At 44.4% G+C, this 144,179-nt stretch overlaps 3 protein-coding genes across 7 annotated transcripts in view; 2 read left to right on the top strand and 1 right to left on the bottom strand.

Moving 5' to 3' along the window:
* The window catches only part of LOC121538809 (protocadherin Fat 2-like), a 65,496-nt gene extending 13,964 nt beyond the window's left edge, over positions 1-51,532 (top strand). The window contains 26 exon segments of the mRNA XM_041846979.2: positions 1,448-1,506; positions 1,802-1,912; positions 2,355-2,564; positions 2,869-3,076; positions 15,140-15,279; positions 15,406-15,681; positions 15,936-16,146; positions 16,423-16,609; positions 16,765-17,845; positions 17,847-20,249; positions 20,419-20,803; positions 21,131-21,327; positions 21,558-21,711; positions 23,151-23,384; positions 25,403-25,792; positions 29,413-29,624; positions 31,313-31,450; positions 32,091-32,234; positions 35,620-35,817; positions 37,627-38,467; positions 39,200-39,357; positions 43,254-43,752; positions 44,740-44,893; positions 47,189-47,288; positions 48,272-48,713; positions 49,794-51,532. Coding sequence (XP_041702913.2) covers positions 1,448-1,506; positions 1,802-1,912; positions 2,355-2,564; positions 2,869-3,076; positions 15,140-15,279; positions 15,406-15,681; positions 15,936-16,146; positions 16,423-16,609; positions 16,765-17,845; positions 17,847-20,249; positions 20,419-20,803; positions 21,131-21,327; positions 21,558-21,711; positions 23,151-23,384; positions 25,403-25,792; positions 29,413-29,624; positions 31,313-31,450; positions 32,091-32,234; positions 35,620-35,817; positions 37,627-38,467; positions 39,200-39,357; positions 43,254-43,752; positions 44,740-44,893; positions 47,189-47,288; positions 48,272-48,713; positions 49,794-50,314 — 9,653 coding nt within the window. The 3' untranslated portion in view covers positions 50,315-51,532.
* An 18,298-nt stretch (positions 51,533-69,830) lies between these two features.
* LOC121538773 (proton-coupled amino acid transporter 1) lies at positions 69,831-120,626 on the bottom strand. Of its 5 annotated transcripts, none has more exons than XM_041846939.1 (13): positions 120,557-120,626; positions 119,384-119,491; positions 109,168-109,266; positions 106,618-106,744; positions 106,237-106,327; positions 104,637-104,725; positions 103,243-103,332; positions 102,802-102,886; positions 94,335-94,553; positions 90,815-90,913; positions 90,477-90,643; positions 85,931-86,100; positions 69,831-70,356 (listed from the first exon to the last, which is right to left on the bottom strand). In XM_041846939.1, exons 3-13 carry the CDS (start codon positions 109,196-109,198, stop codon positions 70,082-70,084), a joined length of 1,443 nt encoding a protein of 480 aa, XP_041702873.1. In that variant the 5' UTR covers positions 109,199-109,266; positions 119,384-119,491; positions 120,557-120,626; the 3' UTR covers positions 69,831-70,081. The 5 variants fall into 5 exon arrangements, with proteins under 5 accessions (XP_041702873.1, XP_041702880.1, XP_045062653.1 ...); XM_041846946.2 differs by lacking the exon at positions 120,557-120,626 and adding an exon at positions 119,759-119,831; XM_045206718.1 differs by lacking the exon at positions 120,557-120,626 and having other exon boundaries at positions 119,384-119,752.
* On the top strand, positions 120,218-126,169 carry LOC121538800 (copper transport protein ATOX1). Its single transcript, XM_041846969.2, has 4 exons — positions 120,218-120,324; positions 124,879-124,951; positions 125,212-125,368; positions 125,533-126,169. Exons 1-3 carry the CDS (start codon positions 120,316-120,318, stop codon positions 125,337-125,339), a joined length of 210 nt encoding a protein of 69 aa, XP_041702903.1. The 5' UTR covers positions 120,218-120,315; the 3' UTR covers positions 125,340-125,368; positions 125,533-126,169.
* The last annotated feature ends 18,010 nt before the right edge of the window (positions 126,170-144,179 follow it).

Below are 144,179 nucleotides of genomic sequence, written 5' to 3'. Positions count from 1 at the left end.
TTGCTTTATCTTGGCCAGGTCGCAGTTGTAAATGAGAACCTGTTCTCAACTGGCTTACCTGGTTAAATAAAGGTGAAATAAAAAAAAATAAAAAATAAAGTGCTTATTATCATTTTCACAATTTCACTGTATTTTTACAAATATATATAAAACGCAGGGAAATCACGTTTTTGACTGCACTGCCCATTTAAGTGCCAAAGGTTAAATGGTTGACCATAATAGGGTTGACGATTTCTTCTTAAATCAGACATAAATCCCCTTGTGACAGGAGGAATGGAAGCTTGTTGTGTGCAACAGGCAGTGGCAATTGTTTTTTGTTCAAACATTTCTAGCCTGTTTATCTTAACAATAACAAGGCTAACAAAGGGTAACAGGGTTGATGTGTTATACTTGATACGCTCAGTTTTCCACAACAAAACACCTGAAATTGGCCAAAAAAATTGTAGAAGCTCACCTGCTTTTACTCTATGAATTGACTTTAAAAAATATATTTAAGAAGGAATAGTTTCACCCTATTAAAAGGAGAGTTCAGTTCACGTTACATGTTTGTCATTTAGCAGACGCTCTTATCCAGAGCAACTAGGGTTAAGTGCCTTGCTCAAGGGAACATCGACAGATTTTTCACGTGGTCAGCTCAGGGATTTAAACCAGCAACCTTTCAGTAACTGGCCCAACACTCTTAACCTCTAGGCGACCTGCCGCCCCTAACAGGACTGACCTTAAAATGAGGGAAGGACATAAATGAATCACTAATCACATGAAATAAATAATAATCTTCAGAAAGGACTTTGTCAAAGCAACAAAATAACTAGGGCTTCACAATGATGGTGAAACTTGGAGAAATGTTTGGATTAAGTGGGTTAAAATCTTCGTAGAAGTGACACAGAGTTGACGGAGGGACATGTTCATACACAAATCTGATTTATTGAATTCTCCATGTGTTCTATATTAAAGGGCACTTCATTTAACATAACAGGCTTTTAAAATTCAATATTGGCGCACAATTTCTACTTAAAATATCAAAGGGACGCAAAAGGCACCTCATTTCGTGGAACAACCCAGCTACTGCTGTCCATGTGGGAAAGACTCCATATTGATGACCCTGTTCATCTTCCTCCTTCCCTCCCATCTTCCCCCTCTCAATTCAATTCAATCTCTCTCTGTCCTCTCTCTCTCTCTCTACCCCCCCCCCGCCCTCTCTCTGTTTTCTCCCACCTCTCTCTGTTTTCTCCCCCCTCTCTGTTTTCTCCCCCCTCTCTGTTTTCTGCCCTCTCTCTGTTTTCTTCCCCCTCTCTGTTATCTTCCCTCTCTCTGTTTTCTCCCCCTTCTCTGTTTTCTCCCCTCTCTCTGTTATCTTCCCTCTCTCTGTTTTCTCCCCCCTCTCTGTTTTCTCCCCCCTCTCTGTTTTCTCCCCTCTCTCTGTTGTCTACAATCTCTGTTTTCTTAGGCGTCATCAGCACTCTGACATCTCTGGACCGGGAACAGAATTTTGAGCACAGTGTCGAGGTGAGAGACTGAGACACCTGCTTGTGATTAAACATGTGCATTTTTTTATGAGATCGTTAAAAAGGCCTGAAATGAGAGTTTAAACTAGTCTATAAAAGATCCACAACGTGTGTGGTCTTGTGAATATGTGATTTATAATCCATACAACTTTTTTATTTCATTTAAGTCTCTATCAGTCCCCCATATCCTGCTGTTAGACTAACCCCTCTTCCTTCATATCCTACAGTTAGACTAACCCCTCTTCCTTCATATCCTACAGTTAGAATAACCCATCTTCCCCCTCTCCTCCTCTCAGGTGATAGTGTCAGACAACGGAGCCCCTGCTCTCCGCTCCACTTCTACAGTGATCATCCAGGTGCTGGATGAGAATGACAACAGACCCCAGTTCAACCACAAGCTCTTCCAGGTCTGCTTCTGTTGGCTCTTTGGGGTTTCGGGTCAGCGTCCCAAATGTCATCCTATTTCCTACATAGGCTGCGTTTATACAGGCAGCCCAATTCTGATATTTTTCCACTCATTTATCTTTTGACCAATAACATCAGATCTTTTAACATCAGATCTTTTTCAGAGATGATATGATTGGTGAAAAGACCAATTAGTGAAAAAAAAAAAATACAAATATATATATATATATATATATGAATTGGGCTTCCTGTCTAAATGCAGCCATTGTGCACTATTTTTGTCTGGGACGATATCTGGTTAAAAATACTGCACTACTTAGGGAATATGATGCCATTCAGCCCCATTCAGCCCCACTTACTATTAAAGCACTTTGTGACAACTGCTGACGTAATAAAGGGCTTTTATAAATAAATGTGACTGATTGATTCATTGATTGGTTCCAGGTAAAACTACCTGAGCAACACAGGGGTCAGGGGTCAGAGCCACAGGTGGAGGTGTGCCGGATGGTTGCCCAGGACAACGATGTAGGGCCTAATGCTGAGGTCACCTTCAGTCTCCAGGACAACCAGGACGAGAGGTTTGAGATCCATCCAGACACTGGGGTGGTGACGGCACGGGGGGACTTTACAGCAGGCAACTACAGCATCCTCACGGTAGGTGGACAAGATCTTAACCGCATAGTTGCATGTTCCACAGATCCTTCTGCTTTTCACAACCACACACAGTGGTGGAGCACTCTGTAGGACACCTGCTATCCCTAAACAAATACAACCACATCTTCTTTCATGGCTCTCATTCACATGGAGGGAGAGTGTAAACTTGCATGTGAAGTTGCATGTGAACACCATTGTGATGAACACCAACCCTGTCATGTTCTCATGTACTGTGATGAGTAACACAAAGATCCACACCAGCTCAATAACACGTGCTCTCCACCCCATCCCTTCCCTCTGTCAGATCAAAGCAGAGGACCGTGGGAGCCCGGCGAGTTCGTCAACAGTCCGCCTCGATGTAGAGTGGATCCCCAAGCCGACGCCCACCTCCGAGCTGCTGACGTTTGACGAGCCAAACCCCACCTTCTTTGTCATGCAGACGGATCCTGTCACTCACATGGTGGGGAACATCCTCACAGAGACACAGAGGCTGCTGTGGTATGACATCACAGGTGAGCACTAACACGTTAACTCTGATGTGTGGACGTGTGCTGTATGTTGTGTGTAGAATTACAGCCTATTTTATAGAAACCAACATCCTGGAAAATATGATCAGATTTGTGTAATTTGATGTTATTATAGCAATAGTTATATTAGTTGACACAGTAAAGGCTTAGAGTAAAGTTACCGTAAAAGTAGCTGTTTTATTAAACTGACCAAATGGGATGAGTCAAAATGAAGATGATCTATGAACATTTCACACATTTTTGGCATGTACTTAAAGGCAAGACAAAACACGACCCATCAAAGATTGAAAAGAGATGGAGTCCTGTTTTGCTGTGCGCTGTGTGTTTTGCTGTGCGCTGTGTGTTTTGCTGTGTGTTTTGCTGTGTTTTGCTGTGTTTTGCTGTGTGTTTTGCTGAGCGCTGTGTGTTTTGCTGTGTGTTTTGCTGTGTGTTTTGCTGAGCGCTGTGTTTTTTGCTGTGTGTTTTGCTGTGTTTTGCTGTGTGTTTTGCTGAGCGCTGTGTGTTTTGCTGTGTGTTTTGCTGTGTGTTTTGCTGTGCGCTATGTGTTTTGCTTTGCGCTGTGTTTTTTGCTCTGTGCTGCTGTGTGTTTTGCTGTGCACTGTGTGTTTTTGCTGTGCGCTGTGTGTTTTTGCTGTGTGTTTTGCCTATCTCTGCGCTGTGTGTTTTGCCATGTGTTTTGCTGTGTGTTTTGCTGTGCGCTGTGTGTTTTGCTGTGTGTTTTGCTGTGCGCTGTGTGTTTTGCTGTGCGCTGTGTGTTTTGCTGTGCGCTGTGTGTTTTGCTGTGTGTTTTGCTGTGCGCTGTGTGTTTTGCTGTGTGTTTTGCTGTGTGCTGTGTGTTTTTCTGTGTGTTTTTCTGTGCGCTGTGTGTTTTGCTGTGTGTGTGTTTCTGCGCTGTGTGTTTTGCTGTGTGTTTTGCTGTGCGCTGTGTGTTTTGCTGTGTGTTTTGCTGTGTGTTTTGCTGTGCGCTGTGTGTTTTGCTGTGCGCTGTGTGTTTTGCTGTGTGTTTTGCTGTGTGTTTTGCTGTTTGCTGTGTGTTTTGCTGTGCGCTGTGTGTTTTGCTGTGCGTTTTGCTGTGCGCTGTGTGTTTTGCTGTGTTTTTGCTGAGCGCTGTGTGTTTTTGCTGTGTGTTTTGCTGTGTGTTTTGCTGTGCGCTGTGTGTTTTGCTGTGTGTTTTGCTGTGTGTTTTGCTGTGCTGTGTGTTTTGCTGTGCGCTGTGTGTTTTGCTGTGCGTTTTGCTGTGCGCTGTGTGTTTTGCTGTGTGTTTTGCTGTGTGCTGTGTGTTTTGCTGTGTGTTTTGCTGTGCGCTGTGTGTTTTGCTGTGCGCTGTGTGTTTTGCTGTGTGTTTTGCTGTGCGCTGTGTGTTTTGCTGTGTGTTTTGCTGAGCGCTGTGTGTTTTGCTGTGTGTTTTGCTGAGCGCTGTGTGTTTTGCTGTGTGTTTTGCTGTGTGTTTTGCTGTGTGTTTTGCTGAGCGCTGTGTGTTTTGCTGTGTGTTTTGCTGTGTGTTTTGCTGTGTGTTTTGCTGTGTGTTTTGCTGTGTGTTTTGCTGTGTGTTTTGCTGTGTGTTTTGCTGTGTGTTTTGCTGTGTGTTTTGCTGAGCGCTGTCTGTTTTGCTGTGTGTTTTGCTGAGCGCTGTGTGTTTTGCTGAGCGCTGTGTGTTTGCTGTGCGCTGTGTTCACTATGATGGTGGTAGATTGAGTTCACGTCACTCTGCTGTTGAACAGAGCAGCAGGCCTGGTCTCGGTGTGGCAGATAACACCTCAGCTAGGGGCAAGGGCCCAGTGTGTGTGTGTGTGTGTGTGTGTGTGTGTGTGTGTGTGTGTGTGTGTGTGCGTGTGCGTGTGCGTGTGCGTGTGTGTGTGCGTGTGTGTGTGTGTGTGCGTGTGTGTGTGTGTGCATGCTTGAAAGCAAGCCTTTGTGGTGGGACATACATGAACTCAACCATGGCAATTTAGATGGCATCTTGAAAAGCACTTGATGGCTAAACGCAATTGTGTTGAGATCTTCAGCTTTTCATTTGACTTGTTGTTTGACTGTGACAGCTGCTTTTCAACACTCCATCTGGTCAGCCCATTATATATTTAAACAAACAATCTATTTCTTCTCTGTCTCTTTCAAAGCCTCTGTCAATATTTTTTAATCTGGGCATTGGATACATTGGGTGTTTGATTTTTCCAAAGGTTAGCGTTTTTCATCATGAATCTTGTTTTAGAGGCAGCTTTGCAGAGTGGTTACTAGCTGGCACAGCCACAAAGTCATAAAATCTGTTTTTAAACCTAACCCTAACCCTAACCTTAACCACACTGCTAACCCTAATGCCTAACCCTAACCATAACCACACTGCTAACCCTAATGCCTAACCCTAACCTTAACCACACTGCTAACCCTATTGCCTAACCCCTAACCTTAAATTAAGACAAAAAGCAACAACCCACGCCTGGTTAATCAACCGTGAGACTCTGAATTTGCTGTCCCAGTGGAATCAAACATCAACCTGCATTTTTTTTGTTGCAAAAGCACCAAATAGTCTAACCTATTTCAAATGCTCAACATTTTGTGGGAGTGACATTTTTAAATGCCCTATTTTGTAGTCCCAACGGTGATATTACAAGGCAATTTATGAGCGGAGCCTTGAAAAGGTGCATATACAGTATTTCTTAATAAACACCACCTGGCTGGCTTTAACCCTACTGTTCCTGGCATCTGTTCCCTTCTAAAAATTGCCACTTGGGGCCTTTCTGCAACCTTGTTTCCTATCATTAATACATACAAGGGAGGATGACGACGGTTCGTCATGTTTGTGTATTGCTCTCAGTAAAATGATGCGTAGTGAGAAGTAGCCCAGGGAGTAATGCCTCAAAACTGTTGAGGGTGCAATACAGTGCATGTGTTTGTGGCCATGTTCAGTGAGGGGAGAGCCTCTTAGCTCATTGTCCATATTCACACGCATGCATGCAAGGCGATGGCCATCATTCAAATGGGTGAAATTAGGTATTAACCTCTCTCAGTAGTTTTAAGATGTTTTATGTCTTTCCACCTGTCCTGACTGGGTAAACTCAATTTCCAGTGGACGCTCCAAACAGCTGCCAACATGTCCATCTGCAGAAAGAATGATCCTCCAACCACAGCCAAGTCATTATGGTTCTGGATGACACTACCGGTCAAAAGTTTTAGAACACCTACTCATTCAAGGGTTTTTCTTTATTTTTACTATTTTCTACATTGTAGAATAATAGTGAAGACATCAAAACTTTGAAATAACACATATGGAATCATGTAGTAACCAAAAAAGTGTTAACCAAATCAAAATATATTTTATATTTGAGATTCTTCAAATAGCCACCCTTTGCCTTGATGACAGCTTTGCACACTCTCGGCATTCTCTCAACCAGCTTCACCTGTAATGCTTTTCCAAGAGTCTTGAAGGAGTTCCCACATATGCTGAGCACTTGTTGGCTGCTTTTCCTTCACTCTGCGGCCCGACTCATCCCAAACCATCTCAATTTGGTTGAGGTCGGGGGATTGTGGAGGCAAGGTCCTTCTTGGTAAAATAGCCCTTACACAGACCAAGTCCATATTATGGCAAGAACAGCTCAAATAAGCAAATAGAAATGACAGTCCATCATTACTTTAAGACATGAAGGTCAGTCAATACGGAACATTTCAAGAACTTTGAAAGTTTCTTCAAGTGCAGTCGCAAAAACCATCAAGCGCTGTCAAGGTGTGCTGAAGGTGGGTGTGGTGTATGAATCAGGCGCAGGACGCAGAGGCTCAGTCCAAAGGCTTTAGTGCAAAATTCACACAAACAAAAGCACAATAAGCCTGAAGGTGAATACAACGCGCACACAGGCGACAAAATAAACGGCGACACAAAACATGTGCAAAGTAACCACTCCAAACACTGAGGGAAAATGTAGCTCCAACACGTAACAGAAGCGCAATCACACACAAACACAGACACACACAACGAGAACTAAATAGAACACTAACGACTAACTAGACAGGTGTACAACATTAAGACCAAAACCAAAACGCAAACATGAAACATAGATCGGTGCAGCTAGTACTCCGGGGACGATGACCGCGAGCCTGCCCGAACCAGGAGGAGGAGCAGCCTCGGCCGAAACCGTGACAGTACTCCCCCCCTTGACGCTGGCCCAGCCGTGCGCCGACCCCCCCTCGGGGATGACCAGGAGGACGTGGAGCAGGGCGCGCGGGATGGTCGTGGAACTCACAGGAGAGATGGGTCTAGGATGTCCCTCCGCGGCACCCAGCACCGCTCCTCCGGGCGTACCTCCCACTCCACGAGATACTGGAGACCCCCATCCGGCGCCTGGAGTCCAAGATGGACTGAACGGTGTACGCGGAGCCCCCCTCGATGTCCAATGGGGGCTGAGGAGTCTCTCCTATCTCATTGTCCTGGAGTGGACCAGCTACCACCGGCCTGAGAAGAGACACATGGAACGAGGGGTTAATATTCTTATATTCAACAGGTAGATGTAACTTATAACACACCGTTCAATCTTCTCAGGACTTTAAAGGCTCAACCCGCCGACCCAGCTTCCGGCAGAGGCGGAGGGGTAGGTTTCTGGTAGAGAGCCAGACTCGATCTCCGGGTGCGTACACTGCCCCTCACTGCGGTGAGAGATCGGCGCTCGCCTTTGTAGACGACGGACGGCCCGCTGCAGGTGGACGTGGGCAGCGTTCACGCCTCTTCCGAGCGCCTCATCCAATCATCCACCGCAGGGGCCTCGATCTGGCTCTGCTGCCACGGTGCCAGAACCCGGCTGGTAACCTAATACACATTGGAAAGGGGTTAGGTTGGTAGAGGAGTGGCGGAGAGAATTCTGGGCCATCTCGGCCCAGGGAATGTAACGCGCCCACTCTCAGGCCGGTCCTGGCAATACGACCTCGCAGAAACCTACCCACATCCTGGTTGACACGTTCTACCTGCCCGTTACTCTCCGGGTGGTACCCCGAGGTAAGGCTAACCGAGACCCCCAAACGCTCCATAAACGCTCTCCACACCCGGGAGGTAAACTGGGGGCCTCGATCAGACACTATATCCTCGGGGACCCGTAATGCCGGAAGACGTGGGTAAATAGGGCCTCAGCAGTCTGTAGGGCAGTAGGAAGACCCGACATAGGGAGAAGACGACAGGCCTTAGAGAACCGGTCCACAACGACCAGGATGGTGGTATTCCCTGAGAGAGGGGAAGGTCTGTTACAAAATCCACCGAGAGGTGGGACCATGGTCGTTGTGGAACGGGTAGGGGCTGTAACTTACCCTGGGCAGATGTCGGGGCGCCCTATACTGGGCGCACACCGAGCAGGAGGAGACATAAACCCTCACATCCCTAGCCAAAGTGGGCCACCAGTATTTAGTGCTAAGGCAATGCACTGTCCGGCCGATACCCGGATGTCCAGAGGAGGGTGACGTGTGGGCCCAGTAAATGAGTCGATCCCGAATCTCGAGCGAACGTACTTCCGACCCTCAGGACACTGTGGAGGGCTGGGGTCGTGCGCAACGCTCGCTCGATTTCGGAATCGACCTCCCACACCACCGGTGCCACAAGGAAAGACTCCGGTAGTATGGGAGTGGGCTCAACGGACCTCTCCTCCGTGTCATACCGCCGGGACAGCGCATCTGCCCTTGCCATTCTGGGACCCAGGGATGTACGTGATTTTAAATACGAACCTGGTGAGAAACATACTCCATCGAGCCTGGCGAGGGTTCAGTCTCTCGCTGCCCGGATGTACTCCAGGTTCCGATGGTCAGTCAAAATGAGGAAAGGGTGTTGAGCCCCCTCAAGCCAATGCCTCCACACCTTAAGGGCTTGAACTACAGCTAACAGCTCCCTGTCCCCAACGTCATAGTTACGCTCCGCCGGGCTGAGCTTCTTAGAGTAAAAAGCACAGGGGCGGAGTTTAGGTGGCGTGCCGGACCGTTGAGAGAGAACGGCCCTATACCAGCCTCAGACGCGTCTACCTCAACCTGAAAGGGTACGGGGATCCGGATGCGCCAGCACCGAGCCGACGTAAACAGGTCCTTCAGTCTCCTAAAGGCCCTGTCCGCATCGGCCGACCACTGCAGTCGCACGGACCCCCCTTCAGAAGGGGCGTGATGGGAGCTGCCACCTGTCCAAAACCCCCGGATAAACCTCCGGTAGTAATTGCTAAAGCCCAAAAACTGCTGCACCTCTTTTACAGTAGTTGGGGTTTGCCAATCACGCACAGCGGACACACGATCCACCTCCATTCTCACCCCCTGACGGGACAACCGATAACCCAAAAAGGAGACCGACTCCTGGAAAAACAGACATTTCTCTGCCTTGACATATAGGTCGTGCTCCAACAGCCTCCTCAAACACGACGCACCAGGGTTATATGCTCGGCTCGGGTAGACGAGTACACCAGAATGTCATCAATGTACCACGACCACCCCTTGTCCCTGCATATCCCGGAAAATCTCATCTACGAAGGATTGGAAGACTGATGGAGCATTCATCAACCCATATGGCATGACGAGATATTCGAAATGACCTGACGTGGTACTAAACGCTGTCTTCCATTCGTCACCCTCCCTAATGCGCACCAAGTTATACGCGCTCCTGAGATCCAGTTTTGTGAAAAACCGCGCTCCATGCAATGACTCCGTCATGGTACGCAATCAGAGGGAGTGGATAACTGTATTTCACAGTAATCTGATTGAGACCACGGTAATCAATGCACGGGCGCAACCCTCCATCTTTCTTTTTCACAAAAAGAAGCTCGAGGAGGCGGGAGAAGTGGAGGGCCGAATGTATCCCTGTCTCAAAGATTCGGCTATGTAAGTCTCCATAGCTTTTCTCTCCTCTTGAGACAAAGGATACACATGGCTCCGTGGGACGCTGCTCCTGCCTGGAGATCAATCGCACAATCCCCCTGTCTATGAGGAGGCAACTGCGTCGCCTTTAGTTTTGCTAAACACGAGAGCTAAATCCCCATATTCAGGCGGAATGTGCAGTGCGGGCACTTGGTTTGGACTCTCCACTGAAGTCGCCCCCACGGAAAACACCCAGACATCGCCCCTCGCACCGAGCAGACCACCCATCGAGAGCCCTCTGTTGCCACGAAATAGCAGGGTTGTGGGTGCTTAATCAGGGAATCCCCAGCACCACTGGGTACGCAGGAGAGTCGATCAGATACAGCTGTATAGTCTCCTCATGACCCCCCTGCGCACACATCCGAAGTGGCGCTGTGATCTCCCTGATCAACCCCGACCCCAACGGACGGCTATCTAAGGCATGAACGGGAAAAGGTTTGTCAACAGGTAGGAGAGGGATCCCTAACTCAAAACAAAACTTCCGATCAACAAAATTCCCAGCTGCGCCTGAATCTACGAGCGCCTTATGCTGGGAATGAGGTGCAACCTGTGGAAAACACACAGGTATACAAAAGTGCGCAACAGAAAGCTCTGGGTAAGTGGGACGTCTACTCACCTGGGAGGCCCCCCCAGTGCGTGGCCTGTTGTCTTCTACCCCGGAGAACCCTCCACCGCACCTGGCCGCAGTGTGCCCTCCACGACCGCACTTGGTGCAGGAGACAGGCCCCCTCGGGCTCCTCCCACTCCGTTCTCTAGCGCCGGCACCCCCGAGCTCCATAGGGCTCGGCTCGGAGGCGCCGGAGGGCGGAATGGACGGACTCCCCTCGGGACGTCCACGGGTGGCCAGCAGGGTGTCCAGACGGATGGACATATCGACCAACTGGTCGAAGGTAAGATGGGTATCCCTGCAGGCCAACTCACGTTGAACGTCCTCTCGTAGGTTACATCGAAAATGGTCGATGAGAGCCCGTTCATTCCACCCTGCATCAGCCGCTAGAGTCCGGTACTCTAGAGCGAACGCCTGTGCGCTCCTCCTCCCCTGTCTCAAATGGACTAGACGCTCCCCCGCCGCTTTGCCCTCAGGTGGATGGTCGAACACAGCCTTGAAGCGGCGGGAGAACTCTCGTAGGTCATGGTGTTGGCGTCCATTCTCCTCCACTTCGGCGTTAGCCCACTCCAACGCCTTGCCCGTGAGACAGGAGATGAGGGCGGAAACGCTCGTGTCCCGAGGGCACCGGGTGTACAGTGGCCAGGTAGAGCTCCACCTGCAGGAGGAACCCCTGACACCCGGCAGCTGTTCCGTCATACGCCCTCGGGAGCGAGAGCCGAATCCCCTGGGTTCCGAACCTAGGACTGGTGGACCGACCGATGGGGTGGGCAGGGTAGGTGGAGGTGTGGGTACCCGGCTGGCCTCCCATCGGTGCAAGGTGTAGATTACCTCCTGTAGAGCGGTCTCCAGTTGTCGAATCTGGCCATCTTGTCCACGGATATGCTCCTCGAGCGACACAGGCGTCTCTGCCGCTCCTGCTGATTCCATTATGGTGTGTGATTCTGTCAAGGTGTGCTGAAGGTGGGTGTGGTGTATGAATCAGGCGCAGGACGCAGAGGCTCAGTCCAAAGGCTTTAGTGCAAAATTCACACAAACAAAAGCACAATAAGCCTGAAGGTGAATACAACGCGCACACAGGCGACAAAATAAACGGCGCACAAAACATGTGCAAAGTAACCACTCCAAACACTGGAGGGAAAATGTAGCTCCAACACGTAACAGAAGCGCAATCACACACAAACACAGACACACACAACGAGAACTAAATAGAACACTAACGAGGACTAACTAGACACAGGTGTACAACATTAAGACCAAACCAAACGAACATGAAACATAGATCGGTGGCAGCTAGTACTCCGGGGACGACGACCGCCGAAGCCTGCACGAACCAGGAGGAGGAGCAGCCTCGGCCGAAACCGTGACAAGCGCTATGATGAAACTGGCTCTCATGAGGACTGCCACAGGAATGGAAGACCCAGAGTTACCTCTGCTGCAGAGGATAAGTTCATTAGAGTTACCAGCCTCAGAAATTGCAGCCCAAATAAATGCTTCACAGAGTTCAAGTAACAGACACATCTCAACATCATCTGTTCAGAGGGCACTGTGTGAATCAGGCCTTCATGGTCGAATTGCTGCAAAGAAAGCACTACTAAAAGACACTAATAAGAAGAACAGACTTGCTTGGGCCAAGAAACACGAGCAATGGACATTAGACCGGTGGAAATGTGTACTTTGGTCTGGAATCCAAATTGGAGATTTTTGGTTCCAACCGCCGTGTATTTGTGAGACACGGTGTGGGTGAACGGATGATCTCCGCATGTGTATTTCCCACCGTAAAGCATGGAGGAGGAGGTGTTATGGTGTGGGGGTGCTTTGCTGGTGACACTGTCTGTGATTTTTTTTAGAATTCAAGGCACACTTAACCAGCATGGCTACCACAGCATTCTGCAGCGATACGCCATCCCATCTTTGTTTGGGCTTAGTGTGTCTATCATTTGTTTTTCAACAGGACAATGACCCAAAACACACCTTGAGGCTGTGTAAGGGCTATTTTACCAAGAAGGAGAATGATGGAGTGCTGCATCAGATGACCTGGCCTCCATAATCCCCCGACCTCAACCAAATTGAGATGGTTTGGGATGAGTTGGACCACGGAGTGAAGGAAAGTCAGCCAACAAGTGCTCAGCATATATGGGAACTCCTTCAAGACTGTTGGAAAAGCATTCCAGGTGAAGCTGGTTGAGAGAATGCCAAGAGTGTGCAAAGCTGTCATCAAGGCGAAGGGTGGCTATTTGAAGAATCTCAAATATAAAATATATTTTGATTTGTTTAACACTTTTTTGGTTACTACATGATTCCATATGTGTTATTTCATGGTTTTGATGTCGTCACTATTATTCTACAATGTAGAAAATAGTACAAATATAGAAAACCTCCTTGAATGAGTAGGTGTTCTAAAACTTTTGACCGGTAGTGTACCTGTGTGTCACAACTGCCACATGGACTCTCACTCACTCCTCCCATAAAGCCAGTGGGGCCACACTCAGTGACAGACACTTACGTAGCCAAACATCCTGAGGGACTCTGGGAAGGCTTCCACTGAGGTCACTCTCAGTGACAGACACTTACGTAGCCAAACATCCTGAGGGACTCTGGGAAGGCTTCCACTGAGGTCACTCTCAGTGACAGACACTTACGTAGCCAAACATCCTGAGGGACTCTGGGAAGGCTTCCACTGAGGTCACTCTAAGTGACAGACACTTACGTAGCCAAACATCCTGAGGGACTCTGGGAAGGCTTCCTACTGAGGTCACTCTCAGTGACAGACATTTACGTAGCCAAACATCCTGAGGGACTCTGGGAAGGCTTCCACTGAGGTCACTCTCAGTGACAGACACTTACGTAGCCAAACATCCTGAGGGACTCTGGGAAGGCTTCCACTGAGGTCACTCTCAGTGACAGGCACTTACGTAGCCAAACATCCTGAGGGACTCTGGGGAAGGCTTCCACTGAGGTCACTCTCAGTGACAGACACTTACGTAGCCAAACATCCTGAGGGACTCTGGGAAGGCTTCCACTGAGGTCACTCTCAGTGACAGACACTTACGTAGCCAAACATCCTGAGGGACTCTGGGAAGGCTTCCACTGAGGTCACTCGCAGTGACAGACACTTACGTAGCAAAACATCCTGAGGGACTCTGGGAAGGCTTCCACTGAGGTCACTCTCAGTGACAGACACTTACGTAGCCAAACATCCTGAGGGACTCTGGGAAGGCTTCCACTGAGGTCACTCTCAGTGACAGACACTTACGTAGCCAAACATCCTGAGGGACTCTGGGAAAGCTTCCACTGAGGTCACTCTCAGTGACAGACACTTACGTAGCCAAACATCCTGAGGGACTCTGGGAAGGCTTCCTTCCACTGAGGTCACTGTCAGTGACAGACACTTACGTAGCCAAACATCCCGAGGGACTCTGGGAAGGCTTCCACTGAGGTCACTCTCAGTGACAGACACTTACGTAGCCAAACATCCTGAGGGACTCTGGGAAGGCTTCCACTGAGGTCACTCTCAGTGACAGACACTTACATGGCCAAACATCCTGAGGGACTCTGGGAAGGCTTCCACTGAGGTCACTCTCAGTGACAGACACTTACGTAGCCAAACATCCTGAGGGACTCTGGGAAGGCTTCCACTGAGGTCACTCTCAGTGACAGACACTTACGTAGCCGAACATCCTGAGGGACTCTGGGAAGGCTTCCACTGAGGTCACTCTCAGTGACAGACACTTACGTAGCCGAACATCCAGAGGGACTCTGGGAAGGCTTCCACTGAGGTCACTCTCAGTGACAGACACTTACGTAGCCAAACATCCTGAGGGACTCTGGGAAGGCTTCCACTGAGGTCACTCGCAGTGACAGACACTTACGTAGCCATACATCCTGAGGGACTCTGGGAAGGCTTCCACTGAGGTCACTCTCAGTGACAGATACTTACGTAGCCAAACATCCTGAGGGACTCTGGGAAGGCTTCCACTGAGGTCACTCGCAGTGACAGACACTTACGTAGCCAAACATCCTGAGGGACTCTGGGAAGGCTTCCACTGAGGTCACTCTCAGTGACAGACACTTACGTAGCCAAACATCCTGAGGGACTCTGGGAAGGCTTCCACTGAGGTCACTCTCAGTGACAGACACTTACGTAGCCAAACATCCTGAGGGACTCTGGGAAGGCTTCCTTCCACTGAGGTCACTGTCAGTGACAGACACTTACGTAGCCAAACATCCTGAGGGACTCTGGGAAGGCTTCCACTGAGGTCACTCTCAGTGACAGACACTTACGTAGCCAAACATCCTGAGGGACTCTGGGAAGGCTTCCACTGAGGTCACTCTCAGTGACAGACACTTACGTGGCCAAACATCCTGAGGGACTCTGGGAAGGCTTCCACTGAGGTCACTCTCAGTGACAGACACTTACGTAGCCAAACATCCTGAGGGACTCTGGGAAGGCTTCCACTGAGGCCTTTCAACTGTCAAATTTCTAACTGTCAAACTTCAAACTGTCCTTGTATGTGGTGATTGATGATGTTGATTGATTTTCACCATCTCCTATCTACTGTGTTGTTGTTCTCTCCCAGGGGGCGATGAGGAGCAGGACTTTGACATTGAGAGGAACAAAGGCAGCATCGTGATCGCCAGGCCTCTGGATGCAGGGAAGAAGTCCAACTATAATCTGACTGTACAGGTTACAGACGGGCATCAGGTCGCAACCACACAGGTGATATACATATGAAATACATGGTAAATTAGTTGTTATGGTAAAACTTTAGATTAAGTTGATCTTCCTGTCTGTCTGTCTGTCTGTCTGTCTGTCTGTCTGTCTGTCTGTCTGTCTGTCTCCTAGGCATATATCCGTGTGGTGGACGTGAACGAGCATCGACCCATGTTCATGAAGTCGATCTACGAGGTCAGAGTACCAGAAGACACCTCTCCATGGAAGGACATCCTCCAAATCTCTGCTCAGGACCAAGACAGCAACAGCAAACTCATCTACTCCCTCCACAGCAGCGTCCATCCAGACAGCCTGAAGAACTTCCATCTGGACCCTAAGAGTGGTGTGCTGGTCATGACTGAGCAGCTGGACCATGAGAAGCTTTCTGTGCACACGCTCACTGTGATGGTAATGTTTTTAGTGATGTTTCCTTTTTTCTCTCCCTTTACATTGAAAACATGAGGACCTAAAGTACAGCGTATCTAGCTACCACAACCGTTTCACAAAGTACTCTCTGTCAGATTAGAATTTTTCTCACGGAAGAACCACGACCTTCGGTTACTGGGCAACGCCTTACCCACTATAGCAATCATTTTTTTCTGGTAATCTAGGATTAATGTCCCTTCTCTGTCCTGCTCTCACCATCTCCTTTAACTCCATAGGTTCGAGATCAGGTGATCCCAGTGAAAAGAAACTTTGTGAAGGCAGTGGTTTATGTGGAGGACTGCAACGACCACTCTCCTGCCTTCATGGCAGCCGACTATGAGGGCACTATCACCAATCAGGCTGCGGCTGGGACAGAGGTGCTGCGTGTCAAGGCTCTGGATAAGGACATTGGGAGCAACGCTCAGATTATCTACTCCCTTCACTCAGGTACAACACAGATCAGAGGTTACGGGGGTAGATTATGATGGATCTGGATTGTGAAAGTTCTTCAAGTATGATGATCTATTTTTTTTTTTATTTTTTTCTTTATAAGAGTGCTATAGAACAAGTATGTTCTGTTCTAAAATCATTCTTTGAGATAGATTTTTACTTTACCCTCACGTATAGGCAAATGTGTTGACAATTTAAAACATTCTATACACAAAAATATATGTTTGTAAAATAATTAGTTAATTTTTATTTGGTCATTGTTAATCTTTACAGGGAATGTTGACAGCACCTTTGACATCGATGGCGAGCTGGGGAGTATCACTGTCGCCAAGCCTCTGGACAACCTACCCCAGGAGCAGTTTCATCTGACAGTGAAGGCCACAGACCAGGGTTTCCCCCAGCACAGCGACCTCTGTTCTGTCTCCATCACCGTCCTGCTATCAGACAGAACCCCTCCCAGGTTAATATGTATATAAAATAGTATTATGATGTTTGATCATTCTTACATTTTTTTATTTGTAAATTGTATCAAATAATTCAACATCAGCTACTATTGATATTATGTACTGCTTTCCTAATTGTTCATAAAAAAACATTCTCTCTTCTCTCTCCCAGGTTCCCCTCAGATGAGCACTTCTCAGAAGTCAGTGAAGCCAGTCCTCTGGGAACTCCCGTGATCACTGTCTCTGCAGCCAGCCCATCCTCAGTCCACTACAGCATCAAAGATGGAGACCCTAACGGAACCTTCCACATCAGTGCAGACTCCGGAGTTCTCTCTGTCCAAACGAGCCTCAACTTCGAGGAATGTTTCTCGTACAGACTCAAAGTGCGTGCCAGCACCTCGGCAGGAGCCTCGTCAGATACGGTTGTTTACGTCTATGTGATAGATGAGAATGATAACCCTCCGGTGTTCCTCCAGGAGATATTCCATGGCCAGATTAGTGAGTCCTCTCACATAAACAGCATGGTGATGGGGGAGAGCAACACACCTCTGGTGATACGAGCCTCCGATGCCGACAGGGACTCTAACTCTCTCCTAGTCTTCCAAATCCTGGAACCGGAAGCGATGAAAGTCTTTAAGATAGATCCCAGCATGGGTACACTCTCTTTGATATCGGAGGTGGACTTTGAAGAAACACCTGAGTTTCGCTTCAGCATTCAGGTACGGGACTCAGGGGAACGGTCGCTGTACGCAGCAGAGCCAGCCAGAGTCACCGTCCATGTCCTGGATTTCAATGACTGTTCCCCCAAATTCGCTACGCCGGTGTACGAGTCGTCCATCATCTTCCCTCCTGTCAGAGAGATGGAGGTTGTATGGGTCACGGCACAAGACGCAGATTCAGCTGTCTCATACAGCATCATAGAGGGCAACCTTCAAAATGCTTTTCTCATTCATCCTTCCACTGGTGCTATCTCTGTAAACAATGTTTCAGAGTTTAAATCCTTTTACCAGCTGCTGCTCAAAGCCTCTGACGGCCTGTACAAAGACCTTGCCACAGTTAAGATAAACGTCACCAACATAACAGCAGGCGGCCATCTTGAATTTGAGCAGGGATTGTATGCAGTCACCATTGTGGAGAACTCTATGTCGGTCAGAACGTTAGCTGTGTTGAGAGCTTCAGGTAGTCACTTGAACGAGCCTCTGATTTACTCTGTGTTGAACCCAACGGGACGGTTTGCTATAGTCCCAACATCAGGGGATTCTTGAGACCACCGGCGTCCCCTTCGACAGAGAGGAGCAGGATGTCTATGACATAGTGGTGGAGGTGAGAGACACGAGGAGCCCCCCTCGCAGGGCAACAACCCACGTCAACGTTTACATAGTTGACGTCAATGACAATCCACCAAGGTTCTTGAACCTGCCTCAGTCCATGATGATCTCTGAAGACACGGACCCAGGAGATGTAATCTTTCAAGTGATGGCCGCCGACAGAGATCTTGGAGAAAATTGCTCTATTATGTACTTGTTGGAGGAGGATTTTGATCTCTTTAGGATAGACCCTTACGTTGGTGATGTGTCCCTTCAGCGGCCTATAGACTTTGAAGCCACCAATAAATATGCCCTGACTGTCCTGGCCACAGACGAGGGCTCGCCCAGTTGGACCACTTCAGCAGTGCTGAGTATCACGTTGAGAAATCGCACCAACCCCATTTTTCAGACTTTGCTCTATCCTCTGAAAGTCCCTGAAAACATATCTCCCTTCACCACAATATTGCAAGTACAAGCAAGAAACCCTGAGGGATACCGGCTTATTTACAATCTGGAAGAGGAGAATGCCTCAAAACACTTTCACATAGATTTTAAAACAGGAGTGTTGAGTGTCACTGATTTATTGGACTATGAGAGCCAGACAATGCATCTATTGACGGTCCGAGCCACTGACTCTGTGACAGGCTCCTATTCAGTGGCTGATGTCGAAATAGAGGTTGAAGATGTTAACGATAACCCTCCAGTCTTCTCCAAGCTGACTGACACAGTGGATATGCCTGAAGGATTACCCATAGGCACGTCTGTATTACAGATATCAGCCACAGATATAGACTCGGGCAGAAATAAAGACATAACCTTCCATATTTTGGGGACGTGGGAAAATGCAACGGACTTCTTTAAAATAGATCCCCAGAGTGGTCTAATTGTTACAACACAGGTGTTGGACTATGAGAACACGAAGCACTTCCAGTTAAAGATCAAAGCCATAGATAATGGCACAAGCCCATTGAGCAGCGAAGCCTATGTCATTGTTAACGTAATCGACATCAACGACAACCCTCCAAACTTCTCCAAGCCCCACTATCAGGCAACACTGGATGAAATGGCCAAATGTGGCCACATCGTCATAAAAATCCAAGCTTCGGACCCCGACGCCAGAGACTTGAACAATCTACAGTATAAGATCCTCTCAGGTAATGAGGGAAGATATTTCGCCATCAACGAATCCTCCGGAATTATCTCCTTTTCTAAAGTCTGCAAGAGAAATGTGGACCCATTCTACAACCTCACCGTGGCCGTGTCAGATGGCGTTTTCCAGAACACAGCCCCTGTGAACATTGATATCATGAACACTAACAAACACAGCCCCTATTTTAACAAGAACATCTACGAGGCGGAACTAGCTGAGAACGCTGAGGCTGGAACACGTGTGATTCGCCTGGCCGCCATAGACCCTGACGATGGACCTTACGGCAGCGTGGACTACACCATCATCAACAAACTGGCAGATGAGACATTCTCCATAGACAAGAATGGACAGGTCGTAACATCTCAACCTTTAGATCGCGAGAACCCATCCCAAAGAGTGATCGCCGTCAAGGTGATGGCTAAAGATGGCGGAGGGAAAGTAGCGTTCTGCACTGTGAAGATTATCCTGACCGATGAGAATGATAATGCCCCTCAGTTCAAAGCATCAGAGTATCAGGTCTCAATCCAGTCTACTGTAAACAAAGGTGCTCCCGTGATTCAGATAATGGCGTACGACGCAGACGACGGCAAAAATGCTGACGTCACCTACACCGTGGACGAAGCAGAGGAAGTGACCGAGGACATCATCGAGATCAACCCCTTCACTGGCATTGTCAGCGTCAAACAGAGCCTGATAGGTCAAGAGAACAAGATATTCAACTTCAAAGTCAAGGCTCGGGACGGCGGATTACCGTTCTACAACTCCACGGTTCCGGTGCAGGTGAAAGTAGTACCACCTGAGGTCCCTCTTCCGAAGTTCTCCGAGCCGCTGTACACGTTCTCCGCAGCCGAGGACATCTCTGTGGGAACAGAGATCGGGACGATCAAGGCTGACTACGATATGCCAGTCATCTACAGCCTGGTCAATGGCAACACTGTGGAGAGCAACAGAGACAGAGTGTTTGCTCTGGATAAAGAGAGCGGTACTCTACTCGTCCAGAAGAGCATCGACCACGAGAAGACCAAGTGGTATCAGATAGATGTTATTGCTCAAGGCAACCACAACGGGACCGACGTAGCCTCGCTGGTGTCGGTCAGCATCCAGGTCCAGGATGTGAATGACAACGTGCCGGTGTTCGAGGCCAACCCTTACAAGGCCTTCCTGGCTGAGAACACGCCACCAGGAACCACCGTCATCCAGGTATGTTTTTTTCAGATATGTTTTTTTCATTGATCTAATATGTTTGTACTGTTGTATGCAATTCTTTATGATTTCTGTGTTCATGATGTGCAAATCAAATTCCCTTTTGGGGCAATAACAGTTTCATTTTAATTCATTAATGCATCCATTCATCCATTCATCCATTCAGGTGACTGCCAATGACCCTGACCAGGACACCAATGGACAGGTGACCTATACCTTGGAAGCCGAACCCGATGACATCACCGACATCTTCTCCATCGACAGTGAGAGCGGTTGGATCACTACTCTGAGAGAAACGGACAGTGAGACGACACAACACTACAGCTTCACAGTGGTGGCTACTGACCACGGGGGGGAGGTTAAGCTCTCGTCCTCAGTTCTAGTGGAGGTGACGGTGACTGACGAGAACGACAACCCTCCTCGGTTCACGGAGGACGTGTACCATGGGTCTGTCATGGAGAACACTAGGCCTGGGGAGGTCATCATGAGCCTGACGACCGTTGATATGGATGTGACTAAAGAGAACAGGCAGATCACGTGCTACATCACAGGTGAGTCTTGTTGATTGATTAATTGGATTGATTGAATGATCGATCACATACACTTTTTTGAAGTTGTTGAATGGTACTTTTCTCAGGCCTATCAGCATAATGAACAACATTTAAATAAGAAACAGATGGGCACAGTACTTCTCCAGAGCAATTTATCTACTATCATGGCTTATTATAACAGACCAATATATCTTCTATAATGGTTTATTCTAAGTGTAAAAGTGACTACATTGATAGGAAGAATGATGTGGTGGTTATGATCAAACCCATATAGGTCTCCGGGTAGCGTTGACATTCCATTTATAGCATTCAAATGTTTTTCCTTAGATGGAGACCCATTGGCCCAGTTCTCCGTTGTGCAAGAGGGAGAGGAGTGGGTGCTGGTCCTCAAAGAGTCGCTTGACCGCGAAGATAAAGATAAGTACTCCCTGAAGATAACAGTTACCGACGGGAGATTCGAGGCCCCTGCCACTGTAGAGGTCCATGTTCTAGACGTCAACGATAACAGTCCTCTGTGTGAGCAGGTACGTCAGTCGGCCATGACACTACGGTATATATTTAGATTCCTGTAGATTATACACTACACGTCTTACGCAACGTCATACATGCAGAGCGGTAACACCTACATAAGGACTTTATAACAGTTCATACATACCTGTACATCCACGAGCAGTAGCCTACCTGAGTATGAATGAAATGCCTATGTCAACAACTGCAATTTGACCTAAGATGAAGCTAACTATCAATGTTTCAGTTGCTGTACACAGAGGTTGTCATGGAGAATTCCCCGTCAAGCATGTTCATACTGAAGGTTTCAGCGTCGGACCCAGACATCGGCACCAACGGACAAGTGTCCTACACCCTCCACGGCCCCAACGCAGACAAGTTCCGTCTTGATCAAAAGACAGGTTAGAGACAACTGTTATTTGGGGTGTAAACAAAAAGAGGCCCTAAGTGAAATCCGTTATTTGTTTGGGTTGAGAGATAACATCTCCATTCTTACAAAATACATAAACTGAGGTATTCAAGAAGACAAGATGGTGCACTGTCAGACCACCACAAAGGTTTGGTGTTTTGGCTTCTCATCAACCATACTTCCTGTTTGTCATAGCACTAGCCTATCATCAATCCCTCTTCATTATGGTAAGCCAATCAGGGCTCATAATCTTAAGAATTTGTCCTTTCACATCACATATATGCTAGGAGATTATTTGATATGGCCTTCAACCCAAAGTAATGGTATGGCGCTGGTAGTATGGTGAATGACTACCAGAAATGTAAAAATCTTGTGATTTATTTGTACTTCTCACGGTTTCCTTCTTGATAGATTTCAGTAAATATTTTGTAAACTGTGATGATACTTTTAAAGAATGTATAGGCCTACTGTCTGGCCCTTTTCCCCACCATTTTGAAATACATCTCAGTGTTTTTCCGCTACCATTTTGATACACATCTCAGTGTTTTTGGTCTTCCTTTCCTGTGGCGGTCCTCATGATCCTCAGTTTCATCATAGCGCTTGATGGTTTTTGCGACTGCACTTGAAGAATCTTTCAAAGTTCTTGAAATGTTCTTTATTGATGACTTAAAGTAATGATGGACTGTCGTTTCTCTTTGCTTATTTGAGCTGTTCTTGCCATAATATTGGCTTGGTCTTTTACCAAATAGGGCTATCTTCTGTCTACCTTCTCACAACACAACTGATTGGCTCAAATGCATTAAGAAGGAAAGAAATTCCACAAATTTACTTTTAAGAAGGCACACCTGTTAATTGAAATGCATTCCAGGTGACTACCTCATGAAGCTGGTTGAGAGAATGCCAAGAGTGTGCAAAGCTGTCATCAAGGCAAAGAGTGGCTGTATGAAGAATCTAAAATGTAAAAAATAGTAAGAATGAAGAAAAACACTTGAATGAGTAGGTGTGACCAAACATTTCACTGGTAGTGTAGCTCTCAGTGTTTTTTCCCACCATTTTGATATAGTTCTCAGTGTTTTTTCCCACAATTTTGATATAGATCTCAGTGTTTTTCCCCACAATTTTGATATAGATCTGTGTTTTTTCCCACCATTTTGACATAGTTCTCAGTGTTTTTCCCCACAATTTTGATATAGATCTGTGTTTTTCCCCCACCATTTTCATATAGTTCTCAGTGTTTTTTCCCACAATTTTGATATACATCTCAGTGTTTTTTCCCACCACCTACAGTCAGTTTTCATCTATTCTTAGACCATATCTATCAATCTACATAGTGTATGTGAAGCCCTCTGCTCCACTAGGACCTAGAAGGAATAGGTTAAGTAAGTCCATCTATCTGTTCATCTAATTATTTGTTCTTCTTATCTGTGACAGGGGAGTTGTTCACCCTGGCCCAGCTGGACAGGGAGATGGTGATGGAGTATGATCTCGTAGTTAAAGCCACGGACGGCGGCGGTCGCTCCTGCCAGACAGACATCTTACTCGTGATCCAGGATATGAACGACAACCCTCCCAAGTTCTCCAACAACCACTATGAAGTCAGCGTGTTCGACAACACCACCGTCAGGACACCCATCGCTGTCATCTACGCCAAAGACCCTGACACTGGTAAGTCATATTGTTGAGATAAAATGAATAGAGTAGACGTTCCCATTCTGAGGGATAGTCTGAAGGGGCTTCTCTGATCTAGTTTTTCTATTTATATGGGCTAAAATCTATAGAATCAGCGTGACTGGAATGGACATTAACGTTCTGAGGTATGGTTTGAGGGGCTTTGTCTGATCTAGTAATTCTATTTCTATGGTAAAATCTCAATCTCCCCTTAACGTAGCAGAGGCTTTACTCCTATCTACGTCCCCAGGTCATAACATAGAGACTATTCTCCTATATACTTCCTGACCGCCACCCACCCGTCCTTCATCCACATAATATTGAATGACCCTAAACTCACCCGCCCTGTGGATATATCCACTGGGACTGCGGGTTATGAGTCAACAAGCGCATCACTAATTAATGCATATGTAATTTGGATGGTGCCCTCATTGATCGTGTCCCCGCTTATAAATATCTGGGCATCTGGATTGACGAAAACCTATCTTTCAAAAAACATGTTGATAAATTGGTTAATTAAAATAGTATTCTTCTATAGGAACAGGTCCTGTCTTTTGTTAAATAGCAGAAAACAAATCATTGTCAACATTCATTCCGGCTTTAGACTATGGCAATATCGTCTATGTGAATGCAGCTGCCAATACACTGAAACCATTGGATGCAGTTTACCACAGTGCACTACGCTTTATTAAGGGCAGCAGATTCAGGACTTATCACTGCATTCTGTATCAGAAAGCAGGCCGGCCCTCCTTGAAGTCTCGTAGATCGATGCATTGCACTCTTTTTGTGAATAAAGCCCTCTTGCATAAACTTCCGCCGTACCTTACCTCATTGTTAACCTTCAGACGTATAAGTTACCAGACATGGAATCAGGGATGGCTAAACCTGGAGATCCCTTCAATATCTACTGAGTTAGGTCATTCTGTTTTTAGTTTTTTTTGCGTGGAATGATCTCCAAAAGCCCTTAAAGTTGGTTGAGTTGGTAGCCTGTAGTGCGATTCAGGCGGATGTTGGAGGGCCTTTTTACTAAAGAATGTGTTTGTTTCATTTGATTGTGTTTTGCTTTTCATGTATTGCGTAATTGATGTGTATATACAGTGCAATGGGAAAGTATTCAGACCCTTTGACATTTTCCACATTTAGTTACGTTACAGCCTTATTCTAAAATGGATTAAATAGTTTTTTCCCTCATCAATCTACACACAATACCCTATAATGACAAAGCAAAAACAGGTTTTTAGACATTTTTGCAAATGTATTACAAAAAAAATTTGAAATATCACATTTACATAAGTATTCAGACCCTTTACTCAGTACTTTGTTGAAGCACCTTTGGCAGCGATTACAGCCTCAAGCCTTCTTGGGTATGACGCTACAAGCTTGGCACACCTGTATTTGGGGAGTTTCTCCCATTCTTCTCTGCAGATCCACTCAAGGTCTGTCAGTTTGGATGGGGAGCGTCGCTGCAGAAACATCTCAAGGATGATCAATGGAAACAGGATGCACCTGAGCTCAATTTCGAGGATCTGAATACTTGTGTATTTTTGGCCAACATTTCTAACAACCTGTTTTCACTTTGTCATTATGGGGTATTCTGAGGAACAAGGCCACTCCTGTAGGTACAGAAACACATATCTAATCATATATTATTCTGAGGAACAAGGCCACTCCTGTAGGTACAGAAACACATATCTAATCATATATTATCCTGAGGCTGTTTATTATGGCTGTTTATTATTTGAGTTTTCTTCATAATTGCACCTTGCATATTGTTTTGATACAGCGTTGATAAGGCTATTACTCCTAGCTACATATTAAGTTACTACCTATTAGTATACTTTGGAAGAAACCCAAACTCGTTGTTCTAAACCAACCAGACTGACAATTCCTATTTTCCCCTCCTGAGGTGAAATACCATAGAGATAATAGTAGCCAGATAGTGTTCTGTCTCTATATGAAATAGTCTCTGCTCAGGACAACCAGACTGACTCCTATTCTCTTCTCTCCTTCTGCAGGAATAAACTCTGAGGTGAAGTATTCTCTACTCGAGGACAACAGCGGCCACTTCTCATTAGAAGAGTTCTCCGGTATCCTGCGCCTGGAGAGGTCGCTGGCTGAAAACACCCGGTCGACCTTTGAACTCAAGGTCAAAGCCACCGACAGGGGGCTTCCCCGACAACTGTACTCCATTGCCACGGTTACGGTGCATGTTGTGGACCTGAGCGACTACCAGCCGGTGTTCCTAAGCCAGGAGTACTCCGCCCGGATCCCAGAATCCACCCTGGTAGGGTCAGATGTCATCAGCGTCTCTGCCCTCACTAGAGACGGAACTGAGACGGAATCCATCGTCTACTCCATCGTCTCCGGCAACGAGGGGGGAAGGTTCTACCTCCACCCGGCAACTGGTAAGGTTCTGTTGCATCACTTCCAGGAGTTCCATGGGTTAGTAAGGTTCTGTTGCATCACTTCCAGGAGTTCCATGGGTTAGTAAGGTTCTGTTGCATCACTTCCAGGAGTTCCATGGGTTAGTAAGGTTCTGTTGCATCACTTCCAGGAGTTCCATGGGTTAGTAAGGTTCTGTTGCATCACTTCCAGGAGTTCCATGGGTTAGTAAGGTTCTGTGAGATTTCATAAGATTCCGTAAGGTTCCATAGAAGGTCTGCTTTCTATTGACACTCAGAAGTCATACATCAGAGCAGTTTTGCACAGCAAGGCAGAGAAATGACTGAAAGTACATTGTCACTGCCAGTGCACTGTTGATATATTTTGTAAAGGTCCTGTTGTTATACACTGTACAGCGAACAGCCACTCTGGATGATTATAAAGCAGTCATTACTGTATTGTACTGCCTGGTCCTATATAATGTACCTCGTGATGCCACCACAAATGCAGGGAGTTTGTTTTCTCCCCTGATTTGTCTTGGTGTCCCTTCATTACAAATCTTCCTCATAGAGGACCAATCTCTGTATTAGTTGTCAAACCATTCAGTAGCCAGGCTTGTCCGCAACTTAATCCACTGGTGTGTAGTTCCATCCCAGTAGTAATCATCCCACCACACAGCTGTTTTGATAGAATTGCCACATGTGTCAAAGTAAGGAAGTAGCTTTTTTAGCTATGTATTATATGTTTTATCAATGGAGACAGACTTGGAAGGTTAATGTTATGTATTATATGTTTTATCAATGGAGACAGATTTGGAAGGTTAATGCTATGTAATATATGTTTAATCTCCTGAGTGGCGCAGTGTTCTAAGGCTGTGCCACTAGAGATCCTGGTTCAAGTCCAGGCTCTGTCGCAGCCGGCCGCGACCGGGAGACCCATGGGCGGCGCACAATTGGTCCAGCGTCGTCCAAGGTAGGGGAGGGTTTGGCCGGCAGGGATGTGGGTTCGTTTCCCACGGGGGGCCAGTATGAAAAAATAAAATAAATAAATAAATAAATAAAAAATGATGCATTCACTAACTGTAAGTCGCTCTGGATAAGAGCATCTGCTAAATGACTAAAATGTAAATAGGTTAATGCTATGTATTATATGTTTTATCAATGGAGACAGACTTGGAAGCTTAATGCTCTTTTCTTTTTTTACTTTGGTCTTAGCTAGTCACATGAAAGAGAACGTTTAGAGGAATTGTTGTCTTACTTCAGAGCGGAGCCCTGCAGTATAACACAGTACATTGGGTTGTTTTCTTTAGTTAGTATAACTTCATTTCTTTTTCTCTCTCTTTTCTCATTGTGACATCAGCGAAAATCTGGTGGCACTTCCAACTGATTATTTGCTAGCTCAGTTCCAACATGACCATGAGTAGAGGTCAGGGTTGAAGTCAGACAATTCAGGAAGTAAACTGAAATTCTAATTCAATTATTTAAAAAGTGACATCTATTTTCAATGACTTCTCAATAAGCTGAAAAAAGAGAAGCTATTTTTGGATTTGAAATTCAAATCACTTCCTGAATTGACTGACTTCGATTAAAATTGACCCAAACCCGTGCAGATGGTCATGTCTAGATGGGATACAGCTTTTGTCAAATTGACGTCAAAAGTAGATTTATTTTGCATGTTAGCTAACCCTTATCCTTTTCCTAACCTTAACTAGCTCAACAAACAGAGAAGGTGAGGGTTAGCTGCTCAACAAACAGACAAGGTGAGGGTTAGCTCTAGAAGTCTTTAACTAGCTCAACAAACAGAATCGTACCTGTGTGATATTATTGCACATGTTGAAACCTGGTGGGTTTTTAAAAGGAATGCAGGTGGCAGTTATGACTGTTTTTATGTTGTTATCTTCTCTTGAAGTGTGTTAACCAGATTGGCAGATGGCCCAGGAATCCAGGAACTAACTCTCTGCCCCATTTACATGTGGCTGTTTCTGTAGCAGAGAGATAGAGAGATGGAGGGAAGGAAGGAGATGGAGAAAGAGAGGGGGAAGTGGGAGAGAGAGAGGGGGGGAGAAGAGAGGGGAGACAGAGAGAGAGTAGGGGGTGAGGGAGAGAGTGAAGAGAGAGAGAGAGAGAGAGAGAGAGAGAGGGGGAGGGAGTGAGAGAGAGAGAGAGAGAGAGAGAGAGAGAGAGAGAGAGAGAGAGAGAGAGAGAGAGAGAGAGAGAGAGAGAGAGAGAGAGAGATACACAGAGACACAGAGACACAGAGACACAGAGACACAGAGACACAGAGACAGAGAGACAGAGAGACAGAGAGACACAGAGACAGAGAGACAGAGAGACACAGAGACAGAGACAGAGACAGAGACACAGAGACAGCAATGAAATGACAATGAATACCCAAATGGGAGAAAATTCTCTGGTGTTTGTTTTCAAGTCTGTTTCATATTAGTCATTTTCACATCAGCCTATTGGCTGAGTACAACAGCAGTGACAGGTTCCCACCAGGGTACAGAACAGCAATAGATGGACCGTGGTGCATCAATCCAATGGACTGTACTGCTGCACTTTGTGGCTTTTGTAACCATAGCTACAGCAAGGGATGTTCAGATAACGTGAGACAAGCCAAATGTCGAATATTTCTAAAATCACGATCCATACCCAATATTATGGCAAACACCTTCCTGCTATGGACATCCCTTGTCTAAACTTAACCAATAAGAATTATTTCTGGCCTTGAGGCAGAGCTGTCCTTGGAACAAAGTAGAAAGGAAAACTCCAATCTGCTCAAGACATGTCCATGTCTCTACATCCTGGTACTGTAGTTACCTTGACATGTCCATGTCTCTACATCCTGGTACTGTAGTTACCTTGACATGTCCATGTCTCTACATCCTGGTACTGTAGTTACCTTGACATGTCCATGTCTCTACATCCTGGTACTGTAGTTACCTTGGGCTGAGTTACTTTTTAATGTCCATGTCTCTACATCCTGGTACTGTAGTTACCTTGGGCTGGAACACTATGTCCATGTCTCTACATCCTGGTACTGTAGTTACCTTGGGCTGGAACAGATGTACGTTTTTAGAATGTCCATGTCTCTACATCCTGGTACTGTAGTTACCTTGGGCTGGAACAGATGTACGTTTTAGAATGTCCATGTCTCTACATCCTGGTACTGTAGTTACCTTGGGCTGGAACAGATGTACGTTTTAGAATGTCCATGTCTCTACATCCTGGTACTGTAGTTACCTTGGGCTGGAACAGATGTACGTTTTAGAATGCCCATTTCTCTACATCCTGGTACTATTTACAGGTAGCACCCAACACCTGTTTGACTGCGAGGCCAATGACTAGATTTATGTTTTTTTGGAAACAGAACACACACAATCAGATAAGAGCTGACAAAAAAACCACAAGGTGGAAACATGTCAGCGTTTTGTTTTTAATAAAAGAGCACCACAAGATTAATTGAATACATTGTTGCTGTGGTCATGTTTGGAAATTGCTGTAATTTTTCAAATTTTTTTGAAGGCTCAGAACATATACTCAAAACCCACATCTGTCAACCCAGGGCTGTGTTAGTGTGCACAAGACCAAGTTAACACGGCTGTCAGATAAATTAATATGGTTTGTGTTGTGTGTTTTTTCAGGTGTTCTGGCAGTGAATGGCTCTTTGGACTTTGAGTTGTGTCGTGAATACTACCTGTCAGTGGAGGGGACGAGAGGCAAGTCGACTCTGAGTGACATCACCATGGTGATTATCAACATCACAGATGTCAATGACAACACGCCCGTGTTCGGACAGAGAGACTACAGAGCTGACATCTCAGAGGACCTGTCGCCTGGCGATTTGGTGATGCAGGTAGCTATCACTCTCAACTGTCAACTGTCACTTTAGAAACCAGTGATTGTAATACACAATTCAATGTGTTCAATGACAAGTAATTTTCGAGGGGACTATGAAAGTTGTTTTGAATTTGAATTTGCTTTGACCACTCTACTTAGTCAGTTTGGTTGAGCTAATAATAATACGACTGTCATTTCTTTCAAGCAGCTCAGTTCAATTAGGCTTACTGTTCACTCTTCTCTCCCCTCTCTTCTCTCTCCTCTCTTCTCCCCCTCTCTTCTCTCTCCTCTCCCCCCTCTCTCCTCTCTCTCCTCCCCCTCTCTTCTCTCTCCTCTCCCCCCTCTCCCCCTCTTCTCTCCCCCCTCTTCTCTTCCTCTCTTCTCTCCCCCTCTCCTCTCCCCTTCTCCTCTCCCCCTCTTCTCTCTCCTCTATTCTCTTCCCACTCTTCTCTCCCCTCTCTTCTCTCTCCTCTCTTCTCCCCCTCTCTTCTCTCTCCTCTCCCCCCTCTCCCCCCCCTCTCCCCCTCTTCTCTTCCTCTCTCCTCTCCCCCTTCTCCCTCCCCCTCTTCTCTCCCCTCTCTCCTCTCTCCTCTCTTCTCTCCCCCTCCCCTCTTCTCTCCCATCTCTTCTCTCTACTCTCTTCTCTTCCCCCTCTTCTCTCTCCCCCTCTCTTCTCTCCCCTCTCTTCTCTCTCCTCTCTCCTCTCTTCTCTCCCCTCTCTTCTCTTCCCCCTCTTCTCTCTCCTCTCTTCTCTCTTCTCCCCCTCTCTTCTCTCTCCTCTCCCCTCTCTTCTCTCCCCTCTCTTCTCTCCCCTCTCTTCTCTTCCCACTCTTCTCTTCCCCCTCTTCTCTCTCCCCTCCTCTCTCTTCTCTCCCCCCTCTTCTCTCTCCTCTCTCCCCTCTCTTCTCTCCCCTCTCTTCTCTCCCTCTCTTCTCTCTCCTCTGCCCCTCTTCTCTCCCCTCTCTTCTCTCTCCTCTCTTCTCTTCCCCCCTCTTCTCTCTCCCTCTCTTCTCTCCCCTCTCTTCTCTCTCCTCTCTTCTCTCCCCTCTCTTCTCTTCTCTCTCCTCTCTTCTCTCTTCTCTCCCTCTCTTCTCTCTCCTCTCTTCTCTCCCCTCTCTTCTCTCCCCTCTCTTCTCTTCCCCCTCTTCTCTCTCCCCTCTTCTCTCCCCTCTCTTCTCTCCCCCTCTTCTCTTCCCACTCTTCTTTTCCCACTCTTCTTTTCCCCCTCTTCTCTCTCCTCTCTTCTCTCCCCCTCTTCTCTCTCCTCTCTTCTCTCCCCCTCTTCTCTCTCCTCTCTTCTCTTCCCCCTCTCCTCTCCCCCTCTTCTCTCCCCCCTCTTCTCTTCCCCCTCTCCTCTCCCCCTCTTCTCGCCCCCCTCTTCTCTCTCCTCTCTTCTCTCCCCCCTCTTCTCTCCCCTTCTTCTCTCTCCTCTCTTCTCTCCCCCTCTTCTCTTTCCTCTCTTCTCTCCCCCTGCTCTCTCCCCTCCTCTCTTCTCTCTCCTCTCTCCCCCTCCTCTTTTCTCTCCCCCTCTTCTCTTCTCTCCCCCTCCTCTCTCCCCTCTCCTCTCTCCCCCCTCCTCTCTTCTCTCCCCCCTATTCTCTTCTCTCCCCACTCTTCTCTTCTATTCTCTCTCCTCTCTTATCTCCCCCCTCTTCTCTTCTCTTCTGCCCCTTTGCCCTCTTTCCCCTCTATTCTCACTCCAAGGTGACAGCCAACGACCTGGATGGGCCATTGAACAACCTTATCCACTATTCCATCTCCAGTGGAGACCCTCAGGGTCAGTTCAGCATCGACCCTCGCAGTGGAGAGATCATAGTCAGTGCTACACTGGACAGAGAGGAGGTGAGGGGGGTTTAGTTTGGGCTTTTATATGGGAAAGGAATCACCTGGAATAGTTGAAAAAACTGCTCAGAACAGGGTTCGCTGGAGATGCACTTTTGAAGCCCTTTGCTCTACAAGGAGCCAAGAGAAAGAAGTCTAGAAAGTAGTAGAACACTAATATCCTGTATCTAACTGGTCCCTCTCCCTCTCCCAGATCACTCACACTAATATATCCTGTATCTAACTGGTCCCTCTCCCTCTCCCAGATCACTCACACTAATATCCTGTATCTAACTGGTCTCTCTCCCTCTCCCAGATCACTCACACTAATATATCCTGTATCTAACTGGTCCCTCTCCCTCTCCCAGATCACTCACACTAATATCCTGTATCTAACTGGTCTCTCTCCCTCTCCCAGATCACTCACACTAATATCCTGTATCTAACTGGTCTCTCTCCCAGATCACTCACACTAATATCCTGTATCTAACTGGTCTCTCTCCCTCTCCCAGATCACTCACTACTCTCTGCCGGTATCTAACTGGTCTCTCTCCCTCTCCCAGATCACTCACACTAATATATCCTGTATCTAACTGGTCCCTCTCCCAGATCACTCACACTGATATATCCTGTATCTAACTGGTCCCTCTCCCTCTCCCAGATCACTCACTACTCTCTTACGGTCCAAGCAGCTGATGAGGGAGACCCTCCTCTGTCTACCGCGGTCCAAGTGACCTTGACCGTGTCCGATGTCAACGACAACCCACCTATCTTCTCCCAGATCAAACACAACCTGGTCCTTCAGGTACCAACACAGGCCACTTCACCTTACACACACACACACACACACACACACCACACACACACCACACCCGTTTCCCTCTATCTCCCTCTACACGATCAGCATCCTAACAGCTGGTTATCCTTGGCTGCATCTACACACCAGGAAGCCAGGAGTGGAATGGTCGAGAGCTGAAGAACCAATCAGGCGGCTTGTGCTGTGACTTTTGGCTAATTCATATTCAAGATAATTTATTGATTAATTAATTTGGTTATCCTATCCAAATTAATCTAAGAGGGGCACCATTAAGGGTTTGATATAGAGAGACCCTTGAATTAACTCTATCAGTAGTTATCATTAACCGGTATACCATTAATCCTATATCAACAATAATCTTAATCAACAGTCAATTTACTATGTTCTCACTCTGAAACTTCATCAAGCTCTGTAACCCTAATAACCCAATGAACTCAATGTCGCAAATAATTAATTCAAGGTTTTATTTACTAGACAAAAATAAGTAGGAAATGAGGTAGTTAACAGATACAATATAGTTGCAGGGTATAATGGGATACAGTGGCTTGCCAAACTATTCACCCCCCTTGGCATTTTTCCTATTTTGTTGCTGTCAATGTCTGGGTGAAGTGGTGAAACGGAATCAGGCGCAGGACACAGAACTTAGAAATGAATGGATTTACTAAAACAAAAGTAAACCATAACAAACCCTCCACGCAGGGAAGAGCAGCACAACAGCTCCCCAAACGACATAAAACAACGGACAATCACGCACAAACCCAGGAGGGAAAACAGAGGTAATTATAGGGAAAAAAATAAGCATAATGGGTAACAGGTGTGAATAATAAAGACAAGACTAGTGTAACACAGAAACATCGATCGGTGGCAGCTAGTACTCCGGTGACGACAAACGCCGAAGCCTGCCCGAGCAAGGAGGAGGGGCAGCCTCGGCTGTATTCATGACAGTTGCCTTACAACCTGGAATTTAAATGGATTTTTTGGGGGTTTGTATCATTTGATTTACACAACATGCCTACCACTTTGAAGATGCAAAATATTTTTTTGGGTGAAACAAACAAGAAATAAGACAATATAAATGAAACTTGAGCATGCATCACTACACTATTTAGTGCCATCCATCATTCATTCAATTCTGACCAGTTTCCCAGTCCCTGCCGATGAAAAACATCCCCACAGCATGATGCTGCCACCACCATGCTTCACTGTGGCGATGGTGTTCTCGGGGTGATGAGAGGTGTTGGGTTTGCGCCAGACATAGCATTTTCCTTGATGGCCAAAAACTTCAATTTTAGTCTCATCTGACCAGAGTACCTTCTTTGATATGTTTGGGGAGTCTCCCACATGCCTTTTGGCGAACACCAAACGTGTTTGTTTATTTTTTTCTTTAAGCAATGGCTTTTTTCTGGCCACTCTTCCGTAAAGCCCAGCTCTGTGGAGTGTACAGCTTAAAGTGGTCCTATGGACAGATACTCCAATCTCCCCTGTGGAGCTTTGCAGCTCCTTCAGGGTTATCTTTGGTCTCTTTGTTGCCTCTCCGATTAATGCCCTCCTTGCCTGGTCCGTGAGTTTTGGTGGGCGGCCCTCTCTTGGCAGGTTTGTTGTGGTGCCATATTCTTTAAATTTTTTAATAATGGATTTAATGGTGCTCCGTGGGATGTTCAAAGTTTCAGATATTTTTTTATAACCCAACCCTGATCTGTACTTCTCCACAACTTTGTCCCTGACCTGTTTGGAGAGCTCCTTGGTCTTCATGGTGCCGCTTGCTTGGTGGTGCCCCTTGCTTAGTGGTGTTGCAGACTCTGGGGCCTTTCAGAACAGGTGTATATATACTGAGATCATGTGACAGATCATGTAACACTTAGATTGCACACAGGTGGACTTTATTTAACTAATTATGTGACTTCTGAAGGTAATTGGTTGCACCATATCTTATTTAGGGGCTTCATAGCAAAGGGGGTGAATACATATGCATGCACCACTTTTCCGTTATTTATTTTTTTGAATTCTTTGAAACAAGTACTTTTTTTCATTTCACTTCACCAATTTGGACTATTTTGTGTATGTCCATTACATGAAATCCAAATAAAAATGTATTTAAATTACAGGTTGTAATGCAACAAAATAGGAAAAACACCAAGGGGGATGAACACTTTTGCAAGGCACTGTATGAGCGTATTACTCTGTAAAACGAGGAATGCATTTACTCAATTCAGCTAATAGGCTTTATTAGCTATGTAAGAATTAACACTCAAACAATGACAGTGTACATGAAACACATGATACATTACAGAATACACTGAGTAAATGACTACCAACTAAATAAGACTTAACATGGTTACACATGTCTGATACACACAGGAGCTTGCTAACAAGTTCTCAAAATATGAGCAAAAATCACTGTCCTTTTAACCAAATTCAAGCAGGAACTCACCCCCAACCTGAATTTACATTTCGTAGCACTTTCCTAGTAAAAACAATAGACAGGAACAACACATCCAGATTCTAATCTAATCAACCCAATTTAAATAATAGGAGTCCACATCTGTGTCGCTCCTCTTTGAACTATCCGCCGTCCGATGAACAGAATAACACAGGTTCTCTGTAACAAATAAATCCACACAACTTACTTACAGCACAATAACATGTATAAAAATTCATAGCTCTTTATGAACTCTTGAAACAATCCAAACATGACAATTTAATTCACACAGTAACATTTATTTACTAGCGTCAGTTTCCCCAGGACTTCCGTGGGAACGTCTCATCCCAGAGTTTTGCAACGGCAAAGGTGTGAGATGCAAATACACGGCCGTCCATCCGGACAATGCCATATTGAATCAACACGCCAGGCTGGCGTCAGCATGTCACTAGAGGCATCTTCATCACTGGCCTTCATCCTCCTCCTTCACATTTGTTCACTCTCTCTATTTTCTATTAGCCTTATCTCTGCCAACACGGCACTGTGTTTCAGTGACCTGTTCCAGCAGTCTCAACTGAAATGGAACGATCTGAGGAGAAGGTTAGGTGTGTGTGCTTGCTCTGCCAAATTGTAGCACATTGCACATACACACTATGGTTTGAGATCAACTTCTTTCCAGCACTCAGCCAAGCACTGTAGCATTCAGGGCAGGTGGAAACTTCAGGCATTCGCCCTGTAGCATTCAGGGCAGGTGGAAACTTCCAGCATTCACTGGAAACCTTTTAAATGTTTCACTCTTCGAGATAAGATCAGAATGTTTTTGCAATGTAGTAAAATCACTAGGGGCTGTCTTGTTTTAGCCCCTTGTGGAACGAGGTGTCATGGAAGGCTTGACCTAGTTCGTATGATAGCATGACTACATAACTAATGATGGTACCGTATGTTCCTTGTCAGGAGGGCGAGGCCATTGGTAGCAGCATCCTCCAGCTGGTGGTCACAGACAGAGACACCCCTCAGAATGGACCTCCCTTCACTTTCCACATCGTGTCTGGGAACGAGGACCGCCGCTTCCACGTGGACCAGGGAGGCCTGTTGTCCATCTCTGCCCCTCTGAAGAAGAAGATCAAGCCACAGCACCTACTGAAAATACAGGTAACTAATAATCCTGTAACAAAACGGATCCCTGCTGGCAAAACATATTTACCTGGTTGTAATCGGTTTATCTGATGTATCTACAGCTGAAGTCGGAAGTTTACTTCCACATAGGTTGGAGTCATTAAAACTAGTTTTTCAACCACTCCACACATTTCTTGTTAACAAACTGTAGTTTTGGCAAGTCGGTTAGGACATCTACTTTGTGCATGACACAAGTAATTTTTCCAACAATTGTTTACAGACAGATTATTTCACTTATAATTCACTGTATCACAATTCCAATGGGTCAGAAGTGTACATACACTAAGTTGACTGTGCCTTTAAACAGCTTGGAAAATTCCAGAAAATGAGGTCATGGCTTTAGAAACTTCTGATAGGCTAATTGACATAATTTGAGTCAATTGGAGGTGTACCTGTGGATGTATTTCAAGGCCTACCTTCAAACTCAGTGCCTTTTTGCTTGACATCATGGGAAAATCAAAAGAAATCAGCCAAGACCTCCGAAAAAAAATTGTAGACCTCCACAAGTCTGGTTCATCCTTGGGAGCAATTTCCAAACGCCTGAAGGTACCACGTTCATCTGTACAAACAATAGTACACAAGTATAAACACCATGGGACCACGCAGCCGTCACACCGCTCAGGAAGGAGACGCGTTCTCTCTCCTAGAGATTAACGTACTTTGGTGTGAATATGCTGGAGGAAACAGGTACAACAGTAAAACGAGTCCTATATCGACATAACCTGAAAGGCCGCTCAGCAAGGAAGAAGCCACTGCTCCAAAACCGCCATAAAAAAGCCAGACTACGGTTTGCAACTGCACATGGGGACAAAGATCGTACTTTTTGGAGAAATGTCCTCTGGTCTGATGAAACAAAAATAGAACTGTTTGGCCATAATGACCATCGTTATGTTTGGAAGAAAAAGGGGGGCTTGCAAGCCGAAGAACACCATTCAAACCGTGAAGCACGTGTGTGGCAGCATCATGCTTTGGGGGTGCTTTGCTGCAGCAGGGACTGGTGCACTTCACAAAATGGATGGCATCATGAGGAAGGAAAATTATGTGGATATATTGAAGGAACATCTCAAGACATCAATCAGGAAGTTAAAGCTTGGTCGCAAATGTGTCTTCTAAATGGACAATGACCCCAAGCATACTTCCAAAGTTGTGGCAAAATGGCTTAAGGACAACGAAGTCAAGGTATTGGAGTGGCCATCACAAAGCCCTGACCTCAATCCTATAGAAAATGTGTTGGCAGAACTGAAAAAGCATGTGCGAGCAAGGAGGCCTACAAACCTGATGTAGTTACACCAGCAATGTCAGGAGGAATGGGCCATAATTCACCCAATTTACTGTGGGAAGCTTGTGGAAGGCTACCCAGAAACGTTTGACCCAAGTTAAACAATTTAAAGGCAATGCTACCAAATACTAATTGAGTGTATGTAATCTTCTGACCCACTGGGAATGTGATGAAAGAAATAAAAGCTGAAATAAATCATTCTCTCTACTATTATTCTCTCATTTCACATTCTTAAAATAAAGTGGTGATCCAAACTGACCTAAAACAGGGAATTCTTACTGGGATTAAATGTCAGGAATTGTGAAAAACTGAGTTTAAATGTATTTGGCTAAGGTGTATGTAAACTTCCGACTTCAACTGTACATGCCTACTGGTTATTTGGGATGTCAAAATGGACTCAAACTTTCTACATACACAGTACTAGCAGATACTGACATTAGCAGATACTGACATTAGCAGATACTGACATTAGATAATGTATGCTTCTATTCATGTCCTTACCTTAGGTGACAGACAGCGGTCACCCTCCTCTCTCCTCCATCTGTGTGGTGAAGATCAACGTCACTGAGCAGAGCAAGTACCCTCCTTCGGTGATGCCCCTGGAAGTCTTCATCAGCACCACAGGAGACAGCTTCTCCAACCGAGTCATAGGCAAGCTCCATGCCTCCGACCAGGACCTGCATGACATCCTACACTACAAGCTGGTCTCGGAGTCTCCCGGTGGGGGAGACCCAGGGCCGAGCTCAGGCCCCTCTGGAGGCCTCTCCAGGTTCTCTGTGGACCTGGTGGATGGGAAGATCTGGGCCGACGAAGACCTGAAACCTGGTCTCTACTCCCTCAATGTCAGCGTCTCCGATGGGAAGTTCAGCGTGTGGGCCGGGGTGAAGGTCCATGTGTGGAAACCCACCCAGCAGGCCCTGGACGCAGGGCTCACTCTGCAGCTGGATGGGCTTTCCCCGGAGGAGTTCCTGGGGCACCACTGGAGAGGCCTCCAGAGGAGTCTCAGCACAGCCCTGGGTATAACCAGGCAAGACCTCCATCTGGTGAGCCTACAGCAGCAACCCAACTCCCTGGTCCTGGATGTTCTGCTGCTATGGAGGCCACATGGTGGAACTGTAGAACCGTTACCAACCAACCGGCTGGTAGGGATCATCGCTGACATAGAAGACTCGTTGGGACTGAGTGTTCTCAGGGTGCATCATAATGGGTGTCTAGGGACAGAATGCCCTCCTAGAGGATGCAGGAACTCAGTCCAGATGAGAGGGGAGAGGCTGAGCCACTACGCCACAGCCAGGGCCGGCTTCATCACCCCACAACACACCTGGGAGAGTGTCTGCTCCTGCAACGGTAGGTGTAACGGAGGTGGTTTGGTGGCTCGTCAAGGTTACTTATCAAGCTTGTGTGAGACGTGCCCGAGACGTGAAGAATTGCATTAGCTCGCCAAGTCAATGCCTAGGCTTTGGTATAGTGGGCTAACGCGTACTTTGAGCACACAGTAGACCTGGGTTTGAACCCTATCTGTCAAATAGGCTCCGACCTCTCTATGATCATAGTAGGCGCCTGAAGTCACCCCCTTCATGATCTAACTCACTTCACATTCCTACGGGGATTAGCTGGGTGCAGAAGGCAGCTTGGGGCCTCCAGGATAGTACTAGTGATTATCTGCTTGTTGTGGGTCTTCTGTTGTCTGCCTGGCAGACATATTTAGTGGAGGTATTCCGTTGAGGTTATCACCTCTTTATTTAGACTGTTTTGGCTAAACCCAAAGCCTCAACAAACCAAATATAGTATCTCTAGGAAAGCGCCATGGAAGATCTAAGGCTGAAACAAAATACATGAGGGAATTTATTTTATTTTATTACATTATTTGTATGAACTTTGAAAGATTCCTACATGAAAGTCTGTTTGATCAAGCAGATTTTGATTATGAGAACAAATTTGAGTGACTATTCCTCAGATAGGCCAGATAGTCATCCAAAATGAGTGTTTTAAATATTAGGCCTACATGTTAATTAGACGTGTTCTTGATGAAATCATACAAATCACATTTAAACATTTGCACTGTTTTTCCAACTTCAGAGTCTGCCGTGAGTTTTGACGGGAATGGCTATCTGAAATACCTGTACCCGACGGAGGAGGAGGAGAATCAGAACTTCCGTCTCTCTCTTCACATCAAGACCGTCCAGCAACAAGGCATTGTCATGAATACCAATGCAACCAACTGGGGGACCTTGACGGTATTGTAAAGCGTTCATTATTATCAGAGATCAAGAAACACACATTGTTATTTACTTTTGCAGTCTCTCATAGCTCATTCAATCAGTTCAATGTGATTTACAGCCCATTTTACATCAGTGCTCTACAGTATCATGCATACAATTGTAAATTGTATTGCACTACATTATAATCAGAGATCATAAAAGCAACATATTCCTTTTCCTAGGGCTTTCCCCCTGTACTGTTGCAGACATTGTGTTTATTGAATATATGCCCTAATCTAAATGCCTGATTGCATATCAGAGGGCTGTGTTTATCCGGAAGAGAACATTCCGGTGTGGATTCCAGGCTCAATCACACTGGTCTCTTATCATATTTGTCACTCGGCTGGCTTTGTCTGTGTCAGTTGATCAATGGGACTTTTAACTGATGCAACCGTGTTGTGGTGAGGGCTGTCTCCATCTCCATGTCCCCGTTTCCATCAGTTCTTTCATAGCCTGGTCCCAGATCTGTGTGCTGCTTTGACAAACTCAATACTCTGAGTAAAAAAAAAAAATGTTTTTAAAGGACCAGCACATCCTTCATACACTTCTCTGGAATTGAAATTTAGTTCAAGACTTAAGTTTAAGAGTTGGCAAGACATCACAAAAACAGATCTGGTACGTAAGCTAATTGTTGCTGGGGTTTGGAATGTTGAGCTAGAGTCAGCTTGGGGCTGATGTAGTTTTACCACATAAAGTTTAAAGGGAATATTAAATGATTGTACATTTTGATGAGAGGAATGAAGAATCCTCAGTGCTCAGATGAAACTCCTTGGCCTGCACTTGAAATACACGCATGCAACACATCTCCCAATGGATTTTTCTTCATTTGTGTGACATTGAATTCACGTAATAGATAGAATATTCCAATTGTTCACGATTTATATTATATTCCTGGCACATGGGTCCCTTTTCTTGTAAGAAAATTGCTTCAAAAGGAATTGCTAAACATGGTTATCAATTTATGTGTTTCCCTTGAGAGTTAGGCTTCACCGCACCTTGAACAAATTCTTATCAATTCCCAAATCTCATCAATATTCTAAAAGAAAAAAGGGAGCATCCATCCTTCAGAAACGTCTGAAATGGAAGTTAAGTTTAGGACCTGCTGTAACAATCACCGGCTAAATCTTTTTCATGTATTCCACATTCTTTTAACTAAATTACCTTTGAAGTGGAAATGATTTTACCAATTTGAATAAAACCACCCGTGACAAGCCTGTGGAGAACGAAGAAAAGGAGGACTTGTCAGTTAAAACCACTTTAACAATAGTGACAGCTTAGATCTGTTTGTGTTTGTATTTGTATTTATTACGGATCTCCATTAGCGGCTGCCAAGGCAGCAGCTACTCTTCCTGGGGTCCAACCACAATTGACATACAATAAAACAATCCATAACACAACACCTTATTACACACTACTCTACCATAACATATTTACAATACAAAATCAATAATACAGCAAAATAACAATATCAAAATGTGTGTGTGTAGAGTGCGTGTGTTAGTATGTGTTTGCGAATGCTGTGTGTGTGCCTGTGTGTGTGTGTGTGTCTCTTCACAGTCTGCGCTGTACCAGAATGTGTAGTTTTATCTGTTTTTTCAATCTGATTTTACTGCTTGACTGAGTTACATGATGTGGAATAGAGTTCCATGTAGTCATGGCTCTTTCCCAAGTCCCTCCTTGTGGCACCTGACCACACTACTGAACAGTAGTCCAGGTGCGACAAAACTAGGGCCTGTAGGACCTGCCTTGTTGATAGTGCTGTTAAGAAGGTAGAGTAGCGCTTTATTATGGACATACTTCTCCCCATCTTAGCTACTGTTGTATCAATATGCTTTGACCACGACAGTTTACAATCCAGGGTTACTCCAAGCAGTTTAGTCACCTCAACTTGCTCAATTTCCACATTATTCATTATGAGATGTAGTTGAGGTTTAGGGTTTGGTGAATGATTTGACCCAAATACAATGCTTTTAGTTTTGGAAATATTTAGGACTAACTTATTCCTTGCCACCCATTCCGAAACGAACTGCAACTCTTTATTAAGTGTTGCAGTTATTTCAGTTGCTGTAGCAGCTGACGTGTATAGTGTTGACTCATCCACATACATAGACACACTGGCTTTACTCAAAGCCAGTGGCATGTCGTTAGTAAAGATGGAAAAAAGTAAGGGGCCTAAACAGCTGCCCTGGGGAATTCCTGATTCTACCTAGATTCAGTTTGAGAGGCTTCCATTAAAGAACACCCTCTGGGTTCTGTTAGCTCAGTTGGTAGAGCATGTCGTTTGCAACAGCAGGGTTGTGGGTTCGATTCCCATGTGGGGCCAGTATGAAAAAATAATAATGTATGCACTCACTTAACTGTAAGTCGCTCTGGATAAGAGCGTCTGCTAAATGACTAAAATGTAACTCTTTATCCACATTATAGCAGGGGGTGTAAAGCCATAACACATACATTTTTCCAGCAGCAGACTATGATCGATAATGTCAAAAGCCGCACTGAAGTCTAACAAAACAGCCCCATATTATTATCAAGGAAAAGTGTGCTAGAAAGACACGGTAAAGAAGCAGATAGTCTTTAATGCTACTAGTCACAGTGGCTGTAGAGGACACCCTCAGATCATAAACATCTCCTGCGGGGAGCTAGCCCACCTCCAGGGCCCATAGGTCTCCGGTAAAAAGTAGTGCACTAAATAGGGAACAGGGTTCCATTTTGGACGTAATCGGTGTACACGCTGAACACAGTAATTCGATTTTTCCCTAACTGGAGTAGATTCACGTCAGGTTCGTCTGGTATGGTCTGTATGTCAGGCAGTCTGAGCTGTTTGAAGTATCGTAGCTCCTCTCTCCTTTTATTCCCATGTTAGCTCCATACTGAAGCGTCAGCTGAATCAATTTATTCACTAATGGCAAGAAAATAAGTATCTTTAATCTTTCCCTCTAGGTGCAGTGTTTAACTTTCATGCCATTTACATATGTGTGGCTTTGGGTTGGTATCAGACTTGGGTAAAATGCATGTGTCAAATGACTTTCAAATACTTGGCTGCGATTGATTTAGTTTGCCCGGTAGGCCTACAACTGAACCAATGGAATAGTCACAAAAGCAAAGCTAACTCTAAGCTAAATCAAGCACTCCCCAAATACTCTCTAAGACGTGCACAGTACAACTGTTTGACTCAGGATAGGCCTGGTCAGTACAGGGTTACATGATGAGTCACTCTATACAGGAGCACCATGAGAGGGGCATGACATTTGATGGTGTTTGACACTACCGTACAATCCGCTTGATCGAGTAGAGGACCCCCCCGGCTATGAAAGTAAAGCACTAAAAGATGCCTGCTAAATGCTGCCCAGCCTATTAACCTAGCAGCCTAGAAACCTAGCAACCTAGCAGCCTAACAACCTAGCAAGCTAGCAGCCTAGCAGCCTAGCAACCTAGCAACCTAGCAGCCTAGCAACCTAGCAACCTAGCAACCTAGCAACCTAGCAGCCTAGCAACCTAGCAACCTAGCAGCCTAGCAACCTAGCAACCTAGCACTGTGCTAGTTCAACATCTCCACAAAACTCTCAGAAGATTCTGCTGCAGTAGAAGCCCAGCAGCTACTATTCCTGGGGTCCACACAAAACATGACATAATACAGAACATTAATAGACAATAACAGCTCAAGGACAGCACTACATCATGTAAAGGTTCATGTAAAGGAAAGTTGAGGTTCATATAAAGGTTCATGTGAAGTAAAGTTGAGGTTCATGTGAAGTACAGTTGAGGTTGATGTAAAGTATACAGGTGTACTGTCGTGGGTGTGTCTACAGTGTTAGGAGGAGCAGTGTTCTGCACGTTTGTGCTGATGTGTTCTCTTCTATTGTCTTCCACAGCTGATGGGTGGAGAGTTGAGGTTCATGTACCTCTGTGGAAACATGCTCCCGGCTTCCCTGCGTGTCCACACAGCCCCAGTGGTGTCAGACGGGCGGTGGCACCACGTCCTTCTGGAGGTCAACGGCACCGTCCTCAGACTCACCCTGGACCACGTTCACTCAACCCAGGTCGTCCTCTCTGAACCCTGCCATCTGATGCAGCCCCATGGGGCTCTGATCCTCGCTGGCCCCCCTGGCCCTGGTTCTTCTCCCACCACCACCACCTCTAGAGAAACCCAGGCCATGGCCCAGACCCAGGCACAAGGCTTGGCAGGATGCCTGGACGGTATGGAGCTGAATGGGGAGCCTATCAGGACAGCGGAGGATAAGGAGTGGAATGGGCCTGGGAGGAGGAGGGTGTTTGGGGTCTACCAGTGCTGCGTCAACCAGGTCAGGATGAACAGCTGTGCCAGTAACCCGTGTCTGAATGGAGGAACCTGTGAGGAGGGATCAAATGGAGGTCAGTTTCTTAACCTTGGGATACTGTATCACTCCCCAATAGTGTCAAAGTCTACAAACAGCACAAATAGCATACTGTAAACCTTTACCCACAACACAAATAGCATACTGTAAGCCTTTACCCACAACACAAATAGCATACTGTAAGCCTCTACCCACAACACAAATAGCATACTGTAAGCCTTTACCCACAACACAAATAGCATACTGTAAGCCTCTACCCACAACACAAATAGCATACTGTAAGCCTCTACCCACAACACAAATAGCATACTGTAAGCCTTTTCCCACAACACAAATAGCATACTGTAAGCCTCTACCCACAACACAAATAGCATACTGTAAACCTTTACCCACAACACAAATAGCATATTGTAAGCCTCTACCCACAACACAAATAGCATACTGTAAGCCTTCACCCACAATACAAATAGCATACTGTAAGCCTCTACCCACAACACAAATAGCATACTGTAAGCCTTCACCCACAACATTCAAGGTAGCAACAAAGCCTACAGGTTTAGAGAAAACGTCAGTGTTGTTTATTGATATTTGTTCTGAGATGTAACTATACTTATGGTACATTGTCTAGCATCCCTTCAACAACATCTGATTTTTCCCTCTGCGAGGGTGGACATTCAATCACTAATATGAGAATACAATGTTGAACAAACTACAGTGTTTGAACAGATTGGAGGAGTCATCTCGTCTATAAAATATGATCATAATTGTTCTACGGGGAAGTTCAAATAGAGTACTTAGGTGCAAACTGAACAACCAGGCCTCACAACAACTGGATGTAACCAAACTTTCTTTACAAAAATCTCTACCCTATATTCCACTTTTTGAAATAGTTTGTATCCTGTCCTTCATTAGAATCCCTCTGTTGTTAATGAGAGAGTAAGAGAACTTTCATGGTGTTCTAGAACTTTGACCATCTTCAGTAGGCTGATCGCGCTTACTGTTTATATGTTTGTTTACCCTCCAGGGTTCCGCTGCAGCTGTCCAGAACCCTTCAATGGCCCTCGCTGTGAGCTGGACAACAACCCCTGTGCCTCCCAGCCCTGCGCCCACGGTGGGGTGTGCGTGCCAAAGAGTCAAGGTTACATCTGCAACTGCCAACTGCATATGGCTGGAAGCAGGTACAGTTGAAGTCGGAAGTTTACATACACCTTAGCCAAAAACATTTAATCCTAGTAAATATTCCCTGTCTTAGGTCAGTTAGGATCACCACTTTATTTTAAGAATGTGAAATGTAGTAGAGAGAATTATTTATATAAGCTTTTATTTCTTTCATCACATTCCCAGTGGGTCAGAAGTTTACATACACTCAATTAGTATTTGGTAGCATTGCCTTTAAATTGTTTAACTTGGGTCAAACGTTTCGGGTAGCCTTCCACAAACTTCCCACAATAAGTTGGGTGTATTTTGGCCCATTCCTCCTGACAGAGCTGGTGTAACTGAGTCAGGTTTGTAGGCCTCCTTGCTCGCACACGGTTTTTCAGTTCTGACCACACATTTTCCATAGGATTGAGGTCAGGGCTTTGTGATGGCCACTCCAATACCTTGACTTTGTTGTCCTTAAGCCATTTTGCCACAACTTTGGAAGTATGCTTGGGGTCATTGTCCATTTGGAAGACCCATATGCGACCAAGCTTTAACTTCCTGACTGATGTCTTGAGATGTTGCTTCAATATATCCACATAATTGTCCTTCCTCATGATGCCATCTATTTTGTGAAGTGCACCAGTCCCTCCTGCAGCAATGCACCCCCACAGCATAATGCTGCCACCACCGTGCTTCACGGTTAGGATGGTGTTCTTCGGCTTGCAAGACCCCCCTTTTTCCTCCAAACATAACGATGGTCATTATGGCCAAACAGTTATATTTTTGTTTCATCAGACCAGAGGACATTTCTCCAAAAAGTAAGATCTTTGTCCCCATGTGCAGTTGCAAACCGTAGTCTGGCTTTTTTATGGCGGTTTTGGAGCAGTGGCTTCTTCCTTGCTGAGCGGCCTTTCAGGTTATGTCGATATAGGACTCGTTTTAGTGTGGATATAGATACTTTTGTACCTGTTTCCTTCAGCATCTTCACAAGGTCCTTTGCTGTTGTTCTGGGATTTATTTGCACTTTTTGCACCAAAGTACGTTCATCTCTAGGAGACAGAACGCGTCTCCTTCCTGAGCGGTATGACGGCTGCGTGGTACCATGGTGTTTATAATTGCGTACTATTGTTTGTACAGATGAACGTGGTACCTTCAGGCATTTGGAAATTGCTCCCAAGGATGAACCAGACTTGTGGAGGTCTACAATTTTTTTTCTGAGGTCTTGGCTGATTTCTTTTGATTTTCCCATGATGTCAAGCAAAGAGGCACTGAGTTTGAAGGTAGGCCTTGAAATACATCCACAGGTACACCCACACCCGTCGCTATGGGCGGGCCATAGGGGGCCGGGCCCGCCCCCAAAAATGCTTGTGCCCCCCCCCCCACTTGAGGGAATTTATTATTAAATATACGTACTGTAGGCTAATAATAATTGTGCCCTGCCCTCCCATGCATTTCATATGCCCCCCTTAAGACTGAGGTCTGGCGACGGGTCTGGGTACACCTCCAATTGACTCAAATGATGTCAATTAGCCTATCAGAAGCTTCTAAAGCCACATCATTTTCTGGAATTTTCCAAGCTGTTTAAAGGGACAGTCAACTTAGTGTATGTAAACTTCTGACCCACTGGAATTGTGATACAGTGAATTATAAGTGAAATAATCTGTCTGTAAACAATTGTTGGAAAAATTACTTGTGTCATGGACAAAGTAGATGTCCTAACCGACTTGCCAAAACTATAGTTTGTTAACAAGAAATTTGTGCAGTGGTTGAAAAACAAGTTTTAATGACTCCAACCTAAGTGTACGTAAACTTCCGATTTCAACTGTATGTATCTCTCACACAGCAATCCCTCCCATCCCTGAAGCCTCGGTATTAACACACTGTTAGCTTTCCCCCCACACACTTCTCCGATGACGACGTCAAGAAATCAACTTAATTTACAAGATAATTAGTGTTTGCATGTTGAGGACAAAAAGACCCACACATTATTATACCACCTTCTAGTGTTGACGTTTCTCTCAGCTTTAAGACCTCCCCAACTACCATATAGTACAGTTGTTCTGATTCTTTAAGTCCTCCCCACCTACCATATAGTACAGTTGTTCTGATTCTTTAAGTCCTCCCCACCTACCATATAGTACAGTTGTTCTGATTCTTTTTGGTTAGTCATGGAATGTTACCAATGGCGTGCTCCTAGTCTCATTGGCTCAGGGACTGATTAAGCCTAATTCTGCTGTTTGTCCTCTTTCCTTGGAAAAGGAACTTCAAGCGAAAAGCCTAATTTCCGTTCTCTGCAAGATAATGGACAATAAAGTATTCTTCTTCTTTAGGTGTCAGAGCCTAATCGACAGATGCTCTCCCAACCCGTGTCTAGGAGGGTATAACTGTACCTTTTCTGGGGGCTCCACCCACTGCGACCCTCTGCCCCAGGTATTGTGCCATGCTAAACTACAGTACCCATAATGCTCTGTGTATCTGGTTTTAGTAGGTGTAGGGTGAAGTTGCCCTAGACCAGGGGTGTCAAACTCATTCCATGGAGGACCTAGTGTCTGCAGGTAAAACATTTTTCCTTTCAATTAAGCCCTAGACAACCAGGTGAGGGGATTCCTTTACTAATCAGTGACCTTAATTCATCAACCAAGTACAAGGGAGGAGGGAAAACCCGCAGACACTCGGCCCTCCGTGGAATGAGTTTGACACTGATCTTGGGTCAGTTTTAGCATTTTTCCACTAATGGTGTTTCAGTAAAGCCAGGGCCGGCTCCAGGCATAAACGACAGAAGCGGACACTTAGGGCCCCAGGGCCACGACCCATATATACAGCACCTGGACTCAGTCGGGGTCTCAAACTTCTTGTTGAGAGTAGAATAGTAGAACACACAAGGTGCAAGTTTCACATTTGGTTGTGCATCAGCAGTTTTTCTCTTGTTATGTCAGTCACTGACAGTCACTCAACGAGCCATGTCAGCTAACAATTTTTAGATTGGTAAGTTAGTCTAGCCAGTTACTTGTAGTCATCTCCGAATACCGACCGGCCACACAGGTCACGTGCCCAGGGGCCCTGACCTCCAGGGCGCCCCCATTGATTGTGTTAGTCACTCAGATATGATTAACATGGCAGAATGTGTAGAATGGACTGACATTTTCTTTAAAACTGCTAAAATGTCTCTCCACCCCATGGCAAAATGGGTAGAACTGCAGAAAACTTGCTTTAAAATTGCAACATTTTGACTACGCCACATGGCAAAAAAAAATGAAATTGCAGGAAATAAACATGACGATTTTTTTTTTTTACTCCGCCGTCAAGAGTGAGTCCACAAATGTTTTTTGACCACTTGGTTGGGGGGGAGGGGGGGCCTTAGCTGTCCCTGAGTAAAGCTAACCAAAAGGTGTCCCATCTCCTCATCAATACAGGTGTCCGCCGGGCTGGGCTACATCGAGATCGTGGAGATCTGTGCCAGCTTGACGGGGGTTTTCTTCCTGGTCGGTGTCTTCGTCTGCGTCTACAAACGCTATGTCCAACAGAAGAAGAAGCATGTCTGTGTTCAGGACTCCAACGGTTACTTCCAACCCAGTCTGGCCAAATCCATGATGGCCGACACTCCAGAGGTCAGCCCAATAGAGATGAGCACGCTGATAGGTTCCGGTAACGACCTGGATAACAGTCCCTTCAGGTCTCTGAGGCCTCACAGCCAGATGGACCTGGGGCTGGGGTCCCAGGTAAGCCTAAGGGCCGGGAAACAGAAGCCACAAGGGCCTGTGGTGTGTAGTGTGGCCCCCATCCTCCCTACTCCACCTTTATCCATCTCTGACAACGAGTCCCTCAGGAAACACCACTGGGATCAGGACTATGAAGGTGAGTTAATTGAAAATTAATTATATAAAAGTTAATAATCCCCAGAGGGGAAATTGGAGTAGATACTAGCTGTCTGAGTTTTTAATCGATTGATAACTGTGGTAGTAGCGTACTAGACATGCCTTGCCGGTCTTCACTTTATCCCAAAATAAGTGACAGCATTTAATTGACATTGACATGACCGATGAGACACACAAAAGGTAAAGTGTCTGAAGGTGAATGTGTCATGATTTAACTGGATTTGAACCCAAAATGCAGACAACTACACCGAGCCAGAGAAGGTTTAACAGGTTTATTTACAAAGTTCAATTTGTCCAGGTTTCCAATAATAGGGGAAGAGCAAGTCCAGGTTTACAGGGAGGGTAACAGATCCAGGTTCAGAGCAGGTGTGGTACCGTAATGTCCTAGTGTCCGTGGTGAGTCCAAAAGGGAGGTCCGGTAGTGGAAAGCAGGATGGTGGTGGCAGGAGTGAAGCGGAGGCAGGAGTCAGGTTCCAATAATATGGTCGTCTTGACTATGATCTGACGATGAGTGGCAAGTTTGACCGGGTCTTTAAGGCTGAGGTGATTATGGTGAATGAGCTGCAGCTGGAACCCTGACTCCCGCACACCAGACTTCACTCCTGCAATCAAGGACAGACAGAGGGGAGGGGGAGAGCAGAGAGAGAGCTACCTAGCAGCAGTAGGCCTAACAGAATGATCTGGAGATATAACAAAGCATTATTCCATACCATCCTCCTTCTCACCTTGTCCTTTAGATCACAACAATGGAGGTTACTCATCCATGCATGAATGTAATCCATTATCAGTTGTGATACATGCAGAGCATGTGGTGGTGAGCAAACGTCTGGTCAGGCAGGCAGTTCCTGCAGAGGATAGGCGCCCAAGGTGTTGAATTTTAATAGGTTTTTCATCACTCGGGAGGTTAGAAGACCTTACCTATAATGAGTTTAAGGACTTTTATAACCGACAAGGACACTTTGAACATTGGTGTGGAGATCATCTTAAAATAAAGGTGTTTATACTGAAGGACTAGAGTGAATGATAATGAGTGTATCTCTCTCTTCTCCCTGCCGTGCAGTCTACCCTGCTGATCCTGACTATTACGGTCGACCTACCCCTTCGGCCCAAGGGTACCCCCAGGTCCAGGAGTTTCCCCAGTTCGACATTGTGGAGGACACCTACGGTTCTGTAACGGAATCAATAGACTCACGTAGAAACTCTCGCTGCGGCGGATTCCCGTTTCCCCTGGAGCGCTCTGACCGCCGCGCTCCCTTACCCCCCTGCTACAGTAACCAGAACCTGGATGACTTCCTGGGGCCTGACGGTCTTCCCTTACTCAGCTCTCAGTGCCCCAACGAGTCCACTGCCATCAGTTACTATCCGACGCAACATGCGCACAGCATGGACAATGTGTCGTCAGGCTACCGGCGCCTCAGCATGCGCCTCAGTGTTGCCATGCCGTCCTATGCTGACTGTAACTCCCCTCCTCCTCCCCCTCCACCCCAGCAGGCTGGGCATGCAGGACGGAACTCTCGCTGCTACAACGGTTCTGACATGGTGGAGAGCGACTATGGAAGCTGTGAGGAGGTCATGTTCTAGAATGTTTTAGAGTGTTCTAGTCTGGAACCCAGTGAAACTAAGTGATAGTTACAGATACAGTTCTCCCTATCAGAGGTCTTTCAGGGAGAGACTGCAACGTTCTATGAAAGATTTGAGCCTTGAACATTCTATGGGGTGAATTAATTATATTCTCTAGTCAATTCTTAGAATGTCGCCATATAATGTGATTCATTGGCATCTAAGTGGGCTTGACATTCTGTAGAGTAAATGAAAGAGTCATTCACCTTTTCTTCCTCAGGGTTGAACAGTATTGCAGGATTTCTATCTGAAACTATTACAACAAGGTCTTGCAACAAAGATGTTCTGTACTAAATGCTGCGGCAATATCAAACACTCACTCATCTAGACCACTCTCTGAGGGAGAGAGACTGGCTTTGTATAAAAAAAAACGAATTCCCATAAGAATGAATGTCTACATTTCATGCAGGAAATAGCTACATTTCATACAATAATAACAACCATATAACTAAAAAGATGTTGCATAGAGTAATACAGTTTCAATGGATGACCTCACCATTCAGTACAGTATGTATGTAGTCATATGGAATGCGTCTCAAATGGCACCCTATTCCCCATAGGTCCTGGTCAAAAGTAGTGCACTACATAGGGAATAGGGTGCCATTTGGGACATTGTCATATGTGGCAGAATAATGAAGGGGACTGGATCCTAACAGTAAGAATAAATCCATAAATGAATTAATAAATGGGTAATAAATATACATCAATATTACATGTGTTTGTCGTAAAAAAACAGATTGTCTATTCAATATAACTTTTAGCACTGATACTGCCAATTGTTAATAGTACATAGTGTGGAAGTATTGACTTTGATCTAAAACAATATATAATATCGGAGTTGTAACGGTTGGTGGTATTCGGTTGTAATAAGTATTTTGAGTCCGAACACGTCAATGTGGTATCTAATCTGGAAAACCAGGGAATTATGGGGAAATTACCAGAATTTTGAAACCCTAGGGGTTATCATGATATCCCAATGTGTTTATATGTGCTGTGTATGTATGTGCTAGTCCAATGAGTTCACATGAATGTATTTTTGTGTGTATTATTTCTGTATCAATGTGTGGGTGTATGAAGTTGTTTCTCTGTGAGAGATTTTAAGTCATGCTTTATTCCCATTTTGTTTTCAACACTGTAAAGATGCCATAAATAAAATATGATCTTATATTATTAACAAAGTATATGTTGTCAGTATTTATTTTAATACTTGTATGTGTAATGCGCCGATGCTGTTGGATTGATGTCTATAACGTCTATAACATGTACATGCAATATCAGCGGTGACCACAAGGTGACACAATTTGATGATGTTACAGTAATTTCCCACCAACGTAACGCTCAACAATGCATTATCATATTGGTAGAATAAAACTCCCTTCTCCTTCAAACATGTATAATTTTACAAAACAATTTCCCTTTGTGAGAAGACCAGATATTTCCCCCCATAATAAGCCTACTCAGATTCACAGCTCCATGGTAATTTCACTCTCTAGGTTAAATGCATGAGATCATTTAGATGGTTGACTGAGGGTTGAGAACTCTCAGAGGCTCAATGTTCTGTACAAGGGAGGGGGCCTCAGCAGACTAAGTTAATACTTCTCATCAGACATGTCTGTGGATCCTGGCTATTGAGCTAATGGATGTGCATTATGAGAAAAGAGGCTGGAGGCAGAGAGAGAGAGAGGGGGGTGGGGGGGTGAGAGAGGTGAGAGGTGTGAGAGAGAGACAGATATTAAGAGAGAGATTAACAGAGATGAGTTGTGAGTCAGCTACAACTAAAGCAGGTAGAAGACCCATCTCAGTAAGAGGTATCCCTACTAACCAGTCTGTCCATAGTGATTACAGTAAGATGTATCCCTACTAACCAGTCTGTCCATAGTGATTACAGTAAGAGGTATCCCTACTAACCAGTCTGTCCATAGTGATTACAGTAAGAGGTATCCCTACTGACCAGTCTGTCCATAGTGATTACAGTGAGAGGTATCCCTACTAACCAGTCTGTCCATAGTGATTACAGTAAGAGGTATCCCTACTGACCAGTCTGTCCATAGTGATTACAGTAAGAGGTATCCCTACTGACCAGTCTGTCCATAGTGATTACAGTAAGAGGTATCCCTACTAACCAGTCTGTCCATAGTGATTACAGTGAGAGGTATCCCTACTGACCAGTCTGTCCATAGGGATTACAGTAAGAGATATCCCTACTAACCAGTCTGTCCATAGTGATTACAGTAAGATGTATCCCTACTAACCAGTCTGTCCTTAGTGATTACAGTAAGAGGTATCCCTACTAACCAGTCTGTCCATAGTGATTACAGTAAGAGGTATCCCTACTGACCAGTCTGTCCATAGTGATTACAGTGAGAGGTATCCCTACTGACCAGTCTGTCCATAGTGATTACAGTAAGATGTATCCCTACTAACCAGTCTGTCCTTAGTGATTACAGTAAGAGGTATCCCTACTAACCAGTCTGTCCATAGTGATTACAGTAAGAGGTATCCCTACTGACCAGTCTGTCCATAGTGATTACAGTGAGAGGTATCCCTACTGACCAGTCTGTCCATATTGATTACAGTAAGAGGTATCCCTACTGACCAGTCTGTCCATAGTGATTACAGTAAGAGGTATCCCTACTGACCAGTCTGTCCATAGTGATTACAGTGAGAGGTATCCCTACTAACCAGTCTGTCCATAGTGATTACAGTAAGAGGTATCCCTACTGACCAGTCTGTCCATAGGGATTACAGTAAGAGGTATCCCTACTAACCAGTCTGTCCATAGTGATTACAGTAAGATGTATCCCTACTGACCAGTCTGTCCATAGTGATTACAGTAAGATGTATCCCTACTAACCAGTCTGTCCATAGTGATTACAGTAAGAGGTATCCCTACTGACCAGTCTGTCCATAGTGATTACAGTAAGATGTATCCCTACTGACCAGTCTGTCCATAGTGATTACAGTAAGAGGTATCCCTACTGACCAGTCTGTCCATAGGGATTACAGTAAGAGGTATCCCTACTAACCAGTCTGTCCATAGGGATTACAGTAAGAGGTATCCCTACTAACCAGTCTGTCCATAGTGATTGCAGTAAGATGTATCCCTACTAACCAGTCTGTCCATAGTGATTACAGTGAGAGGTATCCCTACCAGGGACGGCTTGTTCAATAGGGCGATATGGGCGACGCACTGCCAAACGGGAAAAGGAAGGGATTTTTTTTCTAATCAATTATTAAAAAATAAAAATAAAAAAAAAATTATAATTTTTTTTTATAAATTTATAAAAAATTATATCACGGCAACAGCAGTTATCAGTGTTCACGTCTGATCTGCCAGCCACTAAATGTCAAATCAGGCTAAAGTCGTGCTTCAAATGGCCCCGCCCGTTTTTTGGGCGATTTCAGTCAGGTTGAAAATCGCCCAGAAGTCTCTCATAGCCTGTCATGTAAAATCTATTTTTTTCACATTTCAAAGCTTTCAATACATTCTCTATGGGTGTCTGTGTGCATGCACTTACGCGCTTTCGTCATACGTGACGTAACGTTGAACGTAACTAAGACAATGGCGGCTATCAGCGTCTATGTTGCGACCTGCAGTGTGGCGTTATTTTATGTTTTTAATTTGTAGACTTAGTTTACAAACATTCTGCAAACATTCTGCTTTGGACTGATCTTCGGTTTTGGACTGATCTTGTTGATCGTGTACATACCCGCTACGAACGGACTAAATAATGAAAACGCTGCTGGCAGAGAGGTGGAGCCGGCCACCTTCACCCTGGTCAGAGCGGACCGCGATCCTGGTAAGAGAGCGACTGTACCCCGACATTGAACTGCTTTCTGTGTCATTGAACCTTACTATTGTTGATAAAACAAGTTTACTGGAGAACGGAGAAAAAGTAGAGACTTTTGGACAAGGTGGATAATTGTATAATATAAGGCAGTTTATTCAGAGGTAAAGATATCTGCAATCGCGTTCACGGACCCGTTCGTCAAACTCTTAGGGAGCTATAAATCAAGCCCCATTACTTACCATATCAGATAAGAGAAATTGCTGCAGCTACATATATTTTACATCCTGGCCCTACATAGTTCACTATTTGCATCACTTACCAAAATATTACATGTGGTCATATATGCTTGGAAAGTGGAGATGCCATAGAACGTCAAAAAAGTAAACATTGCTGGAGACACATTGCGTTTGCTAGCGAAGAGATTTGTTGTGGCAAATGAACTTGGGCTGGGAATTGCCAGGAACCTCACGATAAGATATATGCATCAGCATTGCGAGTCTCATGATTCTATACGTATTGCGATTCGATACTGTGATTTTATTGCGCACCATATGTCTGTTGCAGAGGGATCAGAAAGCCATGAGAACGAGTTTTGATCAGTCATGGAAATAAAAGTGCTGAAAACAAATTGGCTCCCAATGTGAAAAGATTGAGAACAAGCTATGAAGGAACAATAATGGTGTTTTGGTGCAGGTACAGCCAACTAGCGCTAAAATATTGCGATATTGTCAATACAGTATATCGTAAAGTATCACTATGTAACTCGATTTCTTTCACCCCAATCCCTCAAATTAACGGTAAATAACTGAATTGTTTGCCCCACATTTAGCTAAGATGATTAGCTAGCCAGCTAAAATGTTTTATTTAGTTAGCAGTCGCATCTACAATAGTTTACTGTCAATAACATGTCTCCAAAAATGACGTGGTGTCTCCAATTGTGTTGACATTTTACAATTGCAATGCGCATCCATGAGTATCCACTTTCTGTAGCTCAGCTGGTAGAGCATGGTGCTTGTAACGCCAAGGTAGTGGGTTCGATCCCCGGGACCACCCATACACAAAAATGTATGCACGCATGACTGTAAGTCGCTTTGGATAAAAGCGTCTGCTAAATGGCATATTATTATTATTATTATTATTATTTCTGAAGAGAGCCCCGAAACATTGTGTGCAGACATTTTATGCAATAAATGAAGTAGGTTCAATCTAGTAGTTCTGATCTTCTGATTGGTCCTGATGAGTTGGGCGAGGTCCCCTCCAGGCTACTGTCACTGTTGCATTGGCTCTGAGTCGGGTTCTCTGTCTTCAAATGTTCAGCCTAAGAGAGGGGATTTTTGTGTGTGTGTGTGTGTGTGTGTTTAACAGTGATGATGTGTGTGTGTGTGTGTGTTTAACAGTGATGATGTGTGTGTGTGTGTGTGTTTGTGTGTGTGTGTGTCCTCAGAGCAAGAACTCGTGAGTTGGAAGAACTGAGAGGCCTATGGCGTGGGTGTTGTCCTTGGCCACCTGCTGACAAGGCTGACAAGATAGGACCCTTTTGTCCATTGTTATTGGATAGGAACATAACTTATAACCAGCTCCTGACCTAAATAGATCTTAGCACAACATTTTACTCAACATATCATATTCCATATTCACTATAACAAATATATTTACTACGACATTAGCAAGAACCGCCACATCCTCAGCCGGCTAATCCAGTGTGTGAAGTTTTGCGGAGTGTTTGAGTTAGCTTTGCGAGGCAAAGATGAAACTGAGGGCTCCACCAACCCTGGTAAGCCAACACTTTTGAGATCAGTCAATAAATGCTTCTGGTATTGACTTATATGCTGCCCCTGTCTTCATGTTGTTGCTGGACATATCTTTTTTTAAATGTGTGTAGGTCACCTAAATCATCAGAAAAATTGCCCCTCCTGAGAATTTTTTCAGGAGCCGCCACTGATCCCTACTAACCAGTCTGTCCATAGTGATTACAGTAAAATGTATCCCTACTAACCAGTCTGTCCATAGTGATTACAGTAACAGGTATCCCTACTAAACAGTCTGTCCATAGTGATTACAGTGAGAGGTATACCTACTGACCAGTCTGTCCATAGGGATTACAGTAAAATGTATCCCTACTAACCAGTCTGTCCATAGTGATTACAGTAACAGGTATCCCTACTAAACAGTCTGTCCATAGTGATTACAGTGAGAGGTATACCTACTGACCAGTCTGTCCATAGTGATTACAGTAAGAGTTAGAAAATAGGGCATGATTCTCAGGTGGATATTCTCAGACAGAACAAGATTACCTGTATCTGCCCTGTACCAGACTCCTCTAGTTTGCTACTTACCTCTGCCATTTGGAGTGAAGTTCAGTGTATGGACAAGATGCTACTTATCTTCTCCTCAGGGACGGCTTGTTCAATAGGGCGATATGGGCGACGCACTGCCAAACGGGAAAAGGAAGGGATTTTTTTTCTAATCAATTATTTAAAAAAATAAATAAAAAAAAAATTATATATTTTTTTTATAAATTTATAAAAAATTATATCACGGCAACAGCAGTTATCAGTGTTCACGTCTGATCTGCCAGCCACTAAATGTCAAATCAGGCTAAAGTCGTGCTTCAAATGGCCTCGCCCGTTTTTGGGCGATTTCAGTCAGGTTGAAAATCGCCCAGAAGTCTCTCATAGCCTGTCATGTAAAATCTATTTTTTCACATTTCAAAGCTTTCAATACATTCTCTATGGGTGTCTGTGTGCATGCACTTACGCGCTTTCGTCATACGTGACGTAACGTTGAACGTAACTAAGACAATGGCGGCTATCAGCGTCTATGTTGCGACCTGCAGTGTGGCGTTATTTTATGTTTTTAATTTGTAGACTTAGTTTACAAACATTCTGCAAACATTCTGCTTTGGACTGATCTTCGGTTTTGGACTGATCTTGTTGATCGTGTACATACCCGCTACTGAACGGACTAAATAATGAAAACGCTGCTGGCAGAGAGGTGGAGCCGGCCACCTTCACCCTGGTCAGAGCGGACCGCGATCCTGGTAAGAGAGCGACTGTACCCCGACATTGAACTGCTTTCTGTGTCATTGAACCTTACTATTGTTGATAAAACAAGTTTACTGGAGAACGGAGAAAAAGTAGAGACTTTTGGACAAGGTGGATAATTGTATAATATAAGGCAGTTTATTCAGAGGTAAAGATATCTGCAATCGCGTTCACGGACCCGTTCGTCAAACTCTTAGGGAGCTATAAATCAAGCCCCATTACTTACCATATCAGATAAGAGAAATTGCTGCAGCTACATATATTTTACATCCTGGCCCTACATAGTTCACTATTTGCATCACTTACCAAAATATTACATGTGGTCATATATGCTTGGAAAGTGGAGATGCCATAGAACGTCAAAAAGTAAACATTGCTGGAGACACATTGCGTTTGCTAGCGAAGAGATTTGTTGTGGCAAATGAACTTGGGCTGGGAATTGCCAGGAACCTCACGATAAGATATATGCATCAGCATTGCGAGTCTCATGATTCTATACGTATTGCGATTCGATACTGTGATTTTATTGCGCACCATATGTCTGTTGCAGAGGGATCAGAAAGCCATGAGAACGAGTTTTGATCAGTCATGGAAATAAAAGTGCTGAAAACAAATTGGCTCCCAATGTGAAAAGATTGAGAACAAGCTATGAAGGAACAATAATGGTGTTTTGGTGCAGGTACAGCCAACTAGCGCTAAAATATTGCGATATTGTCAATACAGTATATCGTAAAGTATCACTATGTAACTCGATTTCTTTCACCCCAATCCCTCAAATTAACGGTAAATAACTGAATTGTTTGCCCCACATTTAGCTAAGATGATTAGCTAGCCAGCTAAAATGTTTTATTTAGTTAGCAGTCGCATCTACAATAGTTTACTGTCAATAACATGTCTCCAAAAATGACGTGGTGTCTCCAATTGTGTTGACATTTTACAATTGCAATGCGCATCCATGAGTATCCACTTTCTGTAGCTCAGCTGGTAGAGCATGGTGCTTGTAACGCCAAGGTAGTGGGTTCGATCCCCGGGACCACCCATACACAAAAATGTATGCACGCATGACTGTAAGTCGCTTTGGATAAAAGCGTCTGCTAAATGGCATATTATTATTATTATTATTATTATTATCTGAAGAGAGCCCCGAAACATTGTGTGCAGACATTTTATGCAATAAATGAAGTAGGTTCAATCTAGTAGTTCTGATCTTCTGATTGGTCCTGATGAGTTGGGCGAGGTCCCCTCCAGGCTACTGTCACTGTTGCATTGGCTCTGAGTCGGGTTCTCTGTCTTCAAATGTTCAGCCTAAGAGAGGGGATTTTTGTGTGTGTGTGTGTGTGTGTGTTTAACAGTGATGATGTGTGTGTGTGTGTGTGTGTTTAACAGTGATGATGTGTGTGTGTGTGTGTGTTTGTGTGTGTGTGTGTCCTCAGAGCAAGAACTCGTGAGTTGGAAGAACTGAGAGGCCTATGGCGTGGGTGTTGTCCTTGGCCACCTGCTGACAAGGCTGACAAGATAGGACCCTTTTGTCCATTGTTATTGGATAGGAACATAATTTATAACCAGCTCCTGACCTAAATAGATCTTAGCACAACATTTTACTCAACATATCATATTCCATATTCACTATAACAAATATATTTACTACGACATTAGCAAGAACCGCCACATCCTCAGCCGGCTAATCCAGTGTGTGAAGTTTTGCGGAGTGTTTGAGTTAGCTTTGCGAGGCAAAGATGAAACTGAGGGCTCCACCAACCCTGGTAAGCCAACACTTTTGAGATCAGTCAATAAATGCTTCTGGTATTGACTTATATGCTGCCCCTGTCTTCATGTTGTTGCTGGACATATCTTTTTTTAAATGTGTGTAGGTCACCTAAATCATCAGAAAAATTGCCCCTCCTGAGAATTTTTTCAGGAGCCGCCACTGCTTCTCCTAGGATACCTAGTGGTTGAGACAAGATGCTACTTATCTTCTCCTAGGATACCTAGTGGTTGAGACAAGATGCTACTTATCTTCTCCTAGGATACCTAGTGGTTGAGACAAGGTGCTACTTGTCTTCTCCTAGGATACCTAGTGGTTGAGACAAGGTGCTACTTATGTTCTCCTAAGATACCTAGTGGTTGAGACAAGGTGCTACTTATCTTCTCCTAAGATACCTAGTGGTTGAGACAAAGTGGTACTTATCTTCACCTAGGATACCTAGTGGTTAAGTCTGATTTCCATTCCAAGCATTAGACTACATACATGTGGCAGGTGATGATGCTATGACAACAGCAATTATGTTAATGGAGTGTTTTTTTTTTTTATTCAATTTCCCCCCCATTGATTAAAAACATTTTTTTAGTATTAGTACAGTACATAGACACACAAACAAAAACAAACAAACATATGACTACAATAACAACATCTCAGAAAGACAATGATAATGTCCAGAGACCGTATATCTACAATAACAACATCAAAAGTATCCTATTTACACATTGTAGTCCATTTTGACAGTAGAATAAATGTTTCACACTCATATCGATGCCACATAGGCTGTTTTCTAAATGAGAAGTTGTTTTTTAGGGTTTTTTGCTCTTTAAGCAAGTAAGGAGTTTTTGTATGGGGGCAAATGAGAGAGTGTCAAATTTAGTCAAGATAAAAGTGAATTGCCATTTTGTTATGTGAGCCTAATTTGATCCAATGTACGTTTTGTAATGCTTGGGTTGTTGTTACGACTGTACTGATATAAGTGTGATGCTCATGACATCCCGGCAAATACTACTTGAGTAAAAGTCTAAAAGTATTTGGTTTTAAATATACGTAAGTATCAAAAGTAAATGTGATTGCTAAAATATACTTAAGTATCAAAAGAAGAAGTAAAAATACAAATAATTTCAAATTCCTTACATTAAGCAAAGCAGATGGCACCATTTTCTTGTTTTTCAAATTTACGCCAACACACATTATTTACAAAAGATGAATTTGTGTTTGGTGAGTCTGCCAGACCATAGGCAGTAGGGATGACCACGTCTTCTCTTGATAAGTGCGTGAATTTCACAATTTTCCTGTCCTGCTAAGCATTCAAAATGTAACAAGTATAGTGCCTTGCAAAAGTATTCATCCCCCTTGGCGTTTTTCCTATTTTATTGCATTACAACCTGTAATTTAAATTGATTTTTATTTGGATTTCATGTAATGGACATACACAAAATAGTCCAAATTGGTGAAGTGAAATGAAAAAAATAACCTCTTTCAAAAAATTCAAAATAAATAAATAACGGAAAAGTGGTGCGTGCATATGTATTCACCCCCTTTGCTATGAAGCCCCTAAATAAGATCTGGTGCAACCAATTACCTTCAGAAGTCACATAATTAGTTAAATAAAGTCCACCTGTGTGCAATCTAAGTGTCACATGATCTGTCACATGATCTCAGTATATATACACCTGTTCTGAAAGGCCCCAGAGTCTGCAACACCACTAAGCAAGGGGTACCACCAAGCAAGTGGCACCATGAAGACCAAGGAGCTCTCCAAACAGGTCAGGGACAAAGTTGTGGAGAAGTACAGATCAGGGTTGGGTTATAAAAAAATATCCGAAACTTTGAACATCCCACGGAGCACCATTAAATCCATTATTTAAAAAATTGAACAAATATGGCACCACAACAAACCTGCCAAGAGAGGGCCGCCCACCAAAACTCAAGGACCAGGCAAGGCGGGCATTAATCAGAGAGGCAACAAAGAGACCAAAGATAACCCTGAAGGAGCTGCAAAGCTCAACAGGGGAGATTGGAGTATCTGTCCATAGGACCACTTTAAGCCGTACACTCCACAGAGCTGGGCTTTATGGAAGAGTGGCCAGAAAAAAGCCATTGCTTAAAGAAAAAAATAAGCAAACACGTTTGGTGTTCGCCAAAAGGCATGTGGGAGACTCCCCAAACATATGGAAGAAGGTACTCTGGTCAGATGAGACTAAAATTGAGGTTTTTGGCCATCAAGGAAAACGCTATGTCTGGCGCAAAACCAACACCTCTCATCACCCCGAGAACACCATCCCATGGTGCATGGTGGTGGCAACATCATGCTGTGGGGATGTTTTTCATCGGCAGGGACTGGGAAACTGGTCAGAATTGAAGGAATGATGGATGGCGCTAAATACATGGACATTCTTGTGGGAAATCTGTTTCAGTCTTCCAGAGATTTGAGACTGGGACGGAGGTTCACCTTCCAGCAGGACAATGACCCTAAGCATACTGCTAAAGCAACACTCGAGTGGTTTAAGGGATAAGTTATGCACACTCAAGTTTTCTGTTTTTTTGTCGTATTTCTTGTTTGTTTCACAATAAAAAATATTTTGCATTTTCAAAATGGTAGGCATGTTGTTTAAATCAAATGATACAAACCCCCCAAAAATCCATTTTAATTCCAGGTTGTACGGCAACAGAATAGGAAAAATGCCAAGGGGGGGTGAATACTTTTGCAAGCCACTGTAAATGAGCTGGTGTGCACTGTAAATAGGACAGAGACATGTGCAGTATACATACCCTGCCAGCCTGGACACATCCACGGATTCAAATGTATTGACGTATAAATGAATTATTAAATTAAATTAAATTCTCTGGCCACTCTCTTTTTTTCTCTCCTGGTTTTGTGCCAAGGTCGAGATGTACAGTGGGGAGAACAAGTATTTGATACACTGCCGATTTTGCAGGTTTTCCTACTTACAAAGCATGTAGAGGTCTGTAATTTTTATCATAGGTACACTTCAACTGTGAGAGACGGAATCTCACATTGTATGATTTTTAAGTAATTAATTTGCATTTTATTGCATGACATAAGTATTTGATCACCTACCAACCAGTAAGAATTCAGGCTCTCACAAACCTGTTAGTTTTTCTTTAAGAAGCCCTCCTGTTCTCCACTCATTACCTGTATTAACTGCACCTGTTTGAACTCGTTACCTGTATAAAAGACACCTGTCCACACACTCAATCAAACAGACTCCAGGAGGAGAACCTAACATCAGTAGCAGCAGCATCAGAAAACGGAGGTGTCACGCCCTGGCTCTGGGGACTCTTAAAAGTTGAGCCAGGGTGTGTAGTGTCTGTGTTGTGTTTTCTTTGTTCATGTTCTAGTTCGTGTATTTCTATGTTGGCCGGGGTGGTTCCCAATCAGAGGCAGCTGTGGCTTGTTGTCTCTGATTGGGAACCATACTTAGGCAGCCTGTTTTGCACTTGTCATTTGTGGGATCTTGTTCTGTATAGGTTTGTGTTGGTGAACCTGTAGACTTCACGTATCGTTTTTGTTGTTTTTGTTGTATGGTGAAAAGTACTCATTAAAAGATGTACGCCTATCACGCTGCGCCTTGGTCCGTTGCTTACGACAATCGTGACAGGAGGTTAGGAAAGGAGACGAGACAACACCACTGAGCGGAGATACGGAACGGAAGGCATAACTATTGACAGGGAGAAAGTGGGAATACAAACCGTTTGAGGTAGAAAGGGTGGGAACGTTTTTTTGATGTTGTTATAATTGCTTTTCATTATAGTTTGATAAATTACAATTAAATCTGCTTCGATTACATTTCAAATCGGGGGGGGGGGGGTCAAACTGTAGAACCCAGTTCCTACATTTTAATATAAAAATGGATTTTATCAATCAAAACTATGCTAGATTTTATCTCTGGGACCCTCAGGATGACAAATCAGAGGAGGATTACTGAATGTAAGTACATTATTTACCTTCAGAGGTGAATGTATCAAACCAGTTGCCGTGACGAAAGTGTTTTGTTGTTGTGCACTATCCTCAAACAATAGCATGGTATGTTTTTGCTGTAATAGCTACTGTAATTTAAGCTTTCTGCCCATATAAGACATGTCTATGTCCCGGAAAGTCACATATTGCATATTGAGCAGCAACCATCCCGGTATTGGGACACCGATCCCTTAGAGGTTAAAGGATGAACTGAAGATGGTTGAAGGAATTGTGGCCCCTAGAAACTCTTCTTCACAAGGGGATGGCGGGGACACAGAGGGGCATCCTGACCCGTTGGCGGTCAGCCTACTGGCAACAGTCCTGATCATAACTATTCTGGGGAACCTGTTGTTCATCTTGTCTGTCTTCAGGAAGAGCAAACTCCTTTTGCAAGAAGCCTCACAGTCTTATTTTTATAAGACTAATTTATAATGTGTTTTTTCTGTGTTGTTAGTAGTACTACAGTACTGAGGTATCTGTGTTGTTAGTAGTACTACAGTACTGAGGTAGCTGTGTTGTTAGTAGTACTACAGTACTGAGGTAGCTGTGTTGTTAGTAGTACTACAGTACTGAGGTAGCTGTGTTGTTAGTAGTACTACAGTACTGAGGTAGCTGTGTTGTTAGTAGTACTACAGTACTGAGGTAGCTGTGTTGTTAGTAGTACTACAGTACTGAGGTAGCTGTGTTGTTAGTAGTACTACAGTACTGAGGTAGCTGTGTTGTTAGTAGTACTACAGTACTGAGGTAGCTGTGTTGTTAGTAGTACTACAGTACTGAGGTATCTGTGTTGTTAGTAGTACTACAGTACTGAGGTAGCTGTGTTGTTAGTAGTACTACAGTACTGAGGTAGCTGTGTTGTTAGTAGTACTACAGTACTGAGGTAGCTGTGTTGTTAGTAGTACTACAGTACTGAGGTATCTGTGTTGTTAGTAGTACTACAGTACTGAGGTAGCTGTGTTGTTAGTAGTACTACAGTACTGAGGTATCTGTGTTGTTAGTAGTACTACAGTACTGAGGTAGCTGTGTTGTTAGTAGTACTACAGTACTGAGGTAGCTGTGTTGTTAGTAGTACTACAGTACTGAGGTAGCTGTGTTGTTAGTAGTACTACAGTACTGAGGTAGCTGTGTTGTTAGTAGTACTACAGTACTGAGGTATCTGTGTTGTTAGTAGTACTACAGTACTGAGGTAGCTGTGTTGTTAGTAGTACTACAGTACTGAGGTATCTGTGTTGTTAGTAGTACTACAGTACTGAGGTAGCTGTGTTGTTAGTAGTACTTTCCTCTATGCCTGCAGTAACTGCACTGGTTAAAGTGCCATAACTATATTCCAGTGGGTCAGAAGTTTACATACACTAAGTTGACTGTGCCTTTTAGAAGCTTCTGATAGGCTAATTGACATCATTTGAGTCAATTGGAGGTGTACCTGTAGCCTCCTGTAGCTCAGTTGGTAGAGCATGGCGTTTGCAACGCCAGGGTTGTGGGTTCGTTTCCCACAGGGGGGCCAGTATGAAAAATGTATGCACTCACTCACTGTAAGTCGCTCTGGATAAGAGTGTCTGCTAAATGACTAAAAATGTGAAAATGTACCTGTGGATGTATTTCAAGGCCTACCTTCAAACTCAGTGCCTCTTTGCTTGAGATCATGGGAAAATCAAAAGAAATCAGCCAAGACCTCAGAAAAAACATTGCAGACCTTCACAAGTCTGGTTCATCCTTGGGAGCAATTTCCAAATGCCTGAAGGTACCATGTTCATCAGTACAAACAATAGTATGCAAGTATAAACACCATGGGACAACGCAGACGTCATACCGCTCAGGAAGGAGACGTGTTCTGTCTCCTAGAGATGACTATGGTTTGCAACTGCACATGGGGACAAAGATCTTACTTTTTGGAGAAATGTCTTCTGTGTGGCCATAATGACCATCGTTATATTTGGAGGAAAAAGGGGGTTGGTTGCTTGCAAGCCGAAGAACACCATCCCAACCGTGAAGCACGGGGGTGGCAGCATCATGCTGTGGGGGTGCTTTGCTGCAGGAGGGACTGGTGCACTTCACAAAATAGATGGCATCATGAGGAAGGAAAATTATGTGGATATATTGAAGCAACATCTCAAGACATCAGTCAGGAAGTTAAAGCTTGGTCGCAAATGGGTCTTCCAAATGGACAATGACCCCAAGCATACTTCCAAAGTTGTGGCAAAATGGCTTAAGGACAACAAAGTCAAGGTATTGGAGTGGCAATCACAAAGCCCTGACCTCAATCCTATAGAACATTTGTGGGCAGAACTGAAAAAGCGTGTGCAAGCAAGGAGGCCTACAAACCTGACTCAGTTACACCAGCTCTGTCAGGAGGAATGGGCCAAAATTCACCCAACTTATTGTGGGAAGCTTGTGGAAGGCCACCCGAAACGTTTGACCCAAGTTAAACAATTTAAAGGCAATGCTACCAAATACTAATTGAGTATATGTAAACTTCTGTCCCACTGGGAATGTGATGAAAGAAATAAAAGCTGAAATAAATCATTCTCTCTACTATTATTCTGACATTTCACATTCTTAAAATAAAGTGGTGATCCTAACTGACCTAAAACAGGGAATTTATACTAGGATTAAATGTCAGGAATTGTGAAATTTTAAATGTATTTGGCTAAGGTGTATGTAAACTTCCAACTTCAACTGTATCTGTATTCCTAGTCATGTGAAATCCATAGATTAAGTTCGAATTAATTTATTTCAATTAACTGATTTCCTGATATGAACTGTAACTCAGTAAAATCTTTGAAATTGTTGCATGTTGCATTCATATTTTTGTTCAGTATAGTTATGGCTTTATATTTTAGTTATGGCACTTTAACCAGTGCAGTTACTGCAGGCATAGAGGAAACATGTTGTGCTGCTTCATAACTGCTCATCAGCTGCAGGTTCCCATACTGTCATCACCCATCATGACGTGTCGCAACAGGCAGAATTTAAATGTGCTTCCTGAAGTGAGCGATCCCTGTTCATTACTGATCATGCCACTGCTGTACATTAATTTACTGTACAGATCATCTGTGAATGAATGTATCAATGAGTTGAATTGGTCATTCAGTGTGAACTATGGCGAAGCATAGATATGACGATGCATTACTTCTGTAAAAGTGCTACTCTTTCTTGCACTGTGGACAATAATCAACCTACCAAGTTACACCCTTGGCAGCCCTCAGCTCAAAGCACACGCCAGACATCTGAGTACACTGTAGTTGTCAAAGTTGGCCTTAATTAACTCAGTTTTCAATTAAAGGAATAGATTTTCTAAACAAGACAATAAGGCTGCGTTTACACAGGCAGCCCAACGCTGTTCTTTAGTCACTAATTGGTGTTTTGACCAAACAGATAAATTTGAAAACAATTGGTCAAAAGATCAGAATTGGGCTGCCTGTGTAAACGCAGCCTAAGACACATCAACTACCCAGGCACACTGTAAATTACATTTACATTTACATTACAAAGTTGTAGGGAGAGGGGAGCTATTTCACGGAGTTCTACCCCCTTGTTTTATAACCTTATTTGCCACAAGGCTGATTTCCTGGTGTTTATATAGTTTTTTTATGTCCAACAATGAAAACGTTTTTAAAAAGTGAGAGAGACCAAAAATAAATTATGTATTATTTTTTGCTCAGAAGACTTGGGGGGCCAAATAAAACCACCCCCGGGCCGCAGTTGGGGAACCCTGATGTAGCTCATTTGAATAAGTTAAGGAAGCAGTCACCCCAAACCACTCTCTCTATGGCACTCATCAGTTCAGTCAAAACAGGATTATTAAAACAGAAAGCATATTTAGAAGCCCCAACAACTTAAAGTGGAAAGCATTTTAGATAGTGAGGAAATATGCACATCTTTTCAATATACACACTAGCTTTTATTTTTTCTGAAATTACAGTACATGCAGTGACTCAAATGTACAATATCGCACTGGCTTAACATACATCTGTGAAAACCCCAAGACAAGCTGTGATGATAGTTGAGATATTCATGATATGTAAATATTTATTTCCATTAAAAGACATGTTCCGGTACTTTGTTTTTTTTACTCCCGCTTTGGGCTGGATGTGTCAATGTGTCGTTCATACATGCATAATATATGAGCAGAATTACTGTCTTACCTCAATTAGCCATAAAATCCCTAGCTTGAAAGCGACTGTTTTCTGGAAACTGTACAGCGCCATTTACCCCCCCCCACGTGGGCCAGCCCCGTAGCAATTAGAGTTTAAACCCCTCGCCATTTGAGTGACAGCTAGCAGGACACTCACACAGTAGAGCGAGGGAGAGAGAGAGAGAGCAATCATGTGGTGGGCAATATGACGTAGTACGCAATTTTCGGGGACCACTTTTGGTCAGAACTACTGGCTAACAAGTACGCAAAAGTACCGGAGAGTATCTTTAAGTGAGTTCTATGATGGGTAACCTCCTAGTCATCCCCCTGTAGCTAATTGCTAGAGAGACATCAAACTAGTGAACGAGACTGTATTGCGTCCCAAATGGCACCCTATTCCCTATATAGTGCACTACTTTTGACCAGGGCCCATTGGACTCTAGGTTAAAAGCAGTGCACTACGAAGGGACAGAGTGTCATTTGGGACGTATCCCATATGATGAGTACAATTTTTAAGGGATGTAAACATCTGAATTTCCGTCAACACCACAACAAGCATCGAAACAAATCAAATAAAAAAAATGCGCATGTATAATTTCCAGAAGTGTGAACTTTTTCATTTAGGCTGTAATGAAATAAAAACATAATAAAAAAAAAAATAATTACACGTTCATGATCATGAAAAAAATACCTGTTATTAAATGCTCAGCAGTATTTTCTCATAGGAAACTCAGAATACTATATTTCATTTACAATAAAGTGCAAACAGCAATAGTTCAAACCTTCCATTATTCAAAGCTGGTCGAAGAAAGCAACAATCAGTTATTCCAATGCCATGTGATATCACCATGATATACAAACCACTCTAAACTGGGCCCATTCAGTCCAACCCACTCTAAACTGGGCCCATTCAGTCCAACCCACTCTAAACTGGGCCCATTCAGTCCAACCCACTCTAAACTGGGCCCATTCAGTCCAACCAACTCTAAACTGGGCCCATTCAGTCCAACCCACTCTAAACTGGGCCCATTCAGTCCAACCCACTCTAAACTGGGCCCATTCAGTCCAACCCACTCTAAACTGGGCCCATTCAGTCCAACCAACTCTAAACTGGGCCCATTCAGTCCAATCCACTCTAAACTGGGCCCATTCAGTCCAACCCACTCTAAACTGGGCCCATTCAGTCCAACCCACTCTAAACTGGGCCCACTCAGTCTAAAAACTCAAATAGTTGGTACAACCGAGACAAGTGATAAAACAAATGAAATAGCTGTTGTGATATCTGGAAGCTTTTAAATAAATAAAACAATGCTGCCTAAAAAGAATGGAGTAAATCCAGTGCCCAACTTGAGACAAATGTAATAAAAGGAAAACACCTAAATAAATGACATCAACTGAGGAATAACAAATGGTATTAGCTCCACAATAATACACATAGTTTTGTATTATTTCTTTACAGTCCCTCAAGTTCATTAGTAGTTCATTAGTATTACAGTAGGTGGGGCCCCGTTTAGCTCAGTTGGTAGAGCATGGCGCTTGCAACGCCAGGGTTATGGGTTCGATTCCCACGGGGGGCCTGTATGAAAAAAATATATATAATGTATGCACTCACTAACTGTAAGTCGCTCTGGATAAGAGCATCTGCTAAATGACTAAAATGTAAATGTGATCCAGACAGCTTGACTTGAAAATGTAAATTATGCTTTTTTAAACAAAAAGTTACCTTTCAACTATTAAATCTTGTCTCTCAATTTGTAGTTCGTAAACTGTATTCAATGTCAATATCATAGCTACATGTGCAGGAGTAATGATGGTCATCAGACTATAGGTTGTTGTGTTCTGATAGTCATAGTAAACACTGTCAGTCATTTAACATTCTTTTGAAAATAGTCTAGTTACTCCCTGGTTAAAACATACATATTCCTCTTCATAAGGCCTATAAAATTATGATATCATTCAAAATGGCACTTAACTGTTATTTAAATTATATTATAAACTGGGTGGTTCGAGCTCTGAATGCTGATTGGCTGAAAGCCGTGGTATGTCAGACCGTATACCACGGGTATGACAAAACATTTATTTTTACTGCTCTAATTACGTTGGTAACCAGTTTATAATAGCAAAAAGGCACCTCGGGGGTTTGTGGTACATGGCCATTATACCACGGCTAAGGGCTGTATCCAGGCACTCCGCGTTGCATCGTGGATAAGAACAGCCCTTAGCCGTGGTATATTGGCCATATACCACACCCCCTCGTGCGTAATTGCTTAATTTTATCGCTTAAACAACTTTAACCACTTCCAGGATGTATTTCAACAGAACATCTGACAAGTATTTGTATTAGTACCTTGTTTTAACAATAATAATAAATGTTACGAGAATGTGATTGCTCAATATTCAATGATTTGGTTAAATTATTCAACATAAAACAATAAAACATGTAAGATCGAAGGTGCGCTTGCGGCATGGCAGAGTTTAAAATTTAAAAGTAGGTAATAAAATTAAGAAGTTAAAAACGTCGAAGCTCATGAGGCAGAGAGAGAATGGAGCCCACGGGGAGCCAGTATGAAATAATGTATGCACTCACTAACTGTAAGTGGCTCTGGATAAGAGCGTCTGCTAAATGACTAAAATGTAAATGTAAAAATGTAAGAATGTGTTCTCTACTTGGCTACACAGTTCCTGTAGAAATTAGTTGATTTCCACTTATATTCCATTACATAAATGTTCCACAGCGACCAATAACTACAACAGTAAGCAGACTCACAATATCAATACATGTGTATTCAATGGACAAAGGAGCAAGTGAGGAAAAAACAAACATGTCTGAAGCCAGGGTGAGGACTTCTGTGTCTGATTGTTTGACAGCCGTGGAGGCTGGTGTCACTTTAAAATCGGAGGAAGGTACCATCCGTTCTACAATGAACCTATCCTCAGATTTCTCCACCCACCAGCCTCCACTGTTTGCCAGACCAACCACTGTTAAGATATCCTCCTCTTCCTCACTAGATCGCTCACTGGACCTGGAAGAAGTTCACATCCAGATTGTCATGTCTGCCGTTGCGTTTGATGATCTCTGTGATGGATATATAGGTGCCGGTAATGAAGCCCATGAAGCCAATGACAGAGATCAGGGAGTTCTTGACGATGACCCAGGGAGACAGACCTTCGTTGTGGTAGGTGAGGATCTGGAGGAGTGGTGGGAAGATGAGAGCCAGGAAACTGCTGCTGACGGACCCGACTAAAGAGATGACCAGGTCCAGCTGGGGGATCAATATGGCCAGGACACCTGGGGAGAGAGAGAGGGACAGAACCATTACATCACCTGGGGAGAGAGAGAGGGACAGAACCATTACATCACCTGGGGAGAGAGCGAAAAATCATAGCTTTCACCTGAATTCACCTGGTCAGTCTGTCATGGAAATATAGTAGGTGTTCCTAATGTTTTATACACTCAGTGTATATTTCCACATTATGAAGTTGGAATTATACTGTGAAATTGTGAAAATTCTGATAATGCCCTTTTAGTGTAAGAGCTGTTTGAAAAGACCATCTGAAAGTTCAGCCTGTTTTGGTTGGATGGAGTATTGGGCTTCCATGGTGACATCACCATTCAGTGAATTAGTTAATAGACCAATAAGAAAGAGTTCCAAACCTCTCTGCCAATAACAGCTAATTTTCAGTTTTCCCCTCCCCCTTAGCCCACTCCCAGACAGTCCTAGTAAAATTCTTGCTTGATTAATTGCTCTTTGCTAAGAAGTTATTTTTGTTTCTTTTTGACCATTTTAAATTTAAACAATCACAGTAAAAGGTACTTAATTATTCCCTACAAATGATTTGATGTTGAGATAAAAACAGCTGCATTGAACCTTTAAAGTCTGTTGTATAACAAGGGTCTCGAAACCACAGGAGGCTTTCCAGGCAATCGAACAAGACAAATTGTCCATGGAGGACAGGCTGATGTACTTAGTGTTGGCCTAATGTACAGAACACTATCCACAAAGCCTAACTGCTAAGTCAGATGGACCTCCTCAGAAAGAGAGAGAGAGGCTGTAGGAAGGATCATCAGACAGCTTCTAAAGGGATAAGAGAGAATGTTTGGAGCACACCAATGTATGACGTCCCAATAGACACCAAAAGAAAGAAAAAAAACTAAAATACAGGGAGTCATTTTCCATCAGCTTTCTAGAATGTTTGATTTCACTATGCCACTAAAACCCTAGTAATAGAACCCGAGCAGAGACCGTGGGTAAAAGGAAAGGCCTCATCAGGCATCCATCCACAATGATAACCTTCCGGCCCAAGGGTCCCTGACTGACTCTCTTCAGCAGACTTTGGACATCCTCCTTACAGAGGCACACATTTCCCAACAAATGTTCCCCCAGTAGCATAACTCCACTGAACAGCCTAATAGTACCTCAAACTACTACCAACATTCTTCAGGAGGATGACGCTGCCAGAAGAGGGCCTTGGAATAGTCTAAAAACGCTGCCCCCCCGGGCCTTGGAATAGTCTAAAAACGCTGCCCCCCGGGCCTTGGAATAGTCTAAAAACGCTGCCCCCGGGCCTTGGAATAGTCTAAAAACGCTGCCCCCCGGGCCTTGGAATAGTCTAAAAACGCTGCCCCCCGGGCCTTGGAATAGTCTAAAAACGCTGCCCCCCGGGCCTTGGAATAGTCTAAATCCCCTCTTCTTCACTACGAGGCCCCAAGCCTTGCCTTCTCTGGCTCACCTTGGCCACTCAGACACTGTACTGAGCCTAACCATGGCCACTCAGGAGAAAACAGCCAATTGTAGCTCAAATGTCTCGATTAATGATGCTATGCCACTTCCTTTCAGGTATATTCTTTGAAACAGAAGCACTCTACAAAGCCAGAGGACTTTGATTTGCAAGTCTCTCTCTCTCCTCTCTCTCTCCACACAAATTTGATTGAACATGACTTCAGGTTATTTGGGATTAGAGGTGTGTTGGTTATTACAGGTGTGAATGCATTGCATCTTGGTTTAATCAAGAGCAAATATTCAGCTAGTGACTGAGGTCATATTTAATTTGAGATAAATATTCTGGTGTTGTCTGTACTCAAAATATTTGATATGATTATGTTAATATGAACATGAAGCTGTAGCTAGATACTATTCAAACAGTTAGCCTACCAGATTCAAATTCTCACCAAATCTGTTGTCTTCCCACAATCGAATATACACTTTATAAAGGTCTCAGCCTATAGAACACACGTTGCAAACATAATTTGAACTCCACACATATTTTGGAATTTCTGTGCATTCTTGACAATCAATATCCCAAAACACTTTTTTTTTCTCCATCATCTCCTCTTTTGTGGCACCAATGTGAGGGTTTATGGGAAACGGTAGTCGAGATAGGCTCAGTTCGGTTTGCTTCGCGGGCTCTTTTGAGGGGTCGGAGTTCCTTTGGAGTGTTCACACTGCACAAAAACTGTCTGTAAGGGACCAAGTGTGAAAACACCCAAAAACATTTTAGCCTAGTTCATTTCAGTAAAAACAACAAGAAATTGAAATCACAGAGAAAGTGTCTTTTTTTTGCCGCTCTAAACATACAGTACCAGTCAAAAGTTTGGACACACCTACTAATTCCAGGGTTTTTCTTTATTTTTACTATTTTCTACATTGTAGAATAATAGTGAAGACATCAAAACTATGAAATAACACATATGGAATCAGATAGTAACCCATTTTTTTTTTTAAACAAATCAAAATATATTTTACATTCTTCAAAGTAGCCACCCTTTGTCTTGCCACCTTTGCACACTCAAGAAAACCCCTTGAATGAGTAGGTTTGTCCAAACTTTTGACTGGTACTGTATATCAAAACTGTTGCTGAAGTAAAACTACAGAAAAATCCAATATTTGAACTAGGAACCAGGAATAATGGTTCTGTTCTGTGAAATCTGTGACCAGGATAATAAGCACTCGTTTATGTTGTGCCTCCAAACTGGGACATAACCTTCCTGTTCTGCAGGGTGACAACAGCCCAACAGGATCGCTCTTCTAAATGATCAAACTCTCAAAAGGGAGGGAAGAATAAATCAAATGTTCGCTGCTCAGCGCTCGCTTATTGCCTGGTTTAATAAATAAATCCACATATTTATTGTGAAACCATGATTGAAATAAGTGCATGTACACATTTTAGGTACTATGGGTAGAATAGAGAAGAGGAAGGCAGAAGCAGACACAGTTTGTGAATGAGGTTCAGAGACAGGTTCATTAGTGATTTTTATTTTGTAGTTATTTATTCAGAGCCTTCCATTCTCATGTTCTCTCAACACAAAGCTCTTAGTCAGGTTTATTCACGATACAGAGAAATCCCTTTTCTACAGCTACTCTACTCGTTACAGCTTGACTTTCAATCTACCATGGCTGAGAGAGAAAGAGCGCCTGAGAGAGTGAGAGGAGAAGAGCAGAGAAGCAGGGGTGAAAATCAGTTCAGGTCGCTTGCAATATGTACGTTTTTCAAATGCAGACACATTCTTTAAAAATGGGCGAATAAGAGCCACACAGTAATCACAGTATCATCAACGGACACATGGGAGGCCAGTAAATGCTTTTGAGATGCACCCAACCAACACAACATATCATTTTCATCAGATCAGATGCACAGCTATTACTCACAACCTCAACACAGGAATGCCCATCCACAGTAGAACTGAGAACACTAGATAGGTCACATGAGGGACCTTTTACCTTTATCTCCCCGGCATTCTCTGAACCTTCAGTGACCTTCCGTGTTCTTTAACCCAGGTGTCACTTTGAGCTTGGGGTATTTTCTCTTTGTGAGGGAGGAAGACGGGAACAAATGAGGAGGGATTGGGTTTGAGAGCAGAGGGTCTGTAGGGGGGGGTGACAGGGTCTGTGTGGACACTATCCTCCTCATGCGGGTCGATCAGGCCCAGGATGGCAGTACACCCCCTCTGGTCGCTTGCCATGGCTCTCTGCCCCGTGCTCTCAGACAAGGTAGAGGACTTAGGAGGCTCACGCAACGTCCTCTCCTTTTTCCATCAGGAGACACAGCAACAGAAACGCTAGCCTCATCACCCTGGGGCCTGCAGCACAGAGGGGTTTAGGATCCTGGGATTCGTCGCTTTCCTCATCTGCCGTTTTACAACTCATCCATTTGTTCATTCATTAAATGTGAAGATCCCTTCCGTCGTCTGCTTGCAGCACTACTTTGGCTGAGGCCTACAAACCCCAGTCATTTTGGACAACTTTAAGACAGAATGCATTAGGCAAACGTTGACAGCTGAAGACAATAGGTATCATTATACATCCGTCCTTACTGTGTGAGTTAGATAAATGATTAAACACATGGATGCATAAATAAACAGTTTTGGCTACAAGAAGCAACAACCCACCAACAATTAGATCTCTATGATGCACTGGAGTAGAGAGCTCCCTTCAAACAAGAAATATAAGAATGAGGACTAGTGGTGGTGGGGTCCTGTGGTCCAGCCTACTGCTAGTGGTGGTGGGGTTCAGTGGTCCAGCCTACTGCTAGTGGTGGTGGGGTCCTGTGGTCCAGCCTACTGTTAGTGGTGGTGGGGTCCAGTGGTCCAGTCTACTGTTAGTGGTGGTGGGGTCCAGTGGTCCAGTCTACTGCTAGTGGTGGTGGGGGCCAGTGGTCCAGCCTACTGCTAGTGGTGGTGGGGTCCAGTGGTCCAGCCTACTGCTAGTGGTGGTGGGGTCCTGTGGTCCAGCCTACTGTTAGTGGTGGTGGGGGCCAGTGGTCCAGCCTATTGCTAGTGGTGGTGGGGTCCAGTGGTCCAGCCTACTGTTAGTGGTGGTGGGGGCCAGTGGTCCAGCCTACTGTTAGTGGTGGTGGGGTCCAGTGGTCCAGTCTATTGCTAGTGGTGGTGGGGGCCAGTGGTCCAGCCTACTGTTAGTGGTGGTGGCCAGTGGTCCAGCCTTCTGTTAGTGGTGGTGGGGTCCAGTGGTCCAGTCTATTGCTAGTGGTGGTGGGGTCCAGTGGTCCAGCCTACTGTTAGTGGTGGTGGCCAGTGGTCCACTGTGGTCCAGCCTACTGCTAGTGATGGTGGGGGCCAGTGGTCCAGCCTACTGCTAGTGGTGGTGGGGGCCAGTGGTCCAGCCTACTGCTAGTGGTGGTGGGGTCCAGTGGTCCAGCCTACTGCTAGTGGTGGTGGGGGCCAGTGGTCCAGCCTAGTGGTGGTGGGGGCCAGTGGTCCAGCCTAGTGTTAGTGGTGGTGGCCAGTGGTCCAGTCTATTGCTAGTGGTGGTGGGGTCCTGTGGTCCAGCCTACTGCTAGTGGTGGTGGGGGCCAGTGGTCCAGCCTACTGCTAGTGGTGGTGGGGGCCAGTGGTCCAGTCTACTGTTAGTGGTGGTGGGGGCCAGTGGTCCAGCCTTCTGCTAGTGGTGGTGGGGGCCAGTGGTCCAGCCTACTGCTAGTGGTGGTGGTGGCCAGTGGTCCAGCCTACTGTTAGTGGTGGTGGCCAGTGGTCCAGTCTATTGCTAGTGGTGGTGGGGGCCAGTGGTCCAGCCTACTGTTAGTGGTGGTGGCCAGTGGTCCAGTCTATTGCTAGTGGTGGTGGGGGCCAGTGGTCCAGCCTACTGCTAGTGGTGGTGGTGGCCAGTGGTCCAGCCTACTGTTAGTGGTGGTGGCCAGTGGTCCAGTCTATTGCTAGTGGTGGTGGGGTCCAGTGGTCCAGCCTACTGTTAGTGGTGGTGGGGTCCAGCCTACTGTTAGTGGTGGTGGCCAGTGGTCCAGTCTATTGCTAGTGGTGGTGGGGTCCTGTGGTCCAGCCTACTGCTAGTGGTGGTGGGGTCCAGTGGTCCAGCCTACTGTTAGTGGTGGTGGGGGCCAGTGGTCCAGCCTACTGTTAGTGGTGGTGGTGGCCAGTGGTCCAGCCTACTGTTAGTGGTGGTGGGGTCCTGTGGTCCAGCCTACTGTTAGTGGTGGTGGTGGCCAGTGGTCCAGCCTACTGTTAGTGGTGGTGGGGGCCAGTGGTCCAGTCTACTGTTAGTGGTGGTGGGGGCCAGTGGTCCAGCCTACTGTTAGTGGTGGTGGCCAGTGGTCCAGCCTACTGTTAGTGGTGGTGGAGCCAGTGGTCCAGCCTACTTCAGTAGCCTAAACAAAGTTAATTTGAAGTCTTCAATCAGAATAGACGCAGTCTGAAATGACCATGGATCTGCGAGAATAAAAGCGTTGCTTCTTGACATTTTCCCACTGCTTTGACGTCACATCTGGCCATTCAGATATATCGACTGACCGTTCATTGAAAAAGAAGATTAAGAAAACAGTGCCATGAAGTTAAGTGCCATGTTTTATTAAAGAACAGAGCCTAAAGCTGAGAACATTGAGATAATGTGACTATCGTTCACATTGAGTACTTTTGATCATTGCATGGAAAATAACTGGTGTGTACCGTCATGCTTTAATGGACACTAGTGATTGGGTGGGGTTCACTGTTACAGCGCTTCAAAAACGAATGGAGCGATTCTTCTGGGATTTCAAAATGGAAATTTAAAAAAAATCATAAATACTGTATCTGCTGCCTCCTCAAACTTCAAGACATCACAGTGTGTTCTTTATTATGTGCACAGGTTTAGAGTTAGTTAACTAAATCTACCTCAAACATGGGGGTTGGATGTGTACTATGCCTAAATGAGGTTAGACTATGGTGGTGACGTTTCAACTATCCCATTCAGAATACCAACTCAAAATGATAAAGTAGCCTAGTCTGGAGTTTCTGAGGTCCACTGACTAAAAATATAATTCGTGAAGTCACCTAATCTTAAAAAGGAAGAACTGATGTGGTGGCTCTTCAAGCTATACGACGTTGTAAAGGTCATTTAGAACATTCTCTGTGCCAGAAGGATGTTAGAACTACTGGAGCGGTGAAGGACATTTTAAAGCATCGTCCTCTGGAAAGGACCAGTGATTGGACCTGTTTGCGGAACTATGATTAGGTGATGTAGATCCTATCCACATACAACACAAGGAGCAAGAGTCTGGACTCCCGAGTGGCGCAGCGGTCTAAGACACTGCATCTCAGTGCTTGAAGCGTCACTACAGACCCCCTGGTTCGATTCCAGGCTGTATCACAACCGGCCGTGATTGGGAGTCCCATAGGGCGGTGCACAATTGGCCCAGCGTCGTCCGGGTTTGGCCGGTGTAGGCCGTCATTGTAAATAAGAATTTGTTCTTAACTGACTTGCCTAGTTAAATAAAGGTTAAATTTAAGTCTGAAGTTGGTCTGATAGCCACTACTAAACATTTAGTTCTAGAGATTGCTACTCATAGTCAGAGATTGTAGGTCAGCTGACTAAGTATCAATCCCAGATCTCACACCAAGCAACTGATCCTCAGTCTCAACTGTGTTCCATGCAGACAGAGTGATATATATATTTTATTTTTTTAATGACACCATTTCCCCCCCAGATTTTGGTTGGGAAATTCTATAAGTGGCATCTCAGCTCCTAGGAGTCATGCTGCAACGGTTACAATGCTAATATCCGACAGACAGTCATTTTTGGTCCAACATTTTGCATGACTACACCTGCTGCCATTGAGCTATAATTAGGCTAGGGGCAATGCAAAGTTTGGCAACAGAAAGACGTCACAAACAGCACAAACCGTCATTCTGTTTCCAAACTTTGCATCTGCACTGTTCTTCCAAGTAAACGTGTTTTTGTCAAATGTTCTGTGGAAATTGTTAAAAGTAGTCTTTGTGCATAGAGTTGTATGGTTTGTTTAACTTTGCAATCATTGGTTTTTATTTGACAGACATTTTAAAAGTGAAAAATCTGAGTTTCTGCTTCATTCTGTTACCGTGGAATTTCCCCTAGGTCAATGTTTGATGTGGAGCCTAACCATTTGGAACACACAACCTCTGTGCCTTGAACCTCCTTGTCTTTTGATTAACCAATAGGACCTTCAACCTACTACTTATTTAAAAAGCTGTGTATCCATGTAGCGCTTCATATCCTTTCTTCCTCTACTGGGCAGTGGAGTTGGTTTGATAGCCCCCCTCCTCAACACCTGGAGATTGCTGCTCATATTTTGAGAGATCGATATTGAAACAGCTGACCTACAATCACAGTCCTCAATCCATGCCACTGATCCTCAATCTCAAGTCAACAGGGTTACAGAGTGGTGGCGAATATTTGCAATAAATGGCTTACATTTTCCTGATTTTGGTGGGCCATTCTAGGCCTCTACGAAAAATCTGTGGCAATTTGGATTTCAACAGATACATTTGTAAAATATTTTATCATGGTACCTGTGAAACAATAGCTTGACAACATGTTTGAAAAAGTGCTCTCTCACTAAAAACAGAAGCTGAGAGCTCAGTCTCCATGCCAACAGAAAGGAGGAATTTACTCATTGTCTAGGCTTACACAACCTTCACCACCACTATACCTCACACAACCTTCTGCTATTCTACCTTCACCATACCTCACACAACTTTCTGCTATTCTACCTTCACCATCACTTTACCTCACATAACCTTCTGCTATTCTACCTTCACCATCACTTTACCTCACATAACCTTCTGCTATTCTACCTTCACCATCACCATCACTTTACCTCACATAATCTTCTGCTATTCTACCTTCACCATCACTTTACCTCACACACCCTTCTGCTATTCTACCTTCACCATCACTTTACCTCACATAACCTTCTGCTATTCTACCTTCACCATCACTTTACCTCACACAACCTTCTGCTATTCTACCTTAACCATCACTTTACCTCACATAACCTTCTGCTATTCTACCTTCACCATCACTTTACCTCACACAACCTTCTGCTATTCTACCTTCACCATCACTTTACCTCACATAACCTTCTACTATTCTACCTTCACCATCACTTTACCTCACACAACCTTCTGCTATTCTACCTTCATAATCACTTTACCTCACACAACCTTCTGCTATTCTACCTTCACCATCACTTTACCTCACATAACCTTCTGCTATTCTACCTTCACCATCACCATCACTTTACCTCACATAATCTTCTGCTATTCTACCTTCACCATCACTTTACCTCACACACCCTTCTGCTATTCTACCTTCACCATCACTTTACCTCACATAACCTTCTGCTATTCTACCTTCACCATCACTTTACCTCACACAACCTTCTGCTATTCTACCTTAACCATCACTTTACCTCACATAACCTTCTGCTATTCTACCTTCACCATCACTTTACCTCACACAACCTTCTGCTATTCTACCTTCACCATCACTTTACCTCACATAACCTTCTACTATTCTACCTTCACCATCACTTTACCTCACACAACCTTCTGCTATTCTACCTTCATAATCACTTTACCTCACACAACCTTCTGCTATTCTACCTTCACCATCACTTTACCTCACATAACCTTCTGCTATTCTACCTTCACCATCACTTTACATCACATAGCCTTTCTACCCATTCAGAGACAGGAGGCAGAGGTGATACCACACATCTCTGGTGGAAAATTGGCAGCGGCAACTCAAGTGTTGCGCACAATTGGCCTAGCGTTGTCCAGGGTAGGGGAGGTAATGGCCGGCAGGGATGTAGCTCAGTTGATAGAGCATGGTGTTTGCAATGCCAGGGTTGTGGGTTCAATTCCCATGAGGGACCAGTATGAAAAAAAAAAAAAAAAAAAACAACAACAAAAAATATATACAGTATATGTATTCACTAACTAAGTCGCTCTGGATAAGAGCGTCTGCTAAATGACTAAAATGTAAATGTAAATGTAAAGTGTTACACAGAGAAATTGAAGGCCGTAGCCATACAGCACGACAACGACATGACAAAATAGCCACCTTTCACTGACGCAAGTGGCTTCCATCATGCTACAACAGTTACAATGCTAATATCAGACCGACAAACCGACTGTCAGTAAGCTTATATTTTATCATGGTACCTGTGAAACAATAGCTTGACAACATGTTTGAAAAAGTGCTCTCTCACTAAAAACAGAAGCTGAGAGCTCAGTCTCCATGCCAACAGAAAGGAGGAATTTACTCATTGTCTAGGCTTACACAACCTTCACCACCACTATACCTCACACAACCTTCTGCTATTCTACCTTCACCATACCTCACACAACTTTCTGCTATTCTACCTTCACCATCACTTTACCTCACATAACCTTCTGCTATTCTACCTTCACCATCACTTTACCTCACATAACCTTCTGCTATTCTACCTTCATCACCATCACTTTACCTCACATAATCTTCTGCTATTCTACCTTCACCATCACTTTACCTCACACACCCTTCTGCTATTCTACCTTCACCATCACTTTACCTCACATAACCTTCTGCTATTCTACCTTCACCATCACTTTACCTCACATAACCTTCTGCTATTCTACCTTCACCATCACTTTACCTCACACAACCTTCTGCTATTCTACTTTCACCATCACTTTACCTCACACAACCTTCTGCTATTCTACCTTCACCATCACTTTACCTCACACAACCTTCTGCTATTCTACCTTCACCATCACGTTACCTCACATAACCTTCTGCTATTCTACCTTCACCATCACTTTACCTCACACAACCTTCTGCTATTCTACCTTAACCATCACTTTACCTCACATAACCTTCTGCTATTCTACCTTCACCATCACTTTACCTCACACAACCTTCTGCTATTCTACCTTCACCATCACTTTACCTCACATAACCTTCTACTATTCTACCTTCACCATCACTTTACCTCACACAACCTTCTGCTATTCTACCTTCATAATCAATTTACCTCACACAACCTTCTGCTATTCTACCTTCACCATCACTTTACCTCACATAACCTTCTGCTATTCTACCTTCACCATCACTTTACATCACATAGCCTTTCTACCCATTCAGAGACAGGAGGCAGAGGTGATACCACACATCTCTGGTGGAAAATTGGCAGCGGCAACTCAAGTGTTGCGCACAATTGGCCTAGCGTTGTCCAGGGTAGGGGAGGTAATGGCCGGCAGGGATGTAGCTCAGTTGATAGAGCATGGTGTTTGCAATGCCAGGGTTGTGGGTTCAATTCCCATGAGGGACCAGTATGAAAAAAAATAATAATAATAAAAAACAACAACAAAAAAATATATATATGTATTCACTAACTAAGTCGCTCTGGATAAGAGCGTCTGCTAAATGACTAAAATGTAAATGTAAATGTAAAGTGTTACACAGAGAAATTGAAGGCCGTAGCCATACAGCACGACAACGACATGACAAAATAGCCACCTTTCACTGACGCAAGTGGCTTCCATCATGCTACAACAGTTACAATGCTAATATCAGACCGACAAACCGACTGTCAGTAAGCTTTGGTCCGACACAAGCAATCTACTCTCAATGAGAGAGAGAGATTAATGTGCCATTATTAAAATGGCCTTTGTCAATTCTGTTATGAATAGGTCTGACAGGTTTAATCTAGTAATCACACAAACCGGTTTTAACGTTCATAGACTTGATATCTGTCAAGCCTGATCAACACTGAGCTGAAAATGAGAGCGATGATGTTTATATATTTATAACTCCCTTTAATCCCTCCTGTCCTTCGATACACAGATGGATTGTAGCAGAAATGTGTCAAATAACACCTCTAGAGAGTGAAAAAAGGTTATTCTGGGTTAAACATTACAACTCCTTACAGGACAAAGCATACTGCAAGCTATTGGACGAGGAGGAGAACCACAAGTTTCTGTGTTCAAATGGGGGAGAGAGAGAGAGACAGAGAGACAGTGATGTCTTGTGTTCAATATGGATCACTAATGGTTGTGTACCAAGCTTGTAATAGCACATTCTGTAGTAACACACACCTCACCTTAGTGTCAGCTGAATTTCACATTCTATTGAACCACATGTTCTCCAGCCCTGAGTCATATTCCGCACATCCCTGTCCATCATCACATCAGGAAACAACATCATGTTCTAGACTTATCCACATCAGGAAACAACATGTTCTAGGCTTATTTATCCACATCAGAAAACAACATCATGTTCTAGGCTTATCCACATCAGGAAACAACATCATGTTCTAGGTTTATCCACATCAGAAAACAACGTCATGTTCTAGGCTTATCCACATCAGGAAACAACATCATGTTCTAGGTTTATCCACATCAGAAAACAACGTCATGTTCTAGGCTTATCCACATCAGGAAACAACATCATGTACTAGACCAGCCAAACATTTTGTTACATAAAAGTCAATGTAAATTTTTTTTGACTGCTTAAAAATATCAACCAGACGTATCCCCTGAACGCAGAAGTGAGAACAAACAAGATTAACTAACTCAAATCCCAATATGGGAGGTCCACCAAAGTCCCAATAATGAGCAATGGAGTGTTCACTGAGGATAGCTTGGGTTTTAGGAAAACACAAAAACGACGCTGAGAATGCATGTGTGAAGTTGCTGACACCTTCCTTGAAGGTAAACAAAAAGATGAGCTCAGGGAAAAGATCAAAAACAGATCCCACTGTCAAATTCCACAGCAATGAGGAGAACTGAAATATTAGATGAAGATTTAACTTCACAACTTGATGAGGTCATTCAGAATGCACCATGCATTTCATTAGCTGTGGATGAATCAACAGATAACACTGATAATGCCCAGCTTCTGGTGTTGGTCAGATTTTATGACAAAACAAAGAAGGAATTCTGTGAGGAGCTGTTGGGCTTAACAAATCTAGAAGCACACACACACGGGGAGAGGATATCCATGAGGCCATCAAATGGATGCTGACAAAAAGGGGGATAGATCTGAAGTCGGTGGTCTCCATCACCACAGATGGAGCTCCAGCCCATGATAAGAAGAGGGAGGGGACTGGTTGCATGTTTGAAAGAGGACCACCCTGACCTGACATCATACCACTGCATCATCCATCAATCTGTCCTGTGTGCCAGTCTGGGAAAATAGTATTCTGAGGTCATGACAACGATGATAAAACTGATCAACTTTTTGAGAGCAACATCATCCCTACAACGCCGTCTGCTACGAGGCATTCTGACAGAGGCCAATGCCAGTTTTGATGACTTCCTACTGCACAATAATGTCAGATGGCTCAGCAAAGGCAGGGTTTGGGAACGCTTTTGGGCCATTCAAGAGGAAAATCAAAGCTTTCTTATCAGAGCAAAAGAGTGACAAGGCAACTCAGTTTTCTGAATTTTTTGGAAGATGAGAAGATGGAAACAGTTGCATTTTTGACCGACATGACATCACACCTTAAATCAACTGAATGTTAAGCTGCAGGGACGGGACAACACAGTGTGTGTTATGATAACAGCAGTCTGGGCTTTCCAGAAGAAATTGGAGCTTTTCAAGAAATGATCTCCAAGTAGAACTTCCCTGATCTTCTGGCCCAAACGCAGGGAGGTAAAGATGTTCCCAACCAGGTTGATTTCATCCAGAAGCTGATGGAGAACTTCAAGGCTCGCTTTGATGACTTCATTGTTGGAAGAGAACTGCTGCTGCTCATCCAGAACCCCTTCTTGGTCACAAATGTGACAGAAGTTGTCAGAAGAAGCAAAACAGATCTTCAGATGGGCAGATGTTGCATCACTGCAAATGGAGTTGATTGAGCTGCAAGAAAAATGTGTCTTTGAAGGAGCAGGCTGGTGATTGTGACCCCCGTCACTTTCTGGGGAAAGATGGTGTGAATCAACCTTCTCCACAATGAACTTTATTAAAAACAAATACCGCACCAGGCTCACCAATGAACACCTGCACCAGTGTCTCAGAGTTGCTGTCACACCATTTGTGCCAAAGTTCAAAGCATTGGCAGGAGAGAAAGTGTAATTTCTCTCATTAATGTAGGGCAAGGCCCAGAGGGACTTATACATGAATATTGCATATATATATATATATATATATATACACACACACACATATACATACACACACACACACATATCATTTAAAAAAAAATTTGTACATTTTTTGTACATTTACATTTAAGTCATTTAGCAGACACTCTTATCCAGAGCGACTTACAGCATACACACACACACACAACCGTTCAAAAGTTTGGGGTCACTTAGAAAATGTCCTTGTTTTCGAAAGAAAAGCCTTTTTTTGCCCATTAAAATAACATCAAATTGATCAGAAATACAGTGTAGACATTGTTAATGTTGTAAATGGCTATTGTAGCTGGAAACGGCTGATTTTTAATGGAATATCTACGTAGGCGTACAGAGGCCCATTATCAGCAACCATCAGTCCTGTGTTCCATTGTGTTTGCTAATCCAAGTTTATCATTTTAAAAGGCTAATTGATCACAGTGAAGAGGCAACTCCGGTCCACACACACACAGGTCCTCAACTGGCAGCTTCATTATATAGTACCCGCAAAACACCAGTCTCAACGTCAACAGTGAAGAGGCGACTCCGGGATGCTGACCTTCTAGGCAGAGTTGCAAAGAAAAAGCCATATCTCAGACTGGCCAATAAAAATAAAAGATTAAGATGGGGCAGTCTGAGATATGGCTTTTTCTTTGCAACTCTGCCTAGAAGGTCAGCATGATAAACTTGGATTAGCAAACACAACGTGCCATTGGAACACAGGACTGATGGTTGCTGATAACGGGCCTCTTAAAAATCAGCCGTTTCCAGCTACAATAGCCATTTACAACATTAACAATGTCTACACTGTATTTCGGATCAATTTGATGTTATTTTAATGGATTTCTTGTTATTAACTATTAATTTATTCCATTGCACCAGACAATCTCAATCAAGCACGGCTAAACTATCTGAAATAAAACAATTTATTTGAACTCAGGTGTGGATGGACCAGTGCCCAGGGGTCAGATAGGAATGACATCACCTGTCAGGAGACACTGCCTGGGGGCTGTAGACAGACAGACAGGCTCACAGGAAACACTGGGGCTCTAGACAGACAGACAGGCTGACAGGAAACACTGCCTGGGGGCTGTAGACAGACAGACAGGCTCACAGGAAACACTGCCTGGGGGCTCTAGACAGACAGACAGGCTCACAGGAGACACTGCCTGGGGAGTTCTAGACAGACAGACAGGCTCACAGGAAACACTGCCTGGGGGCTGTAGACAGACAGACAGGCTCACAGGAGACACTGGGGCTCTAGACAGACAGACAGGCTCACAGGAAACACTGCCTGGGGGCTGTAGACAGACAGACAGGCTCACAGGAAACACTGGGGCTGTAGACAGACAGACAGGCTCACAGGAAACACTGCCTGGGGGCTCTAGACAGACAGACAGGCTCACAGGAGACACTGCCTGGGGGCTGTAGACAGACAGACAGGCTCACAGGAGACACTGCCTGGGGGCTCTAGACAGACAGACAGGCTCACAGGAAACACTGCCTGGGGGCTGTAGACAGACAGACAGGCTCACAGGAAACACTGCCTGGGGGCTCTAGACAGACAGACAGGCTCACAGGAGACACTGCCTGGGGGCTGTAGACAGACAGACAGGCTCACAGGAAACACTGCCTGGGGGCTCTAGACAGACAGACAGGCTCACAGGTGACATCAGATACAATTTGAACCCAGGTCCGCTACATTGGTGACATGCCAAGGGATGTCCCACTGACTAGGGCGGGGGTTGGCAACAGGCAGGGGTCGGCAATCTCTTATTGGGCTTAGTTGTGGTCAATTTGCAGTGTACAAATTATTATAATTAATTTCAGGCCCCCCCGACAATCCGCGCAGACAAAAATCGGCCTGCCTACCCCCGGCCTAGGGGCTTGAGACTCACAGGTGAAGTGATGTTTTCAGAGTAGACCCTAGCCAGATGGAATACACTGGGGATGGTAGACATACCCTGGGGGCTTCAGACAGAAAGACAGACGTCATACTCACAGGTGAAGATGACGAGCGTAGTGCGGATCAGGAGATCAACCGGCAGTTCCCATCTCTCTGAGACGCGGGATACCACCGGAGGAATCAGGATCTCAGCTGGCACATAGAACTGAAGGGCAAAGGTGATGTAGATACCGAAACAGTAGAGCAGCTTTACAATCTGATACATCCTAGAGACAGAGAGAGACAGAGACAGAGACGAGGAGAGGTTAAAGTCAAAGTAAAGGCAGACACACAACCACAATTGGTTTAAGTTCCTGAGGAGAGACACTTCATTATATTAATTAATGAGTAAATCAGTAATAATACAGTGGTTCCTCAGTTAAAAGTTCTGAGCTTATGCCGCTACACTTGGTGGTAGATGGTGGCAGATTGTGGTAAATTGCGTCATTGCACCACACTATCACAAGGGGGTGTTAGAACGCTGATTATGCTTTTGGTTTCTCTCCCATGGAAAAAAAAAAAATAGAAAGAATTCTAAATGTCAAACTGGCTTTATTTACCAGGGTGGAAAAACTGATAGCACCTCTATATAAAAAGTGAGTTTCTGAAACATGGAGTCCTTCTTTGCTGATGCGAGGGCGGCAGGTAGCTTAGTGGTTAAGAGCGTTGTGCCAGTAACCGAAAGGTCGCTGGTTCTAATCCCCGAGCCGACTAGGTGAAAAATCTGTCGATGTGCCCTTGAGCAAGGCACTTAACCCTAATTGCTCCTGTTAGTCCCTCTGGATAAGAGCGTCTGCTAAATGACGTAAATGTAAATCTGCTAAATGACTAAATGTTAATGTAATGTGAAGAAGAAACTGAATGGATACGGACAGAAAAAGGTTGCCCATATTTTCAAAACCTGAGCTATTTAATTTACTTTTTTTTTTAAATTTATTAAATGTACTAGTTTACTTAGGCAATTTTATGTATTTGTTTAGGCTTGGCCTATTTAGTAGGCTATTTTGCAGCATAAAGCTATATGTGTCAGCATAAAGCTGAGTGATTCACTCATTCGTGGCTTTGGATCAAAATAAATAAGTACCAACATTCTTTCTGATCGTCTTTAATAAAGACATGTTTTGACCAAGTTAATCTGCTCATGTTGTGTGTCTGTGTGTGTGTTCAATTATTTGTGACACCGTGGTTATACAATGAAGAATGTAAATGAAATAAATCAAATAAATCCTATTCATAATGAATAATCAGATTTGTGTTGTGAGCTGTAATATTTCCAATGTTTTTTTTTTCACAATATTTTTTGGGGGACAATATAAAACATGCATACAAATGACATCAGACAAACATCAACTACAGTTGAAGTCGGAAGTTTTCATACACCTTAGCCAACTACATTTAAACTCAGTTTAACAATTCCTGACATTTAATCCTAGTAAATATTCCCTGTCTTATGTCAGTTAGGATCACCACTTTATTTTAAGAATGTGAAATGTCAGAATAATAGTAGAGAGAAATTGTTTAACTTGGGTCAAACGTTTCGGGTAGCCTTCCACAAGCTTCCCACAATAAGTTGGGTGAATTTTGGCCCATTCCTCCTGACAGAGCTGGTGTAACGGAGTCAGGTTTGTAGGCCTACTTGCTCGCACACACTTTTTCAGTTCTGCCCACAAATGTTCTATAGGATTGAGGTCTCCAATACCTTGACTTTGTTGTCCTTAAGCCATTTTGCCACAACTTTGGAAGTATGCTTGGGGTGGTCATTGTCCATTTGGAAGACCCATTTGCGACCAAGCTTTAACTTCCTGACTGATGTTTTGAGATGTTGCTTCAATATATCCAGATAATTGTCCTTCCTCATGATGCCATCTATTTTGTGAAGTGCACCAGCCCCTCCTGCAGCAAAGCACCCCCACAGCATGATGCTGCCACCCCCATGCTTCACGGTTTGAATGGTGTTCTTCAGCTTGCAAGCAACCCCCTTTTTCCTCCAAACATAACGATGATCATTATGGCCAAAGAGTTCTATTATTGTTTCATCAGACCAGAGGACATTTCTCCAAAAAGTACGATCTTTGTCCCCATGTGCAGTTGCAAACCGTAGTCTGGCTTTTTTATGGCGGTTTTGGAGCAGTGGCTTCTTCCTTGCTGAGCGGCCTTTCAGGTTATGTCGATATAGGACTTGTTTTTACTGTGGATATAGATACTTTTGTACCGGTTTCCTCCAGCATCTTCACAAGTTCCTTTGCTGTTGTTCTGGGATTGATTTGCACTTTTCGCACCAAACTACGTTCATCTCCAGGAGACAGAAAGGGTCTCCTTCCTGAGCGGTATGACGTCTGCGTTGTCCCATGGTGTTTATACTTGCGTACTATTGTTTGTACAGATGAACGTGGTGCCTTCAGGCGTTTGGAAATTGCTCCCAAGGATGAACCAGACTTGTGGAGGTCTACAATTTTTCTTTCTGAGGTCTTGGCTGATTTCTTTTGATTTTCCCATGGTGTCAAGCAAAGAGGCACTGAGTTTGAAGGTAGGCCTTGAAATACATCCACAGGTACACCTCCAATTGACTCAAATTATGTCAATTAGCCTATCAGAAGCTTCTAAAGCATGCCATTTTCTGGAATTTTCCAAGCTGTTTAAAAAGGCACAGTCAACTTAGTGTATGTAAACTTCTGACCCACTGGAATTTTGATACAGTGAATTATAAGTGAAATAATTTGTAAACAATTGTTGTAAAAATTACTTGTGTCATGCACAAAGTAGCCAAAACTATAGTTTGTTAACAAGAAATGTGTGGAGTGGTTGAAAAAACGAGTTTTAATGACTCCAACCTAAGTGTATGTAAACTTCCGACTTCAACTGTACATCACACCTGCTCACACCCCCATCTACAGCGTCCGCATCACTTTCTGCCACATGGACTCAAACTGCACCGTTGTTTCTCTCTGTCGCCCATGCACTTTCAACATTTAGATAATATAGCATTTTACCTTTTCATTGTGTTAATGATGGAGGATTGGTTGATTTCAAGTTTAAGTATATGTTTTTTTAAGATGATTGACAAGAAAAGTATTATCCAACCCATCGGGTATCTCACTTCACCCTCATATACCATGTCTTGAAATATGCTGACAGATTAAAAAATGTCCATTGTAAAACTTCTGACAGCCAACTTTCAAACTACACCCATAACTTTTGGACTTTATAACATTCCCAGAAGGCATGGAATATTATAACCTAATGAAAAATGTAAATGGTAATCTAATTAAAATTTACTATGGGCCTAAGACCTATGGGTTTAACCTTCTGAATAAATGATTATATTGAAGAGAGAAGGCGCCTCTTATGAGTTCCGAGAGCCGATCCGTTACCCAACAGAATAACAAATTGATTTAGCCTAATTGTTGTCATGACAGCAGGCTTTTATTCCCCTTTCCCTGCATGTGTATTCAACATTTGGCTAAACAGAAACCATGCAATGAATTAAGAACGATACATGTGTATTTTCACAAAGCCTTCTAATATTAGCCAACAAATAAAGCTACTAAAAACAGTAACTTCAAAAACAGTCCATTCATCACTCCGATTTCTTCAAATTGCTGTGCAGGAAAAGGGATGTCATCCACCTGGTCGCAGGTTCCAGCTGGCTTCTCTCTTGACACCACAAATCCATCTGTAGGTGACGCTTCATCCTTTGGAACCACACCATTACCAGATGAAGAGCAGGTTGTTTGCTTGCCTCCAAGGCGAGTGTGGCCTCATTGAAGCGATAGATCCACATGTATTCTTTCACAGTAGCTGGCCTTATGTTATCTGCATTTTTTGAGCTGGGAACTGTCCCACTCCGTGGTGGATAGCACCCTCTCCACGAGCACCCACTCTTTGTTTATGTAATGGACTGTAAGGCACAAGTATCCTATTTTCAGAAAATCGTCATCCAAGTGCAATTGCGCCATTGTATTTACCAAAGTTCTCTCTCAACTCAAGGACCACCCGCCAGCTGATTTTTTTGCCTGATGCAGGACTCTAGTGCGATAGGAGAGAGACTCTCAGACAGAAACATTCACACAAGGTGTGAAAAATCCCCCAATTTGTGCCACAGTTTAGACAACAGATAGATGCTGCGGTCAGTCAGAGTTGAGTCCTATTGTAAAGTGTAGCCTAATGGCCAAAAAGGGCTAACTTGCAATATATTGAAGGCTTAAGTCCTCTAAAGTTTTACATTTCAAACTCATTAATCACAGACATGATTTTCTCTAACAAAAAAAAAGGTATCAACCCCTAAACATGTCAATTTATTATAATCCACATAATAATTCAAAACGAAATGAGCTGTAGCGAGAGAGACTGGGTATGCTAAAGGCTATCAGAAAGAATGTGTCTTCAACCCTGCATTATAGTAGAACTTATTTTGAACGAAAGCCACAAATGAGTGTCACTCAGCCCTATGCTGAAAAATTTAGCTGTCCACGGTTCTGAAACAATCTTCAGTGCGCCATTGAATTGGTGCCTTTCCCTATATGTTGCTATGTGCACCATCTCTTCAGTTCCTATGTGATTCTATACAGCACCATCTCTTCAGTATATTGTAAGAAGAACTCACCAGCAGTTGGGTAGGTTGAGGGTGACACTTCCCCCTATGGCCTCTCCAAAGGTGATGTAACCTACGGTCCCCAAGCTGATGTAGAGGAAGGTGACGATGCCCATTCCCAGATATAGAACCCTACTGAAACTCTGAGGCATCTGCATCTTATTCTCCAGGGGCAGGACCTGAGACACGGAGAGGATCATCATCAGGTAACACTTTACACCTATGAAACGACACAGTACTAACTGTAGTAACATTGTAATAACATGCAATTATGTCATTATGAACATGCAATTACATGTTAATGTTTTGTAGCGTATTGTTGAAAGTGTAGATGAACAGTAATACATTACCACGCCTATCCCCTCGAATGCAAAGATGGCCGTTCCAAAGAAGAGAGGGTAGTCTTTGGCATGACCCACCTTCGGCAGGTTGATATGATTTGGGATGTTCTGGAAATCAAACAGAAAAAATGGTTGAAACTCAAGTACAGTAATGCAATTGAATACAAATACATAGCAGTTAACATAATAGGGCGCTCGTCAACCACGAGCCACCAGAACAGCTTCAATTCGCCTTGGCCTTAGATTCTACAAGTGTCTAGATCTCTATTGGAGGGATGTGACACCATTATTTGGTGTTTTGTTGATGTGGTGGACACACCCCTGCAGTTCCCCCAAGGCGGGGGGCCCCCCAACTTTTGTAGTTTCTGGGGGGGGGGGGTTGGGGTCCCCCTGGAGGTCGGGCCGCCCAGATAGTATATGAACACGTCATAAGCCATGTATGTTTTTATTTATTTATTATTATAGAAAATTAGCTTTTAAACTAACATTCTTTCAGCCTCAAGGCAAAATGTGTAAAATAGCATAAGATTAGCTTTACAAATGCTAATTTTACTCAATATGTTCTTCTGAAATATGAACACGGAAATACTACACATTTTGAATTCTTATTATGGTGGCAATTTGACACAATCATGGTCTTGAATTGGACTCGCATTTTTCTGGTCTTGGTCTTCACTCGTTCTCGAACCCCTCGTCCCCCCTCCCGGTCTTGACTCGGACTCGATTTGCTCCAGTCTAGGTCTTGAATCTGCCGACACTATTTTAATGAATGGATGTTTTATTTTGGAGCTCTGCATCTATGTATGTACAGTTGAAGTCGGAAGTTTACATACACTTAGGTTGGAGTCATTAAAACTAGTTTTTTCAACCACTCTACACATTTTTTGTTAACAAACTATAGTTTTGGCAAGTCGGTCAGGACATCTAGTTTGTGCATGACACAATACATTTTTCCAACAATTGTTTACAGACAGATTATTTCACTTATAATTCACTGTATCACAATTCCAGTGGGTCAGAAGTTGACATACATTAAGTTGACTGTGCCTTTAAACAGCTTGGAAAATTCCAGAAAATGATGTTATGGCTTTAGAAGCTTCTGATAGGCTAATTGACATCATTTGAGTCAATTGGAGGTGTACCTGTGGATGTATTTCAAGGCCTCCCTTCAAACTCAGTGCCTCTTTGCTTGACATCATGGGAAAATCAAAAGAAATCAGCCAAGACCTCAGAAAGAAAAAATGGTAGACCTCCACAAGTCTGGTTCATCCTTGGGAGCAATTTCCAAACGCCTGAAGGCACCACGTTCATCTGTACAAACAATAGTACGCAAGTATAAACACCATGGGACAACGCAGACGTCATACCGCTCAGGAAGGAGACCCTTTCTGTCTCCTGGAGATGAACGTAGTTTGGTGCGAAAAGTGCAAATCAATCCCAGAACAACAGCAAAGGAACTTGTGAAGATGCTGGAGGAAACCGGTACAAAAGTATCTATATCCACAGTAAAAACAAGTCCTATATCGACATAACCTGAAAGGCCGCTCAGCAAGGAAGAAGCCACTGCTCCAAACCGCCATAAAAAAAGCCAGACTACGGTTTGCAACTGCACATGGGGACAAAGATCGTACTTTTTGGAGAAATGTCCTCTGGTCTGATGAAACAATAATAGAACTCTTTGGCCATAATGACCATCGTTATGTTTGGAGGAAAAAGGGGGTTGCTTGCAAGCCGAAGAACACCATCCCAACCATGAAGCACGGGGGTGGCAGCGTCATGCTGTGGGGGTGCTTTGCTGCAGGAGGGACTGTGCACTTCACAAAATAGATGGCATCATGAGGAAGGACAATTATCTGGATATATTGAAGCAACATCTCAAGACATCAGTCAGGAAGTTAAAGCTTGGTCGCAAATGGGTCTTCCAAATGGACAATGACCCCAAGCATTGTTCCAAAGTTGTGGCAAAATGGCTTAAGGACAACAAAGTCAAGGTATTGGAGTGGCCATCACAAAGCCCTGACCTCAATCCTATAGAACATTTGTGGGCAGAACTGAAAAAGCGTGTGCGAGCAAGGAGGCCTACAAACCTGACTCAGTTACACCAGCTGTCAGGAGGAATGGGCCAAAATTCACCCAACTTATTGTGGGAAGCTTGTGGAAGGTTACCTGAAATGTTTGACCAAAGTTAAACAATTTAAAGGCAATGCTACCAAATACTAATTGAGTGCAGGTAAACTTCTGACCCAATGGGAATGTGATGGAAGAAATAAAAGCTGAAATAAATCATTCCCTCTACTATTATTCTGACATTTCACATTCTTATAATAAAGTGGTGATCCTAACTGACCTAAAACAGGGAATTTATACTAGGATTAAATTTCAGGAATTTTTAAAAACTGAGTTTAAATGTATTTGGCCAAGGTGTACCTAAACTTCTGACTTCAACTGTATTATGTATTGATTGTGATTCAGCTGATAAAAAGGGATGACCCCGGGCCATGGGCTGGGGTGCATTCATTAGTGCACACTGTACCAAAATGTTTTGCAACAGAAAAAGTTTTGCAATGAAAAGTAGCGTATATTGGACAAGTTCATGTTAGTCCCCCAGAAGATACAGTCCTGCAGTACCTACCGTGAAGCAGTAGATAGTCCTGCAGTACCTACCGTGAAGCAGTAGATAGTCCTGCAGTACCTACCATGAAGCAGTAGATAGTCCTGCAGTACCTACCATGAAGCAGTAGATAGTCCTGCAGTACCTACCATGAAGCAGTAGATAGACCTGCAGTACCTACCATGAAGCAGTAGATAGTGCTGCAGTACCTACCATGAAGCAGTAGATAGACCTGCAGTACCTACCGTGAAGCAGTAGATAGTCCTGCAGTACCTACTGTGAAGCAGTAGATAGTCCTGCAGTACCTACCATGAAGCAGTAGATGGTCCTGCAGTACCTACCATGAAGCAGTAGATAGTGCTGCAGTACCTACCATGAAGCAGTAGATAGTCCTGCAGTACCTACCATGAAGCAGTAGATAGTGCTGCAGTACCTACCATGAAGCAGTAGATAGTGCTGCAGTACCTACCATGAAGCAGTAGATAGTGCTGCAGTACCTACCATGAAGCAGTAGATAGTGCTGCAGTACCTACCATGAAGCAGTAGATAGTGCTGCAGTACCTACCATGAAGCAGTAGATAGACCTGCAGTACCTACCGTGAAGCAGTAGATAGTCCTGCAGTACCTACTGTGAAGCAGTAGATAGTCCTGCAGTACCTACCATGAAGCAGTAGATAGTGCTGCAGTACCTACCATGAAGCAGTAGATAGTCCTGCAGTACCTACTGTGAAGCAGTAGATAGTGCTGCAGTACCTACCATGAAGCAGTAGATAGTCCTGCAGTACCTACCATGAAGCAGTAGATAGTCCTGCAGTACGTACCATGAAGCAGTAGATAGTGCTGCAGTACCTACCGTGAAGCAGTAGATAGTCCTGCAGTACCTACCGTGAAGCAGTAGATGGTGCTGCAGTACGCTACCGTGAAGCAGTAGAAGTAGATGAGGACCAGGCTAGTACACATGGCCAGGTTGGCTACCAGAGAGAGGGGGGCCAGGTACTTCAGGTTGGGGGTGAACACCAGGAGTATAACGGCTGGCAGGAAACACAACATGTAGAGACGGGAGTCGAAGCTGGGGACGGTGACTGCCGTCTGGTTGTTGTGACAGCTCATGGTTGTCCCGTTAGAAGACTCCACCACCTGAAGGAAGAATGCCACAGAACAATGAACACAAGTTAAAAGGTATTCTTTTCTCACTATCGTGGCAACCTAAATTGTACTGTACTGTGCTGGATCTGGCATGTTCTTCACATTACCCTTTCCAGCACAGTTCAAACAACTGTGGTTATAGGACAAAAGAGGACTGAACAGTATAGCTGAGTAACAGCATGAGCAGAAGATAACTCCAGGCAGTGATGATAACACCCAAACTGCTGCTACTGCTCAGGAAGAAGCAAACAGTACCACCTAGCAGTGTGAAACAGTACCACAGTACCAGCCAACAGTACCACAGTACTAGCCAACAGTACAAGCCAACAGTACCACAGTACCAGCCAACAGTACCACAGTACCAGCCAACAGTACCAGCCAACAGTACCACAGTACCAGCCAACAGTACCACAGTACTAGCCAACAGTACCACAGTACCAGCCAACAGTACCACAGTACCAGCCAACAGTACCACAGTACCAGCCAACAGTACCACAGTACTAGCCAACAGTACCAGCCAACAGTACCACAGTACCAGCCAACAGTACCACAGTACCAGCCAACAGTACCACAGTACCAGCCAACAGTACCACAGTACTAGCCAACAGTACCACAGTACTAGCCAACAGTACCACAGTACTAGCCAACAGTACCACAGTACTAGCCAACAGTACCACAGTACCAGCAAACAGTACCACAGTACTAGCCAACAGTACCACAGTACCAGTCAACAGTACCAGCCAACAGTACCACAGTACCAGCCAACAGTACCAGCCAACAGTACCACAGTACCAGCCAACAGTACCACAGTACCAGCCAACAGTACCACAGTACCAGCCAACAGTACTAGCCAACAGTACCACAGTACCAGCCAACAGTACCACAGTACTAGCCAACAGTACCACCCAACAGTACCACAGTACCAGCCAACAGTACCACAGTACTAGCCAACAGTACCACAGTACCAGCAAACAGTACCACAGTACCAGCAAACAGTACCACAGTACTAGCCAACAGTACCACAGTACCAGTCAACAGTACCAGCCAACAGTACCACAGTACCAGCCAACAGTACCAGCCAACAGTACCACAGTACCAGCCAACAGTACCACAGTACTAGCCAACAGTACCAGCCAACAGTACCACAGTACCAGCCAACAGTACCACAGTACTAGCCAACAGTACCACAGTACCAGTCAACAGTACCACAGTACTAGCCAACAGTACAAGCCAACAGTACCAGCCAACAGTACCACAGTACCAGCCAACAGTACCACAGTACCAGCCAACAGTACCACAGTACCAGCCAACAGTACAAGCCAACAGTACCAGCCAACAGTACCACAGTACCAGCCAACAGTACCACAGTACCAGCCAACAGTACCAGCCAACAGTACCACAGTACCAGCCAACAGTACAAGCCAACAGTACCAGCCAACAGTACCACAGTACTAGCCAACAGTACAAGCCAACAGTACCAGCCAACAGTACCACAGTACCAGCCAACAGTACCAGCCAACAGTACCACAGTACCAGCCAACAGTACAAGCCAACAGTACCAGCCAACAGTACCACAGTACTAGCCAACAGTACAAGCCAACAGTACCAGCCAACAGTACCACAGTACCAGCCAACAGTACCACAGTACTAGCCAACAGTACCACAGTACTAGCCAACAGTACCACAGTACCAGCCAACAGTACCACAGTACTAGCCAACAGTACCACAGTACTAGCCAACAGTACCACAGTACCAGCCAACAGTACCACAGTACTAGCCAACAGTACCACAGTACCAGCCAACAGTACCACAGTACCAGCCAACAGTACCAGCCAACAGTACCACAGTACCAGCCAACAGTACAAGCCAACAGTACCACAGTACTAGCCAACAGTACAAGCCAACAGTACCAGCCAACAGTACCACAGTACCAGCCAACAGTACCACAGTACTAGCCAACAGTACCACAGTACCAGCCAACAGTACCACAGTACCAGCCAACAGTACCACAGTACCAGCCAACAGTACCACAGTACCAGCCAACAGTACCACAGTACCAGCCAACAGTACCACAGTACCAGCCAACAGTACCACAGTACCAGTCAACAGTACCACAGTACTAGCCAACAGTACCACAGTACCAGCCAACAGTACTAGCCAACAGTACCACAGTACCAGCCAACAGTACCACAGTACCAGCCAACAGTACCACAGTACCAGCCAACAGTACCACAGTACCAGCCAACAGTACCACAGTACTAGCCAACAGTACAACAGACAGTACCAGCCAACAGTACCACAGTACCAGCCAACAGTACCACAGTACCAGCCAACAGTACCACAGTACTAGCCAACAGTACCACAGTACCAGCCAACAGTACCACAGTACCAGCCAACAGTACAAGCCAACAGTACGCCAACAGTACTCAGCCAACAGTACCACAGTACCAGCCAACAGTACCACAGTACCAGCCAACAGTACCACAGTACCAGCCAACAGTACCACAGTACCAGCCAACAGTACCACAGTACTCAGCCAACAGTACCACAGTACTAGCCAACAGTACCACAGTACTAGCCAACAGTACCACAGTACCAGCCAACAGTACCACAGTACCAGCCAACAGTACCACAGTACTAGCCAACAGTACCACAGTACCAGCCAACAGTACCACAGTACCAGCCAACAGTACCACAGTACCAGCCAACAGTACCACAGTACTAGCCAACAGTACCACAGTACCAGCCAACAGTACCACAGTACCAGCCAACAGTACCACACAGCCAACAGTACCACAGTACCAGCCAACAGTACCACAGTACCAGCCAACAGTACCACGTACCAGCCAACAGTACCACAGTACCAGCCAACAGTACCACAGTACAGCCAACAGTACCAGCCAACAGTACCACAGTACCAGCTAACAGTACCACAGTACTAGCCAACAGTACCACAGTACCAGCCAACAGTACCACAGTACCAGCCAACAGTACCACAGTACTAGCCAACAGTACCACAGTACCAGCCAACAGTACCACAGACGCCAACAGTACCACAGTACCAGCCAACAGTACCACAGTACCAGCCAACAGTACCACAGTACAGCCAACAGTACCACAGTACCAGCCAACAGTACCACAGTACTAGCCAACAGTACCACAGTACCAGCCAACAGTACCACAGTACCAGCCAACAGTACCCACAGTACCAGCCAACAGTACCACAGTACCAGCCAACAGTACCACAGTACCAGCCAACAGTACCACAGTACCAGCCAACAGTACAAGCCAACAGTACCAGCCAACAGTACCACAGTACCAGCCAACAGTACCACAGTACTAGCCAACAGTACCAGCCAACAGTACCACAGTACCAGCCAACAGTACCACAGTACCAGCCAACAGTACCACAGTACCAGTCAACAGTACCACAGTACAGCCAACAGTACCACAGTACCAGCCAACAGTACCACAGTACCAGCCAACAGTACCACAGTACCAGCCAACAGTACCACAGTACCAGCCAACAGTACCAGCCAACAGTACCAGCCAACAGTACCACTAGCAACAGTACCACAGTACCAGCCAACAGTACCAGCCAACAGTACCACAGTACCAGCCAACAGTACCACAGTACTAGCCAACAGTACCACCCAACAGTACCACAGTACCAGCCAACAGTACCACAGTACTAGCCAACAGTACCACAGTACCAGCCAACAGTACCACAGTACTAGCCAACAGTACCACAGTACCAGCCAACAGTACCACAGTACCAGCCAACAGTACCACAGTACCAGCCAACAGTACCAGCCAACAGTACCAGCCAACAGTACCACAGTACCAGCCAACAGTACCACAGTACCAGCCAACAGTACCACAGTACCAGCCAACAGTACCACAGTACCAGCCAACAGTACCACAGTACCAGCCAACAGTACAAGCCAACAGTACCACAGTACTAGCTAACAGTACCACAGTACCACAGTACCAGCCAACAGTACCACAGTACCAGCCAACAGTACCACAGTACTAGCCAACAGTACCACAGTACCAGCCAACAGTACCACAGTACTAGCCAACAGTACCACAGTACCAGCCAACAGTACCACAGTACCAGCCAACAGTACCACAGTACCAGCCAACAGTACCACAGTACCAGCCAACAGTACCACAGTACCAGCCAACAGTACCACAGTACTAGCCAACAGTACCACAGTACCAGCCAACAGTACCACAGTACCAGCCAACAGTACCACAGTACCAGCCAACAGTACAAGCCAACAGTACCACAGTACCAGCCAACAGTACCACAGTACCAGCCAACAGTACCACAGTACCAGCCAACAGTACCACAGTACCAGCCAACAGTACCACAGTACCAGCCAACAGTACAACAGACAGTACCAGCCAACAGTACCACAGTACCAGCCAACAGTACCACAGTACCAGCCAACAGTACCACAGTACTAGCCAACAGTACCACAGTACCAGCCAACAGTACCACAGTACCAGCCAACAGTACCACAGTACCAGCCAACAGTACAAGCCAACAGTACCACAGTACTCGTACCACAGTACTAGCCAACAGTACCACAGTACCAGCCAACAGTACCACAGTACCAGCCAACAGTACCACAGTACTAGCCAACAGTACCACAGTACCAGCCAACAGTACCACAGTACCAGCCAACAGTACCACAGTACCAGCCAACAGTACCACAGTACCAGCCAACAGTACCACAGTACCAGCCAACAGTACCACAGTACCAGCCAACAGTACCACAGTACTAGCCAACAGTACCACAGTACCAGCCAACAGTACCACAGTACCAGCCAACAGTACCACAGTACCAGCCAACAGTACCACAGTACTAGCCAACAGTACCACAGTACCAGCCAACAGTACCACAGTACTAGCCAACAGTACCACAGTACCAGCCAACAGTACCACAGTACCAGCCAACAGTACCACAGTACTAGCCAACAGTACAAGCCAACAGTACCACAGTACTAGCCAACAGTACCACAGTACTAGCCAACAGTACCACAGTACCAGTCAACAGTACCACAGTACTAGCCAACAGTACCACAGTACCAGCCAACAGTACCACAGTACCAGCCAACAGTACCACAGTACCAGCCAACAGTACCACAGTACCAGCCAACAGTACCAGCCAACAGTACCAGCCAACAGTACCACCTAGTGGTGTGAAACAGTACCACAGTACCAGCCAACAGTACCACAGTACCAGTCAACAGTACCACAGTACAAGCCAACAGTACCACAGTACTAGCCAACAGTACAAGCCAACAGTACCACAGTACTAGCCAACAGTACCACAGTACTAGCCAACAGTACCACAGTACCAGCCAACAGTACCACAGTACCAGCCAACAGTACCACAGTACCAGCCAACAGTACCAGCCAACAGTACCAGCCAACAGTACCACAGTACCAGCCAACAGTACCACAGTACCAGCCAACAGTACCACAGTACTAGCCAACAGTACCACAGTACCAGCCAACAGTACCACAGTACCAGCCAACAGTACCACAGTACCAGCCAACAGTACCACAGTACTAGCTAACAGTACCACAGTACCACAGTACCAGCCAACAGTACCACAGTACCAGCCAACAGTACCACAGTACTAGCCAACAGTACCACAGTACCAGCCAACAGTACCACAGTACCAGCCAACAGTACCACAGTACTAGCCAACAGTACCACAGTACTAGCCAACAGTACCACAGTACTAGCCAACAGTACCACAGTACCAGCCAACAGTACCACAGTACCAGCCAACAGTACCACAGTACCAGCCAACAGTACCACAGTACCAGCCAACAGTACCACAGTACTAGCCAACAGTACCACAGTACTAGCCAACAGTACCACAGTACTAGCCAACAGTACCACAGTACTAGCCAACAGTACCACAGTACCAGCCAACAGTACCACAGTACCAGCCAACAGTACCACAGTACCAGCCAACAGTACCACAGTACTAGCCAACAGTACCACAGTACCAGCCAACAGTACCACAGTACCAGCCAACAGTACCACAGTACTAGCCAACAGTACAAGCCAACAGTACCACAGTACTAGCCAACAGTACCACAGTACTAGCCAACAGTACCACAGTACCAGTCAACAGTACAACCAAGACCACAGTACTAGCCAACAGTACCGCCAGCCAACAGTACCACAGTACCAGCCAACAGTACCACAGTACCACCCAACAGTACCAGCCAACAGTACCAGCCAACAGTACCACCTAGTGGTGTGAAACAGTACCACAGTACCAGCCAACAGTACCACAGTACCAGTCAACAGTACCACAGTACAAGCCAACAGTACCACAGTACTAGCCAACAGTACCACAGTACCAGCCAACAGTACCACAGTACCAGCCAACAGTACCAGCCAACAGTACCACAGTACCAGCCAACAGTACCACAGTACCAGCCAACAGTACCAGCCAACAGTACCACAGTACTAGCCAACAGTACCACAGTACCAGCCAACAGTACCACAGTACTAGCCAACAGTACCACAGTACCAGCCAACAGTACCACAGTACCAGCCAACAGTACCACAGTACCAGCCAACAGTACCACAGTACCAGCCAACAGTACCAGCCAACAGTACCACAGTACCAGCCAACAGTACCACAGTACCAGCCATCAGTACAAGCCAACAGTACCAGCCAACAGTACCACAGTACTAGCCAACAGTACCACAGTACCACAGTACCAGCCAACAGTACCACAGTACCAGCCAACAGTACCACAGTACCAGCCAACAGTACCACAGTACTAGCCAACAGTACCACAGTACTAGCCAACAGTACCACAGTACCAGCCAACAGTACCACAGTATCTAGCCAACAGTACCACAGTACCAGCCAACAGTACCACAGTACTAAGCCAACAGTACCACAGTACTAGCCAACAGTACCACAGTACTAGCCAACAGTACCACAGTACCAGCCAACAGTACCACAGTACCAGCCAACAGTACCACAGTACCAGCCAACAGTACCACAGTACCAGCCAACAGTACCACAGTACCAGCCAACAGTACCACAGTACTAGCCAACAGTACCACAGTACTAGCCAACAGTACCACAGTACCAGCCAACAGTACCACAGTACCAGCCAACAGTACCACAGTACCAGCCAACAGTACTAGCCAACAGTACCACAGTACTAGCCAACAGTACCACAGTACCAGCCAACAGTACCACAGTACCAGCCAACAGTACCACAGTACCAGCCAACAGTACTAGCCAACAGTACCACAGTACTAGCCAACAGTACCACAGTACTAGCCAACAGTACCACAGTACCAGCCAACAGTACCACAGTACCAGCCAACAGTACCACAGTACCAGCCAACAGTACCAGCCAACAGTACCACAGTACTAGCCAACAGTACCACAGTACCAGCCAACAGTACCACAGTACCAGCCAACAGTACCACAGTACTAGCCAACAGTACCACAGTACCAGCCAACAGTACCACAGTACTAGCCAACAGTACCACAGTACCAGCCAACAGTACCACAGTACCACCCAACAGTACCAGCCAACAGTACCACAGTACCAGCCAACAGTACCACAGTACCAGCCAACAGTACCACAGTACCAGCCAACAGTACCAGCCAACAGTACCACAGTACCAGCCAACAGTACCACAGTACCAGCCAACAGTACCAGCCAACAGTACCAGCCAACAGTACCACAGTACCACCTAGTGGTGTGAAACAGTACCACAGTACCAGCCAACAGTACCACAGTACCAGCCAACAGTACCACAGTACTAGCCAACAGTACCACAGTACCAGCCAACAGTACCACAGTACTAGCCAACAGTACCACAGTACCAGCCAACAGTACCACAGTACTAGCCAACAGTACCACAGTACCAGCCAACAGTACCACAGTACCAGCCAACAGTACCACAGTACCAGCCAACAGTACCAGCCAACAGTACCACAGTACCAGCCAACAGTACCAGCCAACAGTACCACAGTACCAGCCAACAGTACCAGCCAACAGTACCACAGTACCAGCCAACAGTACCACAGTACTAGCCAACAGTACCACAGTACTAGCCAACAGTACCAGCCAACAGTACCACAGTACCAGCCAACAGTACCACAGTACTAGCCAACAGTACCACCTAGTGGTGTGAAACAGTACTAGCCAACATGACGACATGACCCCTACCTGTTTGATGTTGTCACTGAGAAAGACGAAGTAAACGCAGCAGAAACCCAGCTGGGTGATGATCAGAAACACGTTCACTATCCGCCTGAAGGAAGACAGGGACAAGGACACAAATCAACATCTGTTCTAAACATTAGAGGGGACTGGAAACACATGCCAGATATTACACCAAACACCGTGAGGAGTTGAAAACTCTTAATGAATAAGGTCAAAACACAAGTCATAATATAGAAGAGGGAGTTTGACTTGCTATTAAAGAACACATTTCATGATTCATAACCTTCCTGTAGGTTCCTCTACTGTACCCACATTCTACTGTACCCACATTCTACTGTACCCACATTCTACTGTACACACATTCTACTGTACCCACATTCTACTGTACCCACATTCTACTGTACACACATTCTACTGTACACACATTCTTATGTAAATATTTACCTCCCCCATATTGAGTGCCTTCTCAGCCACGAGACATTCTCCATACCATACTGCACAGCATCACCATAGTCCAGAAAGGGCTTGTTCAACCTTGAACAGAGGGAACATCACTCAGAAAGGGCTTGTTCAACCTTGAACAGAGGGAACATCATTCAGAAAGGGCTTGTTCAACCTAGAACAGAGGGAACATCACTCAGAAAGGGCTTGTTCAACCTAGAACATCACTCAGAAAGGGCTTGTTCACCCTTGAACAGAGGGAACATCACTCAGAAAGGGCTTGTTCAACCTTGAACAGAGGGAACATCACTCAGAAAGGGCTTGTTCAACCTTGAACAGAGGGAACATCATTCAGAAAGGGCTTGTTCAACCTAGAACAGAGGGAACATCACTCAGAAAGGGCTTGTTCAACCTAGAACATCACTCAGAAAGGGCTTGTTCACCCTTGAACAGAGGGAACATCATTCAGAAAGGGCTTGTTCAACCTAGAACAGAGGGAACATCACTCAGGGCCCGGATTCACAGAGCCTCAGGGTAGGAGTGCGGATCTAGGATCTACCCTGTCCATGTAATCTTATTCATTACGGTCTAAAAGGCTAAACTGAATACGGGCCAGATCTCAACGACCATACGGGCCCAGATCTCAACGACCATACGGGCCAGATCTCAACGACCATATGGGCCAGATCTCAACGACCATATAACTTGAAAACACCCCGTCAACAAAATGACCATACATGGTGTTTACCCCATGTTCACTAAATGTGACAGTATTACTTCAGCTGATGTGAGGAATCTGACAGACATGTTCTTGTCATGACAGTGGTAGGGGACATTACTAACCCATGTTTGATCGTCTAATAGAGAACAGGGTTGTGAACAATGGATGTAGAGTATCCTACAGAAATGAAACGTCGGGTGCATTAACATCGTGCTCATTAGGTTTGGTTTGCTTGTATTACGAAATACAAAATGGTTTTCACTTCTCCTACAAAGGAAACTAACCGCACCAGATCAACAACATACCTTGTAGTCTGAACACACCCTAAGAGTGCTACTAGAAGACAGTGGACTGATGACTGGCTTGGTTTGTTTCATTAAACAGTCCTTCTTTATCCAATACTAGGCTTGATGGCATAGCTGCATTGTGGTGACTTTGACTTAGGCTAATCTATGAACTGAACACATTTAACCATTCCCTTTTCCAGGACAACGTGAGAGATTTCCTCAGACATCAAATACAAAAAAAAGGGAAGTGTATAATGTGAAAGTACTGTACTTCTCTTCTTGATGCGTGACTCAAACTAGTTGTACAACAGCATCCACAACAATAGGATCTGTTTATGGAACAACTGAGAGGTGCTGCAGACAAAAAGGTGTGAGAAGGCTCCACTTACTTGGCACTGAGGTGGTGGGAACATTTTACAAGCAGGTTCATACAGTGGACTGCTATTATCCCCATGGCAAACAGACTCAGAGGCCCTAGCTGGAAAGGAAGAGAGAAGACAGTCTTATTGGGTATAGTCACATTGTGATTATTTCATTCCCCTCGCACTGCACTTGCAGAATAAATGTATTAGCCACGGACATCTAGAACAGATCAAAGTAAGGTCGTTTAAATAATGATAAAGGTTTTGAACAATTTAATAAAATGGTGGTTTGGGCAGGGTGACTGTTCTAAGCCCGGGTCTGCTAGAACAGGTATTATATAATAATATAATATGCCATTTAGCAGACGCTTTTATCCAAAGCGACTTACAGTCATGTGTGCATACATTTTTGTGTATGGGTGGTCCCGGGGATCGAACCCACTACCTTGGCGTTACAAGCGCCGTGCTCTACCAGCTGAGCTACAGAGGACCACATTTGGTTATCAGTTATGTGGTTACTTCATTGGTAAGTTACTTCATTGGTAACTGTTTGCTTACCACAAGGCCTGCGTTCCGGACAGCCAGAGGTAGGCCTAGCAGCCCTGTACCGAGGTTCCCCTCCTAACCCTAACCCTTACCACAAGGCCTGCGTTCCGGACAGCCAGAGGTACCGATGTTCCCCTCCTAACCCTAACCCTTACCACAAGGCCTGCGTTCCGGACAGCCAGAGGTAGGCCTAGCAGCCCTGTACCGAGGTTCCCCTCCTAACCCTAACCCTTACCACAAGGCCTGCGTTCCGGACAGTCAGAGGTACCGATGTTCCCCTCCTAACCCTAACCCTTACCACAAGGCCTGCGTTCGGACAGCCAGAGGTACCCGATGTTCCCCTCCTAACCCTAACCCTTACCACAAGGCCTGCGTTCCGGACAGCCAGAGGTACCGATGTTCCCCTCCTAACCCTAACCCTTACCACAAGGCCTGCGTTCCGGACAGCCAGAGGTACCGATGTTCCCCTCCTAACCCTAACCCTTACCACAAGGCCTGCGTCCGGACAGCCAGAGGTACCGATGTTCCCCTCCTAACCCTAACCCTTACCACAAGGCCTCGTTCCGGACAGCCAGAGGTACCGATGTTCCCCTCCTAACCCTAACCCTTACCACAAGGCCTGCGTGCCCGGACAGCCAGAGGTACCGATGTTCCCCTCCTAACCCTAACCCTTACCACAAGGCCTGCGTTCCGGACAGCCAGAGGTACCGATGTTTCCCTCCTAACCCTAACCCTTACCACAAGGCCTGCGTTCCGGACAGCCAGAGGTAGGCCAAGCAGCCCTGTACCGATGTTCCCCTCCTAACCCTAACCCTTACCACAAGGCCTGCGTTCCGGACAGCCAGAGGTAGGCCAAGCAGCCCTGTACCGATGTTCCCCTCCTAACCCTTACCACAAGGCCTGCGTTCCGGACAGCCAGAGGTACCGATGTTCCCCTCCTAACCCTAACCCTTACCACAAGGCCTGCGTTCCGGACAGCCAGAGGTACCGATGTTCCCCTCCTAACCCTAACCCTTACCACCAGGCCTGCGTTCCGGACAGCCAGAGGTACCGATGTTCCCCTCCTAACCCTAACCCTTACCACCAGGCCTGCGTTCCGGACAGCCAGAGGTAGGCCAAGCAGCCCTGTTCCGATGTTCCCCTTCAAGAGGTGGATCAGGGTCTGGAAAAAACTACAAAAACATAACAAATAAAACATGATCAGTGTCAAATCACATCACTCAATAATGCAATAATGGCATCAAACAATTATGAACGCAGGCTCTCACACGCTCTCATATAACCAGCTCTTTGTATTCGGCCTGAGGAAGGTCTCAGGATGGAAACTTTGCTGCTAGGGATTTACTTTGTAAATAAATAAAAAAAGTGACCATTTCAATACAATAGAGTTGCGCTCTTTGATTTTGTATGATGAAGAGCTGGAATGAAAACATTTATGCATGTAACATAAAATCATCCTTACGAAGTCCCAGTTCGACCTCCAATTCTCTCGTACTGAGAATCAGGTCCGGGGGGAAGAGGTGGAGCAGGACAGAGAACATCCGCCTCAGAGGTGCTCGCTGATATCCTGGAGAGAACTGGACCTGGACCTGCAATACGGGGACACACAGTCAGTCTGCATTAAGCTGCCAGGTAACTACAAGTGTTGTTACTATAGTTACATGGGCACAAAGGGCAACTTCAATAATACCTCATTCAAATCACAAAAAATACAAAAATCCCCCAGTCAGAAGAATGTCTTAATTAAGACAGATTCTGCTACATTAGTCTTGGCTGTGTGTAGGTAGCATGTTGTACTACACAGAATCCCCACAGAAGGACCCGAGACATAGCCATAATCAGTCTGCTAGGCTGGGCCCTGGTTTGTTGACACAAACAAAAGCACAGTGTTATTGTTGTTAGCTAATGATCATCCACAAACAATACACTTATTGGCTACTTCTCATCCAAAGAAAACACTGCATGGAAAGTCATGAAAGACTGAGAAAATATCCTCCATATGTGGAAAAAAGTTGTGATCCTACTCAAATCACTCGGTACATGAGTTTCCTGGATGTGTTCACTAGGCAAATGCTGTGGGTAGAAATGAATAGACCGGATCTCATTCCTTCTTCTACATGTCAGAGAATCATTTTTTGTCCTACATAATACAGTGCATTTGGAAAAGTATTCAGACCCCTTGACATTTTCAACATTGTTACGTTACAGCCTTTTTCTAAAATGGATTACATTGTTTTTTTCCCCCTCATCAATCTACACACAATACCCCATAATGACAAAGCAAAAACAGTTAATATTTTATTTTAGCAAATGTATTAAAAATACAAAACTGAAATATGACATGTACATAAGTATTCAGACCCTTTACTTTGTTGAAGCACCTTTGGCAGCGATTACAGCCTTGAGTCTTCTTGGGTATGATGCTACAAGCTTGGCACACCTGTATTTGGGGAGTTTCTCCCATTCCTCTCTGCAGATCCTCTCAAGCTCTGTCAGGTTGGATGGGGAGCGTTGCTGCACAGCTATTTTCAGGTCTCTCCAGAGATGTTCGATCAGGTTCAAGTCCGGGCTCTTGCTGGGCCACTCAAGGACATTCAGAGACTTGTCCCGAAGCCATTCCTGCGTTGTTTTGGCTGTTTGCTTAGGGTCGTTGTCCTGTTGGAAGGTGAACCGTCGCCCCAGTCTGAGGTCCTGAGCGCTCTGGAGCAGGTTTTCATCAAGGATCTCTCTGTACTTTGCTCCGTTCATCTTTCTCTCGATCCTGACTAGTCTCCCAGTCCCTGCCACTGAAACACATACCCACAAAATTATGCTGCAACCACCACTATGCTTCACCGTAGGGATGGTGCCAGGTTTGACGCTTGGCATTCAGGCCAAAGAGTTTAATCTTGGTTTCATCAAACCAGATAATCTTGTTTCTCATGGTCAGAGTCCTTTAGGTGCCTTTTGGCAAACTCCAAGCGGGCTGTCATGTGCCTTTTACTGAGGAGTGGCTTCCGTCTGGCCACTCTAACATAAAGGCCTGATTGGTGGAGTGCTGCAGAGATGGTTGTCCTTCTGGAAGGTTCTCCCATCTCTACAGAGGAACTCTGGAGCTCTGTCAGAGTGACCATCGGGTTCTTGGTCACCTCCCTGACCAAGGCCCTTCTCCCTCGATTGCTCAGTTTGGCCGGGCGGCCAGCTCTAGGAAGAGTCTTGGTGGTTCTGAACTTCCATTTAAGAATGATGGAGGCCACTGTGTTCCTGGGGACCTTCAATGCTGAAGAAATGTTTTGGTACCCTTCCCCAGATCTGTGCCTCAACACAATCCTGTCTCGGAGCTCTACGGACAATTCCTTCGACCTCATGGCTTGGTTTTTGCTCTGACATGCACCGTCAACTGTGGGACCTTACATAGACAGGTGTGTGCCTTTCCAAATCATGTCCAATCAATTGAATTTACCACAGGTGGACTCCAATCAAATTATAGAAACACAAAGGATGATCAATAGAAACAGGATGCATCCGAGCTCAATTTCAAGTCTCGTAGCAAAGGGTCTGAATACTTATGTAAATAAGGTATTTTTAAATATTAATTTTTAGAAATTTGCTAAACTTTCTAAAAACCTGTGTTCGCTTTGTCATTATGAGGTATTGTGTGTAGATTGATGAGAAAAAAAATATACTTCATCCATTTTAGAATAAGGCTGTAACGTAACAAAATGTGGAAAAAGTCAAGGGGTCTGAACACTTTCCGAATGCACTGTATACTGCTATCTGCACGTTCCACAACGTTGTGCCCTGTTGAACGTAGCCCAGGGCCCATCATTATAAAGCTTCTCAAAGTAGGAGTACTAATCTAGCGTCAGGTCTCCTGTCCATATAAACATATTCCTTATGATCTAAAAGACCAGATCAGTGCTCCTACTCATATGGAGAAACTGATACCAGACGAGCAGTTCTACTCTGAGACATTTTATGAATACAGGTCCTGTTCTGACTAAATAGGGCCTTGGAGTTTCAAATTAAATACCATCTTGGCGATTGTCAGTGTTGGAGGTCATGGTTGGTCCGCTGGCGTTGGGTGGATCCTCCTGCTGCCCTCCTCTCTCTGATTCCTCCTACAGAGCCACTGTGGTAACGACAATGTAATGGTAGTTAATTCCATGCTATACAAGTGTACCAGATCTCAAGCACCAGCAGTGTACTTATCTGGAGAAACCTAGAAATGCTGGGAGTTGAGGATTGTTCTATGCTATTAATGCTGACAGCAACTTGTTCAATGCAATATCTCTCTCTCTCTCTCTCTAAACGTTAGGCACCAAACAGAATTTAAAAGAGCAGCAGAAATAAACAGATGTTTTCTAGTTTAGTCTTCCATTAGGCCTGCATGAATCACATCTCATGAGTAGCAGACCCTTTTCATTACTTCCTGGACCAATCAGCTGTGCCTAGACCTACTGTCCAGTTACCAGGCTGTTAGCCATCTGGGTAACATGACTGAACAACGTTGTACGTTATCAAACCAATAATTAGCGACACGGGATTAGTTTTAAAAAATGGCCTGCAACATGGTTTGTGAAAATATATAAAATGCGTGCGAATCGCAATAAATAAATAAAAAAGGCATCTCCTACAATAGGGGTCATATTTCTTTAACCAATTAGGCTAGAGACGAGCAGTTCTCTTTGCTGTAAAGCTGCAAGGATGGCTGAGTGAGGGCTGGTAGGGAATGTGACTGCCTGCTGGCTGACGACGGCTGACGATGGCTGACGACGGCTGCCACACATGATATGCACATGAAAGTGAAGTGGATATTATTGGACCTGTGCATACAAGAGACTAGAGGCTGTTGCTTAAAAACCAAACTGACTTTATAAACATATTATTATACCAGGCGCCAGCAGGTTCTTTAGATTGGTAAGGCTGAAAAAGTTGGTAGTATCATATGAAAAAGGTACTACGGTATTCTAACATGTTGTTCATAAGTATCATGACGTTTTTGTACCATGATATTACCGTTGTGCTGGTATACCATGCAACACTACTGCAAAGTCAGACCCTGACAGTGACTAGTTCAATGTTATTAGTGCACAGTCAGAGATACTGACTGCCTCTGACCAACAACCTTGAAAATGACCATTGCTGTTCTGAAAAGGCAACGAGGCAGGCTATATTCTGTTCTCCTGTTCTGAAAAGGCAACGAGGCTGGCTACATTCTGCCCTCCTGTTCTGAAAAGGCAACGAGGCAGGCTATATTCTGCCCTCCTGTTCTGAAAAGGCAACGAGGCAGGCTATATTCTGCCCTCCTGTTCTGAAAAGGCAACGAGGCAGGCTATATTCTGTTCTCCTGTTCTGAAATGGCAACGAGGCAGGCTATATTCTGTTCTCCTGTTCTGAAAAGGCAACGAGGCTGGCTACATTCTGCCCTCCTGTTCTGAAAAGGCAACAAGGCAGGCTATATTCTGTTCTCCTGTTCTGAAATGGCAACGAGGCAGGCTATATTCTTCCCTCCTTTTCTGAAATGGCAACGAGGCAGGCTACATTCTTCCCTCCTGTTCTGAAAAGGCAACGAGGCTGGCTACATTCTGCCCTCCTGTTCTGAAAAGGCAACGAGGCAGGCTATATTCTGTTCTCCTGTTCTGAAATGGCAACGAGGCAGGCTATATTCTGTTCTCCTGTTCTGAAATGGCAACGAGGCTGGCTACATTCTGTTCTCCTTTTCTGAAATGGCAACGAGGCAGGCTATATTCTGTTCTCCTAAAAGTGTGACTTTCAATATTTGGTTGTCTCTTTCGTGTGACAACATCCCAGGGCTTTGTTTCACTTCAATTTCTTTGTCAACACATGTAGGCCTTTGTAAACACATACCGATCCGTCCGTTCCCTCCCTCAGGGGAGTGAGTGACAGTAAGTTATTAGCAGTACAATGTGCTACCATGTGTTGGCTATTACATCTAATCAATAGACTATTTGTAGACAAATCAAGTACAGTTCTCTTTTTTCCCCCCTTGTCGGAGGAACATAGAAAATGATCTTGCATTTTAGATACAGTTGAAGTCTAAAGTTTACGTACACCTTAGCCAAATACATTTAAACTCTGTTTTTCACAATTCCTGACATTTAATCCCAGTAAAAATTCCCTGTTTTAGGTCAGTTAGGATCACCACTTTATTTTAAGAATGTGAAATGTCAGAATAATAGTAGAGATAATTATTTATTTCAGCTTTTATTTCTTTCATCACATCCCCAGTGGGTCAGAAGTTTACATACACTCAATTAGTATTTGGTAGCATTGCCTTTGAATTGTTTAACTTGGGTCAAACGTTTTTCGGGTAGCCTTCCACAAGCTTCCCACAATAAGTTGGGTGAATTTTGGCCCATTCCTCCTGACAGAGCTGGTGTAACTGAGTCAGGTTTGTAGGCCTCCTTGCTCACACACGCTTTTTCAGTTGTGCCCACACATTTTCTATAGGATTGAGGTCAAGGCTTTGTGATGGCCACTCCAATACCTTGACTTTGTTGTCCTTAAGCCATTTTGCCACAACTTTGGAAGTATGCTTGGGGTCATTGTCCATTTGGAAGACCCATTTGCGACCAAGCTTTAACTTCCTGAATCATGTCTTGAGATGTTGCTTCAATATATCCAAATAATTTTCCTTCCTCATGACGTACTTTTTGGAGAAATGTCCTCTGGTCTGATGAAACAAAAATAGAACTGTTTGCCAATAATGACCATCGTTATGTTTGGAGGAAAAAGGGGTTGGCTTGCAAGCTGAAGAACACCATCCCAACCGTGAAGCACGGGGGTGGCAGCATCATGCTGTGGGGGTGCATTGCTGCAGGAGGGACTGGTGCACTTCACAAAATAGATGGCATCATGAGGAAGGACAATTATCTGGATATATTGAAGCAACATCTCAAGACATCAGTCAGGAAGTTAAAGCTTGGTCTTCCAAATGGACAATGACCCCAAGCATACTTCCAAAGTTGTGGCAAAATGGCTTAAGGACAACAAAGTCAAGGTATTGGAGTGGCCATCACAAAGCCTTGACCTCAATCCTATAGAAAATGTGTGGGCACAACTGAAGAAGCGTGTGTGAGCAAGGAGGCCTACAAACCTGACTCAGTTACACCAGCTCTGTCAGGAGGAATGGGCCAAAATTCACCCAACTTATTGTGGGAAGCTTGTGGAAGGCTACCCGAAACGTTTGACCCAAGTTAAACAATTCAAAGGCAATGCTACCAAATACTAATTGAGTGTATGTAAACTTCTGACCCAATGGGAATGTGATGAAAGAAATAAAAGCTGAAATAAATCATTCTCTCTACTATTATTCTGACATTTCACATTCTTAAAATAAAGTGGTGATCCTAACTGACCTAAGACAGGGAATATTTACTAGGATTAAATGTCAGGAATTGTGAAGAACTGAGTTTAAATGTATTTGGCTAAGGTGTATGTAAACTTCAGACTTCAACTGTAGCTAGGAGACGATACCATTCTGGGAAGTAGCTAGTAGATTATATTCATAGATCCAAACCTTTGACCTCTAACCTGTCGGTGTCATGAAGTAATTCAATTTGCTGAATGTTGTCAGTATTGTTTGTTGCAAGTTATGATGAAATGCAAATAAGCAAATCTCTTCTGACATGGAAAATGCACAGTTCTACAGATGATGCAATTTAACACAGAACTAGACCTTATATTGACTCGCTCTTATATAGACAGTTTAGAGCAGGGTTCTTCAATTCCGGTCCTGGAGGGCCGAAACACCTCTGTTTTTCATCCTCTCCTTCTAATCAGGGGCTAATTCAGACCTGGGACACCAGGTGAGTGCAATTAACTACCAGGTAGTAATAAAAAACAGAAGTGTTTCGGCCCTCCAGGACCGGAATTGAAGAACCCTGGTTTAGAGGTTCAGCTCTGGGCTAGGCTCAATATATACACAAAAGCATGTGGACACCCCTTCAAATTAGTGGATTCAGCTATTTCAGCCACACCCGTTGCTGACATGTATAAAATCGAGCACACAGTCATGCAATCACCATAGACAAACATTGGCAGAAGAAGGGCCTTTCTGAAGAGCTCAGTGACATTCAACGTGGCACCGTCATAGGATGCCACATTTCCAACAAGTCAGTTCGTCAAATGTCTGCCCTGCTAGAGCTGCTCCGGTCAACTGTAAGTGCTGTTATTGTGAAGTGGAAACGTCTAGGAGCAACAACGGCTCAGCAGCGAAGTGGTAGGCCACACAAGCTCACAGAACGGGACCACCGAGTGCTGAAGTGCGTAAAAATCATCTGTCCTCAGAAGCAACGTCAGCACGAGAACTGTTCGTCGGGAGCTTCATGAAATGGGTTTCCATGGCCGAGCAGCTGCACACAAGCCTAAGATCACCATGCACAATGCCAAGCGTCGGCTGGAGTGGCGTAAAGCTCGCCGCCATTGGACACTGGAGCAGCGGAAACGCGTTCTCTGGAGTGATGAATCACGCTTCACCATCTGGCAGTCCGACGGACGAATCTGTGTTTGGCGGATGCCAGGAGAACGCTACATGCCCCAATGCTTACTGCCAACTGTAAAGTTTGGTGGGAGAGGAATAATGGCCTGGGGCTGTTATTCATGGTTCGGGCTAGGCCCCTTAGTTCCAGTGAAGGGAAATCTTAACGCTACAGCATACAATGTCATTCTAGACGATTCTGTGCTTCCAACGTGTGGCAACAGCTTGGGGAAGGCCCTTTCCTGTTTCAGCATGACAATGCCCCCGTGCACAAAGCAAGGTCCATACAGAAATGGTTTGTCGAGATCAGTGTGGAAGAACTTGACTGGCCTGCACAGAGCCCTGACCTCAACCCCATCGAACACCTTTGGGATGAATTGGAACGCAGACTGCGAGCCAGGCCTAATCACCCAACATCAGTGCCTGACCTCACTAGTGCTCGAGGCTGAATGGAAACAAGTCCCCCCAGCAATGTTCCAACATCTAGCGGAAAGCCTACCCAGAAGAGTGGAGGCTGTTATAGCAGCAAAAGGGGGGACCAACTCCAAATTAATGCCCATGATTTTGGAATGAGATGTTCGACAAGCAGGTGTATTTTGGACAGATTTAGGGGAGAGTGAGATCTCTAGCTTTGCCTCTTCCTCTCTGATATGATGCATGCCTACAAGGAATGGACATTTTTCATTACATGCAACAATAACAAGCCTATGGTCTTACAGTTCAAATGGCTACAGCCTACTATTGAACATGCAACTTCTGCAATGAAGCCGCTAATAAAACGTCAATTTCAAAAATTTGCCAAAATGCAATTCGCGGAAAACACCCTTCTAAACCTAAAGCGGGCAGTTGTGAGAGAGATTAAAATCTCCGTTAGAATCTTAGAAAGAGCGGGAATATAATAGCAACAGCTATCATGGGCTGCTAATATGACACGGATTGTGCCTTTGGCTTCTGGACAACGAAATAAAATTGACATGAAAACCAATAGAACAGGAGAGAAATGCTGGTTAATGGCATGAGGAAGTCTTTATAAAATAATTGCCTCCACGTTTCTATGGATGGATTATCGCAAGGCTACTTTGAAGTAAGGTAAGACACGCCTCATTATTTGAAGTAAAGTAAAACGTTCAGGTTTCAAACAATTATACTGCCTCAAAACTCACATTGCAAAGTGGTGGGTGACGCGCTGATAGTGAACGGTAGGCAGGCTATAGCCTATGCATCCGAATGCCGAATTGGAGGCGCGCTTTAATAAACGAGTTGAGATTGAGAAATAAAAATAGCTCCTTTTAAATCGTGGCCACCAAAGTTTAAATCACGATTGCATTTAGAATTGTTATTTGATGCGCAATATCGGGGCTTACAAAAGCAGGATTCCCTCCAGTAGCCTACAGACTATTTGAAGAGCTACTCTCCCGCTGTCTGACTGTCACGCCTCCTCTCCTGGTTCGGGCAGGCTTCGGAGGTCGTTTTCACCGGCCTTCTAGCCACTGCCGCTCCTCATCTCATCATTCCATTTGTTTTGTCTTGTTTATTACACACACACACACACACACACACACACACACCTGGTTCATATCCCCTCATCAGTACCTGTATAAAGTGTTCCCTCTGCCCCCTTGTCTTTGTGTGTGATTGTTTATTGTGGAGGATATTGGAGCTCCGTGTATTTTTGTATCGCCGGGATATTTCCCCGTGTGCCTTGTATTTTCCAGTGCACCCGTTTTTGCGCACTGGAGTGTTTTTTTACGCATTACTGCGCAACTCTGTATTTTCGGAATAAAGCCTGTTATTCTGTGATTTACCCTCCTGCGCCTGACTCCCAACATCACCTCATCACACTGACAGGTGGTAGGCTATTCCGCTCCTCACGTGCCAATTTAATTCCACAAAATTATGCAAATTGCCTGTAGACCGATAAGCATGACCGGTCCAATGTATTTTCGGCGACTAACGGTTAACAGCATCCCTAGTCTGGAACTATATTGGATGCATGAGCACCATTCTTCCACAAGAACTTCCATCAGTGTGTTTTGTTGGCAGGTTGATGTTTATTGTCATGAGTCTTGTCCTGGAGGCAGAACTGAGGGGTTTCCGCTAGATGTACCAGCTGCAAAATAAAAAGTATATATTGTAATAACTCATGAAATGAGCGTTTTGGTCTTAATTTAAGGTTAGGGTTAGGCATTAGGGTTAGCAGTGTGGTTAATGTTAGGATTAAGGTTAGGTATAAAATCTGATTTTATGACAACTCTGCAGACCTGCCTCCAGGGAAAGACTCATGACAATAAATGACAACCTGCGTTTTGTTCATTGTGGTGGAAAACGCTGTCTCGATGCCGCTCCAGAATCTCCCATTTGTGTTCAATGGGGTTGAGAGTAGGGCTGGACGATATGGCCTAAACATATATTTTCAAATGTATAGGCGATTCACAATATATACAGTATATTTTTTAATGTCTCCTCTAAATAAAGCTTTGTTGTACAATTAAAATGTCAAATATAATGCATTTCAAACAGTCAGCAATAATCTAATGAATTCAGGGCTTGTGAAATGTACCTAGGCTAAATATAAGCCTTTCACAACCATAAGACCCACTAATAATTTAATCAAAATAGTTTAACATGCTTTTTTGCAATAATTACTGATCTGGCTTTCAAGTGTGTCTAAGAAAATGCCATTTTTTTTTTACAAATTTTACCTGAACCACGCATAATCCACATTCACTAATAATGACTAACTTCTTGTAGCAGGCATTATAGAAAATTAACACAGGTCTCAAACAATCTCTCAAGCACAAGCCCCCGTTCTAGTGAGTAGCCAGCTAATCTTTTATATTTCAAGTTTAACCAACTTGGATCTATTTGCCAGTTAACAAGGCAGAACAGTTGAATTCTGTCCACCCTTCTGTCCGTCTCCAACTGTTTGAACAGCATGCTAGCCTGTCCACTTTGTTCAGATGTTGAAATCAATTGGCCTACCACATTTCTCAGAATGAGAACGAGTTGCCAAATCCTTATATAACTGTGTTTTATGCTTATTGCACATTTATAAAAATAGACTAGACAGCTAGTATAACAGTCTGTGGCTAAAATGCTGCTTGCAGTACATGTTACCGCAATGCCGTGCATGACAAACTGAGGATTACTTTTCCAGAATCAATGTTCATTGATACTCCCGTTTTAGTAGAATCTGCTCTGCCCACAATTTGAGCAGTTGAGATATAAAAAGGGTATTGATAGAAAGGTTAACTTCTCCTCTATTACAGTAAAATTATGTCTCAAGGGTGGGACTAAAAATAAAAACAAGATTACTAATGTAAAATATGCTGTGTCCGTAAAATGTATATAGGTTCAGAACTTTTTTTTAAAAACATCACAGCACAGTTGAAAAATATGGCAAATATAAATGAAAACTGGATGGTCTTCAGAGATAGATGCAAGGGGTTGAGGGTAGCTGAAGGATGGGACTAAAAACAAACAAAAGATAACTATTGTAAAATATACTGTGTCCTTAAAATGTATATAGTATGTATAAACTGGCTATAGAAGCCTAAGAGTTGTTGTCCATTTGTTTACTCCAATTAGGAGAGGTAGAGTTAGGGAAAAATAAAGGGAATATATATCAGTCCAAAGTTTGGACACACCTACTCATTCTAGGGTTTTTTATTTCTTACTATTTTCTACATTGTAGAATAATAGTGAAGACATCAAAACTATGAAATAACACATATGGAATCATGAAGTAACCAAAAAAGGTGTTAAACAAATCAAAATATATTTTATATTTGAGATTCTAAGTAGCCACCCTTTGCCTTGATGACAGCGTTGCACACGACAACGCCTCTTCCCCCTCAGGAGGCTGAAAAGATTCAGCATGAGCCTTTAGATCATTAAAACGTTATACAACTGCACCATTGAGAGCATCTTGACTGGCTGCATCACCGCTTGGTATGGCAACTGCTTGGCATCCGTCCGAAAGGCGCTACAGAAGGTAGTTCGTACGGCCCAGTACATCACTGGGGCCAAGCTTCCTGCCATCCAGGACCTCTATACCAGGTGGTGTCAGAGGAAGGCCCTAAAATGTGTCAAAGACTCCAGCCACCCTAGTCATAGACTGTTCTCTCTGCTACCGCATGGCAAGTGGTACCAATGCACCAAGTCTGGAACCAACAGGACCCTGAATAGCTTCTACCCCTGGGCCATAAGACTGCTACATAGTTACTTAAGTAGTTAACCAATATGTACCCAGACTATCTGCATTGACCATTTTTGCACTAACTCTTTTGACTCAAAAACATACGCTGCCGTTACTGTTTATTATCTATCCTGTTGCCTAGTCACTTTATCTCTACCTATATGTACATATCTACCTCAATTACCTCATAGCCCTGCACATCGACTCTGTACTGGTACCCTGTGTATATAGCCAAGTTAATCGTTACTCATTGTGTATTTATTCCTCCTATTATCATTTCTCATTTCTCTCTCTGCATTTCTTTAACTCTACATTGATGAAAAAGGACCAGTAAGTAAGCGTTTCACTGTTAGTCTACACCTGTTGTTTACGAAGCATGTGGCAAATAAAATGTGATGATTTGATTTTGTGACGGGCAGGGGCTTGGTGAGTGTTTAAACAGAGGAAAAGGCCAAAAGCTCTCAAAATAAGCCTCATGCTTTTCTATGGGCTTATTTTGGACCTAAGCTTGTCATCTGCCCTCCCGCCTTTGGGATAATGACTCCCATTGTTAGGGCAGAGACACGAACATCATTATATATAGGATGTCTGGTGTAAATGGGAAGATGCACACAGCACAGGGGGAGTGAAGGAGTTGACACCAAAAAGAAAACATGAAGCAGGCATAAACACTCATAAAACATCAAAAGAGAACTTGATTCTTGCAATACAGGCATTTGGAATATCTTGCAAAAACATTAATTAGATATATATTGGCCAGTCCTAGATGAGATCTGGTGACACACACACATCTTTATATATATAAAACTGCATGGAAATGCCACTAGCCCTAGCTTTACATCTGAATATAAACATGCCTGGATTTGCCTAAAATGTTGAAGAAACTGGCACATTATGTCAGACCTCATTATTCCTTTATCTGGACACATTAATGAATCAATCAATTAACAGAATTACCCCCCCAAAGGGCTTTGGCACAGTAGCTGTCAGTTAGTTACTGTAGCTACCTACCCACAACTATCCACTTATTGTACTAGCTGACCAAAAAAGCTATAGGTGTGGAAATGTATGCACTCACTAACTGTAAGTCGCACTGGATAAGAGCGTCTGCTAAATGACTAAAATGTAAAAAAAATTATAAACGTTAGCTAGGTACGGTACTTTAGACCAACAAGGCTATGGCCTCCCCTTAACAATAAATATTGCAGTTAAGAGTGTAGGATAACTGCACTTATTCAGCAATTACTGCGTCCAAAATACCACAGTCGACTGCAGTTAGCTAGCTACTACACTTTTGCTGCAGTTTCAAAACTGCGATCTTTTTTGTAAGGTCTCAAAGCCATAATCAGAAACCATTCTGTTGGAGCTGTATTCGTCAGCCAAACTAGCCTATATCAAGTTACAACAGAATTGTTTGATCACATTTTACAACTACACCACCTCCAGCTGGATAGTTGACAAAACATCAATCAATTTGTTTTGCATGCTCCAATCCTGGCTAATTAGCTAGCTAGCTAGTTATCTAATGATTCATTCACGATAACTCACCTGTAAAGCGGTGATTCCTGCCTCGGTAGTCTTTACATCAAAGGAGTTCGCTGGAGGGGCATCTCTTGGCAGAGCAGTAATTTTCCTACCATCCACGTCGATATTGTACTGGATGTGAGAGGAAGAATCAATTTCTGGTTCAATACAAGTGAACTGCTAATGCCAGCTATTTCAAGACCACTTCCGACACACAGGGCGTTTGGTCACATGATCTGAAAGATGGCGCATGTCAGCTGATCGAATGTTGGCTACTTGATATTGTAGCTAGCTAGCTGTCTTGTTAAGCAAACTATCTATTTCGATAAAAACTAGCTAAATCAATTATCGTTAGTGTGAAATGATGCCGATTGTCTGGCGTGAAACATCACCACAGACATTCAATTGGCCAAGTTGATACAATCGTGCGCGCTGCGTGTTCGCCCATGGCGCAAACTGGGCTAGTCTTTTTTTTTTATTATTATCTGAAATAAATAAAATGCGCGGAAGAATCTATTGTTATTGTGACACCACCTGTGACTTTTTCGCGGTCTCTGTCATTGTTTCATATTTGGTTAAAAAAAGAATTCCAAAACGTTCCAAACAGAATGCAAAAAAACTACTTCCGCATTCCGGTGTGACATGTTAAGGGATCTGGAGGAGTTACATGCAGCAAAATAGTTATGGGAAAAAAACGACCCAAAATAATGTAATTGTAAAGTGTTCTGCAAACTACTATATTAGTCAGTACAATTGTGCTCTCATCCCACCAACTTTATACATATGAATGTTGCCTCAAATGCAAAGTTACCTTCACCAATATCTAGCAAAGTGTTGATGATCCCTAACTTTGATGTAGCTAGCTAGAAAGCCGGGCAGCAACACATTCACTACCGAGTTAGTCGTGCAAGCTTTGAAAGAGGCGAAAGTCCATTTAGATTGCGCTCAACCACAACATGACGACAGTAAGTTATTGAATAAATTCGTACATTATTGTTACATAACTTAGTAGCTAGCAGGTGCTGAGATTGCAGTGCTTTGATACATATACAGCCTGAAACGAATGCCTGCAAAATCGTGTAAATGTTCCTTACAAGCCAGAATGTTTAATACAATTATATTTAAACGTACTCTACCGATTGTCTCTGCGGTTTGTCCATAAGACAAAATATGCACAGGAAAGCATAACTTGTTTACCTGAAACAGTATCTGTGTGTTAGAGCGCTAACGCCCAGAAAGCTCAGATTCAAACGCCCATTCACCAGCTCTGCAAGCGTAATACTGTCAAAATACGTTCGATAATCACCAAATATGGAGTTTCGCTGGATATATACTTCCAAAAAAGGTCTAAATAAAAATGTACACTAAACAAAAATAGAAAGCAACAATTTCAAAGATTTTGCTGAGTTCATGTAAGGAAATCATTAAGTTGAAATAAATTCATTAAACCCTAATCTATGGATTTCACATGACTCGGCAGGGGCGCAGCCATGAGTGGGCCTGGGAGGGCATAGGCCCACCCACTTGGGAGCCAGGACCAGCCAAAGAGAATTAGTTTTCCCCCACAAAAGGGCTTTATTATAGACAGAAATACTCCTGGCGGTAGAATCAAGGAGAATTGGAATATTGTCCAAAATAATGGAAAGCGGAGCAAAGTAGTGTACAGTGCTGAGAATGTCTCGTCGTATCTTGTATGAGTACGGTTTTTAAATGAGGAGCAGCTGATCGTATTACCAATCTTGAGGAATCCAAACTGGTGGAGAGAGTCCTGGGTAGAGTGAAGGCTGTGAGGATCACGAGAGTCGGGCTGGTTTAGATTTTTTTGTGCTTTCTGAGGATCAGAAGGAACGTGTGTTACGTCTCACCCGATTTGATACGTTTGACGTGTCGTGTGTCTCTCTTCGGAATCAGGGCACCCCTCAAGGGGGTAATATCTGGAGTCTTGTGGGAAGTCAATGTTGATTGATTGATGCACGTCAGATAAATAATATTTTTGTGCGTATGGAACATTTCTGGGATCTTTTATTTCAGCTGATGAAACATGGGACCAACACTTTACATGTTGTGTTTATATTTTTGTTCAGTGTACAAGCAACTGAAAAAAAATGCCTATTTGGCGCCTATTCAGCTGTTGTAGACATCCGACCTGTGTGTGGCAGTAACGAGTGATTGGAGGTGCAGAATAGGCATTTTTTCGGTTGTTTGTACATTTTTATTTAGACGTTTTTTGGAAGTACATACCGGCCTTAAGGGAGTAAATGAAGATAGTTGCTCAGTGAGAATCCATATTTGGTGATCAAAAGTATTTTAACATAACTCTTGCAGAGCTAGTGAATGGGAGTTTGAATCTGAGCTTTCTGAGTATTTCTGAGTCTCTAACACACAGATACTGGTTCAGGTAAACTATAAAAACACTGTTTTTGAATTTCAGATTTTTTTTGAAGATTGAAATCCACTTAAAACAGATTTTTAATTAAAAGTTCACACAAAAGTGTGGAATGTTCTCTATCCTCCGGTTATTGAGAATATACTATTTTTGTTGTCATGGCATGCTTGATTCAATAGCTATTGATGAGAGAACCGAATATCCAATATAAAACTAATTTTACCTTGGTGCCTAACAAACCATATATATTTGGGGCAGCAGGTAGCTTAGTGGTTAGTGCCAGTAACCGAAAGGTCGCTGGTTCTAATCCCTGAGCTGACTAGGTGAAACATCTGTCAATGTGCCCTTGAGCAAGGCACTTAACCCTAATTGCTCCTGTAAATCGCTCTGGATAAGAGCGTCTGCTAAATGACTAAAATGTAAAATGTAGAGTACCACAGTATGAGTCATAATACCCATAAAACCTAGCGGTCAAACAGGGAAATGGTTCCAATAATTTTTCCACCATTCATTTTTCCCATAGGGGATTTTAGAAACCTTAAAATAAGGGCTGTGTTTTGTGTAGGCTTACCATGGTTTGATGTTTTGATAACCATGCAAATATCTTTAGGACAAGGTGACTTTTATAAATATATTCGCCTGTATTTACCCCCCAAAAATGATATGCTAATGTGGCTATTATAAAGAACTACAAATGCCAAGATGATCTGGACGAGACTGCCACATCGAGGCAAAGGTATTAATCTCTGGATTAACTATCTAATGTTAGCTAAATGTAGTAATGAATAAATTGGTTACATTTCTTTAAATGGACAATTCTGTGAACTGTCTTGTGCACGTTTTAAATTGACACAATACCTGTTAGCAAAGCTGTCAGCTAGAGATGATGTGCAGGAGCCTGCTGGGATTTGTAGTTTTGCATGATGTCTACTTTTATGCTAATTAGCATGTTCGAATCTGAGAGTAAATAGAGCCGAATATATTGATAAGAGTCACCTTGTCCAAGAGAGATTTACATGGTTATCAATACGTCATGCCAGGGTAAGCCTACACGAAACACAGCCCTTATTTTAAGTGTTTCTAAAATCCCTTATGGGAAAAATGAATGGTAGAAAAACGATTGGAACCATTTCCCTGTTTGACCGCTAGATTTTATGGGTATTATGACACTTCCACTGTGGGGCTATATAGGTACAGTGAGGGAAAAAAAAGTATTTGATCCCCTGCTGATTTTGTATGTTTGCCCACTGACAAATAAATGATCAGTCTATAATTTTAATGGTAGGTTTATTTGAACAGTGAGAGACAGAATAACAACAAAAAAATCCAGAAAAACGCATGTCAGAAATGTTATAAATTGATTAGCATTTTAATGAGGGAAATAAGTATTTGACCCCTCTGCAAAACATGACTTAGTACTTGGCGGCAAAACCCTTGTTGGCAATCAGAGGTCAGACGTTTCTTGTAGTTGGCCACCAGGTTTGCACACATCTCAGGAGGGATTTTGTTCCACTCCTCTTTGCAGATCTTCTCCAAGTCATTAAGGTTTCTGCGAGCCTGACGTTTGGGCAACCTCGAACCTTCAGCTCCCTCCACATATTTTCTATGGGATTAAGGTCTGGAGACTGGCTATGCCACTCCAGGACCTTAATGTGCTTCTTCTTGAGCCACTCCTTTGTTGCCTTGGCCGTGTGTTTTAGGTCATTGTCATGCTGGAATACCCATCCACGACCCATTTTCAATGCCCTGGCTGAATGGAAGGAGGTTCTCACCCAAGATTTGACGGTACATGGCCCCGTCCATCGTCCCTTTGATGCAGTGAAGTTGTCCTGTCCCCTTAGCAGAAGAACACCCCCAAAGCATAATGTTTCCACCTCCATGTTTGACGGTGGGGATGGTGTTCTTGGGGTCATAGGCAGCATTCCTCCTCCTCCAAACACGGTGAGTTGAGTTGATGACAAATAACTCGATTTTGGTCTCATCTGACCACAACACTTTCACCCAGTTCTCCTCGGAATCATTCAGATGTTCATTGGCAAACTTCAGACGGCCCTGTATATGTGCTTTCTTGAGCAGGGGGACCTTGCGGGCGCTGCAGGATTTCAGTCCTTCACGGCGTAGTGTGTTACCAATTGTTTTCTTGGTGACTATGGTCCCAGCTGCCTTGAGATCATTGACAAGATCCTCCCGTGTAGTTCTGGGCTGATTCCTCACCGTTCTCATGATCATTGCAACTCCACGAGGTGAGATCTTGCATGGAGCCCCAGGCTGAGGGAGATTGACAGTTATTTTGTGTTTCTTCCATTTGCGAATAATCGCACCAACTGTTGTCACCTTCTCACCAAGCTGCTTGGCGATGGTCTTGTAGCCCATTCCAGCCTTGTGTAGGTCTACAATCTTGTCCCTGACATCCTTGGAGAGATCTTTGGTCTTGGCCATGGTGGAGAGTTTGGAATCTGATTGATTGATTGCTTCTGTGGATAGGTGTCTTTTATACAGGTAACAAGATGAGATTAGGAGCACTCCCTTTAAGAGTGTGTTCCTAATCTCAGCTCGTTACCTGTATAAAAGACACCTGGGAGCCATAAATCTTTCTGATTGAGAGGGGGTCAAATACTTATTTCCCTAATTAAAATGCAAATCAATTGATAACATTTTTTCATGCGTTTTTCAGGATTTTTGTTGTTGTTATTCTGTCTCTCACTGTTGAAATAAACCTACCATTTAAAATTATAGACTGATCATGTCTTTGTCAGTGGGCAAACGTACAAAATCAGCAGGGGATCAAATACTTTTTTCCCTCACTGTAAACAATACTTTCCTGTGGATATTTTGTCTCGAATTTCAAGTGGCTGAAGAACAAATTAAAATGCACAGACAACCGATGTAGAGTAAGTTTTAAATTTAATTTTATTCAACATTCTGGCTTGTAAGGAACATTTACATGATTTTGCAGGCATTAGTTTCAGGCTGTATATGCAAATTGTGTATTACAGCCTGATTAATCAGACTAATACATAGCTAGCTAGCTTAGCTAGTCATTGCTTGCTAACTGGTTAGCTGTCCCATACTAGCATGAGAATGACACATGACCCCCCTGGAATATGAATCAGTTTGTGAATTATTCCCACAGAAGCACGAATTCTTTGTGGACATGACATGTGAGGGATGCTCTGGTGCTGTCACCCGAGTCCTCAATAAACTGGGTGAGTAGCTACATTTCACAGCAGATCCAGCTTTCTGGAACATATGTTAAACAACACACACACACACACACACACACACACACACACACACACACACACACACACACACACACACACACACACACACACACACACACTTTGTTGAGAATGGTGTGCATTGGTTTAGCTACATTCAGCAATTATAGATTACTTTTGTCATATTGACTGGCTTGCCAAAAAAAAAAATTAAAATTTTTTTCTGTCTTATTTGTTGGCGTAAGGTGGTGTCCAATTTGAGATCGACCTCCCCAACAAGAAGGTTTTCATTGAGTCTGACAAGGATACGGATGTGCTTCTGGAAACACTGAAGAAGACTGGAAAGGCAGCCAACTACATTGGCCCCAAGTGAAAAATCATCCTCTTTCCTTTATAGAACAGGTGAACTCTCTCTCTCTCTCTCTAAATATATATTAAGTGACAATCAATTAAATATCGACCAAACTTCCATCCATCCCTACTTTTCTCTTCTCCCCATTGCAACCTGTTTTAGCCTAATTGTGTTCTTGTTTCTGTGTGTTCGCTGTTGGTTGGTTGATATGAAGGATGACCAATGAGAAGAAAGAACCTCGCTGGCATGTCTTCATGGACCTCTGGAATGAGCTCGCTCTGCCAAGTTGTCCACTTTCAGTTATTTAAACATAATTATTGATGCGTCCCAAATGTCACCATAAGGGTCCAGTTTCAACGTAGGGCACTATAGGTAAGGGAAAGGGGGGACAACTGAATGCATTCAGCTGAAATGTGTCTTCCGCATTAAACCCAAAACCCCTCTGAATCAGAGAGGTGCGGAGGGCTGCCTTAATCGACATCCACGTCATCGTCGCCTGGGGAACAGTGGGTGAACTGCCTTGCTCAGGGGCAGAACGACAGATTGTTTACCTCATATAGGGAATAGAGTGCTGTTTGGGACACACCCACTATGAATATCCCGTATGATTGATGCGCAGAATTAAATAGAGCATGTACCTCTATGGGTTAATGTTAGTCCTACTGCAGGTAAGTTAAAATCATGTAAGATCGGCTGTCTCTGTTTCGTCTTAATAAAAGCAATTATTGTTATTCACCTTGATTTGGGACAGTTGGGGGAAAACGGCAATCATCCTGTATTACGTTTTCCTGTCACTGTCTAGATATAATTCATGTTTACCCACATGTCAAATAAAAAAAGGTGATTCTAGGCACCTGTCCTCTTATTTTTTATTTTGATACATAGGACGGCCTTCCGTAGAAGGTTTGACTAAAGAGCTGTTTGTTATCCCTTGAAAATATTGCTAATTTGTAAATGCAATAAAAAAAAGGGGGCAGCATACAAGTTTTAGAACTTCCTAAATATTTTCGATGAGTCACATATCCACTTAAACATTATTTTAGTGTGGAGATGTCTTGCCAGATATTATGATGTTACATGTTGAAACTGCCACTTGGTGGTAGTGTTTGTTTTTGGTTTAATTTGACAGGAGGATCTGTCCCTTTCAGCAATTCCATGGAATTAGACTTCAGTGTCTTGCACAATGACGTGTACCTTCAGCCATGCAAATGCAAACATCAACAGTTTTCATCAAAGATAAATAATTGAGCTGCAATTAGTAGATTGGGGTTTGTAAATCATATTATAGCTTTTTCATGTACAAATTCTGAAGGGGCGAGAGCTATGTGTAGTTTATTAGAAAACAAAATAATGAAATGTGCATTTTAAAGAAGACATGGTATGGGACACGGTATATACTGTCTCTGAGACAGTGTGACAGGCTAACCTTCCCCTAGCCCTGTGTAAGTTGGTACAAACCGAATGGGACCTTCCACAGGTCCCAGGATGACGGACACTACCAATGCATAAAAGAGGGTGGCACAGCAGATGTAGAAAGACCACCCAAGATATCTGAACATCAGTGGTGACTGCTCTTCGACGGGCACCTGTCATGAGCCCTCTCACTCCACCGGGTTACCACCTTAATTGGTTTCCACTATCTTCCACTCTGCTCACCTCCCTCTCTCTACTCAGCCTAACTAGCTCCACCTGTCCCTGCTCTGCTCGGCTCTAATTACTCTGCCAGCTGCGCTGCATTACCCACTAACCTCTCCCAGTATTTAAGGCCCTGTCTTTCAGCTCTCCGGTGTCAGATCGTCTGCAAAGCTCACACCCGGAACCTGTTTGCTCGCGCTTCTGGCTCACCCTGGTTTTGTGACCCCGGACCTGCCTGTTTGTTGGATACTCTTCTGCCTTAGGAGATCCAGACCTGCTTCTGCCATTACGACTCCTGACTACTCTTCAATCCCGGTAACTCTGACCAGCCTTCTGCCTTGCTACTACGTATTTTGGATTCCCTTGAACTGTACTGCTGCCTGGTTTCATTCCGCCCCTGTTGTGTCTGTGTCTCCCCCCAGGACTTCTGGACCACCCACCACCGGCTTCATAGGACGCATCGCTGCCACTGGGGGGCACAGACCCAGCGCATTGGACGGGATCCCTGTTACCCCTGGAGCCTTCATTCACTCCCCTACTTCCCTTTTCCCTTAAGTTTAATAAACTTTCTGGTGTGACGCAATTGTGGTCCTCTGGTCGTCTGTCTGAATCGTGACAGTACGATCTGACCATTATGGACTCAGCGCACACTTTCCCGACATGGAAACCGATGAGCATGAGCAGCAGTTCCAGCAGCAGCAACAACAACTCGCCATGCTCATTCAACTCCTCACCAACCTTACCCCAGCCAGTCTGCCCACCAGCCCAGCCCCCGAGTTACCTGCCCCGGTCATTGCAGCCGCTGCTCCGAACCCAAGATTGGAAACCCCCGAGCGGTTCAACGGCGATTCAACCCAGGTCCGGCCATTCCTGACTAGCTGCCGACTTCAGTTCTCCTTGCAGCCAAGGACCTTCGCCACGGAGGGGGCTAAAGTTGGGTATGCCATCACTCACCTGACGGGCCGAGCTCGACTCTGGGGAACAGCAGAGTTCGAACGTCAAACCCCCGCATGTGCAACCTTCGACCTGTTTGCTGAGGAGATGCTGAAGGTGTTTGACCTGGATTCACCCACCGCAGAGGCGTCTCGTGAACTGTTCAGTATTCGACAAGGCAGACGTACAGTCGCAGACCATTCCATCGACTTCCGAACCCTGGCTAGACGAAGTTCTTGGAACACACCACCGTTGGTGGACGCGTTTCTTCCATAGTTTGGCTGACTATATCAAGGACGCAGTTGGTCTCCCATGAACTGCCTTCCACTCTTGATGAAGCCATCGCACTGACTGTCAGGATCGACAGAAGGATACAGACCCGTCGCCGTGAGAGGGGGGCGCCAAGGTCCACCTACTACCGGCATTCGGAGAGATCCGACTGGGCTCCTGTCATCTACTGCCACTCACCCAGGTCAGCTTGATCAGTCTGAGCCTATGGAGATTGGGCGAGCCTCCCTCACTCCTGCAGAGCGCCAGCGCCGCTTCACCTCAAACCTCTGCCTCTATTGTGGAGGTGATGGACATCGTGTGGTAACCTGCCCTTTAAAGGGCCGAAGCTCACCGGGCGTAGGGGGAGTCCGGTCGAGTTCAATGACCATCCAGTCCTCCGACCGCAAACCCCTGCTGCAAGTTCACCTCCGCCTCTCTGACTCAACTCACACCCTGGCTGCTCTGGTGGATTCTGGCGCCAAGCCAACATAATGGACGTCAAGCTGGCACGCCAACTGGGACTGGAGAACCTCCGTTTGACACCTCCTATTCCTGCCCGGGCACTGGACGGACACTTACTCGGATCGGTCACTCATGTCACGGCCCCGGTCTCGATGGGTCTGTCCGGAAACCATCAAGAAACTATCCAGTTTCACCTGCTCCCTCTCCAGGCCAACCCCTCATCCTGGGTTACCCATGGCTCCGCCTGGCACAACCCTCAGCTCGACTGGGTGACCGGGGTGATCAGGGAGTGGGGAGAGGACTGCCACCGAACCTGCCTGCTTGCTGCCGCACTACCCCTCGGCCAGTACCTACTAACTCCGCTCCCGGACCTCTCCAATGTCCCAGAATGCTACCATGGTCTCAGAGAGGTGTTTAACAAAGCAAGAGCCACATCTCTGCCCCCTCACCGACCGTACGACTGTGCCATCGACCTCCTCCCTGGAACAGCTCCTCCAAGGGGTCGTCTTTATTCGTTGTCTGCTCCTGAAAGAAAGTCCATGGAGGACTACATCAATGGCTCTCTGTCCGCAGGATTAATCCGTTCATCTTCATCTCCTGCTGGTGCTGGCTTCTTCTTTGTGGGGAAGAAGGACGGATCTCTTCGCCCCTGCATCGACTACAGGGGACTCAACGACATCACAGTGAAAACCGTTACCCTCTGCCTCTGCTCACCTCTGCTTTTGAGTTGCTCCAGGGAGCCACTGTTTTTACCAAGTTGGATCTCAGAAACGCTTACCACCTAGTGCGGATCCGGGGAGGGAGATGAATGGAAAACCGCATTCAATACACCAACAGGCCACTACGAGTATCTGGTTATGCCTTTTGGCCTCACCAATGCTCCTGCTGTGTTCCAGGCTCTAGTGAATGATGTACTGCGGGACATGTTAAACAAGTTTGTCTTCGTTTACCTGGATGACATCTTAATTTACTCCAGAAACCTGTCTGAACACACCCGCCATGTCCAGCAAGTCCTTCATCGTCTTCTGGAGAATTCCCTCTACGCCAAGGCAGAGAAATGTGAGTTTCACGTCAAGACAGTGGCCTTCCTGGGGTACATAGTGGCAGAAGGAAGTATCCAAATGGATCCTGCCAAAGTATCAGCAGTCACTTCGTGGCCAGTTCCGGAGAACAGAAAGAAGCTGCAACAGTTTCTGGGGTTTGCTAACTTCTATAGGAAGTTTATCCGGAACTACAGTACCGTTGCTGCCCCTCTCACTGCTCTAACCAGCACCAAGCAACCCTTCACCTGGACCCCAGCAGCCGACAAAGCCTTCAGTACCCTCAAGGTGAGGTTCACCTCCGCTCCCATCCTCCAGATGCCTGATGTGGACCGGCAATTCATTGTGGAGGTGGACGCCTCGGATGTGGGAGTTGGTGCTGTGATTTCTCAGTGGGCTGCGGAGGATAGGAAGCTCCATCCCTGTGCCTTTTTCTCACGTCGGTTGTCCCCCTCTGAGTGCAATTACGACATAGGGAACCGTGAGCTGCTGGCTGTGAAGCTTGCCTTGGAGGAGTGGCGTCACTGGCTGGAGGGGTCCACCATTCCATTTCTCGTTTGGACCGATCATAAGAACTTGGAGTACATCCGCACGGCCAAACGGTTGAACTCCAGGCAGTCCCGCTGGGCCCTGTTCTTCACCAGGTTTAATTTCACTCTGTCATACCGGCCTGGATCACGCAACACCAAGCCAGACGCCCTCTCCCGTCAATTCCAGAAGGATGACAACCCCTCCAAGGATCCTGTGTCGATTCTGCCAAGTCCCTGCATCGTAGCAGCTCTGACCTGGGCTGTTGAGGAACAGGTGCTGGAGGCTCTCCGTAACCAGCCAGGTCCCAGCACTTGCCCAGCTGACCGCCTTTTTGTCCCCGAAGACCTGAGGTCCCAGGTCATTCAGTGGGGACATGACTCCCGCCTAGCTTGTCACCCTGGCTCCACCCGCACTTACAACCTGCTCGCCCAGAGGTTCTGGTGGCCCTCTCTGAGGAAGGATGTACGGGAATTCGTCCAAGCCTGCCCCATCTGCAACCAACACAAGTCGTCCTGCCAGCCCCCAGCCGGATTGCTGCAGCCCCTGCCTGTGCCCAGACGTCCCTGGTCTCACATCGCCCTTGACTTTGTCACGGGGCTGCCCCCCTTCAAGTGGCATGACCGTCATTCTCACCATCGTTGACCGTTTCAGCAAGATGGCACACTTCATTCCCCCCCCCCAAGCTCCCAACCGCCAAGGAGACCGCCCAGGTGGTCCTGGAACACGTCTTCCGGATCCACGGACTGCCAAGGGATGTTGTTTCTGACCGTGGTCCACAATTCTCCTCCGCTTTTTGGAAGGAGTTCTGTCACCTGCTGGGAGCCACAGTCAGTCTGACTTCCGGATTCCATCCCCAATCCAATGGGCAGTCAGAGCGGGCTAATCAGGAGCTCGAGAAGGCACTGCGATGCATGACTTCACGCAACCCCCACTCCTGGTCGCAGCAATTGACATGGGTGGAGTACGCACACAATTCTCTGACCTGCTCTGCCATCGGTATGTCCCCTTTCCAATGTGTTTATGGATACCAGCCTCCTCTATTTGCCAGCCAGGAGGAGGAGGTTACTTGCCCATCTGCACTTGCTTTTGCCCGTCGATGTCGCCGCACCTGGTCACAAGCCCGAGCCACACTCCTCAGGTCCGTTGCCAGCTACACTACCGGGGCCAACCGTCGGAGAATTCCTGCTCCCACCTACCATGTTGGTCAAAGGGTGTGGTTGTCATCGAAGAACCTGCCACTCAGGGTGGAGTCGCAGAAGCTGGCACCTCGGTTCATTGGCCCATTCCCTATCATAAGAGTGATTAGCCCAACTGCTGTCCGGCTCCAACTGCCTAATTCCCTGAGGGTGCACCCCACTTTCCATGTGTCTAAGATTAAGCCCATCCATGAGAGTCCGCTGGTCCCTGCTGCGCCTGGTCCTCCTCCTCCACGGCTCGTCGATGGTGGTCTGGTTTACACCGTCCGCCGCCTGCTTCGGTCCAGACGGAGGGGTAGGGGTCTCCAGTACCTCATTGACTGGGAGGGCTATGGACCTGAGGAAAGGACCTGGGTGCCAGCTAGTCGGATTGTGGATAGGACTCTCATCACCGCTTTCCACCAACGGCATCCTGATCAACCTGCAATCCGTAGGGGCCGCCCCAGAGGGGTCCCTAACCGTCCGGCCCGCTCGGCTTCCTGTCCTGTGCCTGATCCTGTCTCGGGACCTGTCCCATCTCCCCGACCACGGCCCTCCGGCTTCCTCCGAGGATGAGGACGTTCACTCGGGACCGTTCGGAGGAGTTCTAGCCCTCCTCCGGCTCCCCTCCTCCCGCCCCGGCGTGGTGTTGCTCTTGGGACTTCTGGGGCCGTCCCTTGGGGGGGTTCTGTCATGAGCCCTCTCACTCCACCGGGTTACCACCTTAATTGGTTTCCACTATCTTCCACTCTGCTCACCTCCCTCTCTCTACTCAGCCTAACTAGCTCCACCTGTCCCTGCTCTGCTCGGCTCTAATTACTCTGCCAGCTGCGCTGCATTACCCACTAACCTCTCCCAGTATTTAAGGCCCTGTCTTTCAGCTCTCCGGTGTCAGATCGTCTGCAAAGCTCACACCCGGAACCTGTTTGCTCGCGCTTCTGGCTCACCCTGGTTTTGTGACCCCGGACCTGCCTGTTTGTTGGATACTCTTCTGCCTTAGGAGATCCAGACCTGCTTCTGCCATTACGACTCCTGACTACTCTTCAATCCCGGTAACTCTGACCAGCCTTCTGCCTTGCTACTACGTATTTTGGATTCCCTTGAACTGTACTGCTGCCTGGTTTCATTCCGCCCTGTTGTGTCTGTGTCTCCCCCCCCCCAGGACTTCTGGACCACCCACCACCGGCTTCATAGGACGCATCGCTGCCACTGGGGGGGGCACAGACCCAGCGCATTGGACGGGATCCCTGTTACCCCTGGAGCCTTCATTCACTCCCTACTTCCCTTTTCCCTTAAGTTTAATAAACTTTCTGGTGTGACGCAATTGTGGTCCTCTGGTCGTCTGTCTGAATCGTGACAGCACCAGGAAGACGATTACAGGACTGGCACACAGGACCACTGGCAGGGATAAAACAAAAAACGATGAAAACCGGAACCATCTTTGGTAATACATTGACAGAGAGAAAATACAATGCAGAATGATTCTTTTAAAACATGAAGGTTAAAAACCTTCAAGTAACAAATACATCTGGTGAATAAAAGCTGATCTTCAATCCCGATCACACAGAAATTCCCACCAAGCATGTATTGCAGCCTACAGAAATCAGCATGCTCATAAACTACCAAGTATTTTCGGACTTCCTGGGCATATGTAACCTGGAATACAAACTGATGCTCCATTTAACCATACGGAACATATCTGTTTGGATTAATATCAGTCTGGATTCCACGCGCTGTCATATGCTCTAATGCAGTGACACATCCTTTAATGTCCACAGCAGCTACTTGAGACGTATTTTATAGGCTACCTGAGACAACATTGAGGAGTAGTGCAGCGATGGCTCTCCTACCACTGTTGAGAGTTGGTCTGATAGTGAAGAGAGCAGCGAAGGAGAGAGCACTGGAGCCAGAGAGGAAGATCCAAGACAAACTATATGTACCTGATAATGAATCAAAATAGGTACTCGTATGTATCTGACATTCATGCCATCATCTTAGCCTATGTTGTCATTTGTACACACAGTAGTAGGCAGTCAGTCAGCCATTTTAGGCTGTTGGGTTATTTAGAGAGAAACATCCACCATTTTAAAAAGAGACTAGGCCTGAAGTTTTAATATACTGTAATTGTAGTTATATACTGTAATTGAGGTCATATACTTTAATTGTAGTGCTACATTGAGCTGTTGTTGTTCTCTAGGATGAAACAGGTGTGTACATCAATGTAGTAAAGTTGAATGAATAGCCCACATTTATGACATCTTCTGAGTGGGAGACTGCTGCCTGATGTAACAAAGCTTTGAGTTTGATGACAGTGTATCACGCTGCTACCAGCATACTGACACTCTGGCCCAATTGTTGTGTTGTACAGTGGTTTGGAATAGCACTGGATGTGTCCCAAATGGCACCCTATTCCCCATCTAGTGTAGTGCCCTATGGGCCCTGGTCAAAAGTAGTGCACTATAATGGGAATATGGTGCCATTTGGGATGTGGCCCTTCCGCAAAAGGACATAATGTAACAGCAGTTTTGCTCAGCCGTCCATCCTGGAAACATGGTGCAACTCAGAACTGGTTGTGTCCAATGACAGCCTTGGATCTTTGTGTTCCTGCTTTCTGAATGTGATGTGTATTCTGTTCTATCAATGATATCATGTGTATTCTGTTCTATCAATGATATCATGTGTATTCTGTTCTATATGTTCTATCAATGATATCATGTGTATTCTGTTATATCAATGATATCATGTGTATTCTGTTATATCAATGATATCATGTGTATTCTGATATATCAATGATATCATGTGTATTCTGTTTTATCAATGATATCATGTGTATTCTGTTCTATCACAAATGATACTGGCTCACCTAGACAGTCACAAATACAGTTTTATTTGCTTTTGTGATTTTGGCAAACATTGGCCATAAGGCAGGTATATCTGGAAATGCATGCTTATTGAATACATGTTATTGTAAAATGATTCTGTATTGCTTTCATTCACAAAATAATGAAGGCTATCTAGAGGGACAATTATAATGCTCCACTCAACTTATTCATTGCAGAGGGAGATCTATGGAAACAGGGAAACTTCTTTTTGTAATTCATACATACCATTTGAGATATTTCTAAATAAAATAAAAATATAGAAATAAATGAGTAATAATAATAAATAAATAAATATAATTGTGACTGAATGAATCAAACAGTAATTAAAGAAGATATTAGGTAATAGATAACTTACTGTAGGTGTGGTTAAAATTGGCATTCCAATTTCTTTAACTTTTTGGAATTCCTGCAACCCAAGACTGTCGATTGTTTAATATAGAGACTGATTAATGAGCTATGATTGAATAAAAGGCTGTTCAATAAAGTGTCTCAACAGCTTGGAGAGGAAATCCTAGGGAGGGACAGTAAATCCACTGTGAACCAGGGCAACCCTCCTCTCACTAACCTGTCTGACCAGCTAGGCATCCTCCTGCGGGGAGGGAAATGGAATGCATTGGAGACAGATATTAAAGCCACAATCTATAATTCGTTTATCAACCAAACAGCAGCTTTGCCTCTTTAAATACCATTTCATAGTATGATTAAAGGTGCACAAAATGAAGTAAATGAATACAGTCCCAGCTGCAGGATACTGTGAGGCCTGTCTTTTTAAACAAATACCATGAATCAAAGAGCATTTTTTGTGGCGCTGCAGCAATGTTGGACATCACAACAGCTCTGGCTTGTTTTGGCGTGCTCACAGCAGTGATTTTCTTTGTATTTCCAAGTTGAATGTCTCCACTGGGCAGGGAGGGATGATAGTCCTGCTGATAGCATGGAGCAGGGAGACTGATCACAGATCAGTGCTTTGTTTTGACTTCCTCCTTCTCTACAATCAGGGCTCCATATAAAAACGCCAGCTCTCTCATCTGCAGACATGACGACATTTATAGACACAGAGACTCATAGACATTTACGTCATTTAGCAGACGCTCTTATCCAGAGCGACTTACAGGAGCAATTAGGGTTAAGTGCCTTGCTCAAGGGCACATCGACAGATTTTTCACCTAGTCGGCTCAGGGATTAGAACCAGCGACCTTTCGGTTACTGGCACAACGCTCTTAACCACTAAGCTACCTGCCGCCACATTTAGAGAGACAGAGACATTTAAAGAGACAGAGACATTTACAGACACAGAGACATTTACAGACACAGAGACATTTACAGAGACAGACACATTTAGAGACATATAGACATTTAGAGAGACAGACATTTAGAGACTGAGACATTTAGAGAGACAGAGACATTTAGAGAGACAGACACATTTAGAGACATATAGACATTTAGAGAGACAGAGACATTTAGAGACAGAGACCCGTGTAGCTCAGTTGGTAGAGCATGGCGCTTGCAACGCCAGGGTTGTGGGTTCGATTCCCACGGGGGGGCCAGTATAAAAAATTAAAACATGTATGCACTCACTAACTGTAAGTCGCTCTGGATAAGAGCGTCTGCTAAATGACTAAAATGTAAATGTAGAGACATTAGATTCAATTACATTTTGAAGGAAATTATGAAAATAAATTTTTTGGTGTCTAAACTCTGACTTTACACAGCCAACAATGGAATGCAATGGAGCCGGATTTTAAAGCCACAATCTATAATTAGTTTATCAACCAAACAGTAGCCTTGCCTCTTTAAATACCATTTCATAGTATGATTGAAGGTGCACAAAATGAAGTAAATTAATACTTAGTAATACTTTTTAAACAACATAAATCCAGTCCCAGCTGCAGCTGATGGATACTGTGAGGCCTGTCTTTTTAAACAAATACCAAGAATCAAAGAGCATTTTTTGTGGAGCTGCAGCAATGTTGGACATCGCAACAGCTCTGGCTTGTTTTGGCGTGCTCACAGCAGTGATTTTCTTTGTATTTCCAAGTTGAATGTCTCCACTGGGCAGGGAGGGATGATAGTCCTGCTGATAGCATGGAGCAGGGAGACTGATCACAGATCAGTGGTTTGTTTTGACTTCCTCCTTCTCTACAATCAGGGCTCCATATAAAAACGCCAGCTCTCTCATCTGCAGACATGACACAGAGATGGAGACAGTCACAGATACAGAGACATTTAGAGACACAGAGAGAGAGACATTTAGAGAGACAGAGACATTTAGAGAGACAGAGACATTTAGAGACACAGAGACATTTAGAGACAGAGACATTTACAGACACAGAGACATTTAGAGACAGAGACATTTAGAGACACAGAAACATTTAGAGATAGATACATTTAGAGAGACAGAGACATTTACAGACACAGAGACATTTACAGACACAGATACATTTACAGACAGAGACATTTAGAGACATAGAGACATTTAGAGAGACAGAGACATTTACAGACAGAGAGACATTTACAGACACAAAGACATTTAGAGACAGAGACATTTAGAGACATAGAGACATTTAGAGAGACAGAGACATTTAGAGACAGAGACATTTAGAGACATAAAGAAATTTAGAGAGACAGAGACATTTACAGACACAAAGACATTTAGAGACAGAGACATTTAGAGACAGAGACATTTAGAGACATAGAGACATTTAGAGAGACAGAGACATTTAGAGAGACAGAGACATTTAGAGAGACATAGACATTTAGAGAGACAGAGACATTTACAGACACAGAGACATTTAGAGTGACAGAGACATAGAGACATTTACAGACATAGATACATTTAGAGAGACAGATACATTTAGAGACATAGAGACATTTACAGACACAGAGACATTTACAGACACAGAGACATAGAGACATTTACAGACAGAAACATTTAGAGAGACATTTAGAGACATAGAGACATTTAGAGAGACAGAGACAGATACATTCAGAGAGACAGAGGCATTTAGAGAGACAGACATTTAGAGAGACAGTGACATTCAGAGAGACAGAGACATTTAGAGAGACAGAGACATTTAGAGACAGAGACATTTAGAGAGAGAGACATTTAGAGAGATAGAGACATTTAGAGACATAGATACATTTAGAGAGACGGAGACATTTACACACACAGATACATTTACAGACACAGATACATTTAGAGAGACAGAGACATAGAGACATTTACAGACATAGAGACATTTAGAGAGACAGAGACATTTAGAGACATAGAGACATTTGGAGAGACAGAGACATTTAGAGAGACAGAGACCCGTGTAGCTCAGTTGGTAGAGCATGGCGCTTGCAACGCCAGGGTTGTGGGTTCGATTCCCACGGGGGGCCCGTATAAAAATACAACATAAAAAAATTTATGCACTCACTAACTGCAAGTCACTCTGGATAAGAGTGTCTGCTAAATGACTAAAATGTAGAGACATTTAGAGAGACAGAGACATTTAGAGACAAAGAGACATAGACATTTATAGATACAGAGACAGACTGCTCTACTGCTCAAACAGAACACAATATCAGACTCAGCCACTATCAGAGCCTCATAGAAAGAAGACTACAGACACAAGACACAGACTATCCTCTCATGCTCATGCAGACACTAACATAACAGACACATAACCCTTATCAGTTTCAATAAAAAATGACTAGGCTCTAGGAAGAACCCAAAATGGACGATGTGTTTAGTTGAGAGACATGTTCTGAGATTGAAAAACATTGGAGTCATCCTAAAGGGGAATTGAGAACACTGCCAGCAGGACTGAAGCAGACTGGATAATGTAGTACTGCATGATTTGATCATAAAGAGTGGAAATGTGCACTCATTTTAAAGCCACGTGGACACACCTCTTCAATGAAATGACTTAAACTGTGTGAAATTTAGGCAGGGCAGGCCCACAGCCCAACCGGTAAGAACAACTCATAAGGCACTGCTTATGTAGCAGAAGGGAAACGTGCAGGAAGGCATGTGCATACTTGCACGCAATACAGATAGAGGGCAAGAAAAAATTCACAGTGTATCAGCTGAATGGTGTTTGGAAGATGCATTCAGCTGTCTGTTTCTGAGGACACCACAGCAGAGACAACTGAAGCGCTTCAATGTCATTTCTAATAAACTCTTGATTTCAGTGTTTCTAACATACATTTTAAATAATACTAAATAATGTTGGTATTGTTATTGACTCCCTGGCGAAGAAAGTGATTTGAACAAATTATTCTACAGTAATAATTCTACAGTAATAATTCTACAGTAATGGAGTCAGTGCTATCTGTTGATTGTTTTTCTCTGTCATTTATCTATGTATTGATTCTACAGTAATAATTTTACAGTAATGGAGTCAGTGCTATTGTGGTGAATTATTATTAATGAACTGTAGAGTTTAATGGACTATGAGGTAGAACTGGGTTAATCAAGAGCATAAAGTTAGAATTATTTGTTACTGGGCCAGGAATTGTATTGGGTCATTTAATTTCACTGTGTGGGTGAGTAGAGAGGGAATCTTCACTAGGGTCAGATTGCTTGCTCTTACTTAGATCCATGGTTGTCTTATCATATCAAAGACTGAAACTGGCTTGGGCCGTTTGTTTTTGTCTTCAAACACAGTGAAAAGAGCCAGGGTTGAACAGAGTTTAAACTAAACATTAGTGTTTTTGCAAGATAAGGATTGATTGATTGTAGTACTCTGAACTTAATGAAAGTTCAGTTTAGCCGCTCTCAGAGACAAAGGAAGTGGGCGGAGCAATAAAAGAGCGGGAAACTGAAGAGGACTATATAAGATGGAGGGAGACCGTAAGGGGGGTGCCACTGCAGACTGGTATCGGCTTTGTTGAAAACTTTAATAAAGTCATTTATTGATGCAACAAAAACTCTGTAAGACCTTATTTGTAATAAAGTATAGTGGTTATTTTCCACAACATAATTGGCGACCACAAAGGGACCTGTTTAAAGAGATCTTTGATTGCTTTAACGTCGGAGAAAGTTTGAGCGACTCACACAGACTCAGTGGCCACTGTTTAAAAGGTAAGCTATGTTCTTACTTAAACTGTGTGTTTCGTTCAAGCTGGATCTGAGGGTGGGGTAGGGAAGGGTTCTCTCCAGAATTAAGGACCAAATTTAGCAGAAGAAGCAGAGTTTTTGTTGGAATGAGGAATAAGCATGCATGCAATGTAAATGAGTGTAAATAAGACAAGCAGGCTAGCATAGACACAGGCTAGTAGACAAGCAGGCTAGCATAGACGCAGGCTAGTAGTAGACAAGCAGGCTAGCATAGACGCATGCTAGTAGTAGAACAAGCAGGCTAGCATAGACGCACGCTAGTAGTAGACAAGCAGGCTAGCATAGATGCACGCTAGTAGTAGAACAAGCAGGCTAGCATAGACGCACGCTAGTAGACAAGCAGGCTAGCATACACGCAGGCTAGTGGACGAGCAGGCTAGCATAGACGCACGCTAGTAGTAGAAGAAGCAGGCTAGCATAGACGCAGGCTAGTAGACAAGCAGGCTAGCATAGACGGCCACTAGTAGTAGACAAGCAGGCTAGCATAGACGCACGCTAGTAGTAGAACAAGCAGGCTAGCATATGACGTCGACACATTGAATTTCGGGCAAGCTTTTAGGGGGTCATTACAGTTGGGAAATTTAGAAGGGATATAGGATTATGGTAAAAATTAACCATAGTAAAGGAATATTCCTGTAGGTTAAGCAAATAGTGATGAAGCGTGTTTGAGAACAACGTTGTGTGAATGTGATATGATGAAGAGATAAAGAGGTGTGTATGATAATGTTATAGAGCGTGTGGATAATAAGCTTTTTTATATAATAATATCTTGGGGGGGTGTACAACGCGGCCTGGCATAGAATAGTGTAAGATCAGTGACCAGTCTATAGGATTCGGAGAGGATGCTATGACTGAGGGACGGGGGTCTAGGTTGTTAAATTGATGTTCCACTGGGACTGAATTAGGAGAAATTAACATGTGGCGATAAAGAATCATTAGAAATACGAATGCGGTGGATGATATGAATAATATTGACATATGATGTATGTTATGTGTGGGTAACTGATTAATGGAGAGTGGATAAAAGTGGAATAATATATAAGTGCTGGCTGGAGCGCCCAAACATGTAGACGTACGTGGGGGATGGGAGACAGTACATGGAGCGTGGGGTAGAAAAGGTTTTAAGCATTATAATAGTTATCTATCATTTCAGAGGTGATATAGTCAAGGAATTTTAGTATATTAGGGGGGAAATATAATTCATTTGGTTAAGTCGTTAGATCTGTTGCCAAATCAATGAATGTGGGTTTGACTTGTTGACTGCTAAGTTGTTTACGTTGAGCGTGTGAGATCTGTGTCCTTCAAAGCTATTTTGTGATAAATGTGGATTGTGCATTTCACTAGAAATACAGACCATTTAGAATTGGAATAACGGAGGATTTACTTGTCATTCCAATAAAGCATAGATTCTGCATTACTGACTAAAATTTAAGATTTTCTGATTATAGTCCAATTACGTTTATGGGTTGCTTAGATTGATAGAACAGTCAGTGTTCATTTTGTGTTATAAGACTGAACGATTTAGCAGCTGGCTGATTTCAAATTGAACGACTCTGGTATTAAACCGGAATAGGAGACAGGGAAAAATATAGTTATTTTCTGTGGCGCTGAATTGCATTTTGGTCAGTTGGCAGACGTGAGCGACTTACAGGAGCGGTTAGGGTTGGGTGCCTTGCTCGGGGGCAAATCGGCAGATTTTTCTCCTGGTCGGCTCTGAGATTTGAACCAGCGACCTTTCCGTTGCTGGCACAGCGCTCTTGACCACTAGGCTACCTGCCGCCCGAATGAGTTGATAATTTGAAAACTACTGAGAATATAATTGGAATTTGGAATAGTGAATTGAATATGGATGTGAATTAAATGTATGCTTGTCAACGATAGCAAGTATTTGTTTTATTAATTAGAGCGTAATCAGAAAGGACAGTTACAGAAATTGAATAGCGGACTGGCAATTGCGATAGAGCTGAGGCCGGGATTTGAATTGATAACAAAGGAAAGCAATTTAATAGGGAAGTTAGAATTTCAACGGTGAATTGTATGGGTAGACAGAGGAAAGTAATGTCTTTTAATAATATGAATGCAAAAATACTATTAGGTATTGGTGGTTTGGGAATAGACTTTGCTAATGCCATGTTTTAGTTCGCGTGTAAAAGAGAGACACTAGCAAGTACAAATCGAGCTGTAAGGGAGATTATTAATAGAAATCTAGATAGGAGAATTTAGAATAGGGAGTAGCAGTCCAGATATAAACAAGGAAAGGGGAGAGTTGAAAGCCAAGGTTTGGGAATAAATGCCGAGACGAAGATTAGAAAGAGAACCACGGGAAAACAGATACAAAAGTTCAGATACGGGGAAAATAGAGTACGTTAGTACAACGGGAGGGTTTTTGAAAAATAGAGTAACGAGGATATTGATCGGGGGAAAGTAGGGTGTGGTCTAGCGACCTAGAACCAATAGGGTACTGGGAAAATACCTAGGGACAGGAAAAGTCTCCAGGGCTATTTTATAGGTTTGGGATAAGACAAGGGAACAAAGAATAAGAAGAATATTAGAAGAGAGAGAAAGAGAGAAATCATGGAGAGGGAGAATGAACCAAAAAAGGCTGCTTTAACTACACTACCACCATACACAGAAGGGGGGCAGTATTCTCAGGTCACAGGTTTAGTCGCAATAAAAGGGAATGTAGAGATAGAAGGAGAAAAAAGGAAGCAGCAGGTTTCCACACCAGGAAGAGGAGAACAATCACATTTAGATATAGACTGTTATGAAAGACTGAGGGGGATGTTAACGGAGCTGGAAAATTATGGGATAGACGAACAAGAGTATGATGGGCAAAGAGATGGGGGGAATACAAGTGATGAGGAAGGTAAAGAACTTAGACAGTATGCTGACTCTGATCAAGGACAGACTGAGACAGAGGGACTAACGTCAGAATCACGCAAGGAATTGTGCGACCATATTATCCACGCAATTGGAGAAATGCAGGAGGGATGAACGGAAATTGGCGAAGCAGTGGAGAGAGATTCTGAGAAAAACTGGGACAGTTGCAGCTGGAAGAGCTGACAAGAAAGGACAAAAAGAAAACACAAACTACACCTCCAAGAAGGTCAACAGATACCGCCTCAGCAGCAAGGCCAAAGATCTACTACCTTACCAGTAGTGAATGTGTCCACACAACAGTCTCCTGGACAGCGGCAAAACAAGAATAATGAAAAGAGACACAAGAATCAATGGTACCAACCACAGCATCAAACACACCAGAATGGTGGACCAAGAAGACCAGGCATCTGCTGGTGTTGCAATGAATCGGGGCATATGAGAAGGAATTGTCTTACAAAGCCAACGAGGCAAGAGATAGCATATTTGAGTTTCCGACGTCACAAAGCATGTTGGGCATGATTGAGTGGTAGCAGTGCGGCTAGGGAAAAGCCTAGGGGTTTAAATCTTATGGGATTTTATTTCGTTTTATGTGCACTGGATTGTGGAATTCACCGGAGAAGGGAGCAGTCACAAGTGATGTTCTTGAGGGTTGTCTGAAAGGAGGGATCAGGAGATGGTGGCAAGAGAGTGAACATTTCGAATTTAGGTTGTGTGGACTGATTAAGAGGTATCAAAATGGAAACGAACTAAATGTGTACTTTTTCTTCCAGGAAAAAGGGGGGAGTGATTCTCTTTTCTTAGAAATATTTTCTGAGACTATAAATAAGGCCTGGCCATTTTGTAATAAAAAAATAAAATAATGTATTTTTTATTTTTACTATATGGTGTTCAAATAACCACAAACAAACCACTTAGTATGAAATGTTAGCTGTATAGGATTTTATTTGTATTTTAGGTTTTTTCACGGGATGGAAGTGAAATATCTTAAAGGGGCAAACACATGTAATTTGGGCTTTTATTTACTGAGTGATAAGTAAATACGTGTGATTTATTTTGAAAAGAGCTGTACTAAAGACATACTGTACACTTGGGATACAACATTTATTAAATGTTTTGACGGTTGTTAATGAGTAGTATACTATTTGATGGAACAATTAATTGAATGATTTCAATGACCTCTGCCATCTGTCCTGGCTTTATAGTGTGGCCTGATCACCCACACTGTAAATCTTGGAGGCATGTTGAATTGGGGGTTGATTATAATAAGGAATTGTGAAGAAGTATATAATTTGGCATTAATCCTATATATTATCCCAAACAGGACAAGAATGAAGTGAGAGAGTTAGTCTTGAAGGAGAGATATCCTTGAATAATGTTATGGAATGAAATTGGGTTAAGATATCATCAAGGGTTGTCATTTTCAGTTCAGTTATTATTTTTGGTTTAACAAGCAATATTGTTGTTGTTTAGTTTTTTGAACACATGAATCACGATGTGATGCATGTGTCCAAAGGGGGGAAGTTGTTAACGATTTTGTTTTTTGGGCTTACAGGGGTTTTAATGGTTTTTAATGGTTTTTAATATTTTTAATGGTTTTGTGGTAAGAAATGCAAATTGTATTAAGGATATGAGCAGTAGTAATAATGTGTTATGAGTTAGGTTAAATCTTTTTTGTTTTTGTGAAAGGAGGCAGGGTGTAGTGGAGTTATGTCTATGAAATGAGTGGACTACAACGAGCTGGAAGGAGGTGTGCTTCATAATCTCAAGGCTTCTCCTGACGGATGAGAGGACATAAGTAGCATACTGTGTCTCACCTAACCTAACAATGTTCTTAAGATTTTTTTCCCCATGGGTGAAGGGAACTCTGCCCAACGGAGTAGGAGAATCGGAGTATGTTCTGCGCCCTGGAGACTATGTGATGGTAAATGACTACGGAAGAAAGAGTTGGA

This window comes from Coregonus clupeaformis, chromosome 3 (genome assembly GCF_020615455.1).
Source record: "Coregonus clupeaformis isolate EN_2021a chromosome 3, ASM2061545v1, whole genome shotgun sequence".
Classification (NCBI taxonomy): Eukaryota; Metazoa; Chordata; class Actinopteri; order Salmoniformes; family Salmonidae; genus Coregonus; species Coregonus clupeaformis.
The sequence above is the reverse complement of the archived record's forward strand: the minus strand, read 5'-3'. Positions and strand labels throughout refer to the sequence as shown.

Bases quoted from the DNA above. Each gene is read 5' to 3' on its own strand.
- LOC121538773 (XM_041846939.1), bottom strand. From the start codon at position 109,198: ATGACCTCCAACACTGACAATCGCCAAGATG. The intron at 102,887-103,242 runs GTAAATATTTAC...GTCTTCCTTCAG, and splicing joins AGGCACTCAATATGGGGGAG to GCGGATAGTGAACGTGTTTC. The intron at 86,101-90,476 runs GTGAGTTCTTCT...CTCTGTCTCTAG, and splicing joins CTCAACCTACCCAACTGCTG to GATGTATCAGATTGTAAAGC.
- LOC121538800 (XM_041846969.2), top strand. The intron at 124,952-125,211 runs GTGAGTAGCTAC...TGTTGGCGTAAG, and splicing joins CCGAGTCCTCAATAAACTGG to GTGGTGTCCAATTTGAGATC.